General features: G+C 45.9%; 1 protein-coding gene across 1 annotated transcript; it reads right to left on the bottom strand.

Moving 5' to 3' along the window:
• Nucleotides 1-27528: 27528 nt before the first annotated feature.
• On the bottom strand, nucleotides 27529-68457 carry LOC120846209 (choline O-acetyltransferase-like). Its single transcript, XM_040503672.1, has 6 exons — nucleotides 68269-68457; nucleotides 47254-47425; nucleotides 37664-37836; nucleotides 34368-34468; nucleotides 29473-29595; nucleotides 27529-27655 (listed from the first exon to the last, which is right to left on the bottom strand). The coding sequence occupies exons 1-6, from the start codon at nucleotides 68455-68457 to the stop codon at nucleotides 27529-27531; spliced, it is 885 nt and encodes a 294-aa protein (XP_040359606.1).
• Nucleotides 68458-127300: the final 58843 nt, after the last annotated feature.

Here is a 127300-nt window from a genome sequence, read left to right as displayed (position 1 = left end):
CGACGGAGATCAACCGACTGCAATACGGAGGAATGGTTATGTGCGACTCGAGGGGCCTGAGTGTGGCGGGATGTTGAGAACTTTCGACCGACGGCAGTGCATGGTCAATGAAAAAGCTGACAGACTAGGATGGAAGGTCAGTTATGGCACAGTAGTCCTTCGTCAAAAGACCTCCTGAAATCTGTCTTCCTCAGAGATGATTGTTGCACGGCGAAAGGGGGGGGGGGGGGGGGGGGCGACGGCGGTGGTTGGATTGGTGTGGGCGCCGTAATGTATGCGTGAATGACTCACGACGAGGGCTTGATAGGCGTGTCGGACCACGGGCGTAGGTCGCGACATGCGGCTGCGATGGTGGCATCGTCGATGTTGCCAGCACCTGCTCACCTTCTTCCCGGGTCCCGTCATTGAAGGAAGCGACCTGAGGCTGTGCCCTGGCAGCTTGACCTTCTGCAGCTACTCGCGTACCACTTCTCGTATAGACTCCTTGCAAGACTTTGGTGTTCATTTCGCTTACTTTGGTATGGTTTGATATGTGTGCTTGAGCAGGACGTTCGTAATGCCAGGCGCGCGAGTCCAGGAGTTTGTCCATCGTGATTTCTTCGGCGAAAACATTTGAGACGGTGTTTGGAAGATTCGAAACCAGTCCGGGCGTAAAAAACAAATATTTTACGCCTCTCAATAAACATCGGAACTTCTTTTATTCAGACATGTTAAGGCCTGTGCGTCGGAACAATCTAGTCAGCGTGACTAAGACCATCACTCGCTTATTAGGCTGTTGTACCTGTACTTGGAGTAGGTACGCCCTTCTATTCGCAGTGCTCTCTTGAATGCTCGAAAAAAATAGGACTTGAAGGTTTCCCACGCCGCAAAGTAGCTCTCATGGTTTTCTAGCCACGTACATTCTACCTGTTCAAGGAAGGAGAAGGCGTGCCGTAATCTGGCATTGTTCTTTCGCCATGTGAACTGTGCTACACGTTCAAACGCTTCCAACCAGTCTTCGGGATCTCCGCATGGCGACTCTCGCAAAATAGTTGTAGCACGATTGCATCATGCCGGTTTCGGGAACCGGCATGATGCTCTCTGCCGTCTTGGTCCTCGTTCTCGTTGGGTCCTGGAGGCGTCCAAACTCCTGGATCAATCCTTGCTGCCGCGGCTGCCAAGGTGCACCGGGATGCTTTCGATGGGAGGGGTGCGCTTTGGACTGGCGTTGAGGCTTCCAGGCGCGGTGCGGTGCATAGAAGGTGCCTGCACCCCGCAACTCTACCAGTTATCATGTGGCGAAGCCGCACAGAATACTTCAAAAAACGCAGTTGAAGGGTGGTTCTATTTGGGCGGACTTGTGCCCTCCGATAAGAACACGGCGGTAGCAAGGCAGGCCAGCCTGGGCAAGGGTCGGGTAAGATAATAAAACTATTCGAAGGTCGAGTACCCCTCAAAAGACATTGTCTTTTAAGTAAGGTACGCAGCTACGTCACTGGGGGCACTACGTTCAGTTTTATACTTGAGGTGCTCAGTATCTTTGAGCTATTGTGAACGTTTCAATGTCCGATTCAACCACTGCACACTGGCCACACTGGAGCACTGCAGCCGCTAAGGAGAGCTGAAGGTTGCTGCGAGATAACTATACTCCGTGCCACCTTACGTCCGACCGGAGAGGACGCTAAAACCCACCAAAATAAATTTTTAAAAAAGCACGAATTATGCTTTTGGCGCGTCACTGCGCCCCCTCTCAAAGGTAAAGTAACCCTAACACGACCTTGGATTTGATTTGGTCGCTCGCAGAATCGGGGTTGGTCGAACGTAGGATGGAACGGACTATAGACACAATTCGCCATGGGAAGGGCGAGGAGGATTGTGTCAGAGAGGAAATTGTTTGGTTGACTCGTGAATGACAGTACAACAAAATCCTTAGTTCTCCCGATGACATGATATCATGCTTCGGGAGACCACCGACCGAGGTTCTTCATCAGGGAAAAGTGGGTCTTTCGTATTGAAGACTGCGTAGCAGAATCGCAGTATTTCGGGATAAACTACGAGTTTTCTCTCCTTGGGCAAGAATAAAAAAAATACAGCAATTACAAGCGGCAAATCATTTGAACGTTAAAATCGTTGCGTTTCCCTTTTAAGCTACCAAGACTTTACCAAGATACTGTCCTTGAGATTTTTTTCGTTTATATACCTCAAGTCATTTCACGTCAATATCCGGTTAAAATTAGCAACAAAATATTTCTCACGTCACCACGTCTTGTTACCTCGAATCTCGTGATGCCAATTTCTGCGTGGTGGTAACGCGAGGTGCCAGTTTGCGCTCGCAACATTCTTAGCGCCCCTTTGCTTGTGAGCCTAAACAAGCTTAACGTATATAAGACGTATATCGTATAAGACGTATAAGACGTAACGTATATAAGAGCTTAACGTATATAAGAAAAACTAAACAATCGCTTCTTTGATATTGCATACAATATAAAAGTTCGGAGATAGAGGTCACTGCATACTATTTTACTAGTTACCGACTTACGCCAAATAAAAAAAAAACATAAAGATAGAACACTTGGCCTCACTCGCACCATATCATACCTGGCTGGTGACCATATGAGGGCTCCAGAAAACACGATCTTTGAAGAAAGGATGAAGTGGGATCTTGCTCTCAAGTGCCATTCCTAGCAAGCCATATATAACCCGGGTCATACCGAGGCCATTCCCTGCCTGCGTAGGAAAAACAACAAAATTCATCAGGGCTCTCAAATAGGCCAAAAAATATTCCCTCAAGCCCTAAGTTCCTGGGTAATGTTCTAAAACCAATGACACAAACTAATCTAATCAACTTTATGTCTATAATTCGCCCTTTTTGTAACAGTTACAAAGCAAGGAGCTGAACAAACATGACGTGTCAGAGCACCACATACGTCATCACATTCTGTGCATATTCTCTACTGTCTGTCTTCACAATTTCGCGGACACAATGAGGATTTTCACTTCAACACGTTAAAACAACATGAAGAAAATGGTCTCTTCTTCTTTGACTATAATGTGTATCAAAGTTCAAGGTTGTGTTAAGCCAGCAACACTTTAGGGAGGCAAAGCCCCTCACAGTATACAGCTCCAGCCACAAATTACTCCCGCGACCGGGCGTCAGAGTAGAACAGAATGTGCGTGAGAGGTAAGATTAATCAACGTTATTAGATGGACTAATTTGTGAAATTTGACACAAAAAGCCAACTCCTTTCCCCATAAAACGACCACCATACCGTTTTTTTAATTGCCATTTAGAGGTTGTGCTGCAAGACAGTATTCTTTGGAGTGACTACGGTGACACGATATTTAGGCGCTTTGCTTCAAGACATGTGTATTATATAGGGTAAACTCTAGTTGCCTGAGCGGTTAGCAGCCACAACGCCTATAATGCTCAGACAGAGGACCGCCCGAATTGTTGCGTACAGATAGTTTGTGTCTGCTTGCCCTGTCATTAAGACAGCATCCTCTTTGTCCTATATAAACTTTCCCGCAACTAAGCAGTATTTTATGGATGACGCTACTGACACAGTCACTATATTGGCTTATATATTTCTTGGACCCCACAACTTTATTTTCTCTAGTCATCATCGTACATTTCTTAGCCAGTTTGCAGGGCGCAGAAAAAACAATGTTAACATTGTATCTGCCGGCAATCTCTTTTATGTTATGTGAAACTGCGCATGTGCGAAAGGAAATATACTCTTTCTGATATATATATATTTTTTTGTTATCATTAAATGTCGACTAGCTTTGACATACATATAAAGAGGCTAAGGAATGGGGGGTTCCCTATATGGCCGATGTCGAGTGTGTGAAAGCCTGCTTCTAGAAACAGAGCAAAAGAATCAAGAGAATGGCAGTATCACAAAAGAAGATGAAAAAATATATATGTACGCAACAATTATGGGAGTCATCTGTGTGAGGATTGTAAGCGTTGTGGCTGTCTTTATTAAAAAGAAGAATGACAAGCGCAGCAAAGCGCCATATGTTAGCCTGCTAGATAAAGAAGTTACTTATCTAGATGGGTGTCTGTAAGATATTTTATTGGCTTTGGCGTTGTTTGATATATAAAAAGGTATACATGAGTTGGCATATAAGCGTTGAACGGTTGCAATAAATCAGTTTAGAGTAGCGCCTTGTCCCTGTCGTTTGAGTTATTTTCTATCATTCCTTTCACTTTGCGTTTTTAAACCTTTTACCTTTCAATAATTACTTCAATTATTTCTAGGCGATTTAGGACACACGTTTATATTGAAGAAATGGCCACAGTCAAAATTGATGGGCGGCGCCGCTTTTTAGACATTTTGGCTCAAGCCACCCACTGTGATTTATTCATTGTAAAATTTTGTTCCAGAAATTTTTTGATACCAAAACTAAGCGCGCGATGCCAGTCAGAAGGATATCCCTCGTTTGTTACCGGAAGTCGCGTGTTATTTTCGATATTTCGGCCACCATTTTGCTTCACAGCTCGCCGGAGCTAATTGCAGTCGGTATTTTGTGTCTGGCGAACTAAAATGATAAGCCGAAATAGCAATTGCCACAAGGAGGTTTGCTTCACTGCGCGATATCACGGAAAAACGTTTTTTTTTTTATCATGGGTGCGGGTCAAAATGAAATTAAAACCTGGACATAAACTACTCAACAAAATACGCTTTGACGGGACTTCCAGCAGTAGGTGGTGACAAATATAATCCGCAGAAGAAAAAACATGAGCGTGGGGTCACTAGTGAAGAGATAACACGTAATTCGTCGCGCTCATTCACTTACTGCTATAGAGTAGCCTGTTCTCCTCAACCAAAAAAAAGAAAAAGAAAACACGAGAAAAAAGTGCCGTAAAACAAAACAACAAACAAAATAGGACAAACTCGCTGCTGCCGCCTCGTTGATTTTTAAAGAAATACGTCGGCATTCCGCGCACCACTTCTAAGAGCCCATGGTGAATGCAGCCTCTTAGTACTTTTCCGTAGGGTGAACATTCCGAAACCGCTTTTTTCCCTGGTGCAAATAGATCAGGCCACTTAACGTGTGCATGAAGGAGCTGCGCGCATTGCGCGGAAAAACACAGAGCCAATTCTTGTTGTGCACACATGTTGTGCATAAAGGACCACGTCACCGTGCGCTTACGGCACGGTGGCATGGTAACACGACTGCGCGGCAAGAACGGCGTGGCAAGCCGAAGAACGGAACCGGAGCTCGTGTGCGTACACAGATCCACAAAGCTGGTGGCAGGAGCATCCAAGGGCGTCAAAAGCGCTCACCCGCATGCCGGCAGCATGACGTTACACCTAGCAACCGAAGTCCAGTCGGGTACAGCGGAACGCTGGGGAGGCGCTGCGAGGCTGTGAGTACGGGTGGCCCAAGGCGGCTTAATATTTTGTAACGATCCATCCACAAACTGCCGCCGCGAAGCGCGTGAACAAAGGGGCCGGGGTGAGTTGACAAGCACTCCAGTGATACACAAGCCGCCCTCCTCGGGGCGGCGCGGAAATTGTCCACGGGGGACGTCGCCGACGATATTCGGTTTCGACTTCGACGTGTTACGTGAACCTGCGACGTCATCCCGTGGCGACGTTGAGAACTTTAATACGTGTGCTCCAACCAGTCCGAAGTCAGCACCTGTAGCAGGGTACTAATGCCAACACGTGAAAAAATGAATGGGGGGGGGGGGAGGGGGAAGTGGCAAGACGTTGCCATAAGACGGCAACCAAACATCCAGAGCTGACGGCTGAAACAGCGTGTTTAGCTTCCTGGAGCTTACTGCCAGTCGCAAGGAGGAGTTACAGTTGTAGTCCTAGAAGCGCTCCAGTTGAACATGTTTGTAATCACATTCTGGTTTTGGCAATGTTATGCGCCCAGTATTTTTATATTTTATCATAGCTCATAACGAATACTGTTTGAAACACAATAGGTGTTTTCATCCTATTTGCCTGTTTAACTTTGGTACACCCGTGTGATCTTTGCCATTTATGGCGTTGCCTGATGCCTATCCATTCCTTACCCCAAATATCCAAAATAAATTGTGCCACGGGCAAGACCAGTTTATGTTTTCCGTCACAGAACCTTCTAGCAACAATAAATAAATTGTGTCTCTCTGAAAGGCAAATTCGAACAAAATGCTTGGAGTGCCTTCCTTCAGCTTCAATGCTAACAATTAAACGTTTTCTCTGGAACCCAAAGTTTGTTTGCTTATTTCGGCACTGATGCTGGCACAAGCATCGATTATTATTTGCTTACAGTCCTTTATGTCCCAAATCTTGGTTACGTATATGATCCTTTATGTATTACTTTATGTGTTCATGATCCTTTATGCGATCCAAACGAAAGCAAAAGTCAAATTGCGTCAAATCGGGCGATCTGGGAGGCCAAAGCATTGGTCCTGCTCGTCCGGTCCAGCGTTCGAGAAAGTTTTTATCAAGTAAATTCCAGCGCCTGACGAAAATACGGTGGTGCTCCATCCTGCTGAAACTACGTCTGTGGCTGGTCGCACGCGGAGTCGACTGCGTATTTTTAAAAACTTCCTCTGTGTACTTTCTAACGGTGAGATTGCCTTCCAGAAGGTAAACTTAAATAATCTTACTTCGAGAGTTTCGAGTGTCTGTCGTTTTCTGTAGTCTCAGGGGTTTTGAATCATGCTTAGGGACCACCAGCTTGTTTGTGCCCTTACATCTATTTCATGTTAAATAACTATGTTGCGAGGATGCCGCACTAGAAGTTGACATACAAAATAAATTGATGGTTCTTGTCTCTGAATCAAGGAGTGTCCTGGTCCGATTAGTAATCTGTAATATGAAGATTCACATTTCCGTCGCGGGACTATTTTGTCTCTCGGTCCAAATCACTTGGTTGAAAAAGTCATTTTCTTCATTCGCTGCCCTTTTGAATGAAGTGAAGTTCGAAGTTTACAAATTGTAACATCAAGGTTTTAAAATATAAGAAATGTGTTACGAAACCAGGGTCCGAACCTAGAAGATTATTCACAGTTTGTTTTAAAGAAATCAACTGATTACGGAAAAAGAAAATAAACTAGACATCGAATATATACAAAGGTGAGTCGGGTTTTGCTTAGTCCGGGTATGTATGAGGATTCAAGACATCGGTGTGTCTTCTTTAAATTGGTCACATTGATGTGGCATGCGGGTGAAGGCTTGATACTGGATGGATCAGAGTGGTAAGACGTCGAGCTGTCGGCGTTTCTGATTACTTCTCAGTCCTTAACCGAACCGATGTTCCACAGCGAGCCGACGACTGGACTCTGGGAAGCACTATGCTGAAAGCATAAATGAGGTGGTGTCCTTTTAACCTGTTACCTGGCAGCCCACTTCTGGTTTGGGACGTGCAGCAAACACCTAATCCTGGCTGCCGGCCACTGGCTAACCCGTCTTAAGCTCTTTCACGTGCTATTCTCCCCCCTTTTATTAATGCGAAAGCATTAACTATCGCAAGGAGTAAAGACGGCAACATCCGTAACCGCAAAAAACGAAAAAAATGTTTATTATTCTATTGGCTGAGCAAAATGGCTCCTAGATAGCCATTGGCGGCCGCTTCACGAGAGCGCGCCCGGCCGTCCCTCTCGTGGCAGCCGTTGCTGGAGGGGGGGTCTGCGGAAGAGCGCGCGCTCGGCCGCCGGCCGCAACCTCGGCAGTAGCGAAACGTGGCCGTCCAGTCAGCAAACCGCAGGCGAATCCTTTTCCCTTCGAACGGCTACCAAGCCGTTGCGCCCGGACAACCCTACGCAGGATCTTTCAAAAAACGTTCGCGCAGCATCGCAACCTTCCGTTTGCGAACGTCGGAGATTCATCCTGTGTTTAAGGTCGGAAGATGTGCAGTCCGTGGTGTCTCTTATAAAAGACACCACGGACTGCACATCTTCTACGAAAGAATTACAGATATATATGTAACTCTTTCGTAGAACAATTTGAAGGTTACAACGCGATACTGACAGTGTACACATAATTTTAAATTTATTGGTAAAAAATATATAGATATATTTATTTACTTATCTATTTATTTGTGGACATCGTGCGCAAAAAATAGCCGCGCTTAGTTTCTTATTTAAAATTATATTTTGGGCTGGAAATCTTCTTTGGAAGTTCAAGAGCTGAACTTCATAAAGCTGTCCCGTTCAATCGGTATTGACAGAAAGGTAGACGCTATAGTGTCTACCTTGCTGTCAATACCCCGGAAGTGCGCTTATGAGAAATTTTAGAGGCGCATGCAATTATCAAAGCGGGGGTCAACTGCGTAAGCCAAACGTCACTGGGCCTGAGTAGCAGAGATTGTTTTTTGGGACACGTGGTGAATGAGTCATGTGACGTGGACGGAGTTGATGTTTTCTTTGTTTTGTTTCCATGTGATTAAATTTCAGTTGAGAGTCAGCGCTTGTCCTGTTTGCACTTCCTTTAGTCCCCGTTTACTGTGCGCTGTTTGCCGTTTCGTCAGTATGAACCAACTAACCCACATCGTCACCCTTGCAGTATTTGCTTTGCATCTGGTTCTCGTGCTGTTTTGTTTAACTTTTATCTTCTATCGAGCGAGTTGACTACGAAACGATGGGCATGTTAAAGAGATGTTTGTGAATGCACAGGCAGCCTCGTTGATGTTTTTTGACCGGTGCGAACGAACGAAAGATCTGGCGCTGTTGTACGTGATACACCCCTTTTCCAATCAACGGCGATTTTTATGAGAAGTCATTCACCTTCTGTCTATAATCACGTGAAATAAATTATGAAAATCAGCGGTGCCGCATTTTGTAATGTTTGTGCCCTCTACGTGCGCCCTGATGGCTCATGTACGTTGAGAAGTTTTTATTTTGCATTTCCCATCCTTCAAAATCTAATAAAAACAGCAGTGGACTGCGTAACATTTGTTTTTGAAGAATACGTCTCAAACCGCGACGTTGCCTGTAAGAAAAATGATAATTTTTTTTAGCACCCCTTTTGATTGCTGCACATTCCGGACTCCGAGGCTTCGAAGTTCTTAAGTTTGAGACATTAAAATAATTTAAAACTTATTTTTACAAATGGCGTCGAAATGTATTCGAAAATATTTTAATGTCTTTAGGAATTGGCGTCATGAACGTAAAAATAATTTTCTAAAATTATTTTTAAAGTGGACGTCCAAATAGTAACTACCATCCTTGAAACAATAATTTTCACATCATTCCATCAATTGTCTTTTAAACCCGCCTGCTGACGCATATGACGCGCTGACATCTGCTATCCTGAAATAAGCGGACATTTCAGAACGCAAGCGACTGCAGCAATTACTTTGAACAGAAGCACTTGGAGATCGGGGCCTTTCGTAGCAACTCTGTCACATGCTGACCGCTCTTGGAGAGCGAAACGCAATAGCCCACGTTGCAGTCTTTAAGGAACACTTTCTGGGACGTCTGCCTTCAACAGCACAGATGCTCCTAACCACCGCGAATAATTTTACCCGGCCAGTTCTGGCACTACACGCCAACCAGGTCATGGAAGTTTCACTATCTCAGAATTATTTCTGAAGCTACAATTTGTGAACGTCTGCGGTAAAACAAGCTTCAGCCGCTCCACTTTGCTCCAGTGGAGAAGTGCGTAATCCTCCTAAAATCTGGTGTTAGAAATTCGCTACATTTTAAGAAGTAATGACCCCGCGCGAAGAATTCAAGAACCTACCAACACTCGTCGTAAGGTCCATGGACAGCGATTCGGATGGTTTTGCATTATGGTCACTCCTCCCGTTTTGTTGAATCCGCAAGTTGTGCATTACTTAAGGGACGACGATCTTCTTCGGAAAGCCATTATCTCAAAGTCCAAACTTCCTGGTATCGTCGAAAATTCGGCTTTGGAGCAAAGCGCTGCACGCGTAGTTGTTCTTTTGTTGCGTCAGTTTGTCCCGCTCTCCTGGATGAAGTTTTTTACCCAATTCACGCTTTTGGTTGACATCGCACCACTGAAAGTTCATCGAGTCCACCACCCGACACTCCGAAAAGGTCAAGCCCTCAATCATCTCGTCCTTTGCTTTTACAACAGAATGCTGCGTGTCGGAGCAGTATATCAGCCACGTGACGTAAGTCTCTACTCTTACTGCGTCCTTTCGACCACGCCAGCGACGGAGGACGTCGTCACCGAACCATAATTCGCGGTCAGCTGGCTTACGCTGTTCCATGGCGGCTGCCTTTCAAAAAGCACCACGCCACCAGGCGAGTTAGAACACAAGACGGAAATGAGATTGTTCGACCATCATCGAGATGTTGATCCATTCCGCTCTCCATATTACCAAGGAAGTAGCCGCTGACTGGATGTCTCGTGGGAACTACCGTGCGCTGAACGTGGTGACACTCTCTGGCCTCTACCCAGATCACCTCAAAGCCCGTATCCTGACGCATCCGACCTGACTGAATTCAGTCACCTGCCATTTCAGTAAAAAAATACCATACAAGCCTTCCAGATTTTGATCGATGTCGTAACAGAGAGACTTCATTCTGGCTTCACGTATCTCCATGACATCCTTGTCCTATATCTGTCACCTGACGTGGACCTTCATCATCTCCGGCATCTATTCGAACGTCATCGACACTACAACCTCATAATAAGCGCAGTCAAGTGCGAGTTTGAAGTTTTTTCTTGGGCGTTTAGGACATGTAGTAAACAACGAACGCATCCGACCACTATCGACGAATGTGATAACCGTCGCTCTGTTTCCTGGCCCCGAATCCCTCCTGAAACTAGGTGTTTTTGTTTTTTTCTTGATTGAAGCCACGATCACGAAGTACAAGTCTCCAAAAAGCTACACTAATGCGGACTCAGAAAGCTGACGACGGTTTCTACGCTGCGAGGACCGCTTTACTTTATTTAGAGACGTTAGCACTCCACAGCATGTTTCTCCCCCAAGAATGAAGGTAGACGTTACAGGATTCACCGTTATAGCTTTGGTTCAGTTGTAAGTTACATTAACGAAAACCACTTACAATGCCGTGGCGCCTCAGCGTATCCTTTGTGAGCCTAAAGGCTGATACACACATTTGCGATTGAAGCTCTTTGAGTATGGAGTGACATCCTTACAGCAGGAAGTAGCTGCTGAAGGTGCCCACCGCTCCTTCAAGCAGGACTCCGCAGCGCGATAGAAGAAAGTTGAAACAAACTAAACCTTCTACGCGGCGTGAGGCAGTGACCAATTAAAAGCAGCGAAAAAAAAAGGCAGAATTACGTGCTTGCCCGCCCCTGAAGAGGGCCCTCATCCAATTGCCCGTTCAGACGCGGAATGTTGCTTGTTCTTGCTGTACATTAATGGGGACGTAAGAGGGGGTCATTCCAGCATTGCAATATGGTATCGTCGAACGCAACCATAACTGACGGAGATTTCGTTTCCTATTGGTAAGCGGCGAGAGACGATACCGCCTTCTTTTTTGAGTCTTGACTGTGGTCGAGTGCGTGTTAACGTAACTGTGTGCAGAAGCTTGCTGCTAACGCACTTGGCAACGCTCTGCATCGGCCTGCCGCAAAAGAATGTTCTGCGCTCAGACGCAGAGTTGTGCATCATCGTATTGAATGTGATTCGAGATTTAATAACGGAACATGGCGGAGCTAATATTACATTTTTGGGTTACCAGAATCTTTGTTGTTGCTGCTGGAATTTCAAGGAGTTCAAGATAATAGCGAATTTCTCCTGTATAAGCGGCTCTGCGGGAGGCTATGCGCCAACTCCCTGTTTACAAACAAGTCGGCATTTTTTCGTACCAAGAATGGTATTTGATCTTGCGCTAAAATCAGATTCGAGCGCGATGATGCGTCTTCGTCAGCACAGTGCCGACCGCAGAGCCACCACAGGGGCGTTACAACATACAGCCGAGTTGGTGTGTACTGGAACTTTACTGGAGGGGAGCCTTTGGGGATGAACGGCGCATAAAGCAGCGTCTATGGGTATTTCCACGTCCGAGTTGATCTACTAATCTTGGCTCAAGCCGAACCCTTGCTTTTGAGAGAAATTGGATCACGCTTGATTTAAATCCCGCTTCAATCACGAGGTATTTTGATTTGTCTGACATTCGAATTAAGGATAAAAGTAGGATTAATATATATAAAGTTAAATCCGAAAATAATTGTTTAATTATTTTTTATGGAAAAATGTGGAGGCTAATACGCCAATTTAGTCTGATGAAGAAAAGAAAAAATAGGTTATGTTCGAAAAACTAATTACAGTCTTTTATTGCAAAGCCAAGTAGGAAAGGCAAATTTCTAACTATTAATGGTTGTAAAACATTAATGTTCGAGTCCCACTATAGTCCGTTCACCCCTAAAAGGGTTACTCCAGAAATGTATTTAGCTACTCCAACTGGCTATATTTACTAAATTTCTGGCCTTTAAAATCTACGCTATGCTATTTAGTATCGATAAATTCATAACGACTATTGTGAATCCTTTAAATGTAAATGATGCAAAAAACAACATGGAAATTTACCCGCAATTCTCAGTGCCGTGAAGTCAGTAGCAGGCAGGCTAAACATAGACTATACCACGGACTTGTTTCGTGCTGGCGCACGGGTGCTGGAGCGAGCTTTAAAGGCATTCATTTGACACCATGAAACTGCTTGAACTCAGTTTCGAACAAATTCAACCGTCCGAAAAGTTAACCCCTGCCAGCTGCTGGCGTCACTTTTTTATTGTTGCCAGTAAGGACTTTCATTTGAGGGACAAAAATATATATTCTATAAGCTCGCGAAGAAAATGACTTTGACCTAATACCTGGGATACTAATTCAGGGATATTTATTGCCGTGCTTAGTTAGTTTTCAAGCAAATGGAATTGGTGGTGGTGGAAAACCTCTTCATTGGTCCTGCGAATACCCCTACCCCTCCGTCACCCCTTCACCAACACACCTACGCACAGTCTGCCGGTGAAGCAAGCGCCGGGTTCGCTGGACGAAACCCCTTTGTCCCTCCAAGTCCACACACATCAGGACCATGAAGAAAACACTGGAGTACCCTTTTATGCTGAGACAACGGCCAATGTTACAAGCACGAGAGCTCGAGGTCGCTGCTATGAAGCATTCTTCCGCACAACGAGCGCTCGTGAAATGCACGTCCCAAGGCCAGGTGTGTGGGCTTGCTCGCACTTGTAGCTTGAGCTGTAGTCTCAGCTTAAGGGTGAACTAGAGCCACTAAATGTGCCGCGCTTAGAGCAGCGGCACTATGTTCCCCGAGATTGTTGTGGGCCCCGCCGTCTCGTTGCTTGTGCAGGAGAGACGCTACTGCCGATCATCATGATTCAAAAGGGCGACTTCATCAGCATAAGATTCGGTGTTAGGAAGCCCACGTAACATTGCTTGGCTTCGCGTGAACTGTTTGAACATTTGTAGAGGACAGAAAAGCGTTTCTTGCGATTTAAGATACAACTTCAGATAACTGGAAATTATCATTTTAAGCAACAATATGTGAAGTTCCGCTACTCTGAAGCGTAGCTTATTTAGTGTCACTAAGGTGAACAGAGCTCAGAGCAACAAACAAGGACTGCAGGAAGCGACAGACCTCAAACACGCGCAGCGCGCACGCGAAGGTGCCTTTGGCAGGCTTTTGATCACTCGAGCTTACTTCACGAGCACCGAGAGAATGCAAGACTGCCAAAAGTAGGGTGCCTACGCGTCTGTCTGTCGCAGGGTGAAGACATCCATTGTTGTCCTGAATGTGGCAGCATGTGCCGCTCTCGCCCACTCGGTGCGTGACTTGGGCGGTAAAATGGCGTTTATGCATTAGCCAAAGCTACGCGCTCAAGCTGCGTTACAGGCGCGCACTTCAGAATGCACAAAGAACGATTGGGCGGAGAAATGGCTGAGATGTCACCACTCAAGCAAAAGTGCGCGTGTGTATGAAGGCACTCTAGCCAAAGGTACCACTGCGTGCATGCTACAAATGCTTGCTGCATGTTGGCGGGGGTCCTAGCGGTCATTCCTCGCTATTTCGGGCTTGAGTTAAAACGCGTTGGCGCCACCGTGCAAAGAGCCACCAAGAAATTCCGGTTTTGAACTAGAAGGCGGGTTTCGTAGTATTTTCGAAATCAATCATTATACTTTCTATGTACTGGAAACGGTCAGCTATAGTACTCTCAAGACTGAATTCAATCTGTTGATAAAATAGTAATAAGTGAAGAATTACGTAAAAAATTACGAAAAAAAATTCCGTCAAACAGGAGTGTGCCTGGCCTACCGTATAAATAAAGCCACTGAATTTGTTGCCAAAGAAAATTGAGAAAGAGCTGATACTACAGCTAAAGGCTACAAGCGCGAGCTAGCCCGCGCTCCTGGTTTTGAGCCGTGTCTTAGTAGCGCGAGCACTCGTTCTGGGAAAGAACGTATCAAAGCCTCGACTATCTCACGACACATACTACACAGACGCTCATATCCAACCAGATCGGATCATCACTGCAGTCATCGGCCCCCACTCCACATCCACCCGCCTATTGCGGCGTCCCTTCCCCAACTGCGGCGGAGATCCAAGCGATCGAGGAAGCCATCACCCTTCATGACCACTCGACCTCGACTATCACAATCAGATCCGATAGCCAGGAGGCGCTGCGAGCATTTGAATGTCAAGGCCTGCCAGATCACACCCGCACTACCCCTCAGGACTACATGGCCACTCACCCTGAACTCCACGTTCGTCTCGAATGGGTTCCGGGCCATCAAGGCATTCCGGAGAATGAGCGTGCACACGCTCTGGCCCGCGCAAGCAATCCTCCGAGCCCTCCGAAGCCTTGGCCGGAACCATACAACCCCCGAGAAGCTCGCGCCTCTAATCACAAGGAACGAAGAGAACATCTCCGGCTGCTTCGGCACCAGCGGTGCCCCCTCTCATCACCCTCCACCATCTTCAACAGAGCAGACGCCAGCCTCATTCGCCAAGCACAGACTAACTCCCTACCTTGCGATCAATACAATCACTACATACAGGGCCGCCCCGGACAGCCTTCGTGTCAGGTGTGCGGGGGATACCAATCAAACGAACACACATACTGGCTCTGTCCAAGAGCCACGAGCTCCCCCACTCGCCCAACTCCTCTGAGCTTCCCTGCCCACCTCCCCTACTCCTGGGTAAATTGGGCCGCTCCTCCTCCTGACCTACAAAACGAGCTCTGGCCTCTCCTACTTCTTCATGTGCGGGAGATCCTAGACCCTCCGCAACGAAGAACCCTAACCCAAGTTGTAGAAGACGATTCCTCCTCCACTGCGGACGATTAAGACGGCTCGGACCTGAGCTTTTGAATAAAGTTTTCCTCCTCCTCGACATCTTGCTCTCGTACGAGTAGCAGTGGCTGCGGTTTCAAATTAGGGGGAGCGGAGTATTGTACGACTCGGGAATGACAAAGCAGCGTGTTTGGTAAATTAATCGGTAGCGCGCCTTTAATGCCTTAAGGCTGAGGACCCACGGCGGCCATCTTGAAGACGCGTAATATTTGGCTCACAGATGCAACATCAATGCGTGTTACCTAAGGCCCCTCTATTCTGGGAAAACTGGCGCCAATCATTGTTGTGGAAATGCTCGAGACACGTGCAGCGCACCCCTTCGGGGAAGAACGTGGCATCTGAAATCTAGCTCAGTGCTGCGCTGTGCCGCCATGATCCACCAAAAGGCTGCACGTTGCACGTGCCTCGTGATCGACGCACCTAGCGCGACTTTTGAAACATGAAGAGGCTTTAATGCTTCCAAAAAATTGTGGTATAGCTCGTGGCACCAGTGTTTCGGCTAGTCACCTGCGCACGTTGCACGTTCACCGTGTGCTCTCGCCCACGTCAGACTGCCAGCGCTGCCAGTTTTGTCCGCTAGCCCTGCCAGCTCTTCTCTCGGAGGATGCCAAGCTGGGTAGTCTCTGAAGTGGGCTTCTGATCCGCGGCGAAGTAACTTTCAGATGCTTTTGAACAAGACGTCACGAAGTGAGGAAAAGATATTGGGGCATGACTTGATAAGTTTTTGTGAATTAAAAACTTGTTTTATCGGCATAAACATTACACAGGTTCTCACAAGACAGAGGTTTATGATGACTCCTGCTAGTTAGGTAGAGACGCTTGGAGAATGATTGGTCTAATCAATACGATAAAAACTTAAACGCGGCTGGACGTTAGAGAATACTGTTTCAATGAACCAAACCTTAGGGCCCAAACTAGCTGGGGGTGGTTGAACATATTTTAAGAAAAAGCACCGAGACTGAAGAAAAAACGAATGTCTCTCATGTGTCGACCTTCGTTTCTTTATCAGTCTGGGCCGGTTTTGACTTAGTATAATACTTCGCTGGAAGGCGCGGCAGATTTGTTTAAATAAACTGCCTAGTTAAGAGTTCTGCCTACAGGGAACGGTATTTGTTGAGTCGCCGACTAAATGAGGTTGAGTAGAGCGTTCCAATAACTATAACCGATACTTCGCCGTTCCTCGCCGCGTGCATACCATATCGCTGTAAAAGTGTAAAAAGTATACGGGTGATTTTATTACAATTCAGTCACGGTTTTGGGGTTGATTACTTGTTTTTTTACAGAAATATATACTTTTGGCCACTATTTTAATGATCACGAGAGCAAACGGCAAAGTTAATTTTGTTTTGTTTTGTTTTGTCTTGTTTTTAACGTAATTAATAAATTATTGAAAAATCCTAGGCCAGAACTGGTCGTTTCTGCCTTGGCTCGCAGTTTTGACAGCTCACTATTTTGTCACTTGTCAAGGAATCGCACTAGGACTCCACTCTGACACTTTTAAAATATATTTTATTATGCTCAATGAATACAAAAGAAAACAATATTTAAAAAAAAGAAGCTTTACAATCTTTCGTTAATGATTTTTGGCGTTTAGAAAGGCCTAATTAAGATATTTATGACCTTGACATCAAAACGAAGCTCATAAGTAGATATTTTAATTTTATATAAATTCCAGATATCTGTACAAATTAAAAAATATATATTTGCTTATTGTTTTATCAATAGCAATGTATGATTGTGACCTATATTCAAATCTCAAGAAAATATATAGTGCTTTGTGTATATAACAGGAAATAAAGCTAGAATACTGTTATATGTGTGTCGGAAAAAGGCGAGCTTTGTGGCGGAGTAATCCAACTTTCACTTAGTGTTGCGCACTATCTCAGCTACTTTTAAGTGTACGCATAAAGTAATATTTTGATTTAAATATCGATATTAAGGCCACAACTTTGTCCAAAATACCACCTATGCGATGAGGCTGTTCCAACGCACCACTAATAATCATAAAGTTTCAATTGCAGTCATACAAACGGTATACCATATTTATGATTTATATTTTCTGATGGAACACAATCACTCGTTGTTACTAGTAAAACACGAAGCAGGCGAAAATATTTTTTGAAATAAAAGGTTTCAAATTTGATTTCTGAAATGTTTGCTCATTTAAATAATAGCGTGCCCTCGAACAACTTTCGTTATTTTCTCAGGAAATGTGAACTACGCATCTAAAAACGTTTATTCTGTGTCCAAATGTAGCGCCACTGGTCTGAACCGTATGCCGAAATGTGAGCACTATACCGTTCTTTTTTATTCAAAAGTTCCAAGGTGTTTTTTTCGAAAAACGCAATGGGAAAACGTGATTCCTTTTCGCCCGTGTTCAGTAGCTGGTGCCATTGAGCTTCACGTATTCGAGAGCTTTGTCGCCCGGCTGTTTCCCATTCGAAAATTTGAAAAATTTCGTATAACTGTTGATTAAAGTAACGGTTACTGCCGAAAGTTCAGCTCTGGCTCGGACCGTTGGTGCTATATTTGGGCGAAGAATGATCCCTCCAGAATGTGTATTTTATTTCTAGTTTTTAGGGTAAAAAATATCGTCTGAATTTAGGGCACTCATGAATATAACAAATTTTATTTTGTACATATATTTTGAATGTATATGCACTAAAAGAGCTAGGTTTTAGCTCTTTAGCGAAATAAAACAGCTAATGTAGGCCAGACGTAAGAACCTGCCAAAGTTTGCCGAAAAGTCAATAAAAGAAAGGAAGTTTGGATTGTTTTTCAAAATTACTCTAAAGTACATTTTTAATAAACTAAGCGCCATAAAATGAAATTGCTAAGTGTCGCAGAAGGATTCTATAACTGTGAGAACTAATAGAATAGCAAGCGTCCAAACATCCGATCTCCGAAAGGTGGAAGAAATATCAGTTTTCGGCTTGACTGCTTCAATGTTAAAATAACTTCAACACAAAAAAACGCTATGCTTGCCGTTTGCGTAGTCGTTCATTTCATGAATCCCCGAAAAAAAGAAAAACTTGTTTTTATTGAAAATTAAAAAGTTGTACCAGAATGGATAAAAAATTTTTCATCTACTACAATTGTTTTATGAGAATACAAAGCGTAATAACATTACCCTCTCCACGTTTTATGCGGTTTACCAGGGTCATTAGAATTTCGCGCTTTTCCAACTGCTCCTCCTTCACGCACTCTAAGCGTAATAGCTCGCTTAAGAAGATATCTCTGTTTCCTCTTATCAAAAATAAAAAAACTTGCATAAACACACAGAAAGCTAGACGCTCCCTCAGCTAACGCCGCAATAAGGTTTTTTTTTTTTTTTGGCGCTTCTGCTATTCCGCGATTTGGTCGAATTACGTGGAGACACCACGACTTTCCGATCGTTGTCCAGTTATCCACCTCAGTTCTGCGAATGAAAGCCAACCTTTTCTTGAACAATGTCACCGTGCAAATACGGTAGGTTTGGGGAATGTTAGCTTTGCGCAGCCGAGCATGCGAGAACCGGCCTTCCTACGTTCCTATATATATCTCATGGTGAAGCTCTTATCAGTATTTACTGAACGAGAATTTTGTCCCCTGAGAGGAGAAAACGTCATCGCACTGTGAAGCCACATGCGCTACACCACGGAGGCTTCTATGATGCTTGCTAATCCCCTTCGTTCGCCGACAGCCGAGGATTGCCCCATCCTTCCCACGAGAAAACAAGATGGCGTCGAACGGCAAGCTCGATGGCGTGCGCAAAAAGCAAGTGGCGAACTTGAGGTCGTCTCATTCTTACACCAACAGAGTCAAAGCCGATAACCTGACATTGCTCTTGTGGCGTACACACACGACGGAGATTTTCTCCAGGTAGAGAAATACACGTCACTGTGGTTTGAGGTATGTGGGTCACGTCACGGACGCTTCCTAATTTCCGTACTCTGCAGGAGTCGAACACACACTGTACCCTTTCGCCAGACTGTCCCGTTGCTCTGGCGAAAAAAAATACATCAAAGACGACTTCAATTAATTGGATGATGTGCCTAAAAGGGTTGAAGCCGCCGCATTCTTAAACCAACAACGTCAAAGTTGTCAGTCCGACGCTGCTACTATATGTGTCGATGAAAGATAAATTAATCGCAATGTCAGACGGTGACCCTTGGCGCTGTTGGTGCAAGACGGCGACGACCTTAAGCTCGCCACATGATGAAATGATAATGAGTACAACATTAAAATATATACGTGAACCGGAAGTGGGCCGGGGATACCCAATAGATGTCGCCACTGAATTAATTTCCAAACAAAAAAAAAGGGCGAATAGAACTCATTAACCTGTCTAAAATATAAACATACAAATCAGCCGTTAGTTGTTTACACAACAGGACTTTAGCCTGCCAGGACATGGGGACATCGTTAGACAGTGTAGATGAGCAATTCAGCCAGTGCAGTACAACCGCTAGCCTGGGGTCTTTAACGTGAATTAAACGGTAGTGATACACGACCATACGCAGGTACGATGCTCCTCCTGATCGAAAACGGCAGCGGCGGCAATTGAACCCAGGATCCGTGGGTTCTGCAGCGCCATTCCAACAATTTTCAAGAACAAGAAGAACTGTAATTTTGATCTCAACTCAACAGATGGCACAATCCGCCATAGAAACTGATAATGAACCTGCTCTACGCAATTTTTTTACCTTGAGACAAGCCTGAGCAACGCTTACTGAAATCAGAGCCCGCTTATTTTCATATGCAATAATAATCTATCTTGATTACACGAACATTGTATTTCAAGCGGTAAAACACATATATTAAAAATGCCTTATTTTGCCTAAAGAAGACACATATTGATCAGCAGTTCAGCATTTTTTTAACACTAACCGCAAAGTTTGAAAACAAATTTCAACGATATACAAGGCAGCATATATTTAACTAAGGATACATTATGTTGGAAACTAGCGGTGGTGCGTCTTTGTTACTGAACAATGTTTGCCTATCTTCGCCATTTTTATGCGTATTCACACGAGCCTTTCAACATACAATGTATATCAATCTTAATACCGTTTAGAACACATTTTGAAATTGTACCCATTATTAATTGTTAAACTTATGAACGTAAAATCCGAACAGCTGTCAAAAAAGTGATCGTGAATAAACTACTAATAAGTCTAATGAAAAAGGGCCATGATATACAAGGCAAGCACTCCTGTGCACACCTCGTTAAATATTGAACCAATTCGGTCCAACATTAAGCACTGTTTATTTCTATTAGCAAGCCTTGTACTGCCAAAATCGTCACTTTTCACATGTTTCCAGCGAGCAGAATTTCTAATATACTCATATAGCTTTTATATCAAGATGAATACAATTTACCACTCTAAATATTCGCTTATAATAAATATGTTTTTTTTTTTTTTTAGAAACCAAACCAGCGTGAGAATTGCCGTTCAAACGTCTGCTGGTATCGTCACTTTTTCATGGCCGCCGTTGGGACCTCAGCTCGAACAATGTCAAGGAGCGAAAGTACGCCGACGAGCTGGTTAGGAAACGTCATTATCTAAACCATGAGAAGAAGAAATCACATTACTTCATTTCCTTTCTACTTCAGCCACGGTTTAGATCATGATATCCACAATTTCGCTTCTTTAGCATTTTATTCCCTGTAAAATATTTGCACTCTAAGAATTCTATATTGTTGTACATTTCTGTACTGAAATACCGGTAACTCACTCCCCTTTGGAATGCCCTCGTGGCCCTGAGGGTGTTCGAAATAAATAAATGAAATAATCTCGAAGCAGTAGATAACAACGCGAACGGTCAACACACCATACATCTTGGTGAAGTTAGCGGAGAAAATATTAGAAAGATTTAGTAGATCGTTTCGATGACTCCTGTAACGATAGCCGGTAACCATGACATGCGTGAGCAATGGCGTCCGCTGAGTGTTGAGTGTTGTCATAGCAATTATAAAAACGATATTTTCAAACGTCTTCTTACTTCTTCGAGAATAGCGTCCACTGCTCTCGAAGCATACTTTCAGCGTACAATGCTCAATGTGCTGGTTGTCCACATTTTGCCATACTAATGCTCTACAAACACCTTCGGTTTGTTGCTACGTTACGTACAAATATTTTTACAGCGCCATTTACAGTCCTATATTTTTATGTTTATCGGTGTCAAAAGCAGCGCTTACAAACTTACCAGAACTGCATCTTCTTTGTATCTCTTCACGGCTTTCCTGAAGCTCTGCTCCTTCTCTGCCCTGCTTCTTAAGGGGCTATCAAAAGCCTTGCAGAAGGATACACTCTCGTCCCTGGCAGCATGAAATGGATCAGGCCGTCCGCAAAGGAATCGGCGAGTCGATGCTGCTCCATACACCATGACTGGAGCGCCAATAACTCTGATAAAAAAAAATACAGAATTCGAGTTGAACACGCGTAAGGCTCAACTGATAAGCAAGCAGATACGTAAAAAAAAAAAATCATATGCTCCATTTAGATCACATAAAAAGAGCGCTTTTATTTGTCTTTATATAGAGACGCTTTACGCACGCGCCAGATTACCGCCGCCATTGCTGACCTTCTTTTGTCTTCTGGAGATACTGGTCCACTGAAACGGGTGTTGACGAGCCTCCAGAAAGGCGATTGCTGGGAAGAAGGACACAATAAAATTTAAAATGGCCATAACCTGGCCCGCTATGGTAATAATGAAGTGAAGAAAATTCAATAAGAAACAAAAACTGAAGGTCAGTTATGGCGGCGTCCATGCACAGCTGCTGCAAAGCTTCTATAAATTAATTCTCTTCGGAAAGGTCTGTTTGTGCTTAGCATTAAAAACTACTCCCTTTCTTGCGCAACGGCAAGTAAATAGACCTCTCACCAAGGCCCCAAAACGACGCGAATGAAGTCATGGGCGCTACTCCTTGCCCCAACGTGACACTAAAGAGAGAGAGGGCATAGCGGTTGTTCGCCGTCGCCACTAAAGTCACCTATGTCGTCCGTTAGAAAGGGTTGCACCTAAGTCTTCTCGCATTCCTTTCGGCGTCCCCGACGGCGCCGCACGCTTCGCAAAAGCACTTTTGCGCTGGTCTATGTTGTGATTCGAAATAAACTACATCAGTTTTGTTGTTTTTAGTTCCAGTATACTAAAAGCAGGAGAATATGGAGTATACACACAAAACAAGAATACGAGATAGTAATCGCTGCCGTCAAAAAAAAAAAAAAAAAAAAATGTGGCGCAGTAAAAAGGAAAATAAAGAACACTTCATTGAGATATTGATACACACTTAAATACTTCACTAATTGAGGGAGCTGAGATTTGAAGAGAAACTAAACTTTCAGATCGGTACCCATACATTACTTGAGCGCAATGTAAAATTTGACTGAAAATGTTCGAAATATTAGACATTTTATATCTAGTCAGAATCGCCAGTTCTTACGCACACTGAGCGACACTGCAAGTGTAAACACAAAATTTTCGCATTTCTAAAATGTTACCGAAACTATGGTGCCTGGATCACGTCTTTGACTGGTGTGTTTACCGCGGCCAAAAAAGTGGTCCCTCGATTTCCGCTTGATGACGTCATAGAAGTGTCATGCTGTCGCCGGTCGCGACCCTGGTGGTGTTTCAACAGTTATGGTGTATGTAGCAGATGCCTGTTCTGCTGCAGGTCGCTTTCCACTGTGACAGTTCACGGAAGCTAGTGCAGCCGGTAGTTGGGACGCCTAACGGGACGCCGTGACGACAGCGACACTCGCGTTCGCTCGTGCTTTTTGCCAGCATTTCTACGGCCAACCGCCAGGATCGCGACAGGCAACAGCATGACTCTCGCGTCATTTGTTGCCACATCGGGACCACTTTTGATGTATGGGCGGGATAGGATGCTAAACACACCAGTCGAAGACGCGCTCCAGGCACCATACCGAAACTGATTACTGTTACAATTTCAGTTGATCCCCGCAGGAATACATTTTCGCCATCTCATTTGCTTTTATGGCGCCCTTCAATTTAAAGGAAAATATTGCCCTATTAAAAAAAAAGAAACAAAAGTCGATTGGGCCCGCCAGTATTTCTGGGATGTTTAAACGTACCCATAAAAAAAAAATACGGGTTTGAGATATCCGTCATTTGACTAAGGGGCCTGAAGTACCTTCGGAAAATTCCTAAAGTGTGTAAGAAACCCGTCATAATTTTTTAGAGGCTTGTGGGGACCCTTCCAATTCTTTCCGTGGAACCATCGACCCCATCAAAATCATTTTAACAAATCTGAAGGAAGGATCCCGCGACAATTCAGGATATGTGTGTCTTGGATGTCGCTTGGCCATTTTGTATTGGGCAGCCGCGATGAGTTTTCCATATTTAGGAGGCGTTCCACCATCCTTTCCCGTCGGGTCCTTATTGGCGACGCCAGCGAAATCAACACCACGTAGTGGCAACGCCGAGAAGCACAGGAGAGGAGGTCGTTTCCACTCTGTCGTCAGCTATCGTTTCGTGGTTCTCGTAGGCAGCATAGAAACGAATATTGTTTTCACTAGTTATTTTTATGCTTCCGCCGTGTCATTCCTGCGCACTGACTAGAACAAGGGTTCCACCGTCGAGAAATAGCTTTGCTTTCATATTTGACGTCAGACGTGACGTCATGTTTGATGTCATGAGGGTAAACGGTTCCCGTAAAGTAGGCGGGAATCGTTTCCGCTAAATTCAGAGGAGAGATTTTCTCGCTAAATTTAGCTTGGAATTTTTACCCTCTTCCCGTCCATTGTGACCGTTAGGTGTCACATCACTAGGGTAAAATTTACCCGCGAACTTTAACGGAGAAAATTTTCTGCTATTTTGAGCGAGGAGTTTTTACCCGCGTGATGGTCACGCATGACGCGACGTGTGACCTCGCGAGGGTAAAGTTTCCCCGCTGAATTTGGCGGGAAAGTTTTTCACTAGTGTAGCGGTAAAATTTCCCGCCAAATTTAGCCGGAAAAATTTCCCGCCAAATCCAGGGGCAAAATTATACCCTTTCTACGTCACACATGACGCCACGAGTGACGTCATCATAGGAAACGTCCCATAATGCAACGCGCGGTTACGCCGACGATGACGCCGCTCAATCCGGAAACGGGCGCCTTAGAGCTGCGCCTCTAACCGCTCATTCACACTAGAAGCGGATCCGCGTTCGAAAGCGGTTGCGAACGCGATTGTATAAAGTTCAGTACAATTGCACGGGCATTTGATGTCATCGAGTGCGCGTGCAATTGCACTGGATCTTTATACAAACGCGTTCGCAACCGCTTTGCGAACGCGAATCTTCTTCTAGTGTAAATGAGTGGGAAAACCGGGTTCCGTTTCGGTGCTCTTTTTATGCCGTTTTTTTTTTTGTTTAAAAGCAGAAGCCTCCGCTTCGGCAGGCCTTCTCGGGCTGTTCATGTCCGAATTTCCGGAAATCATAAGGTTGGGTATTTAGCCGGGTCGTCATATTCTGCTATTGAGAATGTAAGAGCGGAACGGTCGCTTTATGGGAGTAATCAAAGCTAAGCAAAGTCTCGCTAACCGGTCCTTTAACTAACATTATGAAGAACTTGACATAACATGTTTAATGAACGCCTCAAAAGGTGCAACGGTGTGAACTATCTGTCCTCTCATTTGACCGGAATTTCGCCGGAACGTAATTTGCAGACTGCGCCTCCCTCAAAAACTTAAACAAAGAGGGGAATTTTGGGTTATTATTTTAATGCAATTCAAATACAAAGGTGCAAGCGAGCTGAACGAAATAATCGAAAATTGTCTTTCCTCTCCCTTGGTCTTCTTCTCCAAAGATTTTCGTCACTCGTGACTAAGCAGTCACGGATGACGAAGACACAAGGCACTGTCAGGAAATGATATTATTTTCTGAGGGTGTCTTGGTTTCTAGCGTCGCAACGCCAGATTAGTCGCTCTGAAAACTACGGTTTCAGCTAAACCTTAAAAATATTGGCTGTGGTTGCGCGGTCGTCTGCTCCTCGCCCGGACATGCCAGAGTGGAGCCCGCGCAACCCACGCGTGAATAGGCTATACGTGCCACGCCCATCATTCGTTGAGCTTGTAAAATTCTATGCCCATGGCCGGTCTTCTTCAGCGTAAGCCCCGCGATGAAAGTTCTGCCTGACAACACTAAATATCTCGAAGAACACCAGATCCTTGAAAACAAAAAACAAAGTCCTCGACTCCCCGCCCCCATTCCCCGCGAACTCCAACAAAGTGTAATAGAAAAACTGGATGGCTTATTTGAGAACAGTTATTAAAACGTACATTGGTACACACTTTGAAACTGGAGTGCGAGCAGGATGCCCATCCGACCGCCCTCGATGTTCTCGATAAACACAAAATGGCGGATACTCAAAAAAAAAAAAAAGGCGTGGTGTTCATTACGCTAATGCTGACGCTAATTAAAGGTAGACCCTAAACCACGAAACCCTAATTATACTCCGCAAAATATGAGAAGGCGGGACTGGAGGTTGCGGCGGGTGGTTACTTTTCTTTGTTTGACCGATCAGCACTGGCAGTGATTTCCGCTCATGTAAAATTGTATGCCCGTTCTCGATACCAAGAAACTCGCCTGAACATGCTGACAAAGTTCGGGGAGCATATAATGTGTTGTGAATGAGCTAGACATATACTATGTGTGTGTGTATGACGTCACGTGGTGTGATGAGATCCCATGACTGTGACGTCACACGGTATCATGGTACCACGTGACGTCCCGATGGCATGTTATGTCACGGTTTTATTTACGTCGCGGCCTCACGTGACTTAAGGGAGTCGCGCGAAATCACGTTATTGCAAGACACCACGGTGTCATATGACCTCATTATGACACGTGATGTTACAGTCTTTTGTTGCGGATTTCATATAGAACTCGGCTGACGATGCACAATCCGTGTAAATTTTCCAATGGTTGTTGACCTGCATACAATCTGTCCACAACCATCACTTGGTTTTAACTCTAAAGGGAGCAACCCTACCCGGTGAAGTTACAGTGAAGTTAAAAAAAAATACGTTTTGCCTACTGAGCAAGGTTATACGAGCGGCGGCTGTACGCCAAAGAAAAAGTGAATACGAGAGCCGGTGGTAGAAATTTTAATTAGAAAGTCATCATATAGGTTGCATTCGGATTTGACTGAGCATACTTCGCACACACCTAAATTTCGTACCCATGTCAAGTGTCTAGTTACAGAATTGCAACAAAACACCTCATCCATACCGTACAGTCACGTGCTTTATGATGCCGTACGCCGGACTGTCGACCTCTCTGTGCTATCAGCGCCATGACGCGGCTGCCGTGGCAGCAACGTTATGGAGCTGATAGCACGGAGCGGTCGACGGTCCGGCGTTCAACTTCAGATCGCGATAAGAAAGCGAGGTGTCGCGGCAGGCGCGTCATGGCGCCGATAGCAGGAAGTGTGACGGTCCGGCGTGCACCTTTCTTTGCCGGCGGGTGTACTATCGGGGGAAAATGAAATGCGAACAGAGGAGCGCGTGGCTCGCGGTACAGGCTGCGCCGCCTGGAAGCGAACCTAGGGGCGAGGGTGCGTGGCCTACTTCGATGTGTTCACGCCCCTCGATTGGCGCTCCCCAAGCTTCAGCAGTGCGCTTCTCAATGCGCTGAAAGCTGTCAGCGCTATCTTTGCCTGCTCGGCGAGTGCGGCGAGCTTTGCACCGCACGCGCTGAGCCAGCAAAGATAGCGGTGATAGCTTTCAGCGCACTAAGAGGCGCACTGCTGAAGCTTGGGGAGCGCAGAGGGAGGGGCGTGAACACGTCGGAGTAGGCCACGCACCCTCGCTCCTAGGCTCACTTCTAGGCGGCACAGCCTGTACCGCGAGCCACGCGCTTCTCTGTTCGCAGTTCATTTTCCCCCGATAGTACATCTCATCCGTACCGTACGTGGCAAGTATTTCCAGTGGTTCGTGCTTTATGTAAATACATATACACCTCCCAAACTTACTCCCGAGACGCTTTCATTGAAATCAGGTATACCAGAAATAACCCCGAAATAAGGCTGCTTAAATTGAAACTTTTAAAGCTTCGCGGAAAAATAGGATTATCTAGAGTTGCATTTCTTGTAGACAGGGAACATAGCATCCTCTTTCTTTAACATATAATCTCCGATAAACATCTATATTTTGCACGATGCTGAGAAATGGCACAAAAAACACCGAAAATGTTAGTAAAAATAAAACCCCGAAAAAACATCCTAGAAACTTAAGTAAAAGTATCCCCCACAATGTCGAATCCTAAACGTATTTCACGAAGAACGCGTTACGTGCGCCCTCAAGGTGTTCTTACCTGAAAGCCGCCAGTTGCAGGGCCATCTGCACGTAGCCGTCCGGGCTCATGTTGCACGACTGGATGAAGTTTTTTCCATACTCAGAAAATGTATATAGAAGCCTCTGAGTGTCGTCGGAATACCTGTTGTGTTTAAGGACATCATGCTGGATCACTGCCTCCTTATGCGGTAATATTATACTTTGTTGTCTTATATTTTTTTCCTTAAAAGGAGCACTCGAAAAAGGGGCGAACTAATTTACTTGTAAACTAGTACGAGCGTGTTGACGTAGATAATAGCACACCTAAAGCTAAACAACATAAAAGGAGAAACGAGAACATATATGTACGGCCGGTACCTGTCTGTGCTCGTCCCTTGCTTTCAGTTAGCTTTTATTATACTAGTGTTTACATATATCTTTACATAACGTAAATTCGATTAACTTTCGAACTTTCAGCGTAACACCCCCCTACCTGGGAACTACCGTATGCTCGCGAAAAACTTAGGATTATAAACTAGCTTTTCTCACAGCCTTTCGGCCGGAAACTCGATCTCCCATCATATTTTATGAGATATCCTACGGAGTGGACACAGTGTAACTTACGCTCTAGAAAAAACTGCGGAGGTAGGCGCCTACCGATATAAAACTCAAACTTTCACCGATAATGTTCATTTAGGTGGTGAACTTGCCAAAATTCAAAGACGGACGTGTTTGCAGACGATCAAGTTACGATGCACGGGTGCCATACATTAATGTAACTTGTGGCGCCCTCTCACGTTAGATGTAGTTATATGACAATGAATCGGGTTGTCCACTCGCTGGGCCTATCAATAGATGGTACCACAAGTTACATTCATCAATAACTCTGCGGTCTCTGAAAACAACCATAGTTTATTTTGTCGAGCTTGCATCCTTTTGCAAAGAAAGATATATTAACCATCAAATTTTTGCACTGTAACAGCCTCCACATAAATACAGATACGGTGAATTATTCAACTTTTTGATGTGCACGAGTCGAGTTTTCAGGTTTTTATCCCTTCTTAAAACACACTATATCGGCCCTATTTTCTTTAAAAGATATTCAGAATGTGTGAGGTAACAAAGACCGTGTTAATACTCAGCTATTTCGCAGAGATATCTGATTGTAATATATAACGCTGACATCACAAGAACGCAGTTAAGATGCTCTAAAGTAAAACTACTCTGCGTCTCAAAAAAAAACAAAAAAAACATTTACGGCGTTTTTTCTACCGCAAAAATAAACTAGGCATTGCCGAACGCTCAATTTCTGCCCAAAGGCAGCGCTAGAGGTCACAACCAGATGCCAAAGTTTCAACCCGATCCGATACCTTCTTCAAAAGCTATAAGTGATTTTCTGAAAATTTCGATGGGCAAATGGAGCCCATTTTTGCCCGTTTTCGGTTTGTAGTGCCCTTAGAGCCCCATGTATTCGAAAACTCCGTCGGCCGCCATTTTCCCATTGAAACTTTCAGAAAATCACATAAGTTTTGAATAAGCTATCGGATCGGGCTGAAACTTTGGCATCGGGTTGTGACCACTAGCGCTACCTTTAGGCGGAAAATCAGTGTTAGGCGATGCTCAGTTCATTATTGCGGTAAAAAAACCAACAACAACAAAACGTGTATTTTTTTTGTGACATCCTGTACATAAACATTTATTAACATTTAGAGCGAGTGGTTTCGGTAGTCCGTAGCGGTGGGGACGTGGCGAATCTCGATGCCTCGTTCACGTCGTCTTCTTCATATCTTTTCTGTCGTTCCGGTTGATCGTTACAATCCTTAAAGGGCACATGTCTACTTTAAAATAAATGTTCATTTGTGCCTGATATTCTCAACGAGGTTTCCTGCAGGATCTCTTGCCGATTAAGAAGGGACCGTCCACAAATAACACTGTTTCAGCATTATTACTTTCTGGTGATCTAGCAGAACGTTTACTGACCTTGCTTGAAAAGATGTCGCCTTCTCTATTGCTTCTAAGGTATCGTGTGCGAGAACGAATTCCAGCTTTTGAGGAGCAGCTTCCTCGTTGCTTTCAGATGCATCGAAGCTCCCTGCCTTCTGGCTGGAGTATAAACCAAATATATTACCAGCAGCCGAAGAGCTCATGTGCCGATAGGACAGCGACATAGCAAGCACTGGTCTTCCGTCCACTGCCCCCATCGGCGACAGCGGCGGATTGAAAGCGCGTGGCGGCGCTGCGGGCAATCAGTCGGCGTGCCAGAGTTTGACAGTTACGAAACAAACAAAAATATCTGGAGAAATTACCACAAACACAAGCAAATGAGGACTTCGTAGATGAATTATTTAAACCTCCTGGCCTTCAGAAGCCTTACCCGGACTGGCCTTGCTGCCCTCTCTCTGTTCATTGCTACGGTGTAAAGGCCGGAATGGAAGAGGATGAACAACTTGAGTGTGTCTGTTATCGGCACTACATGCCCCGTACAACCTAAGAAAGGTAAATGTGTCCTTGCTAAGAAGGCAGGGAGGTCCACAATGATTTTATCATGTTGTGAATGAGAAAGCTTATTGATAGCGATTTAGGACGTGAATGGAAAAGATAGCAGCTACAACATGACACCGATTGCGGGCAGCGCGCCTTGCAATTTCATCCACGGCGCCGTCGTCTCGCTGCGCGGGGAGGGGCATTCGAACGGGAGATTATTGAGTCTTCTAAGGGACTATCGCACTGCGTCGACCGTGCCCGCATCTCCATGTAATATGTTTTAGAAAAAAAAATTATGTTAAAGAAACAATATCTAAGTGCCTAACTTATTCAAGTTTCTCCGGGTCGTAAATACTGGATTTGCTAGATGCATTATATTCTCTAATAACTTTACCGAATTCTGGCGAGTCATCAGTTTTTGCAGTCGTAAAAATTTAGTATGTAAAGAGAAAGAAAAATAACATTTAACATCTCGAATTAATTCTGGTAAGTTCATTTTTTGCCGACCTAAAACGAGAACAAAAGTATAAAAGCTGCGAGTACCAATCACCATGACCTCCCACTCCTGCCGTTGGACTGTTTAAAAAAAAAAAAAACGCCAATCTCTTTATGACTTTTGGTAGTTTTGACAAAAAATGTCGCCCAAACTGCAAGGTTGGACAGAATCGAGATACAAATGTATAGCGATAGTATTTCAAAAAAATACTTTATGTGTTTATATTTTTGTAAAGCGATACAATTTTTCAAATGTATTTTTTTGTATTTCATTATCAAATTACATTTTCAGGTGTATTATTTGTTTCGTGATACAATTAGGACCGATGTATTTTGCTCGGGGTGTCGAACCGTAACGAGAACTGAAATGCTCACTTCACCCGAACCGAAATGTTCGCGACACTTTGCAGCTGAACCTGAGCCAGAGCAAAACAAAAAAAAAAAAAAAAAAAAAAACGTTTTGAACCGGTTCGCCAAATGGTTCGGGCGAAAATTGAAGGTACTATTTTGTGAGCTGTGCGCTGGAAATTTTGAGAGGCTTAGTTAGCGCTGCGGAGCAAAGTGTTTCCCCTTACGGAAATACTTTTGTAAGAATACTTTACAAAGAAGGAGGTCAATGACTGCTGTTACTAAGTGTCAGAAAATCCGCCTGAGCCGCTCAAAGGCATCGCGCTTACGCGCCTGATAAAATACCGTCAGAACGTGACGACGGTATGACAGATCGAGCAGCTGCGGAATAACAACGCAGCATAAAATTCGGGTTTACTACGGTTTGTCGAACGCCATTTCATCCAAAAACGTTTTAGAGATCGGGCTCGTATTCTTAAAGCTCGGTTTAGGGGAAAACCCTCGAGCCTTCAACGAAAATTCGCGAGCCTTACGCGTGATCCTTATTCACTTTAGCGAAAATAAAACCAGTGCCAAGGAAACGCTTTGCCGGTGTCCGGCAGAAAGTGTCAGGAGAGGCAGAAATAGTAAGAATATGGGAGACTCTGAGTCTCATAGGGAACAGTTTTTGTCACTGAAAGTTGACCGCGCCACGTGTCTCAAATACGCAGTTCTTGGCTTGAACGTTCAATACGTCAAAAATGGGAATTCCACCCGCAAACGTTGCATATAATAATTGACAATGACGTGCAGTTGGAAAGTGTATTATTTGATTTCTATACGGAGACGTGCCAGTACTCTTTTGTGGTGATCGCTTCAAGTGTTCTTGTTTACCAGAAATTGTACTCAAATGGTTGTATTTTGGTGATCGTTCTTGATGTTCGCTTCTTTAATTTTGTTTGCCTTTTTTGCTGTTCACTCCTGAGACAGTACAAGATGGCTTTCAATATTGTAAATAAATAAATAAATAAATATATAAATAACACACAACTGACAACGAAGTTAAATTGCTGAAAACCGTTGTTTTTTCAACAGAAGAATATGTGGGCCCGGTCGCGGCAAGATCCGACCAGTCCGAGTCGGAAGAGGAAGATGTGCACGCTTACAGCATCGCCTCAGATGGCATTTCCTTCTAATTCTTTGAGGTATACCTCGAAGAATTGGAAGAGGGTTTTCTTTTTCAGACGAAAAACCTCTTCTTCAAGGAATGCGGTGTGCTGAGCGCACGCTGCAGCTCGCTCTATATGGCGATCTCAAGTCTACAGCTGATGGCGAGATCGTACAAAGCGTCCGAAAAGTTGTGAAAGAAATGAGGTCGCAAACCGTGCTGTCCCTACTTTGGAAAGTTAATCTGACGAAGCCCATCCTGGATTAAGTTGAGAGGTGGATGTCGACAGGGGCCATGTTGCGACAATCGCTGGACTCATAAAAATAGACACATAAGAAACGTTGATTGGCAAATTGCTTTGTAGGCAACACTAAATTGCGTCTGTTTTTCTTGTTTTGTGTGCTCACCAGAGTGGTCCCAATACATTAAAAGAAAATACAACAGTCAAGCATACGCCAACCGTTTCATCAAACTTTATTTCTTTAATAAAAAAAATTATTAAAACGACCTGGGTACATAGAAGCGTAGGTAATTTATTTCGTTATGGAGGTAATTTTATTGATTTTTTATTTGTTCACCAGGATCAACCACGCATTAATTGGCACGTCCACGAACACAAAGATTTTGGGGATTTTGTTAAAGCGGGGGGGGGGGGGGGGAAACAAGGTAATGGAAATGTCTCTTCAAAGTTTAAGTGCATCAAGTTAAATATGGGAAAGTCGGACACACAGGTGAACGGAACATTTCAAGGATGCGCTTATGTATGGAGGCCCGGTCTAGAGACTCAACGAGAGCCTCGGCTACACAAATAGGCCGGCAGTATGGCATCTGGAATCAATTAACTTTATGCGGCTCTTTCACGCCAATTACCCACAGGTCCCGATGCGATTAGTAGGACTGAAAAGTGCTTGCCGAAGAGCGGCGAGCGAATGCACGAGGCGGACGGCCCCGTCCAACAACCGCAGCCGCCTTGGCAGCAGCAACAGGAGCGCAGAACATCTTGACGCCCAGTCAGAGGGAGTGCCATTACCGCACGCGTTTCTTACTCCGCGGTCCGACTGCAGCCAACGGTCTGATAGAGGCAGTCGAGGTGCGCTAAAAGGGTATCGTCATAGCTCTCGTCATATTTTTGCGTTTTCCGTCACAGTCTAAGCCATTCACGCACAGCGACGTCCACAGGGGACTTTTTGTTTTCACGCAATTCGACCACGTCAGCGTAAAGGCGTGCCGCTAGGGACCACCCGCAATGCGAATCGAGGGCCCAACGCGAGACCTCTCAGGGACGCTTATTGGGACTTCTTCACAGAGTTTAAACCACGGTGCAAATCTGGAGTTCTGCTTGGCAGATTTGGGCGTCCCGGTCTTTATGTATCAGGACACGACCGTGACATTTCGCGCCCGTTATTTGACATGAGACGGCTCGGTCGAGTAGAGAAGCTAACTCTGCATCTTGAGGAGTTTGTAAAATGGGCCAATTTGGCGCTCATGAGACCTGCCATGACGACCGCCGAGAGTGGTGGCGGTGCAATGACTGGCGAAATCGGCAGTGAATAACTTTCTTTTAGCAAAACCAGCAACGCGTTAGCGCTAAAAGCGTCGAGCCACGACAATCGCAAGTTGAAGCATTTCCGTGGTGGCAAACGTGTAAGCCTGTAACACTGGCGGTTCCTTACCCTAAACCCCCCTCCCCTCTCTTCCCCTTTCAACATCGTAAACCACTGGCACCTGTAGAACTTGAAAAAAGGCCACCGCCGCGTTTGTTGAGTCGCCGAAATGGCGCGCGTTTATTAACGTGCTTAAAGAAAGGCCGATCAGGTACCGCCAAAAGACCGACATAACCAGCCTGTTTTGCTACGCCGCTGCGCCTTAGAGCACGAGACGGCACAATCCCTTACATGCACGGCCGTCTGACTCCTTGAACTAAAGTTATGGCGGTGTCACGCACGCACCGAACATTTAGTGAGATCGGTTTATGATCTCATTGGTTTTGCTCTGTGAGTAAATTCCAATGCGACTTGGGCGAAGTACGTGAAAAGCCTCCCTTGTGGTCGGGCCTTAATCCTGCGGTTTGTTCTGTGGGGCACTGGTTTAGCCGGAAAGAGCGAACAGAGTAAAACGACGAATTGTGTGACTATATGCATTATTGAGTGCTAATTGAATAGCTCCATCTAATCGGAGTGTTGTCTGTGGTCGCAAGTATGAAACGGGATATAGAAACTTCTGTTTCCAGTTATGCGGACACACTTAGGGAGATTGCGTAAGACTCCTGCGGATGGAACTCTCAAATTAATCATCTCTAATATTTCTAAATAGACGCTTCCGCTTGGGTGCCATAGACCATGGTCAAAAAGTGCACCCGATAGTTAAAGCAGCAATCGATTTCCGGTGAATTCAAACTCACACATAATCGTAGCAGTGATTCGTGAGTCCAGCCATCACGGTACCGTCGACGACTGTGTGATCACACAGAAACGCAGACCCTCCGTCTTCGCCCGCAATCACCTAGATCGAGCAATGAAAAAAGAAAAATATCCGGTGTTCATCTCACAGGACTTTGTGTTGCAATCTGACAAGAGTAGCATTTACACTTAATAATATGACTATAAAACCAGAGGTAATAAAAAAGGTAATTTCCTGCGTTCAAGACGAGTTTAAAATCTAAGCAGTAGAGTAGAGAAGAGTTGTGGCATATGCACGTGGAGATTGCCTTTTTTCACTGCGAAGCTGTTTATGGCTAGCGTTCAGTAAAATTTTGTGTCTGTCAACAGGAACTGATGTCTGAAATTTCACGCAAAATCGCTTCATTCCGTGCAACAGCTTATATACCTCATCACTTGGATATGCATTTTCACTAGATTATTTATCAATAGGCAACATTTTCAAGATCAGTACACTCTCAGGTGGGTAATAAAAGTCGCCCAAAGATTTGCCGCAGTTAGATCCGCGTCGGCCATGTCTACGATCGCACCGCCCTCTCATTGTCGTCGTTTCAAGCGCTCGCTTCCCTAGTTTCCTTTCCTTCCGCTTCCCTGAGGTGGCGGTCCCATCGCGCGTCATGAGTTTCCTCCGGCTCCTCGGGGCGGGTCTGCGTCATGTGCTAAACAACTTCGCAGGTCATCCACCTCCACAGAGTGGAATGACTCATGATTTTTTTTTTAAATATACTTGGTAAAATGGTCACTGACAAAGTGGCAAAGGCAGGGAGTGCCTATGGAACCCCCGTCCTCCGGCCAGCGCTTTATGCCTTCCACCCTGCTCTGGCTGCGCGCGCACTCTTGAGGTGCTCGTGATGTCAAAGCGTTGTCCAACATAGAAAGCTCGTGCTGGATTCGCGACAACTGAAGCTCCTCTCGGGCGAGGTCACCTTGTAAGTGACTATAGTATCTGCTTAGTTGTCGTAGCTCATATGTATTTGAATTTCCGAAAGTTTTGAAACACCGCACCCGGAAAAGGTTATCAAATGCCTAAGCATTTATTGCCCTGGTGAATGCAGCAGTCTCGGGTTCGGATGGACTGGTTTGTGGAGGCCACGGCGCAGTTTTTATCGTGCTCCATTACTCCGATCGTTCATTCGTGACGTTCATTTTCCCTTTTACGTGATAGTGAAGCAGCGTTCTCGCAGGCTTCTAATGAGGCGCCGCTGTTCGTGCGCACTCTTATTACGAGGGCAACACAGCTTGAGGGTTTCGAGATTTCCTCAGTATGCACAGCGAAAGCGACAACGTACAACCGAGGCATAGCGACGACGCCGTTTGCGAGAAACCGCCCACTCCCAGGAAAAAAGATCGGCTTTTCGAAGCCAAGAGTATGCGGACCGTAGGCGGAGTTCGCGAGAAGCTGTGGTGTCTGAATCCGAAACCTACGTCACCCGGAAGAACAGATTGGCTATCCGTAGAAAACCAACTCCCGCTCTAAATGATAGTGCACAGCGTTAAGAAACGGTTTAGCAAAAGCGTCAATTTCACCCTAAGAGTCTTTTAAGATGAAGCGAAATATTTATGGTTGTTGTCATTCCACTCACGCACGATTTTAGTACAAATGTTGACGTTAAAACAAAATTTCTTGAGCATTCTTGATATAAAAAAAACGTCAATCTTGGCAATTTTTTTTTTTTAAGTTTTTGATAATTGAAGTGGCTGATGCGAAAATGAGGTTTCACCCATAAGTTCGGAACCGCATGTTTGAACGCTCGCTGTTTGCTCACTTCTCAAAATAAAGCGATAGGACTCTTTTCTAGGCTTAAGGAGTGGAACAAAAAATTATATTTTATATATATAAACAAAATATGTAACTGTGTTTCATCGATGATTTGCTGCAAATTTTGGCACGTTCATATGATACCTATATGACAGTTTAATGACTCTGACATCATCATAAAGTCCAAATTTATTTTGTTAGGAATACAAGTTTGCCATTATAAGTTCAATGTCAAATTTGTGACATACATTTGAACCACCGAATGTTCAAAATTTTGGAGATTCGGTTTTATATTTTTTTTTTAAATCACATTTTTTATTTGTTTTTTTTTTTGTGTTAAAGCTAGTTATATTAGTGGTTTATTGAACAATACAGTTATAATATAAAAACACTGTTTATATGCAGCAAATAAAAGTTAGACGTTATGAAATTTGCATTTTAAACCAGAAAGCTTTGTTGCGCAGTAAAATACATTTGACTCAGCATTACGCAAAGTTTACTCAAGCTTTAAGCTTACATGGCAAATAAACTATTAGTATTAACCAATAAACCACACTACGCAACAATGCACGCCAGAATAGCACATGCGCGAGGAGGCAGGCACAACAAACAACTGAGCAATTTACGTTTTAATTGCGGTTACACAACCAAATATTTAATTTCGGTTTTTATTTGCGGAGAAACATAATTTTTTCTCACTACCAACAAAACACGAAAGAAAAAATATATTTTTTTTTATAAAGAAAATAGGTCCTAAATTTTCAGACATGTTTAGTCATTACTTCGTTCGACTGTGCATATAACAAACTATAATTCGAACATAAAATATTAAATTTGAAATCATTACAAAGGTAAGCTCGACCTTTCCTTTGAAATCAAGGTAATTACTGTGCCTTCTTTAGGTCATACTTAAAAACGTGCAAACCTTTTTCAGATTTCTTCAGGTGAGGAGCAGAGTTCGACGTTTTCCTAAATGTTACTTAAAGAAACATGTTCGCTCAATTAATTATGTTGAATAAAACTATTATGATGTTGCTGCTCAAGAGTCCTAGTGCAATATTCTGTGAAGTACTAAAACGGTGAGTAGTAAACATGCAATTCCCGACAGATGGTAGAAATCTAGATGTGTCAGATGAACAATTTTTGTAAATGTTTCGCAAGTTTTTAAGTTCCTGATTTTCTTCCTTCATTTACCTGGCGATCTTTTAAATTCACTCATAATATCCCATACGCTCCTATCCAATACGGTGTGTGAAAGTGCTCTTTCCTTTTATTAACACGTTCATATACATCTACATGAGCTGCTAGTTGTGTTGCCGGGATAATGAACAGTAAAATAACCATCGAATGAACGAACCACCAAGGAGTGAGATTAAATATAAACATTTTGGTTGGGCGACATTGTCAGACAATGAATATTGAGTTGATGTCTATTCACAAGCAATCATGAAAAAGTTGCGGCATCCCCTTAGGGTCTGTGTCCATATATGTGGTGCTTACCTGAACTGGCTTGTCCCACCACCGATTGGCTGCATATTCGGCGTTCGGGCCGCCCCTGTATACCTGCCGGGGCCAAGCCACATCGTAGGGCTCCGCATCTGCCAACCCGCCGTCTAAGCACACCACGAGGGCAGCCCGCTTGATCGCTTCCAGAGACTTCGCATTCTGAGCATCTGCGTCCACATGATCAGAAATACGAATGTGCAATGTTTCGTGTTAGAGAGAATTACATAATTGACGAGGACAAGACAACACATATGTCTAACTGGCAGACTTCATTTATTGTCACATTCGTCAACATCTGCGACTGCTGTCACGCTGAGCTGAAGGATTGAGGAGGAAAGGAAGGAAGGGTAGAAGTGGGGAGAGAAAACCATGTTGTCGAGACTGCGCTAGGCGCAGAATTTGCGGCGGCGGTAAGAGCAAGGCAGGTTTGGTAAAAAAAGGGGGAGCGTAATAAGGGAAGTGACATTGAGGAAGAATGAAAGGCCCCCCAAGTTTGTTGTAGTTGTGAACACGCAAAAGCCACGTCCGCGTTGGAGAAACATAGCGATGAAGGCATAATGTTTTACGGAGAATGGTGCATGGCAAAAGCTTGGATTATCTCGCGGCCGTATATCGACCTGTAGCTTCAAACTGTGGGGGTGGCGGAAAACTCTGTTTCGGAGGACTCCATTTGCTGGAGTGCAATCTATCTTTAAGGTGATAGTTTTTTTCCTTCTCTACTTGTTTTCCCGCGCTCTTGTCTGCGAGTGATTGGTTCAGCGAGTAAAATTAACAACCCAAGTAGCTGAATTATATGTGTGAGTTGATTTGGTTGATACATGTTCAGAGAATGTGAAAAAACAGATTGAACGAAAACCCACTGACACAGAAACATGGCAAACCCATTTCATGTCGCACAATAGGTGGGGACCATGGAGGCCCACGTGGACATTGTGGGCTTAGGCAGCGCCTGCGAAACTCACGTTTTTCTCACGTGGGCAGGCCGATTTATGAGCTGCCCACGCAGTTGCGCGTTAGGTGAAACCTCCCATATGCTGTGCAAAATTTGGCACATCGTGTGCATACCCATCATGGGCTGCACATGCAATTCCTTTGTGGGTTCCGCCTCCGCTACGCTAGGGCACGCCTAATTTGATCCTCCCCTACGATATCGTTGTTTCTTGCACTTCGACTCTGCGAGGGCAGAATTGGAGCGGATGTAGGCTTCAGGGCGGCAAATAATGTTCCCCTTCAACTTAGGCTGCCCATGCAATTTCTCAGTGGCTATTACCTCGGAAATGGGGGAGGGCAAGGGGGGGGGGGGTGCTAGTTAGCATATCTGAATGCAACGCGTGGGACCTCTAGAGTTGGTCTACCCATGTAAAACACAGGTCGGCCCCTGTATGGTTCTTGTACGGCCAAGGTCCCACGTCTGCCGTACAGGGGCAAATTTGCGATAATGCGGGCTGCACGGCGGCGAAGCTTGGGCGTGCCCGAATCGAGCTGCCCACAAAACCTTCGTGGAACCCACCTTGGTTTACGGGGGCCAAGTTGCGATAAAGTGGGCTCAACGGCGGTGATGCCTCGGCACGCCCGACTCGGACAGCTCATACAAAAACACCATGGGAGCCACCTGGACTCTATGGTGGCCAAATGCGAAATCGGGGCACCACGATGGTGAAAGGTAGGCGTGCTCGATTTGGGCTACCCATGAATAACCCTCGCGGGTCCAACCTCGGCTCTGCAGGGAGCCAAATTACGAAGATGAATGCTCCACCAAGGCAAAGCATGGGTATACCCGAATTGGGCTGCCCATGTAAAACCCCCTGGGACTCACCTCGGCTCTCCAGGGGAAAAGTTGCAATAATGTTTGCCTACACGGTGGGAAAGCGTGGGCGTTCCCGGGTGGAGTGGCTCATACGAAATGTCAGTGGGTCCCACCTCCACTTTGGAGGGGGGAAGTTGGGATGAAATGTGCTGCACGGTGGCAAAGTATGGGCTACTTGTAATGAATCCCCTAGGACCCACCTCGTGTCTACGGGGCCCAAATGCAAGGATGTGGGCTCTACGGAGTCTAAACTCTGGCGTGCTCGAGATGGTCTGCACCTCGGCTCTGAGGGGGAGGGAGGGCGGAAAGTTTACGAAGCATGGTGGCAGAGCGGGAGCATGAACAACTTTGGCCACTCAGTTAAAACACCGTGGTTCACCTCGACTGTGCGGGGCACAATTATACTAATACTGGTGCTTTATGGCGGAAAAGTGTGAGCATGAACAACTTAGGCTTTCCTTGTAAAAGCCCAATGGGCCCTACTTCGGCTCTGCGGGGGACAAGTTAGCAACTGCGTAGGCCACATGTTGGCAAAGCGTGGGCATACCCGACTTGGGCTGCCCATGCAAAACACTCGCGGAACCCAAATAGGCTTTGCGTGCGCCATGTTAGCAGTGGTGCGGGCTCCACGATGACTATGCGTTGAGGTGTCGAAGTTTCCGTCCTAAGTGAAACCCCCGTGGGTTCCAGCCTCGGCTGTGCAGGGGGCAAGTTATCGATGTTGTGGGCTCCTCGGCGACAAAGCGGGGAATGCCCGACTTAAAATGCCAAACTAAAATCCCGTTAGTCCCAACTTGGCTGTGCGTTCCTCATGTTAGCAACGGTGCGGACTTCACAATCGCAAAGCATACACATGCTCTACTTGGTCTGCCCATGTAACACCTTCGTGGTTCCGCCTCTACTCCGCGGGGGACAAGTTAGCAGCGGTGTGGGCCTTACGGTGGCAAAGCGTGGACAAACCCAACTTGGGCTGCCCATGAAACGCCCCCCTGTGTCCCACTTCGGCTATACGCGACCCTTATAGGGGCATGCCCAATTTCAGGTGCCCTTGTAATCCCTCCGTCGTTTCCACCTCGGCAACACGAGAGAACGTGTTATCTGAAAGGTAGGCTCTACAGGGACACCACATGGGCATGCCTAACATGGGCCGCCCATGCATTCCCCTGGGACCTACCCGCTTATACGGCGAGGAAGGCAGCATAGATTTTGGCTCCAAGGTGGCAAATCATGTGCATGCCCAGCTTGTACTACCTGTGCATCTCTAAAAACGGAACTTTCCGCTAATATTGGAAATACTTCACGTTGTAGAAATTCAACATAAGCCATTTGCTTAATTTGATACCAAACATGAGTGAGGATTTTCAGGGTTGCTAAACATTATTATTCACTTATTACTGAATGTGCGTATTGGGAAAGTCATTTTACATGAGGTGGAAATTTTTACGTAGTACATTAAATTTGAGGGTGACTTGGAAACGCGCTGGTCTGAATGCCGTTTCTGGTCTACAATTTGGTGTTTGTCGACGGCTCAAGTTGATTATGTATCCCGACAACTGACCAACAAGACTTTTATAGATATATGCGCAGTTTTTATGTTACATTTCGTACAAATTTGAAATATCCAATTTTTATGGGCTTGCTCAAGTCGTTCCTTTGATCTATCAAGATGGTTACATTTTCAGCAGGCACTTGGAAAAGTGAAGAATGCTCAGTTTGGTATACACTGCAATATCCCACACCGTAAGAAAAATATAAAATGACCTTGAACGAAATAAGGTGCCCAAGACGACTTTATGTGGATTGCCCATATAGGGTCCTGTTGGCCCCGCATGGGGCCCATATGGGCTGCCCACCTACACCCCCATGGGACCTCGCAAGGAGGGCCCTTTTGGGCTACTTAAGTAGACCTCCTGTGGGTCGCACGAGGGGAGCCCATATGCGGTCCCCAAAGAGGTCCCCTGTGGGTACCCTAGGAAGCCCAGGTGTACTTTCCAAGCAGGCGCTACTTGGGCCTTACTTGCAAACCCTGTCGTGGGACCCGGTTGGCTGCCCAAGTGGGACTCAGGTCGGCTCCCTTTTCAGATCCCACTTTTTGCTAGAGGTCCCTCAAGCGAAACCGAGATGGGCTGCCGAAGTAGGCCCCCATGGGTGCCGTGAGGGAAACCCACGTGGGCTGCTCAATAAGGCCACCTAAAGCTCTCACGAAGAAAGCCATGGCTGGCTGCCCAAGTTGGCCAGCTGTGGGACTTACCAGATCAAAGCGTTTGCCAGCCCTAGTCGGGCCGACTTGGCCCTGAGTCGCAAAACTGATGTGGGACCCTGTGGGCCCCATAGCAGGCCTACTTGGTTCTCCGACGTAGGCTTCTAGCATGGGACCTACAGCAGCTTACTTTGACAGCCCACACGGGTTCCCCTAGCGGTATCCACAGGAGGCCTGCTTCGGCAGTGCACATGGGCAACCTTATCTGGACTACCCACGTAAGACATGCAGGGGGCCTACTTGGGTAGCCTACCTAGGCTTCTGCCGAGGGACATCTAGCACGAAGTGGGCTCTGAAAGACGGGACATCGTGGGTTCCACTTGGGAAGCCCACGTGTGTCCCACGTCGGTTTTGCAAGTTGGGCCATTGTGGGGCCCGTCTTGTCAAGCCCACCTGGGCCACTCACGGGGGACTCACAAGGGGCCTACTTGGGCACCCAACATGAGCTCTCTCCGTGGGACCCAGAGTAGGCCTACTTGGGTAGCACACGACGCCACTTCTTGTTGGGCTCACAAGATTCCGAAGTGGGCAGGAAACATGGGCCCCCCTCGTGAGGCACACAGTAGGCATATGTGAGCAGCCCACATTTGGTTCCCCAGAGTACCTCATTTTGCTCATGGTCATGTTATAATCGCCTTACGGTGTGCGGTACTGAAGTACATGCCGAATCGATCACGCCTTGCTTTCCCCGTTATCCTACTCAAAATATTACCATTTTGATATATTAACGCAACGTCTTGAGCAAGCCATTCAAATTGGGGATTTTAAGTGTACGTAAGGAAGACGTTGTCTATTCCTTTTTCATCTTACTTCACGAGTTTCCGTTTATCAAACCAGAGTCTCAGGCTTTCAAGTCATCATGTATAACTTACACCTGCTCGCCTGCACTTTAATCGTTTTTCATTGAATGTACACGTTTCTATATAAAATTGTATTGGACACCTAATCGGGATACATAACCAGCTTGAGCCGTTTGTAGGTACCGAATTTTAGAACAGATACGACATTTTGACGATACTGTTTCGAAATCACTCGCAAATTCTATACTCTGCGTAAAAGATTAAATCAAACTGAGCTTCTTTGTTGAACTTTCAGAACCTGCAGTAAATATTCTCATAATTGGCAAAAAGGGCCAGTTTGGGAGTTGCACAGTTAGTCCAAGTTGGGCATGCCCACGCTTTGACCCCATGGAGCGCAGATGTATGCTAACCTGCCCCGTATGGCAGAGGTGGGACGCAGGGAGCATGCATGGGCAGCCCAAGTTAGGCATGCCCACGCGTTGCCTTGTGTAGCCTACATTTGTGGTAGCTCTTTCCCCGTAAAGCCGAGGTGAAACACACGGGGGCATCATTGCATGGGCACCCCAATTTAGGTAGGCCCCCGTATAGCCCGGCTTTCTGATATATCTCCTCCCCGTATAGCCGAAGTGGGACCCTCCGGGACCTTGCACGAGCAGCCTGATTTCGGCATTGCCATGCGGTGCCCCCTTGGAGCTTGTCGCTTCCCTAAGTCTGCACCTGTATTGCCGAAGTGGGACGAACGGGGGGCATTGCATGACCAGCCAAAGTTGGGTATGCTCACACTGCGCCCTTGTGAAGCTAACGTCTTGACTAATTCTGTCCTCGCATAACCAAGGTTTACCAATGGGGGCATTGTAGGGGCGGCCCAAGTTGTGTATGTCCACTTTTCCTTACCATGGGGCCGGCATCAATGCCATTTTGGCCCTTGAGCAAATGAGGTGGGAACCACGGGGCTTTTCTCAGGCAGCCCAAGTTCGGAAGACTCACGTTTTGCCACCATGGAGCCCGCACCATTGCTAACGTGTTGCGCACAACCTAAGTGGGATCCCCATGGGATTTACATGGACAGCCGGAGTCGGGCACAACCACGCGTTTCCACTGTGGAGCCCACACCATTGCTAACTTGGCTCCTGCACAGCCGAGGTGGTTTGACCCACGGGGCCTTACTTAGACAGTCCAACTTAGGCACACCCACGTTTTTCCACCATGAAACCTGCACCATTGCTAACGTGGCTATCACAGTTATTTTGTTCAATTTATATATTAATGAGATCGTGATCCTAGATAAAAATACAAAATATATCATCTGACGATATCAGTTTGTTTCTCACAGGTGTTTGCTGTGACGACTTACCACATACTGCGATTTAATCTCTGCAGAAGTTTGGTAGTTGGAGCAATGCTAAAGCTTTAAAAATCAACGTTAACAAGACTAAGGCTATTTTGTTTAAACCGAAGAATAAAAATGCAGTTAGTACAAGATATATCGTTTTGAATTCGAGAAAACCAGAAGTTTCGTTAAGTTTTAATCTCTTGGAGTTGTTTTCACGCAACATATGACTTGGGGTGTACATGTAACCCTGTCTTGATAAAGCTGTCACGTGTGCCTGGCATAATGTCCGTCACCGCTCTATATGCCGAACAATTCTAAATTGTTAATTTATAACTCGTTATTTATTTCACATATACATTACTGTTACCTCGTCTGGGGAAATACTACAATGAAAAATTTGAACAAGATACTTATGCTATTAAAAATCTCTGCGAATAATATGTAAAGTTTTATAGGATTACCCTTGTAAACCTTTCTTCACTAAATTTAAGTTATTGCATATTTACAATAGCTATAAATATCGGTTAAGTCTAAGTTATTGGTCTAAAATAAAAAATAATGTAGTCAATCTTAGTGAACTAGCATCTTTATCACTTAAATTGGCAACATATCACACTCTTAGCCTAGACAACTGGAAAGTCCCCAGTTGTAGAACAACATATGGTGAGCAAATGCTAGGTAACGTGCTTCCGACCCTACTTCATTACCTTAACACTCATGATATTCATCCTTTAACATCAGCAGTAAAATATATCAGATAATTTTTTTTGCTTGTAGAGTAAATTGCATTCAAATGATTAAGTAAATATTTCACTCAATGTCCTCATTTATAAGTTACAGTTATACTCGTTGAGAATGAATTTCGTGAATGAATATAGTATTACACAGTCGTGCTATATATCTTGAATCTTGAACCCTTGAATGTTTTGAATATCTTGAACCATTGAATGTGCACTTATTTGTTTAGTAAACCGTCTGTTTAGCAGAGCTAATTTATCTGCTACATAGAATGCTCTAGATAAATTACTGACCTGCGAATTTTTTTACTATTTTTTTTCCTTTGTTTCTTTACAAAGTGATACATTTCTTTTGTGACCTGCCGCTGTTGCCAATCGGGGGGGGGGGGGGGGGGGGGAGGGGGGGGGGGGAGGGACTTGTCAAGGTGCACAAATGCAACTTTTTTCCTCAGTCCCCTTCCATCATGTACATGATTATTATAAGGTGGCACCGACAGAGTGCCGCCTTATATGGGCAGTCCGAGTTTGTCATGTTTCGTAAGCTTGGTACCCGGAAACTCATGTTGGAACACACCGGAGTTTCACATGGACTGCCCTGCTTGGGCACGCCCCCAATTTAGCCGCCGTGAAGCCCACATCATTGCATCTGGCACCAGTAGAGCCGAGGCGGGACCCACTAATGTTTTACATGGGCAGCCCAACTCGGGAACACTCACACCTCACCGACGTTGAGCCCACACCATCGCAACTCGGACCCCTCACGGCCGAGGTGGAACCATCATGGGGAGTCTAACTCGGGCGTGTCCAAGCTTTGCCCCTAATTCCGCTGACTCTGCCCCGCATTGCCGAGGTGGAACCTACGAATGTATTGCACGGACAGCTCAAGTTGGGCATGCCTATACTTTACCCCCCTGAAGCCCGCATCTGCGCTAACACTGGCGCCACAGAGCCAAAGTGAAACCCGCGGCGTTATCCCACGGACAGCCCAAACTAGGGATGCCCTCGCGTAGCCAAGGTGAGGCGGACGATTGCATTTCATCAGCAGCCCAGGTTGGGCTTGCGCACGCTGTGCCCAACGTTGTCCTTTCACATCCGAGATGGGACCAACGGCGCCGCTGCGTTGGCAGCCCAGGTTGCGCATGCCAATGTAGCGCCCACGTGCGACCAACGTAGATTTCGCAGGAGCTACCCGAGCCCCCGTTGCTCACGAGGGTCCCACATGAGCCCCACCTCTCGTGGGACTTGGGAAAGAGGACGAGAGCCGTGACACTTGTGACGCAGCTTGGTCACAGCTTTCCGCCATGGACCGCAGCGGAGAGCTGCGGTCCATGGCCGACACGAGTTCCGTACTTTATTATATTCTTTGAAACCCGATAACACGAGAAGGAAATATTCAAGTCAAAGACCGGGCAGAACGTCTGTAGTTTTACGCGAAGCTTTACACGGGTCTTACATAAGGGTCTTCTTGGCGTGCATCAAACGGACCTTCCGCACTGGAATGCACCCGAAAATTCGGTAAGTGCACATATAAAATACAAAATTTCACCGCAATGCGCAGTGCGCAGGTCAGTCTTAAGAGCGAAATTTTAAAGAGCAAATTATTTTCCGTGAGAAACGTAAGCTGCAAATTCGCTATAGTCTACGTTAGGCAGACGATTTAGTTAGCGAGGTTATGCGCCGACAAATTCACGAAGAGGAGGAGACGAGAGGGGACGTCAGAACGAAGAGTTCTGTTTGGAATTATTAGTGAGTACACCTAAAACTAGCTGCCGGTGTCACCACTGCGCTCGTGGAACGCGTTAAAACGGGGAGTGACCGCGTCCGGCGTTTTACTTTGGTAATATAAAGTATTCGCGAAGCGCAGTGGAGAGAAAAGCAGCTTTTGGCTTCACAACACTCGCCGAGCGCTTTAGAACGCGGAACGCCGGCGTCCGGCGTTTACCTCTCGCATTTTAACGCGTTCGACAAGTGCAATAGAGACAAGTGCAGCTAGCTTTGTGTCTACCCACTAAACATTTCAATTAGAGTTCGGCGTTCTGACGTCTTCGCACACTCTCGTTTCCTCCTCTCTCTGAGTTCTTTACCGCATTAACTTCTGGCGCAGTCTCCCAGAAGGAACAACGAGCACAAAACAGACAGCGTCGTCTGTTTGCTGCGTCTGTGAGGAGATGGCGCCAGAACATTATGCGGAGCGCAAGTTCGTCTTCTGCTTGCACGGGGGTTTCGATGATGTACGGATGTTGAGGTCTTATTGGCTGCTTGAAAGAAACAAAGTAGTGGGTTGACCTTAATGCATGTAGCGTTAAAGACTACCCAAACTTCCTCCAGTCAAAGCCCAACAGAACTCAGCATCGTCCTGCCGTCACCGCAACACCTGCACAAGAAGCAGGCGACTTGCTCTCCGAATAGCGTCGACAACTCTAAGGTCATCTGAGAACGGTTCTAGCGTGAGCTTTGACGACATTTTTGCTGTCATTTTGTACAAAAAAAAAATTACGCCTGGCGTTTTCACTCAGTAAGACCGACCTGACAGCCCATATTTGGTGAAAGCCTGTGCTTTCTGTGTTCAGTCGGCGATTTTGTTTTTCGGCTCATCTCGCCCCAGAAATTTCGTTAAGATACCCCATGCCTTCGGTTTGAAACTCACTTTGGGCAATACTGGCGTATATCTTCGCCCAGACGTCCCTGTCTTCCGCAGTTAGAATTGCGACGCCAACTTCCTTCTCAGGCGACATCTCCACGACTCGATTGAGCTGAGTGAAGATCCTGCTTTCGTCGTGGGGCACCCCTTGTGCATCGTAGGCCTTAAAAGTGAACATCTGCGCGGCACAAAACTCGGAATCAGCTTCAACGCCCAAAATACAGAATCAAATAAGTAGTTTGTTTTGAGTTTGCTTTGCGTTGACGAATTTATGCATAAAAGTACACCCGTCTTATATCTCACATACAAATATTTTGTGGAAGACTATAAAACCCGCTTTTGCTTTGCACCTAATAGGCAACCTATGCATCTAAAAAGAAACATATTTATGTTTAGGTCTCCATAGGGCTTAGTATTTGTAAAATAAAAAAGTATATATATATATATATATATATATATATATATATATATATATATATATATATATATGTGTGTGTGTGTGTGTGTGTGTGTGGGCGGTTTCATTTGGATTCAAGCAACGAGTGGCAGTCGTATTTATTATTTTTTTTTTCAAAATTTTTATATTTCGCGGCGCATTGGATTCAGGCAACGAGTGGCAGTCGTATTTATTATTTTTGTTCAAAATTCTTATATTTCGTGGCGCATATTCCAAGAATAAGAATACTTTTTATTTTAATGTCCTGACATGTTTAGTTTCTGAGAAAAACAAATCTAAAGAAGCGGGCGCGGGAAAGAACGACGAGGTTTTGACGATTGTTGTGTGTGGCGTCTTTTAATCACTCTCAGTATCAAAGTATTCAAAAGAGAGCGTCGATATTTTTAGTGTGATATATATGGAAGCAGGTAAGACGACATTATAACTACTATTTATTATTCGTTGCCCAAATTTTTGGAAAAATCCCCAAACATGCCTCCGCGAACAACTGTGACCTAAATGGAGGATTTTGTGTTGAGTCGACTATGTTTAGTATCGCTTTTAAAATAATACCAGGCGTGGAATCTTTCACTTCCTTCCAAATTAAGCAAAGTTCGTGTTTTTATCATGTACGAGTACTGAGAAATAAATTATGAAACAGTGAGAATTTTCATTTTTCGTTCAATTTCAGCACGCTGTATAAAAAAAAACATTTTTAATTTATTTTTCGTGTCGCGTTCTCTTCACACCCTTCTTTTAGCCAGAATACATTCCGTTGGAGGTATTTGCCTTGGTTTTGAGTTTTAAGCCTCTAAATATGCTAAAAAGGAGCCCATGCCCCTGGTGGGATTTGAATATTTTCGTGTGTGGCGCTTTTGAACCGCTCTCACTATCAAAGTATTCAAAAGAGAGCTTCGAGATTTTTTTATTGTGTCATATATGCAAGTCGGTAAAATGACATTCAAACTAATATTTATTATTCGTCGATCCAATCTTTGTAGAAATCCCCAAACATGCCTCAGCGAACAACTGTGACCTAAACTGCGGATTTTTTTGTTAGTCGACTATGTTTATTTTTGTTTTTAAGATAATACCATGTTTAGAACTTTTCATTGCCTTCCACAAATGTAAAGTGTGTGTCTTAATAACGTACGGGTACTGAGAAATTATTCATGAAACAAAGAAGGTTTTCACTTTTTGTTCAAGTTCAGCTCGCTGTGTGTCGCGTTTTTTCATTTTTTTTTTAGCAAGCATACATTATTTTAGAGGTGTATGCACTAGTTTTGAGTTTTAAGCCTCTAAATATGCTAAAAAAGAGCAAATGCTGATGGTGGGTTTATGGGCTATAGCTGTATATTTTATTCTTTATTATAATAATCTAAGGGACTTTGAATAAATGCTCACATAAAAAATATGAATGTCGTTAGGCGTATAGTAACAAGTTTGCTATTCCAAACGTCTAAACACTATAAAATTGCGACTCCCGAAAGCGGGTTTTAAGGCAATTTCCACCGGTGCCATGATTGGAGGGGCCTCAAGCCTAAACCATATGCGCTACATAATCTATACTACGTTGGAAATATCAAAGTATTTCCAACGTATTAGAGTAAAACGCACTTCATATTGGAAACTTAGATTTTTAAATTCGAAATTTTATATTTCTAATGCGAAATTCATGTTGATAACATAACCGAATCATTTTTAGCATATTCAGAGGCCCTTAAAACTCAAAATTAGGGAATATACCTCTAACGGACTGTACTCTGGGTAAAAAAAAAAAAGGTGAAAAAACGCGAAGCAAAAAAAAGAAAGAAAAAAGAAACATTTTTGTTTATACAGCGCGCTGAAATTGAACGAAAAGTGAAAACCTTTTCTCTTTCATAATTTATTTCTCAGTACTCGTACGTGATTAGGGCACACACTTTACATAATGTGAAAGGCAATGAAAGCTTTTACATGTGGTATTATATTAAAAACAAAACTAAACATAGTCGACTAACAAAAAAATCCGCAGTTTAAGTCACAGTTGTTCGCGGAGGCATGTTTGTGGAATTTTACAAAGATTGGATCGACGAAAAATAATTAGAAGCTGGAATGTCGTTTTACCTACTTAAATATATACCAAAATAAAAGATATAGATGGACTATTTTGAATACTTTAGGATTGAGAGTGGTTCAAAAACGCCACACACGAAAATCGCCAAAACCCACCGTAGGCATGTGCTCTTTTTTAGCATATTTAGAGGCTTAAAACTCAAAACAGAGGCAAATACCTCTTACAGAATGTATTCTGGCTAAAAGAAGGGGCACCATGACAGAACAGCACACGACATAACAGTACGCTACAAAACAGCACGGTCAAAACAGCACGCGTCAAAACAGCACAGCGTCAAAACAGCACGGCGACAGTACAGCACGCGTCAAAATAGCACGCGACAAAACAGCACAGCGTCAAAACGGCACAGCGACAGAAGAGCACGTGCCAAAACAGCACGGCGTCAAAACAGCATGACGTCAAAACAGCACAGCGACAAAACAGCACAGCGACAAAACAGCACAGCGACAAAACAGCACAGCGTCAAAACATGAAATTGACAATATAACTAAAGCTCGGCGTTTTCGATTTGTATTATTTGAAATTCTGCGCACTTTGTTTTTGGATTTTATTCCAAACAGAAGTTTTCAGTTTATTGCGGTGAATATTTGTAGACTCAAGAACTTCTAAGTTATATTCGGTTTGTTGACGAAAACCAGTATACTAACGAAAATGCAATAATTAAAAGCGTTTGTGTAAAATGTATACTGAGTACCAGGTGCTGATCTTCTTATTTGTTGCCGTCTTTGGCAGCCGACACGACCTGTTCTGTAAGACGCACTCGGCCTTATCCTGATCTGTCATTATCGTCGTGTGCTCGCATTTGTACACAGGACGAGCATGAGCTTCAGTACCACTTCGGTCGGAGAGGCGAATATCAAAATGGAGAAATTAGCAAGCATTGTACTCGGTGCGTTTTCCACCAGTTTCGTAACTGCGAGAGGTGATAAACTCGCGCCGACGGCAGAAATGACAATAAAACACTCGTATTTATGCCCTTCTCTAGTAGACTGAAGTTGGGGGTGTTAAAAAATGCGCGGCATTTACGGACACTCTTGGTTTTCCATTGTTTGATTTCACGATTAAACTCTCTTCTTTTAACAAAGAATTCGGCACAAATCCCTATCAGGTGAAAAACCCAGATTTTGTCCTGAAGACCCCTGCACCCCCGCAGCTTTTGATGAAAGTTGAACCGATCTCGCAGGCAAGCTGAAAACTGCGAAATGAAGTGGTCATACGGTCAGTAATGAGTAGGGTTCCGTGTTTTCGGAGTTTAGTTTTCGTAAAGTTCGGAGGGTGTTTTTCTGAGTTTATTTTTTGCCGAAAATTCAGAGTTTATCGGAGTTTATTTTTGTTTGATTCCGAATTCTCCAAAATTTGGAGCTCAATTTCGCAGTGTTTCTTATTAAAAATAAACAAATAATATCCAAATGTAAACTTATGCTGGACAAAAAAACAAGAAAACAAAAAAAAGAAAACGTGATTGTATCAATATTTTTTTCAGTCGGATTTGGCGTTGGTGCCATTGCTACTGGCAATACTAATTCGTCATAGAACAAAAGTGGCGCACAAGTGTTCGATAAAAGTCGATACCTTAAAATTAATAACCTACTGGAGGTAGTCGCTGGGAAGTCTGTATTCATTCCATGCTATTCTATCAACCTACCGCGCGGCCGCAAGATGTAGAGTGGAAAAGGATTAGATAGAGAAGTTTCATCTGTCCTCTTCCCCACTTTATGTAATTGCTGTGGTCCATAGCTTTCACGGTTTCAAAAACACAACCTCTCCTTCCTCTCAGGCAGAAATAATATGACCCAAACCGGAAACATAAACAGTAACTTTTGTCTTGACCCGATAGTAAAATGACCTGTTGTCCTGACCGAGATTTGAAACATAAGTGTAGTGGCATTTTCCCAGGACCATTTACTCTATGCGCTGATTAAACCATTAATTGTAAAATATGTTTCTGTGTATGTGGCCCGGGGGAGGGGGGGGGGGGGGACGCGGGAGGGGATTGGTAAATCGAAATTCAGAGTTTATCAGATATATCTGAATAGACGAAACTTTTACCGGCGGGCGTTTTTCGAATTTATCTGAAGACACGCAACCCTAGTTATGAGTAACATTCTCCCCCCTCCCCCCCCCCCCCACCCATGCATACACACACCACTCCAAACGCCCTCGAAAATACTGAACTTTTTCAGTTAAGACCGATTTTGGAATGATGAATTCGGCGTACTTTTACCGGTTATATTCGGTTTAACCCAAAACCGCTGAACTCTAAATATAGCGTTTGAAGTTAAAAAATGCACGTCTCAAATAATGCACTGTAAAGGAATTGAGGTTCTAGGCCAATTAGTCAAAAGCCAACTCGTCGACAGCCAATTTTTCGAATCTGTGCGTTTCGAGGCAAGTTCGGATAGGGGAGTACACTCGATGCGAGCATGACGGTTCCCTGGGCAGTACCAAAGCCCCGCTGGTGCGTATTCTGGCTATTTTGTAGCGTGAGCTACACTGGCCGAGGTTTAGCAGTTTCGAGTGGCTTGCATAATGAGCCGTGCTGCGCATGTGCGAGGAGCAGGGACGTCACACGGCGCACAGCTGGCGCGCCGGAGCCACCGCCGCCGCCGCACCCGCAGCCACCGCCGCCGCCGCGCCCGCCTCGCCGGTCTGCGCGTTCCAGAGGAGTGACGTCATAGCCGCGGCAGACGCACTGGCGCCACCGCGTGCCCAGCTGTGCGCCTCCGTTGCGCAGTAGCGAAGTTTGACACTGCACCGGAGCCGCTTGATAGCGCCTCTCATTTTGTGCGCATAAGCTCACGCTACGGATAGCCGAGCTAAGCCACCACAATTTTCTAGCAGTTTTGCTCATTTTGACGCACAAGTTTGCTGGTGATATCGTCTACAAGAAATAATTCAATCGCACGGCAATGTGCTGTCGTTAGTTGTTTAAAAAAACAAAAAAAAAACAAAAAAAAAAGCGTGTGCGGCAACGGTGTGTTCAGCCCATGCTGCAGTGTAAGGCCACAGCATTCAGGCTGCAGCATGTTACTGCTTCACCGGTTTCCACTCGATCAAGACCTTCGACGGTAATCATCTGTGAATTTAACTCTAAACGTACAACTTCTCGCCTGCAAGCTCCATCCTCGTGTTTCCAGGAGATTTTATTCACGGCGAATTAACTCCGCAGAATCGGTGCCCATGATACACCTTGAATACGCTCCACGTTAAAGTCACATTATCTTACCGATTCTATCAATGCATCTGTAATCGGCGCATCTCCCGCTTTTTTTTTTCTTTTTTTTGGGAGGGGTGGGGGGATGTTTTACGCTTAGGTGGTAATTACGAAACTACGAGTACTACGAAACATCACCGGACCGCCACATACCAGGCAGTTCATAAGTTGAACTTATTGATATCTTTTTACCAATAACTTTTCCTCTTTCCCTGATACTTCAAAAAACACCAGACAACGAAGCCAAGATCGACGCGAAGGAATCCTTTCTAACTACCCCAATCTCTTCAGAGATTAGCGTAGCTAAGTAGTAGTTACTACTGCTAACTTTATTTGCTTTTAGCAATCACGCAGCAGCAGCACTCGAGACACTGGCTTGAGTGCGATCCCGTCGCCGCCAGCTTACTTTTTTTTTATTGTTTCTCCACTAGCTGTTAAATAATGCCATGCAATATCCAACCCTTTTTCTTTACGTTCTGTTTTGTTTTCATAAAACGCTACCTATTACATCCTTTTTACATGCGTGCTGTTTTGTCGTTCTGCTGTTTTGACGCCGTGCTGTTTTGGCACGTGCTCTTCTGTCGCTGTGCCGCTTTGACGCCGTGCTGTTCTGTCGCGTGCTATTTTGACGCGTGTTGTTTTGTCGCCGTGCTGTTTTGACGCTGTGCTCTTTTGACGCGTGCTGTTTTGACCGTGCTGTTTTGTCGCGTGCTGTTTTGTCGTATGCTGTTCTGTCGCGTTCCCAAAAGAAGGGTGTGAAAAGAAAGCGACGCAAAAAAAGAAAAAAATTAAAAAGGTTATTTTTTTTTATATATATACAGCGTGCTGAAATTGAACGAGAAGTGAAAACACTCTGTTTCATAATTTATTTCTCAGTCATCGTACATGATAAAAACACATACTTTCCTTAATTTGGAAGACAATGAAAGGTTCTATATGTGGTATTATTTTAAAAGCAATACTAAACATAGTCGACTCAAAAAAAAATCCGCAATTTAGGTCACACTTGTTCGCGGAGGCATGTTAGGGGATTTTTTCAAAAAGTGGAGCGACGAATCAGAAAGAGTAGTTATAATGTCGTGTTACCTACTTGCCTATATATTACACAAAATAATATAGACTCTCTCTTTTGAATATTTTGAGATTTAGAGTAGTCCAAATATGCCACACACGAAAATCGTCAAAACCTCGTCGTTCTTTCCCGTTTCTTTGAATTTTGTTTCTCAGAAATTAAACATGCCAAGACATTAAAATAAAAAGAATTCTTAATCTTGGAACGTGCGCCACCAAATATAAAAGTTTAGAGCAAAATACAAAGTACGATTGCCACTCGTTGCCCGAATCCAAATGAAACCGCCCATATATATATATATATATATATATATATATATATATATATATATATTCCCGACTATAGTCCGCACCCGGTGTACAGTCCACAGGGGGAAATTTGGGGTCAGAAATAAAAGATCTTGCTTAGATAGCCCGCACCCGGTGCATAATCCGCACCCCGTGCATAGTCCGCACCCCGTGCATAGTCCGCACCTGGTGCTTAGTCGACACGAAAATCTACTCGTAGATGGCACACGTTTACAAATGTCTGCTTTTTAGCTCACAATAAAGCCTATAATGTGCATAAATCATCATTAACATACACTTTCGTGCACAAAATTCGTCACGTCTCGTCATAATAAATGATCTTGAAAAACATAATTTATGTATAGTCCGCACGCGTAGATAGTCCGCACAGCCAGAAATTTCAACTTTTAAACATGTATAGTCCGCGGACTAGGGCCCGGAAAATACGGTATATATACATATATATATATATATATATATATATATATATATATATATATATATATATATATATATATATATATATATATATATATATATATATATATATATATTATATATTGTGCACGTCCATGGGCTCTATTTCGCTGAAGCAAGGTTGTCACCGACGAGAAAACAGGGTGGACATTCTTGCTGACAATTTTATTTCACTGAAATAAATGCCACCGGCGCTTGTGTTTTCTCAGTTTGACAAATATTAGGCAGGACTGCAATAAAAAATGTCAACATAGGGTGATTCCTTTGGAGTGGCCAAAACGCTGCCACATATGTGACCAGCTCTCGACCCCAAATGGCGACCCAGTACCTAGTTGAATAGTCGGTGGTCAAAAGTGACTCCCCCACAAAACAACATAGCGGCCGATACGCGACAGGCGAGCCCTTCTGTGAGGTCCAGCAGACAGCGCGCCTTTCCTACGCAGTGAGTAAATAGGAATCATACGCCTATTCAACGTCTTCCACGTGCCATTAGACACTCTAAATATTCGCCTCTGAACACCGGTGCCCACCTGTGTCCAGTAAGGTCGACTGTGCATGTGGCGTGAACGCCGTGTTTAGTCCCAAGTGCATCTCGCCAGACTGGCTGCATTTTTACCGCAGGCATAGAACGCTAAAACAAAATCGATACGCGAGGATTGCTCATGCTGACTTCATTGAACACAACGTATTCTTGCCGTAAGGTACGACGAATCGCTGCGAATCTTCCGTCGGCACCGACCAGATGTGTTGCACTTGCACCGACGCTACTGCTATTTTAATGCGAAAACATTGAATGCCCCGTGGAGCGAGCCGACGTCATCAGCTTTGAAGCCGTGCCAGACGGCACCTTCAATCCTTTCTCCGAGTGAAGCCAGCTCCCAGCTATAAAAGCACGCGAAAAGCGTAGCCAAACGGTGTCTAGTTTTCCGGATCTCAAAGGAGCCGAGTAAATCTGATGGTGCCATTGGCTCGCGCGCGTGGATGAGGCTCCCATTGGCCGCTGCGCGTCAGTTTGAACGACCGCCGGCCACGCCATGGCGCTGCGTGTACACGTTGCGGGGGCTTGCGACGACGCTCGACCGTCGTCGCAAGTACTCCGCAGATGAAAGAAGGAAGCCGAAGTGCGGCGTGCATGCTTTCGCATTCTCAAAATGATAAGTGTTTAGGCGTATCTGAAGACTTTTTGATCGCTTGTTGCCCGCGTCTTTTTAAGTCGGTGCGAATTGTCCATTCGTGCGCGTGTTTTTTCTCGAAAAGTGGGGACAGCCGCTGATCTGGGTGGCACGATTACCATGATTGTTACTAACTGACTAGGTAAAGAGGCCTACTGTTTAAATTTTTTTTAATCAATGGGTACATCACAGATCAACGCTGATGTTCGTGAATCGGGCTGCACATTGCACCATTTTCTAAAGACGCTTCAACATCTTATGAGGAAATTGCAGCAGTTACTGCTAGAAGGCTCAACAAACTAAACTATATTTTTTTAGGGTTCTTGGGGGCCGCACATACCTACACCAGCCCATACAGTATGCACGCCACAAACACCAACCTGGCAATTCAAAATGTTGGACCAGGCGGCCCGCATGCCACATCGTCTGCAGGCATTTCTGCCACGAGTGGGCCGAGTGCATTGGACCACGCGAGCGGCGCTCCACCACTTCTAAAAGGCCGTCGCAGCGAATACGCAGAGGCTCCTGGGATCATGGCGCGGTCGATGACAGTGAATAAATCATTACGTGTTGTTGAACCCGTCCGTCATGTCATTCTACGAGACGGGCAGCAGCAAGAGAAATCTCCCAGGGTAATGGCGTATACATGAACGCAGCATACCAACAACGCACGAAGAACTCCGGCACAAGTCCACGACTTCCTATAAATATGATATAGCTTCGTTAATACTAAAAACTCATTCGAAAACCTAAGGGTAGAGCGGCGAATGGCATCAGTGGCGCCCCTTAGCGGACCTGGAACCTTCGAAAGCAGACGACGCGATGAAAACGTGTCGACTCAGCGACGTTCTAGACATGTGAGGACCCCATATCCTTATTCTAAGAGCTCAAACAATTAATTTCCTTCCGTATTTTTGCCCAGGGATATCCACTGATTACAACTGCAACAATAGTAAAAATATATTGTGTATGGATACATTTTTCTTTAACTAGGCTGAGCGCCGTTTAGAGCATTACGTACGACGGGTTCGCTTCCGAAAATCGCAAAGAATGAGATGTTCATTAGAACTATGCTCTCGAAATTTACTTTTGGTGTGAAAGGTACAATTTGGCAACTTTGCCATGTAGGCTCAGAATAAGTGATCACAAAAGGATACCTGAACTTCAAAGTCAGCGCGCCAGTGGCCCAGTGGATATCGCTAGAGATCCTACTTGCTAGAGGAAGCTGAGCAGATAAAGACGCTACCACGCAGACATGCACATAACTACAACACACAAGAAAGAGGTAAACATGACCGTGCAAACACTTTGCAAGCATCGCAGTAGTGAGAATAAAGCAAAATTTAAAACTCAAGAGGCATTTTGTGGGCTCCACACCAAACCAAAACATAAAGTGATAGCGTACAAAAAAAAGCGCATGTTTGCAGAGGACACGAATGTCTCGGCGTTAAACGAATCAAAAGTACGGGCGTAACAAAGCAGACGACTGATCTTATTAATCAACAAAGTGGCAGATAAAGGTTCGAAAAGATACCCAACGAAAAAACAATAAGTGTAAGCATTTCCTCTATTTCGAAACTCCATCACTTTCTTCCAAGCGCTTTCTTGGAACTTGTTGAGTATTACAGCAAGTTTATTCCCTGTTGCTCAACTGTCATTAAGTAACTTCGCTATCATTTCGGAAAGGACTGCGCTCTGCGTGGTGAGACGAGGCTGACAACACCTTTCAAAGAGTGAAGGCGTGCATTCTAAATACACCTATTTTGTCTCTGTTTGATCCTAATCCTCCTGTTATAACATCTACATATCGGTTCAATTACGCGCTAGGAACTGCTCATCCGCAACGAGTATGGCAAGCAGTTCCGCACTGTTGCCTTCGCGTACCGTTCAGTGACAGCGACTAAAATACGGTATTCCATTGCTGAAAAAAAAAAAAAAGGAAACCCTGCATGCCTAAAGGACTGCGAAATATTGCACTTTTATTTTAGGGGGCACCACTTCCCGATTAGGGCTGACCACTGAGCTTCTTTCATGTTGTTATATAAGAATGACCCTTTGACGATCACTCCCACAGCACGACTGCATGCTCAATTAGAAGTTACATATGTAGAATCAGAAAGGTACTAAAAACGTAGAACCTGACTCGCTCTCCCGATTTTCGCTTGCGGACACAGTGACTACCAAAGTTAGATGACAATATCATTGCATCTATCTAGAATATATCTCACCTGTCTCAGAGAGAAGTACAGGAGGCAATGATGAACGTACTTTCTTGCCTGGCGCTATTCGCTACACTATTTTGTCTTGGCCGAAAGACAGTTTACGACTACGGAACTGCGGCCTTCTTTTTGACGTACAAGACGAGCTATTGGTCTATAATATCATCTCGTTACAAGCTAAAATAAATAGTCCTCTTCTGCAAAACAAGAACATTAGGTTCAATTAGCTTACGAAATACACATAGGAATTTCCCGGACAACCGGCATTTTCTGTGACAATTAATAATGACTCCTGATGAACCAATACATTAAGTGGATTATGCAACATTCTACATCTTGCCATGCTACAGACAGATGTACTTACAAAGGTATCTACAGCGTGATTGTAGTTCGTAAAATGTCGGCAACGACCCTGAGAGAAGCTCGGTATTAACATCATTCTGCCTTTCGAGCGTGAGTCGTCCTGTCAGCGCCTCTTCAATGTCCTAATGAACTATATCATTCAAGGGGATGTATGTGCATGTCATCTCGTTGGTTATATTATAGACATTCATCTGTTTACTGAAGGATGTTTTTGCTCGGTTTCAGACAATGGTGTGCAGTTCACCCTCGAGAAGTTTCCGCTATCCGGCTGGAACATCGATGGCTTACTAAGGGCGATTTCCACCTTCGGTAGGAGCGTTTCGTCATCTTCAGAGCACAGTGATCAATCCCATCGTCGTCGTCAGATATTGTAACCAAAGACCAGAAGCACGCATTGCTTGGCAGAGCCTTTTAATTTACAGGTGACACAGAGGTAACCTCAGTGCAAGGACTGAGATACACTGGAGCGGCAATGAGTATTTATAGAGGTACAACCAACTGGTGCAGGCACGACATTTCAGGGACATGAGAAAGGAATGCTGTTGTAGTACACTTTCTGAACACGAAATACGGTTATCATGTGTGTAATACCGATATTACTTAAAACTACTTAGCAGTATTGAAATCTTAAAGCATTAATACATTATTACTAAAGCTATACTGTATACATAGCGTGTCTCTAAAGTATTCAAAAGGTACAGGTGTCAATTCTTTTCATATCCTGTATGCACTTATGGCAAGTTTTTTTTGCCTGAAAAGAGAGAACTTAAAGCCTTCCAGAACAGCCTATATTCCGCTCACCCTTGAGCTGAGATTAGAAACTCCGCCTTTAACGCGTGCTCGGCAGCCTCCGCAGTGCTTTGGTTGCGCGTGTTGGCCCGTCCACACTTGTGTCAGCTAGGGCAGAAAGTTCGCTCTGAAGGCGCGTCTTCTAGTATTAGCTTAAGGGTGAACAGTAGATACTCTTGAAACAGACCGAATGGAGGGTTTAAAAGCAGTCTACTTTTGGCCACTTTCTACGGCAGTGCAGTCAACGGTAGGGGCACGCGTGCCCTATGCTATTGAGCGGCGATTTAAACTTTGCGTGCGCTCCACTTCTTTTCTCGGAAATGCCACAGAAAGGTGCTTTCGAGTCTAGTATGTGCTGACCTCGAACTCGAACCGAAACCTACTGAGTACATGGTCCACACTCAACGCCTTGATCCTAAAATTTTGACAGCGAGGCAGTTAGCGGTGATGACAAGGAAGAATCAGCTGCTTAACCAAGTCAAGATCTAGATTCAACAATGTTTGCGAGGGTACCTTGTTTTAATAAAATCCTAAAAATACATGCCGGTAAAACGTTTGCAAATTTAAAAAAAAACGAACTAAATATTAATTCTACAATAAAAAACAAGACGGTAAGTTTGGTGGGAGCACATGACCTGTGGTCCTGAGGCGAGACCACTGCCCCTTTCTATGAAATCTAGGACTATTTACCGAAAAGGGTTTACCATATGTCGTTGAGGTTATTTCAGGACAACCGGTCATTGCACTCATGGGTCATAGGAAAGTCACTGTTTTGGTTTCCAGTTGAGAGCAAACAATTCGTCTATCTGAGAGGAGGAGGGGTAGGTTCTGTTTTTATAAGGGGAAACAATACAAAAAGACAACACTAATTTCATAGGAAGGGGACAGGGCAGCTGGGGCTTCTATTTATTTCAGTGACCACGTCTAGATGTTTATGGTTTTAAAATATTGACACGTATTCAAGCAACACAATTTTCTAAGTATTGTCGTGGAACAGTTAGTAGTTCCTATGACTATTGCACCAATGCCAAATGTATCCAAATATATATTTTGATACAGGTGAATTTATAATATGCCTCTGCTCGGATACTATTTATTTTTATTTTAAATTTTTGAACGATAGCAATAAGTCAAAAATGAACTCTGAATTTTTGAGAATTGGGAATAGAGCAAAAATACACTTTGATAAACCCCGAGTTTCTGGCAAGAAATAAACCCTGAACATCAACCTCCGAATCTTAGGATAAATCAACTCCGAAAACGCAGAAACCTAGTCATGACTCTTATATAGTGGGGGCATTAAGTGGTTCCTCCATGACATTTATTCAGATACATCAGTCATGGCAAGCTTGGCAAAAACCGTCTTCTTGCACATGCATTTGAAGTCATCCCTACACGGGAGGGAAAACTGTCATTTTGGTGCGGGACATACTGTGTGGGAGCATAGTATCGTCGTAGGACAGCGTCGGATTCCTGGAGTTGTCTGCTCGCTTCATGGTGCACGAATGACAATAAATACAGCCCCGAAAGGGTATCCCCAACAGCATGCGAACCAGCTCTGGATATGACTTCCCCACAAGCGGAGCGGCCTGCAACTAAGTGGACTTCGCAACCGTGTTATGGTGTCCAAGCGTTACGGACAGCAGCAGATTACCAGAACGACTATGGAGCTCAGGAAGGCAACCAGACAATGCGTACGACTGGAGTGAGTTTTGTCAGCTAATTACGTAGTTTTGTGATCTAATTATAATCGTCGTCAACGACAGACTCCACAAAAGAGTTCGGGTGTTCTTCAAGCAGCCATTTCTCAATAGCTACCACGATCCATTGAGCATTCCTTGAATACCGTACTACATTCCCGGTCCTATTCTGTATTCACACCTCAAAAATACAATAAAAAACAACCGTGCACATCCGAGCGAGCAGGCTATTATCAAAACAGGTAATTTCACTCGCATATTGATGTAACCTCGTCCGTTCTGTCTAGGGCTTCATAATGTCGATTGAGGTTCTGTAGGTTTAGGTCCTAGCTGGCACGCCGTCACACTCTATGCTCCGGCATCAAATTTGAATTCTTCAAAACATTGTATTTGAAATAAACTTATTAATTTTCTCTGCAGTTACCAATCTGTTTCGAGTCAGTATGTTAATACGGCTTGGTCGGGGCGTGGCACTGTGAATACTGTGGCGTAAAACAAATTTTGCGATAATGTTTATGTTTTAATGTCATTAGTAAGACAGTAATATCTGTCTTACTATATTACTGTCATTAATGAGACAGTAATATAGTGGTCAAACAGGAGCTGTTTTTTTAGTCTAGTCTGCATATGTGTATTTATGTTCAGGCGTAACTAATGCGTTTTAACAGAAAATAAATCCGGGCAATTTAGGTTCTGCACCTAGAAAATATCTACAGTGCGCAAATCTGTTAATGCGAACCGCTTTTTTTTTCATTTTGCTTCGAAAGGGTGCGGGGTGGCAGAAAGATTTACCACTTAGGTTATTACCCCAACTGATGACGTGTGCGCATTCGGTATTGTTTCCCAAATATTGCCTCGCATAATTGCGTTCCCTAACGCGATGCAGAATGAATATCGCGCATGTTTCTCCCGTTTAATTCTTAACCTAAGATGTTGTTGGTGTACAACCATCACAAACAATAAAAAAGTACGAAAAACGTTTGTGAAATTGTGCGGTCCCAGAAGATTTCGTAAACGAAAATTTCTCGGAACATAGTCAGCGAGTGAGGAAAGCCAATACGGGCGGAAGTAATGTACCTCTTTGAGTGTGTTCGATCTCTCGGTTCTCGGTGTCAGTGATGAGTACGTCCAAATAAATGACTGTTGATTTTTTATAGAGCAATCAGCTCTCAAAGGACGTATGCAAAGGAACAAACCATTTTTTTAAACGGTTGTATGAGCAAAGAATATCACGAAATGAATTTACTACAAAAAAAAAATGTTAGAGCTATATTTGCGAAGTGAAACGAATTTGTACTTGGCGGCCGCGTGAGCCCACGGAAATGTGGCAAGTCGCAGCCACGTGGCTGGTCACTAATCAATTGGTGCTTGAGCTCTTGTTGAAATAGTTATCGAAGTACACTTTGTGATGGACTCCTCTTGGGATTAACCTGCACAATCGAACAACAATGTTCCCAGTTGCTCCAGAGTCAGGCTCTCCTGCACGTCTTGGGGCAGAGTTCTCCTGTCCCGTGTACAGTTCTAGCTTGTACGAGAACCCGCTTACTACTGAGAGAACAAATACTTTGTACCCCGATTTTTGGGTTTCTGCGGGCAGTACTGTTTCATTGCACATGCGCCTACGAAAGGTATATTCTGTTCATCCACAAACAAGAGCTCTTCAAGCGGTTTCAGCGACAACTGTTCATTTACAGCATCGATCAGCGGTCGTATCTTCGCAAGCCGGTCTCTATCAGGATGATCTCCTGGGCCGAGAGAGCTGTTGTCCACAAAGTGAAGGTTGTGCTTCAAATGTTCGAAGCGTGTCAGCGTGAGGTTGTCAGCCACTTGGCTTACTCTGGTAGTTTAACTCCAGTACCATTTAGTGTTCTTCAGCTGAATTATAAACGTCCACATGCAGGTGCCCAGAAAAACTTCAATCTCCTCGGCACTGGTAGAGAGGGGCCTACTGCCGTCCCTCTGGACTAAATACAAATTGCTCTCATTTGCGATAACTGAAGTAAAAGCGCCTGGGAAGATGAATTTCAGGTATTGGAAGGGTGATTCCAACTCCGAAGTTTCCTGCGAAATCTCATTTTGTCCATTGAACTTGACTGTTTCAGGACCCCCATCAAGCTTGCATTCTTCCAGAAAATGCTTCTCTTAGATTGACTTGACGACTAATCAGCTGGTTGGCTTGCGAGAGCTTCCTCTTCATCAGAGCTTGTACTCGCCTCGCTGGAACTGGCACTACAGTTTGCAGGGGCTGGACATCTGGGGTACAGAGAATAACAGCATCACATACAACGAATACAACGGGCAGTAAAATAAATAATTTGGAGTGAAATTTTACATTGTATAGGGGATTATCTTTTCTAATGGTTCTAAGGGTGCTCTTTGAAACATAAAAACAAACCTACAACTTTGCCATTGTTGTATAGTTACACTTGACGAAGGATTGTATCTTCCGATAATCTCTGTCAATAAAGCCTACACTGCTTGTAATTTTTTTTCTACATAAAAAAGAGTTGAATTTTCAGAAAAAACATCAACTTATAATCAGAGACATCGTCACTGCTGGAGAGCTCGCTGTCCCTGCTGTCCGAAAGAATTTAACGGCTGTAACACCATTTGAGATCATTCGTGTCTGCTCGATGAAGAAAAAACACCGTCGTGCACATTGTTGCATATGTGCAACATAGCTATTTTTTGCTTCTAAAGACAAACTTCGCCGATAATCTTAAGGCTTTTAGTATTTACATGATCAGCAGGACATAGAGTTCAGTGGCAAAAGTTTTGTTTTGCGCTACACCGTATTGAAAGTAATATACAGTAGCCTAGGCTTACCTGTGTGACTTGTTGAGCGTTCACGTGGCGGCTGTCATGCTTTTTAGAGAGCAGTTTCGCCGCCTGAGTACAGATGGCAGCACTGGACGGCTCGCCTCGCGGATGTATATTGCGGAAATGCAGCAACGTGCCGAGCCAGCACTAATTGCATTTTGTAGATGTTTTTATTGTCGTTTATTGCTATGTTGCAAATATGCAACAAGGTGCAGCAAAGGGTTAAATCAATTAAAAGTTATATATCCTTTAAAGCAATCATCCGGCCACTTTGAGGTAGGTGTATGCCCGTTTGGTTTTCCCGCTAAATTGAGCGGGTAAAATGGCATCATATGACGTGATGACACGGGACCTATACAGAAATTCGGTTGTTCCACTAGATTTAGCGGGAAAATTAACGTCACGTGATCTCCCCTAATTATTTTTCCTCGCTACATTTAATGAGCAAACAATGTCACATGATTTTCTCTCGCGTGACGTATACACAAATGTCGTTTCTCCGCTGCATTTGGCGGAAAATTGACGCTACGTGGCCATGTTCCATTACCTACTCACAAACTAAGTATCCCTGCCTACTTGAGCGGTAAAATGACATCACATAATGTCATGTGGCCTCCACACAAATTCCGTTTCCGAGCTATATTTTCGTGCGAACTTGATGTCACATGACTTCATGTCACTTGACTTCAGACACTCATTCAATTTCCCCTGTAAATTCAGCAGGGAAAATGACGTTATATGTCTTGATGTCACGTCATTTAGGCATAAGTCTAGCTTACCTGCTATTTAGCAAAAAAATTGAGATGTGTCCTGCCACCCCTTATAAGAATGGCACATCTGGACTGATATTGAGAGAAAACAGATGCATTTATATGAAAAATTGGGCATATCTGGCCGAATAGAGCATATCAGTTTATATAAGGCTTATCTGGCAAGACATATCCAATTTTTTATATATCCATATCTGGGTCGGTCAAATAGGGTTACACTGTTGGGACCGAGTGGTGTCCGGGCACTTTGGGTACGGCAGGGAACCGAGCCAGGGCAGGAGATCATGTAGAGGCCGGACTCGGGAAGGACCAGAGAGCAGGAGGCGTGTCTTTATGTACCTCTTTATATATACATATGGATACGTTACATCATTTGCCGAAAGAACATTAGAGAACACTGTCGAGAACAGAAAGTAGCAGCCGCCTGCTGCTGCTTTTATAACGTCACTCTTCCCCACATCCCTAGTAGGGAATCCCCAGGGTTCAGGTCTTCACCAAGACTGTGGGGTCAGTGTCCTTTACATTCAGGTATGCCCTTCCCCTCTCTCGCACACTGCCACACGCGGCACACACACGGAAGGGCCAGACATCCTTGGCCGCTGTGTCGCCGGACAATGTCGGTGGACAATGGTGCCATCGAAGTCAAGGAAGGCGGAAGACATCCATAATTGCAGGCGCCCTGGCGTCCGTGTGTTAGGAGATAATCCCATGGGCGATCTAAGCTGGAGAAATTTAGTAAAGCCCCCCCCCCCGTCCTGGCGTCCGTGTGTTAGGGGATAATCCCACGGGCGATCTAAGCTGGAGAAATTGAGTAAAGCCCCCCCCCCCCCTTTGTCGAGGACGTCCCAAGGCTGTCGGGTCGCCGTGCGTCAAGCTCACACAGAAGAAGCAAGGAGAGGGGCCGGACGGCAAAGACGGCCTGATGACACTGGCGTGGGTCAACCCGATGATTCTTCGGAGAAGGTCACGTCGTCCCCGCGTACCAAGGTGCGTTGGCGGCTCCAAGGCGCTTCTCCCTTCGTCTCCGGGTGCAGCTGACCGTAGCCACATGGCGACGATGCTCCAAACGATCACCTGTGCCGGTCGGTTTGGGAGCGCAAGGTAGTCTCCTGGGTCCTTTCGCAACAGCTCCTTCGCCGACAGGAAGAGTGTTTTGAGGGGGAGCAGTTCACACTGGTCCCTTGAAAGACGCAATCTCACGGCTGGGCTGGCGACTGAGGTCCAGGCCGGGGTTCACTCTGGGAAGTGGCAGTCACAAAGACCAACAACACCAAACCAAACTCCGCGCAGGCAAGCGCCCTGCCCCCAATCTTTCCAATCTGCCAGACGAAAGCCAACAACCGAAAAAAAATGCCTCGCGAAAATTCCGTTCTATTCTATCAACAAACGACACGCACAAAGAAACTTATTTCTTCCGACAGGTTGCTCTAGCGAAAGAAACTTCTGCAGACTAGTAAAAGATCTCTGTGACAAGTTAGTGGCGCCCCCCTCCAGTCCGCCCGTCTGCGGCCGCCTGGCTCGGCCGGCAACATTGTTCATCACACCAATAAACGCCGTTGAGCGCACGCACTCCGGCCAGACATCGTCCACCCTCACAACCAGGCTGCGTGTCGTCTCTTCTCGGCGGGTGCTTCGGCCCCCTTCGTCCACGTTCGAGAAAGATCGTGACACTGGCGACGAGGACGACGAGCTGAGCTTGGAGCAGGGCTGCCTCCTGTGGGGTTCCAGGGTGGTGATTCCACAAAGTCTGCGGGCCAAGGTGCTGCAGTTGCTGCACGCGGGGCACCCTGGCATCGAAAAGACCAAGATGGTGGCACGGTCGCACGTTTGGTGGCCTGGCCTGGACCAGGACATCGTGCACCAGGTGCAAGGCTGCCAGGTCTGCCAGGAGAACCAGCGAGCCTCGCGCCACGTGGAGATCACCCCCTGGCCGTTCCACAGAGGCCGTGGTCCCGCTTGCACGTGGACTATGCGGGACCCTTCAAGGGCCACTACTTCCTGGTGGTAGTGGACGCCTTCTCCAAGTGGGTGGAGGCACTGCCAGTCACCAGTCCATCGGCAAGCGCGACCATTGCGGCTCTGCGGCAGGTCTTCGCGGCGCAGGGATTGCCGGACATCATTGTGTCCGACAATGGTCCCGCTTTCGCTAGCGCCGAGTACCTCGACTGGCTGCAGAGGAATGGGATCCGCCGGATGCTGGTTCCGCCGTACCACCCCGCTTCCAATGGTGCAGCTGAACGGGTGGTCCAGACCATCAAGGACAAGCTCAAGAAGAGCCAGCCCGGGGATTTCCGAACGCAGGTGGCCCGGGTACTGTTCCAGTACCGGACCGCACCCCACGAGGTCACTGGCCGTGCCCCCTGCGAGCTTCTGCTGGGCCGGATGGTCAAGACACCCCTGGACGTCTTGCATCCAGACCTCCGGTCCACGGCGCTCCTGAAGCAGCTGAAGCAGAAGCTGGCTGCTGACCGAGGGTGCCGTCCCGGGCCTTTGCCGGAGCCGGGAGCGTCGGTGTACGCCAGGAACTTCCGTCCTGGCCCACCCTGGTCTGCCGGGCGTGTGGTTTCACCAGCGAGTGCCTCGTCGCTGCTCGTCCGCATGCCCGACGGGACCACCTGGCACCGGCACGCCGACCATGTCAGGCCTCGCCTCGGGACCTGGCTTCCACCCTCGGCCGTCGCTTCGAGGACCAGCCTGCAGGGGGCCCAACAGCACCAGTCGTGGCCAGCGGAGCGCCACCCACCACGGAGGCAACAAGAGTCTCTAGTCCTGCGGCACCAGTTGGACCGGTGCCACTCCAAAATCTGGTCCCTGCAGCTCCACCGGGTGGAGCGCGACCGGGACAGGCAGCGCTCGGCGTTGCCACACCTGGCCCGTCGACACCAGTGCCCAGGCGGAGTGCACGGCAGCGGAGGCCACCTGACCGCTACTCGCCGGGGTGACCTTCATCGTCGACAGGCCGGGACTTCGCATGACCAGACACCGAGATGGTGTCGGCCGTGCGCATTGTGTTTAGTTTTGTTTTATAACAAACAAACTGGGGGGGAGGAGTGTGACAAGTTAGTGGCGCCCCCCTCCAGTCCGCCCGTCTGCGGCCGCCTGGCTCGGCGGGCAACATTGTTCATCACACCAATAAACGCCGTTGAGCGCACGTACTCCGGCCAGACATCGTCCACCCTCACAACCAGGCTGCGTGTCGTCTCTTCTCGGCGGGTGCTTCGGCCCCCTTCGTCCACGTTCGAGAAAGATCGTGACAATCTCCAACGCTCAACCCAAAATAAAAGAGGATCCCGTGAAAAAAAAACAAAAAAACATTACAAATCGTAACGTAACTCACATAGGGCATATCCCTATTAAATTCGAGCACGTCCTCCATGATGCAAACTCTACCGAGCAGAAAACCGTTTTAAAGGAACTTTACCGCCAATACAACAAGCTAAAGCCGAACGAAACGCAAAACTCGAACTCCCGAAAAAAAAAGCTAATAACCTTGCCGAATTACCTAGTCGACTCAATTACACACACAAAAAAAAAAAAGTTTAGCCTTCCCTTTTCCCTCGAAAGTCCTTCTTTGCATCTAACCCACGCCTAGTATGTTCTTGGTTTCACTCGGACTGTTCAAGTTTTTCTCCTTGGACTTGACTGCAGGCACGAAGTTGCAGTCCCGAAGATCTTTCTTGGTCTCCAAGTCCGACGTGATGAACCACAGGCAATGAGCTGTGACTCCGTCTCGAACCTCGCTGAGTAGTTCCGGGCTCGTTGTTGTCTCCTCCATGCTCCTTGCTCGCACTTGAGCTTTGGGTTCGTGGCTGGTTGGGATGGGGGTCGTAGAGTTTTCCCCCTCTCAGCCTCAAGGACCGTTTCTCCTGAAGTGGCGCTTGTCGCGCTTGCATTAACGCTCTTTGCAGCAAGCGTTTCTGCCAGAACATACTACGCTGATCCGGCGCTGCCTCTTCCTTTTCGGTCTCGGTCGTTTGCTCATAACGGCATCGGAGTTCTTGGTCTCAGATCCACCATGCTGCGAGCACGACAACGTCGTCAGGCGCACTTGCGTCGGATTTGCTTTGTACCGCCCGGGCTCCATCGTATCCCCGGTGGGTCCCTTGTTCGCGACCCCGCCGCCGGTTGCAGGGCCCCCGGGGTGGCCGTCTTTGGGGTCTCCCGTCCTCCAACCTCGATGTTGACTTTCTGCCGAACGCGTGCTCGCCGATGTTCTCCTGGCACCTGGACTCCTTGAATGGTCTGGAGCCCGGCCTCCGCAACCGCACCATGCATGCGCGGTTAATCTCGTCGAAGGAAATCCCAATCACCTCCCTCCTGGTGAGCCACGTGGACTTCTGCGACGGCGCTGTGGGGTTGTTCCCAAAGCCAAACGGGTGCCGATCAAAGCGGTCAGGATCCTGACTTGATTGTTGAACCGCTATCTCCTGCCTCTCGGCACTGCTTTCCATCAGCTGGGTGGACCTCCCCGGCGTTGTCTCTGTCTTGGCGTCGCCTTCGTCATCCAGGAAGTCGTTCGCCAGACGCCCCGAAGATCCTTCTCTTCTCTCTTCCGCAGCTCGGGGTCGGTTTCGTGCGTAACTGCGCCGCTCTTGCGTGGAACAGCTTCGGTCGCGTCGGAAGAAACACGCTGGTCTCCGGTTACCTCGGCGTCCCCAGCTTCCGTTTTCTTCTTTTCCCGAAGTACCAATTCTGTTGCTGCCTCCTCGTCACTTTCACCGTCCCGCCGCGGCGAGTTTGGGTCGGGCTTGCGAAGCACGGCGACAGTCGTGTCGGGAGAAAGACGCTGGTTTTCGGTCATCTCTGTGTCCCCAGCTCCCACTTTCTCTTTTCCCTGACACGCCTTTTTTGTCACCCATTCAACGCCAGTGGTCGCCCGACGAATACACTCCAACTCCCGCGTTTTCTTCACGAGCTCGAGCTGCTCGAACACGTACTCGAGCCGATCCATTTCGCGCGTATACTCGCGCTTCGGGAGCTCCCATCTCGCTGTGTCGGGAGCCTTCTCGGCGGCCCGCTTTTTGCGTTCCTCTTCTTCGGCCTGTTTTTTGCTCCAGCGCACCTCCCGTTCCCTTCCGTGAACCCCCTCCAGAGCCTCAGTGAACTCCTCAACGCTGACGTCTTCGGCCTGAAGGAATTCTATAATGTGCGGCTTTCTTTTTATCTGCCCCAAATCGATACCCAATTCGGTAGACTTGTAGCAACTCGTTCAAGCGGAATGCCTCTAGGCTCATGATCTAGCTTGTGTTGGCCCTCTATCTTACAAAATGCTCGCGTCAGAACGGTCACAAGGTCCTTCTGACAACGACTATCTGCAACCCCCACACGCAAAACTTAGAGCTAATGGGTCTGGCAGATTGAGAAAGAAAGGGCCAGGCACTCACCCATACCAGAAGTCACGGTCAGGCGAAGTCGATCCCACCGCTACCATCCAGTGGTTGGGACCGCGTGGTTGTCCGGGCGCTTTGGGTATGGCACCGAGCCGAGCCAGGGCAGGAACTCTTGTGCAGGCCGGACTCGGGAAGGACCATGGAGCAGGAGGGGTTTCTCGTATATAACTCTTTATATACAGATATGGACACGTTACATCATTTGGCGAAAGAACACTTGAAAACACTGTCGAGAGCACAAGGTAGCAGCCGCCTGCTGCTGCTTTTACAACGTCACTTTTCCCAACACCCCTAGTAGGGAGTTCCCAGGGTTCAGGCCTTCACCAAGACTGTGGGGCCAGTGTCCCTAACATTCAGGGATGCCCTTCCCCTCTCTCTCACACGGCCGCACGCGGCACACACAGGAAGGGCCAGACATCCTTGGCCGCGGTGTCGCCGGTTAATGTGAGCGCACAGTGGTGCTATCGAAGTCGAGGAAGGCGGAAGACATCCATAATTGCAGGCGTCCTGGCTTCCGTGTGCTAGGGGATAATCCCATGAGCGATCTAAGCTGGGGATATTGAGTAAAGCCCCTGCTTTGTCAAGGACGTCCCAAGGCTGTCGGGTCGACGTGCGTCGAGGTTAGACAGAAGAAGGAAGGAGAGGGGCCGGACGGCAAAGACGGCCTGATGACACTGGCGTGGGTCAACCCGATGATCCTTTGGAGAAGGTCACGTCGTCCCCGTGTACCAAGGTTCGTTCACGGCTCCAAGGCACCTCTCGCTTTGTCTCCGGGTACAGCTGACCGTAGCCACCTGGCGACGATGCTCCAGGGCGATCACCCGTGCCGGTCGGTTTGGTAGGGCAAGGTCGTCTCCTGGGGCCTTTCGCAACAACACGTATCTGCCTCCTATATGCAGCCCTATATGTCCCAATCAAATAAGGAAACCTTTATATATTGTTGTTTTCTACAAATATTTACCAGAAGTGATTTCTCACCTGAATAACAAAAATGCGAATTGGATATTGAGCATGTACCAACTTTTATTAACTTTTACATGGACTGCTTTACGCCACGCCTGATTTCGCTCAACTGGGTTCCCAAGGAAAGCAGGATTATCGACATTCGCGTAGAGTTTGAGGACGAAACGTGTCTCTATGAAACGTGTATGCACGAAAAGGTGGCCGTGGAACGTGTTATCACGAAACGTAGGGAGAATAAACAATTCAGTATTTTACCCTCAGTCGTGACATGACATCGGACGGCCTATGGCAGGTTACTGCTCGTAGAATTAAAAAAACAATTATTTGCCCGGCTGCCAGGAGATAGACACGGCCTAATTCTAGAGGTGATCTGGAAGAGTACCTGTAGAAAAATGATCATTTGTCGCGAAGTACTTTGCAGAGCACTTCCATTGATGATACCGGATTTGAAAGGTGTAATCCGAGATATATGTCGACACGGGCATGGAAGAACAGCCCCTCAAACACAGAAACGAGAAGGACGGTGTCCGTGAAGATTCAACACGATGTAGCACACGCTGTCATTTGTGGACCCGAACACTAAACAGATCACAAAAACGTCTTGGGCTTCTTTGAAGAAATCGCTTGTTGCCGATACACGGCTAGCACTTTTCGAACGAGATACCATTTAGTGCAGAAGCAGAACCCACAGCAGCCATGTCACGCCATACTAGTTCGGCAAACAGGCATTCGGAAATTGCACAATGCCAATGGCTAATGCGTCATCCGCACACGACGCGATCACGCTTCCACCATTTCGCGCGCGCAGAGAGGGAATTCAAGCGATAAAGTCTACGACGGATTGGATCGGCAAGTGTTCACCTTCAGCCACTCTTTTAGTTTAGGGAGATCGAGACAAGTAGAAAACAAAAGTCCAAAACTGGAGTGCACACACGAAAGGGTTATTTTTTGGGGCATCCCAACAATGACCACAACGAGAGGATTTATCACTTATACCCAAGGCTGATAGTACAGTGATACAATGTGTGGCCTGGGGCTTCGGGCAGGTGCCGTGTTCTGCCTTATTACCAGCGTCTAGACTGTCGTCACGTGACCCTAACCGAAGACACGATTGGCCTTTGAACTTCCCAAGATGCTGTCGAGCCCAAAAGTGACCCAAAACAATGCAAGTTTAAAGATACAATGTTTTACGCCGTATAACACACATTACAATTTTAAATAAAAAACTAAGCGCGTCTTTTTTTCTCGCACGATGTCCAGATATAATTAAATCAATAAATATATATGTTCTTTTTTACCTATAAATTTAAAATTATGTGTACAATGGTCATCATGTGGAATCCCCGAGACTGTGGTAAAAGCTGGGAAACTTGGTCGAAGAAAGAAGACGGGGAAAAAAACGTCTCAAACTCAGCTACTGCATTCGTATTTCCTCAAAGCCTTTTATATCAAGAACCTAATCGCTGACCACCATCATCACAAATTTAATCTTTGTTATACTATCCTACCCACACTGGTCTTGAACTGAACCGTAAACGCTTACCTCAATCCCATACTGAAAACTCGGGACCTTGAACAAAACAAACGTACCGACCCACTTCCTTTCCAGCCGGAGTCTGAAAGGCCTGTGCTTTATCTAAACGAGAGCTAATATGTCCTTCAACTGAACCCCTGTCCACAAAATGACTCGTTGCACGTTCACTTACCACTGTAAAAAAGTAGCTGAGTTTGAGACGTTCCTTTCCCCTGTCTTTTTTCCGACCAAGTTTCCCAGCTTTTACCACAGTCTGGGGTATTCTACATCAAGATCACCTTCCACCAGCTCGCCAGCGCACTCAATGTGTTTCTATGTGTACACTGTTAAATTCGGGTTTTTAAACTTCAGTCTTTTTTACGAAAGAGTTACACATAAGAGACACCATGGACAGCCCATCTTCCGACTTTCAACACACGATGAATCGCCGACGCTCGCAAAGGGAAGGTTGGGATGCTGCGCAAACGGCTTTTGAAAGATGCTGCGTAGAGTACACCTTGCGCAACGGCTTCGCAGCCGTTCGAAGGGAAAAGTATTCGGGACGACGGAGTAGCCTCTTGCATCTTCAGTAAACTAGCGCTTCGTGTTTACCCGCTAACTTTACCGGGGCAACATGAACAAAATTAGTTTCACCGCTAGATTTAGCGAGAAAATTGACGTGACTTGACATAGACAGAATCAATTTCCGCTAAATTTAACGGGGCGGTTACACCGATGCCGATACCGACACCGCTTAACGCGGAAACGGGCGCCTAAGAGCTGCGATCTAAAATCCATTACTTGATGAACTCGCTTTCCGATCTTTACACTTCGTCATATTGACACGCGTCAAATATACAACCAAATTTTGTTTGTCTTTCATCCTTCAAAATGTGTAATTGATGAATTGGTCCAAATGTCTGCAATACATTAAGTTTAAGGATGTTAACAATAGTTAACCAGTTACCTGAGAGTCAGGCAATATAGGTAAATTAACTAGTGTCTTCGCGAGTTCATACGACTTTTTGCTTGCACGACCGAAACGTGCCCATATATCATTATCAGGAAGTATATGGTTACCCATATATGTCGTGAACGGGCCACATATAGTATTTGACCTTTTATACAGCGATACATGGCCATATTTGCACGTGTATATCATTATACGTGGCGATGTATGGCCATATTTACGCACTCATATGGCCATATATGGCAGTATTGGCCCACTTATATGGCAATATCTGGCCGTGTTTGCTCCCATAAATGCCGGTATATGCCCATATTTGACTCATTATATTATAATACATGTCCAGATATAAAATATATCAGGGCCATATATGACATTTTCGTAGGGAAATGCTCATTCAATTTTGTCATCAGCTAATCGCCTGATTAGACAAGAATATAGTTGGTTCTGCCTGAATATTTTTATGTAAAAAGAGCTGCGCAACAAAATTCGTGAGAAAAAACAGCTTTACGTCATTTTGCAATTACGCACGCAAACACCTAGCCTAACGTACAAGCAAACGTACGTGGCAAATAGGTTTGCGGCTCGCAATCTTTGTGCAATGCTTGTTTTTTTTCGACCAGCCTACCTAAATTGCACAGCTTATGTGATTTTGGCGGATCTTTAACGATTATGAAAGCTACAAAAGAAGACTCTAGACTTTAGAGTCTTTTTGTGGTTACGCAACCTAGTGATATCTTCGTACGACTGCCTGCACATGAATATCTCCTTCGAAAGTGACCACGCCGCGTTATCACGTGCAGAGAAGTGATTAACCCCAGGGGCTTGGGTGCTCACTTTGACCAAAAGCTAGACGATAGGCGATGGGCATAGTCAGCCTCTGAAAGGCCATTTTGACTATCCCGGGTAGTCACATTTTTTAGTATAGGTGTACGTCAACCAGTACACATGCATATCTTTGATTTTATCTTGTGTCCTGGTAACGTCCAGTTTTAAAACTTGTACATTCTATCACCAACGCTAGTGTCCCATTCCCACGGAGTTCCAGCGTTTTGCAGGAGGCAGTTTATCTATGCGGGCGAAAAACCTTGGTTTAGTTGTTTTTTTCTTTTTCACGTACATGATATATAGAGGTTGCCATACAGTTAGCACAAACACGTAGACTGCGGTTCTGTAGAAACTTCTTCCGCAGCTGAAAAACAGTCATCCAAGTGCCTGGATGGGTGAAATGTCTACCTATCGGCTAATAACTTGGGCAGTGAAATTAGGCTTTGAGCACTGGACGGAATGTGCAAAATACGAAAAAGCGTACATGACGTGCGACACGTTGCACATTTACGAAACTTTGAAGGCATTGCGAAGATCGTATAATCTACTGAGAGCTCAAGAGCCACAGCGTAAGGGCCACGTGACATTAGCCATTTATTTTAGTGATGAATTTAGGTTCTATGTTATGATGGTTGTCGCATCGAGATGGTTGTCACATCCGTTGTGTGAAGTAGTTCATAAAAGTTTGACCAAGAAAGCACCAATATTTTTGGCGCTTAAAACTTCTATGCCTTAATGAAATGACATAAAGCAAATCTAGGATATAGATGTGTAAATATCTTAATTCAACACCTGAACAAGGGAAGTAGTAACGCTCTGCATTATTTTAGAGGCTTGTTACAGTGCTTTCTGAGAACACAACTATGTCGACTCTTCAACCATGTTCTAAGATGCTGGAAGATCATGCCCATGCAGTTTTAAGCTTTCAGCAATTATTGAGAAGAAGAAAATAATCGAGAAAACATTTTTTTAGGTAGTTGCAACAGACTTGTTCACGTATACATCTCAGCAACGGGGTGAACTTGCGGGTACAACGGGCTGATATAACACCAGCAAGAATAATCAAAGGACGTCCACTAGACTCCGACTTCATTCCATTGAGATTGAGCTCAGACTCAAATTTTGGAGGTGTGTTGCATCAGCATTTGGTTGGGCCTCGTGTTCCGTCAATGGGTCGAAGGACACTCTTCGTTTGGCGCGGGCTTAAATGATGCGTTCGTGCCATCTACTTGTGGCGCCCTTACATGGAGGTAGATGAGGTGGTTCAGAGGCTTTGGGCATTCTAGCTGCTCTTAATTGTGTCTACTTTGTGCACAAAAAAAATTTAGTGGTGCTTTCAGTATTAATTTTAAGGTCTGAACAATATATATTATTGACGCCTAACAGCCACATTCTTCGACTTGCGCTCAATAAAAATATATGGTCGCCCAAGAACCCTACGCCAATGACACCGAACAATACATACGGCACCATGATTTGCGTGATGTTTTTGCATCCTCAAAACTAGTCGTTACAAAGGAGCAAAACAATTAAAAAAACGTTTCACAGTGATTTTAGGAAAGTGATACCCTCCCACCTGGTTCACTATGTCCCCGCTAAGTAATAGTGTTAACAAGGTAGTTAAAGCGCCAGTGTAATATTACCCATCTATTGAACACTTGAATTATTTGCCTCCTTAGACTGGCGCCTCGTGATTGACAGAGCGCTTTTGTTCTTTTGATGCTCCCCAGGATAGTCTCGTGCACAGAGCTGGCATCCTGCGCACCCAAATGAAGTCCGGCGGTGACGTACCTGGCAGTTGTGGATGACCAGCACGTGTTCCCCAGATTTCTGGCTGGGCGTATTGGAAGTCATTATATCGCAGCCTGTTGAAGGCATGTGGTAAAGACTGAAAAGTTTCTGGTACTGCGACATGTCCAAAGGCATTGTTCCGCGGACTTCAGGCGGGAGAAGTTGCCTGTTTGGAAATGTAATAAATTGTGGAGAATGAAATATCCATTTTAAGCACTTGTCTTAAAACCCCATCAAGAAACATTTGTGGTCGCCATTTTTTACGCAAGAAGCGCGTTATTGAATCCAAGTATCTGCCCTACGCTGACGCCTTCATCGCGCCCAATACCTTCTGAGAGTATGTCATGAAACTCTGGCCGATTCGGAGAGCTGGTGCAGCGCCTGGTAGATGCCGCGAACTTTCCATGCAATCTCACCTTTCAATTAAATGCTTGAAATCCAGCGCTCCTGCGGCGAGTGCGGCTGCCTGCCTGCAAGCACGTCCCGCATATTGTCATTCTGAAGGTTAAACATGCCGGGGAGTAATGCGTGTATTATAAATGTTTAAAGATACCTGAGTTGATCTTTCTTCGTTGTAAATTTGTGCCTCGGAAGGCACACTCCCACTGCAGTGCTGGACATAGGAAGTCTAGATTTGGTGAATATTTCGTCAAACCTTTCTGAAAACTTTAAAATGTTTCGTTAGTCAGTCACCAGCGTTCTTACCTTTTAACATGTAAATTTAAAACTAATTAGGAAAACCGCCGTGGAAAGTGGCAATGCTCACCCAGTTTTGAAAACATGAAGCTCGATCTACAAGTAGCTTGTGCAGAATTTCTCCGTCGCCACCAGGCTTGCCAAAGTCGTGAATAACCTGCCAAGAGCATTATGACGTTTTGATTGTGTTCCGCAAATAATTGATTTGTTTCACAATAACGCATATGTTGAGGAAACGACATTGGCGCGCTCTCATTGCTCTTAGAGGTTCTCTGTTTGTGTGGCGGGTAAAAAAGGACAATAGACGACGCCAAAAAAAAAATATATTTTTTTGTTCATTCTCCGTGTAAACTTTCTTGGGCCTATTCCCTTTCCCCAGCTCCGAGGCACGAAACAATCAACTTCATACTTCCTGTGGTCTTGAATTCGAAAGCAGCCGACGCACGTGCTGACGAAACCAATTATACAACTTCAAAAGCGCACCAACATGGTATTCGGAATATTTATCTACATAATCTATCATCGATAAACCATTCATGTGCAGGGAAGGCCCCCTGACATTCGCTTTTGATATAGCTAGATTTGAGGCAGATGCTCGTAGCGCCTGTTGCGTTCGAAGTGAGCTGAAACGAAGTGTAGGGGCTTTAGGACATTGATGAGAAGACACTCGTGCAATCTGCCTGCTCCCCAGATACGCGCCATCCGTCATAAGCTCTGAGCAAAGGTAATCGTACTCAGAACAACTTCATCTGTTCATTGAAAGCTGTGTCCTCTGGTCATCACTTCGTTTCCTTGACTACAGCTAAAACTTTCGTCAGAACGCTGTTGGCCCTGGGTAGGGCAGGGCACCCGTCGCTGTCTCGATCTCGACGCCCATTATCCGCCTCCGAACAGGCGCTTCTTGTACACCACCTGGTAAATCGCAGGGGAGCAATGCTGCGCTAGCTTCGGAAAGGCATTCTTCGTGTCACCAAAGGCCAGTGTTGTAGGCGCCACGGAAGAACATAACGAAATACGTTGCTCGGTACTGAAAAAGGAAATAAACGCGTTACCGACCAACCTTACCTCAAAATGAAAACGACCGCGTTTCCGTTACCTTTACCGATAAAAGTAACGCACTTCATTTATGCCCCTTTTTTACGTATATTCCTCCTGCCTGGGATTGACGGCGATGGTGTTTTTCGACATTGAGATAAAGGTGTGTGTAGTTTGGCATTTTTCCTAAACTAGAAGGGATTTCTCAAATAAAATAGAGGCAAGATGTAATAGTACGTAAGATAAGTACCAAAATTCCCGTGACTTGCTCGTTGAAACACGAAAAGTGTGAAGTGTAATCGTCCCGAAGTATTGGGGAGGAGACCAAAAGAATAACGTAGCTGCGTTGCATATAACTAGAAGTGAGTAACGTAATTCCTCATGCTTTACAGTTTTAAAACGTAACGAGCATTTAATAACGTTGCATAAAATGTAACGCATTACCGGAAACGCCGTTAACGTAAAGCGTTACCGTTAGAAATATTCAAGTGTAACCAAAAAGCTGTCAACACCGGAAACAGATGCTGCTACGCACATCATTTGCTGGAACGTGAGCGGACTTTTTCTTCTACTTTCATTCTCATTTTAAATGTTTTTGTTGTTTTGTTTTTTTGGTGAGGAAGTTCTTTTTCGTTTCCGTCCTCGGGCAAATGATTGGTGCGTGCTCATGACGTAGAGCAGGATGTGGCCAGGGTATCAAACCGGAGACCAATCGAACTGAAAATCGGAATCCAACCATTAATTTTAGCGGAACTGGGACTTAACCGTAGCGGAATCGTCGCTGCGTTTTTTTTCAATTAAGCCGGAACTGAACGGGGAAAAACATTACGGCAACCGTTTCAAACCTCACGCAGTCTGGGTCAATTTTGGCGCGTAAGAAAAAAATGTTCACAAGGTCAAAAACATAAAAAAACAGCATATGTTTTTGAAGGAAAAAACGAGTTAGGGGTGAATTATAGAGTATTTTCGTCCAGTGAATTTGAATATCACAAGCATTTGACCGGAACGTACCATTAGACACTAGAAAAACCGAAAATCCAAGCAATGGCTGTGATTTTATTCCTCAACGGTTTAACTGCCTCACGCGCGGGGCTTACGAGGAAACACTTGCAGCCTTTTGGACTGCCCGGGAAAGGCTTGCAGAAGGCACAGGAATGTTGAGATTTCTGTATATTACGTCATTATTCCCTCCTGCCACCGAGCCCGTTGGAAAGGAGGGTCCACAGCGCTACTTAAAACGCGGTGTTTGGGCTACTTGATGGATCAATCTGTAATATTATTTTGATTCCGGAGGCAAAACAAGGACAATTTACAAAAGTGTTTTCTTTTTTAATTTAAATATGAACCATTTCAGTTTTATTTTTAAGCGCTCTTTCAGGTTAGACTCAACCTGAGTACGAATCATTGATGTGCACATTGCTCGCAAAAAGTAATCGATTACTATTCCTAGTACTGTTGCTTAACACGTATTTCATTAGATTTCTCGATTGCTTCAGAGGAAGAGAAATTGACCGTTACCTAAAGAGGTAAGGAGCGCTTTTCAGATCACTCGACTCCTCCTAAGCGGCATCCAAATCTGCTGGTTTGAAAAAGGGTCATTCTCGCTGTCCGTTATTCGGGCAGAAACTGGGGGAGAAGGGGAGAGAAGTAGGACGTCAGAATGCCCAGCTCTGGTTGAAACGCTGAGTGGGTACACGCAAGTCTAGCTGCCTTTGCCTCCACTGGAGTTGTCGAGCACATTAGAGCGCGAAACGCTATCGCTATAGGCGTTTGGCTTTTACAGTCAAAACGCGTTTGAGCATAGCCTTCTATATACTGACAAAGCCTGGCAGATCCCTACGAAACGCGGCCGCCGAAATGAAAAAGGTGGAGCGGCAGACAACGAATGAGAGGAGAGCCAGGTTACTGGTGTCCCGCTGCGGCGAGTCGCCGAAACACACTTCTCCCGAGCAAACAAGTGTGCTTCGGGTGCTAGCCGCAGCAAAAGCTGTGCGCTCACGTCCACGTTTCCCGAGAAATGGCTTTTTGATGCCCTATGCTACCACTATCATCGCGCTCCAAATCTGCGAGCGTGCACTCTATGGCTCCGTCGACAAACTGCCAGGCTTTGTAAGTATAGAGTTGCTATCGTTCGACGATTACGGTTGAGATAAAGGTTGGCTCTACGTTCTACGTCTACCCACTCATCCTTAAAACCAGAGGTCGGCGTTCTGACGTTCCTCTTCTCCTCTCTTCCAGTTTCTCGCCGCATTGAATCTGATGAGCTGGATTACGAAGTGAATATCTAAATCTACCAGCTTCGTGAGACCGATGACTTCTCGCTACGAAGGTTGTGGATGCAAAGGACGCTATTGCGAGGGAGAAGGGAATATAGTAAAGGATACGTGTACTTTTATTACTTGAAAAACTAATGAGATTCCTGTCTTTAATACTGCGTAATAATTTTTGTTTTTGGCTCCATGCACACCACTAACGGATTCTTAGTTTACAGAACTCTAGCTGACACCATTATTTGGTCGGTTTGTTGCAGCACTGATTTAAGTTTTTATCTGTTGACGTTTTTATGGCTTGCGGTACATATAAAATGCGCCCCGGCTCAGTGCAGCTTAAAAAGCTAGAATCACGTTCTCAAACGGTCACCTCTCGGTACTGCGCTAATGGGACCAGAAATGTTGCCGCGGGAGCTCAAATCAAAAGATCCAACATCATCCACATTCCTCGTCGCTGCTGTCATGCAGAAAATAATCAGCAAAAGCTGTTAAATTGTGCCATTGAGGCTGGTTTTGTAGCGGTCCCCAATGTCAGTAATATGCCATGCTCAACTAATGTCACAAGGTGCAGAGATTGATTTCTGATAACTCACTAGCTTGAGAGAAAGCACGCAACGTAATCGAAACCGAAGTTGTAGTTCTTCAGCTATCTACGAAATGCCACAACGCGTCCCGGCGTGTCAAATTAGAATTTCGGCGGGGCGCATAGGCCATTGATTACGGGTCATGGACGACCTATAGGCGTGGTACGGAAATAATTATTACCGCCGAAAATATGTAAATGAAAACATGACCATTCAAAAAAACATTGTTGACTTCACTCGCTTCATGTTCACGGGGTAAAGTAGTGACGCTTTCCATTGTGAGTCGTACTAAAAGCAAAGAAAAGAATTGAAATCATCCCTTACCTCTCTAAATTTCTTCAACTCTTCAGCCGCTAAGAACGGCTCTACGAAGTCCACGTATCTGCGAAGCATGTCTTGCAGCGGCACCACGGGCAAGACGGGCAGTTCTTTTTGCCTTGACATCATGATACCTTGAGGTTTCCACTGTCCGCCAGTGACAAATCGACATGAATGCTTTCTGGCTAAAGATAATGCGCAACTATGAATCTTACAAAACATTTCTTTGGACTAAACGTTGTTCCTTCCGGAAATATCTCCCCTGAGTGAACTCTCCGCGATACTTTAAGAAGGCAGAAATGTTATACGTTCGCCTCTATCAACACAAGCTGGCGAAACTATCCTCGCAGTGGAATTCTTTCTTTTTGTCGCCCTCTGTTTTGCCAACACTACGTAAAAAAGAATAGCTAGGCACTCGACTGTTGACGTCGCCACAGCCCGACCAAGAGCGGACAGAGATTGGATAAGAGTTCAGCACAGCCGTGTGTCCAGGACTGACGTTTAGTCAACGCGTATCTGCCGACCTCGTTTCGAGCCGTTCAGCTAGTCAACAACTTCAGTAACAGCTGTGTGCCTGTTAGATTAAACCGGACGCAATCCTTGATGTACACATCGCGACGCTGTTAGCGCGAACACGACATCGGCGCATTTTCGCATTTTACTTCTGAATAGTATTAGCGAGCACGAAATTTTACCGCTTACATTATAGAAATAAATGAGCTTTTTCCTTAGCAATAATAACTTGAATTGGTTTCAAAGAGAAAAACTGGAAAAACTGGCAATCGCTTGTTCGCGAAAAAAATGTCGCGCTCTAAAAAGGTATAGGAGCAAATAAACCTATAATAAAGCACTTGATTTTCGCAATAATCTATTTTCGCTAAGTTCTCGATCTTAAAATATGGCCAAAAATGCTTACGCAGAAATAGACCAAAACGCTGTTGACAAACAAGTGCGCGCTTGCCTGGAGCAGCACCAGTGGGAACTGCCCGTAGGCATATGCCAGATCTGTGCTAATTGATTTATTTTGCTTTGTGCCAAAATGCCAGCGAAAGCAAGGATGACAGCGAAAGGCAGTGGAAGACCAGGATGACAGCGTGCGTCAACCGGATTATTTTGGCACCGCCAAAACTCTTCTTCATGGCAGGCAGGATTGGCGGTTGCGCGTTACCAGTAACGGCGTTACCGGTAACGCAGAAACGTATTCGTTACTTTTTCACAACAGTAACGGGTAACGTACTTACGTTACTCATTTCAAGTCACGGTAACGTATTTACGTTACTCGGTACCTCTCCACAATAAAACAAAATACACTTAAATTTTTTTCGGTGTGCTTTAAGACGCCAATCCACGTTAACGTTCAAAACTTTTTCGTTTTTTTTGCGTTTCCTCTTGAGAGTATTTACGTGAAACCGTAAAAAAAAAATAAAAAAAATATGTTCAGTTTCTGCATGAACATGCTTCTTAAAATATGGCGCTTAAGGATACATTTACCCGTATACCTATAATTCATGTATAAAACAAACGTAACGCAAAAGTAACGTCATTTTTAACGGTAACGATAACGTGTTCCTTTTATTTTGAGGTAACGTAGGTTGGCAACGCATTCCTTTTATTTGCAAATAACAAATAACGTATTTTGTTACTTTTTTTCGCGAACGCCTACAGCACTGATGGCAGGCGATAAGGTGAGACCTACGGCCGCCTACCCAGAAGGCCGGCATGCAGGTTGATTTATTTATTTGAAACATGAATAGATAAGCCGGACTTTGTTTTCTCACAGGCTACAGCAGAGGGAAAGGTAAAAGAAAATACAGACATTTAAAATTAAATTAAAATCACCCACACGGAAGCACCTCTCACACAGACACACAAACACGCACACACACCTGCGGTTAAAATTCACTTTGAAGTTCAGTGTCTTCCGCGTACTTTTGGAGCGCTTTTCGAAGGCAATGGACCTTTTCCGAGACGCGTTCTGCGCACACGCGAGCGCCCGATGTCAAGCGACGGAAGTCGTCACGATTGATCGAGGAAAATGGGAAAGAGGCTGTGGATCAGCGAGTAGAACACGTGATTGCAGCATATATATAATTGTGTTATACAAAAAGAAAAAAAAAGAAAGTGGACGGAAAGAAAAACGGGACGTTTGGGTGGACGCCACGGATGCCACTCTTTAAAGTCGCGTTGGTTGCGCGACCAGTCGAAAACTCTGTAGGGAAAAAGTACCTAGAATGGCGGCTGTACCTCTAATCACCGCAGTCGTCAGCTATGCAACCTGTGCTTCACCGGAATTACCAGTTCTACAAGCCTCCACCGCCTTTCCTATAAAGTACGGTGAGCCCGCCTCCCGCGGCCGGGCCCGATTTTTGTATCATCCAACTTTTGAGAATCCGCCAGATTGAGCGAAAGTTTCCTATTTTGTGATTGGCCGTCCCTCAATGGGGCGGAGCGCCGGCGTCCCCCGTCACCCGTCTGCGCCGGGGACGTAGAAAACCGTCGTTCGTCTCACTTTGGCTCCGGCAGCCCGATTTCGGTCCCAAATCGGTCTGAAAACCCTCTCCCCCGGCGGAAACGCCGCCCGGCTCTATCGTCGGGACGGGGTAAAAAAACCGCTGTGTGAATGCGGCCTTGTGCGACTGATTGCCTCCTACCACACCCGTCCACCGCCGTCGCCATTGTTTATGGCTGCTCGCTAGGATACCTTGTTTTTCGCTCGCATGGCTCGCGTGCCGTCGCGCACGCACCCCACCTCAGAGAGCAAAGAACCTGTTAGCGTAGCTCCCATAATTGATTGGTAGCGCAGGTCACTTCCTAGATGTTTAGATCGTGCAGCCACCGCCTGGTGCCGTCGGTATGCGGAAAAGGTCCATTGATGATTCCACCAATAGACGTATTGCAAAGATTGACAGACGATGAGGCAGAAGAAAACGGAATAAACTGAAGATTTAATGGCTGCGATATTGTGCCGGAAACGAAAAAGAAGAACACGCCGAGAAATCTGCAGCGAGCGCCGGCGGCGGAAGCAGCAGGTGACAGACTGTCGGCGAAACAGATGGCTATCTCGAGAGGCAATAAGTGAATGAATCTGCAATACGTCGCTCGGTTCCCCATGCACTATGCTCGTCACCGCGTATATTTGAGCTGAAACGCTTTGAAAAGAGCTAGGGCAAGGCCGACTAGACGAGGCCACTCTGGCCTCCCTATTGGTTTTGCTCGAGGCAAGAGTGCACGCAAATCCTCTAGATGAACATAGAAGCGCATCTTCTCGGTCATGCAGGAGGCGAAATTTCCAATTTAGACAAGCATCATGGATAATTATGGGAACGCAGGTCTAGGCGCCGCACGCACTTGCTCTTTTTTTGTAAGAGATTCGAAGCAAATAACAAAAATAAGGCTTTGACGAACGAGCGTAAAAGATGTCATTTCACTTAAGTTTTTGCATTAGAACAGTGACTGCTGGAGACGCCAGTACGTGCGGCGAGTACACCACCATTCCCAGCATTCTCCTCGATCTTGGGTAATTTATCAATAGGTCTATTGTTTTATTGGCCAAGGACCTCTCACCGTGAATGGTCGTGGGCCTAGCTCCTGAAGCGCTATTTTATGTGTTTACAATGTGTTTGCAGTGTAACGCTCTCGCATCAAAAATGTTAAATATACTTTGTGTAAACTTCATATATTGTCACGGGTGGTGACCAAAAGAAAACAGGAAATAAACAAGAAGAAATAAACGTTTAATGTGGCGAACTTGTGCCAAAAATAAAAGAGTACAAAAGATAATAATAGAGCGTCGCGGGCGTCGAAGTCGGCGTGGCAGCAGAGTCGAACGCTGGAGCGAGACTGACTCGACAAGGTCGCGGGCGGCCTCTTATCTAGAGTGCGCCGCTATCTCGAAGATTCGGCGAAAGCGGTTCGAGCGTCGCGTGATCGGGGCGAGAATGAACACGCACTTTCTAGAAAACAAAAGCAGGGATAAATGATAGAAGTTACGTGCGGTACATGAATAAACGGGAACTTTCTGGAGGACCGTGACCGAGCGTTGCTTTCTCAGCCTTGCGCGCGGCATCACTCCCCCCTTTAAAAGTGCATCGCCCCGATGCAGTGTAAAACAAATCAAAACAAAAAAGAACAATAAACGAAAGAGTCTTTTGGAGCACAAAAGGTCCACAGTCCTATCGAGCGTAGTACGGCTTCAGGCGCACGACGTGGACGACCTCAGGTCGTGGTGGGCGGCGTGACGATGTTCGTGTTCCGTCGGGCATCACCTCGTAGTTCAGCTCGCCGAGGCGACGAAGTACCTTGTATGGTCCAAAGTACCGTTTCAGCAGTTTCTCACTGAGGCCGCGGCGACGGATGGGCGTCCATACCCACACCCTATCTCCGGGCTGGAAGTGGACGTCCCTGCGACGAAGGTTGTAGCGGCCGGCGTCGACGCGTTGCTGGTCTTGAATCAGGAGTCGGGCGAGCTGGCGAACTTCTTCGGCGCGTTGAGCAACCGCCTGGGCGTCGTCGCTCTCGTTGTCAGATGGCTCATGGGGCAGCATGGCGTCCAGCATGGTCGTTACCTTCCGACGATGTACCAGCTGGAAAGGGGTGAATCCAGTGGTCTCTTGAACCGCCGTATTGTAGGCGAACGTGACGTAGGGCAGCACCTCGTCCCACGTCTTGTGCTCTACGTCGACGTACATAGAGATCATATCGGCGATTGTCTTGTTGAGTCGCTCGGTCAGTCCGTTGGTCTGCGGGTGGTATGCAGTGGTTCGACGATGGCCGGTGCCACTGAGACGAAGGATCTCTTGCGTCAACTGGGCCATGAACGAAGATCCGCAATCTGTAATCAGAACCTCGGGAGCGCCGTGCCGGAGGACGATGGACTCGATGAAAAACTTGGCGACTTCCACAGCAGTCCCTGAAGGAAGAGCTTTCGTTTCGGCGTACCGCGTGAGATAATCTGTGGCGACGATGATCCAGCGGTTCCCCGACGTCGAAGGCGGAAAAGGACCAAGTAAATCCATTCCGATCTGCTGGAAGGGTGTAGTTGGAGGAGAAATGGGCTGCAGAAGTCCGGCCGGCCTCGTCGGCGGTTTCTTGCGTCGCTGGCACTCGTGGCATGATCGTGTGTATAGGTGGACGGTCTTGGGGAACTTCGGCCAGTAATACTTTTCACGAATACGGGCCAGTGTCCGGCTGTAACCAAGGTGTCCGGATGTCGGATCGTCGTGGCAGGCTTGGAAGATCTCCTCTCGAAGGTCACTCGGGATTACCAGCAACCAAGGTGTGTTGTTGTTGCCGAAGTTCTCTTTGTAGAGTACACCTTGTCGGATGGCGAAGGTCGGCAGTACTCGTGAGAAGACACGTGGCACGGTACTCCTGCCCCCTTCCAGGTGCTCGATTAATGCGCGCAGCTCAGGATCGTCCCGTTGACGTCGTGCCATATCGTCGGTGTTCACTGCTCCTAGAAAGCACTCGTCGTCATTGTCGTCGCTGCAGCCGGAAGGGGTTTCGACGGGGGCTCTGGACAGGCAGTCGGCGTCGCTGTGCTTGCGGCCTGACTTATAGACCACTGTCATGTTGAACTCTTGTAGTCGAAGACTCCATCGAGCGAGGCGTCCTGACGGGTCCTTCAGCTTCGCAAGCCAGCAGAGCGAGTGGTGGTCCGTGACTACACGGAACGGGCTGCCGTACAAGTACGGACGAAACTTGTTATTGCCCAGACGACCGCAAGGCATTCTTTCTCAGTTGTGGAGTAATTTTTCGCCGCCTTGGACAATGTCCGACTTGCGTAGGCGATGACTCGCTCGATGCCTTCTTGCACTTGGACTAGTACTGCGCCCAGTCCCGCGTTACTTGCGTCCGTGTGAATTTCTGTTTCCGCATCCTGGTCGAAATGTCCAAGCACAGGAGGAGTCTGGAGTCGTCGTTTCAGTTCGTCGAATGCCTGCTGTTGCTCCTCGGCCCATTCGAACTTCTTGGCGTCCTTCGTGAGATTCGTAAGTGGTGCGGAAATCCTTGCGAAATCCCGAACGAAGCGTCGATAATAGGCACAAAGTCCAAGGAATCTTCGCACGGCCTTCTTATCTGTCGGCGCTGGAAATGCCGCGACGGCGCGAGTCTTCTCGGGGTCTGGGCGGACGCCTTCGTTACTAACCACGTGGCCAAGGAACTTCAGTTCGTCATAGGCGAACCGGCACTTTGACGGCTTGAGTGTGAGTCCGGCGGTCTGAATGGCTTGAAGAACAGCTCGGAGTCGTCTCAAGTGCTCGTCGAAGTCAGCTGAAAATACTACGACGTCGTCAAGGTAGACGAGACAACTCTGCCACTTCAGCCCTGCCAGTACGGTGTCCATGACACGCTGGAAAGTTGCTGGCGCTGTGCAGAGTCCGAAGGGCATCACCTTGAACTCGTACAGTCCATCCGGCGTGACGAAGGCTGTCTTCTCTCGGTCCCGTTCGTCGACCTCGATTTTCCAGTAGCCGCTCTTCAGGTCCATCGATGAAAAGTATCGAGAGTGGCGCAGCCGGTCTAGAGTGTCGTCGATGCGGGGGAGTGGGTAGACGTCTTTCTTCGTAACCGTGTTGAGCTGCCGGTAGTCCACGCAGAACCGAAGAGTTCCGTCCTTCTTCTTAACCAGCACGACTGGAGAGGCCCATGGACTGCTTGAAGGTTGGATTATGTCGTCATTCAGCATCTCTTGAACTTGCTGATGGATCACCTCCCTTTCCTTAGCGGAGACTCTGTACGGCGATCGATGCACAGGGCGCGCGTCGTCCTCAGTAACGATGCGGTGGTTGGCAACCGCGGTCTGGCGCACCTTCGACGACGTCACAAAGCAGTCGCGGTATTCGGCGAGGAGGTTAACCAGCTGACGCCGTTCAGGGTCCGGAAGCTTAGGGTCAATGTCGAGCTGCGCTGGCGACGTACTGTCTTGCTGGGGCGGCGAGGATTCGTCAGTGATCGCAGTGATTTCGGCGGGGTTTCGGAGTTTCTCGACGTGGCCCACGGCTGCACCTTTCGTGAGGTGTTGCGTTTCGTTTCGGAAGTTCGTCACGAGGGCTACAGTCCGCCCATCCTCAAGTTCAGCTACTCCCCTTGCGACGCCTATGCCTCTTCCCAGGAGCAATTGGAGGCTTCCCTCGAGAAGAACTTCGCCAAAGGAAGCTTCATCGATCCCGACAAGTACGAAAACACTCGACCGCGGTGGTAGGTTTACGTGGTTTGCGAGGACTCGGACCGTGGGTGACGTCGCTTCGGGTTCCTCCGCTGGTGGAGCAGGTTTTCGTAGCGTCGGCCGGTTTGTTCCGAGGTCGATGACGGCGCCATACTCGCAGAGAAAGTCCATTCCGAGGACAACGTCCCTCGAACAGTCTTGCAGAACGACGAACTTGACAGGGCACGTTTCACCGTGGATCTCGACGCGAGCAGTGCATCTCCCGACTGGTGTGATGAGATGTCCTCCGGCGGTTCGTATTTGGGGTCCTTCCCACGGCGTCATGACTTTTCGAAGGCGGCGGGAGAGCCTCCCACTCAAGACTGAGTAGTCTGCTCCGGTGTCCACGAGTGCAGATGCCTCGTGGCCGTCGATGACGACGTTTAGGTTATTGGACACCACTGCAGCGGCGTCGTTTTGGTCTCTGGTAGCGTTCGAGTGGGGGCCCCCCGACGTTCGTGGAGGATCTTGGCGTCGGTCGTCTTCGGCGACTCCACCTCCAGGGGTTGCCGCGCCTAGTTTCCCCGGCGAGGAGCGAGGGGGGACAGGCTTTCACGTCGTGGTCGGTGCATCGGCGAAGCTGGACGTCGCGGTGACGGCGACCGGAACTCTCGGCGTGACGCAGGCTCGGGGGACTGGGGTCGTCGCAGGTACTCGTCGATCTCCCGAGGGCGTTCACCATACCGGGGGCGCGGGTCGCTTGGGTGGAATCCGCGCAGCCCGAGTCGTCGGTATGGGCATCGGCGGTACACATGGTCAGCTTCCCCGCAGTGGTAACACAGCGGGCGTCGGTCGGCCGTCCTCCAGACGTATGTCTTCCTCGGCGCAGGTCGCTCTGGGGGAACGTGCGCCTGATCTTCCTGCCGTCGGGGGTACTGCGGCGTTGGGGCGTCTCTTCGGGGTGGCGCCGTGGCTTGGCGGGAAGCTTGCGGCGGTCGTCGGGCCATGGCGGCGTAGCTCAACGTCGGTTCCTCCGGTGCCACCCTGGTGACGGGAACCTCTGGTTGGAGCGCGCGATGCACCTCTTCTCGGACAGCCTCGGCGATGGAAATGGTTGGCGGACGGCTGGTGGTTGGCAGCAACCTTCGTAGTTCCTCCCGGACAACCTCCCGGATAATTTCGCGGATGTCCGTACCAGGCACGTTTTCACCGCTAAGCAGCGCGGTTGCAGTGACGCTTGGCTGCCGCTGGTAGTGGGAAGCGCGCGCTTGGAGGGCGCGCTCGATGTTTGTAGCCTCGCTGACGAAGGCGTCGACGGTTGCCGGCGGGTTGCGGACGAGGCCTCCGAAGATGTCGTCCTTCACGCCCCGCATCAAAATGCGCAGCTTCTTTCCCTCGGTGGCCTGAGGATCGGCGCGGGAGCTCAGGCGGAGCACGTCTTCCACAAAGCTCGTGACGCTTTCATTGGGGCCCTGGGTCCTGGTTCGCAGTAGGTCCTCGGCTCTCTCTCGACGGTGGTGGTTGACGAACGTAGCCTTCAGGTCGGTCTTGAAGATGTCCCACGACGTCGAAGAGGACTCATGGTTCTCGTACCAGTGCTTGGCGGTTTCCTCAAGCGAGAAGTAAACGTTGTGCAGGCGTTGCTCGTCGGTCCAGCCATTGTGGCGGGCAACGCGCTCATACTGGTCAATCCAGTCTTCGACGTCTTCGTAGAGTTCACCGTGGAAGGGGGCAGCCGTCCGCGGTGCGACGGGCATGTAGACGATGGGAGAAGCGGCGGGGGCTTGCGACTGGTTGGCCATCGTCGTCTTCTGCGGCTTGGGCTTGTCCAGGAGCAAACCGTACTCAGGATCCTCTCCCTTGGTGCGGCGGCTGGTCCGAATTTCAGGTTCTGCGGTGAGTGGTCTTCTCACCGAGCCGGGAGTCGGACTTGCACTGCGGTCCCTTGGAGGAGAACGCTGCACGGGCATGCGGTACCCCGCACCTCCACCAAAATGTCACGGGTGGTGACCAAAAGAAAACAGGAAATAAACAAGAAGAAATAAACGTTTAATGTGGCGAACTTGTGCCAAAAATAAAAGAGTACAAAAGATAATAATAGAGCGTCGCGGCCGTCGAAGTCGGCGTGGCAGCAGAGTCGAACGCTGGGGCGAGACTGACTCGACAAGGTCGCGGGCGGCCTCTTATCTAGAGTGCGCCGCTATCTCGAAGATTCGGCGAAAGCGGTTCGAGCGTCGCGTGATCGGGGCGAGAATGAACACGCACTTTCTAGAAAACAAAAGCAGGGATAAATGATAGAAGTTACGTGCGGTACATGAATAAACGGGAACTTTCTGGAGGACCGTGACCGAGCGTTGCTTTCTCAGCCTTGCGCGCGGCAATATTGCAGTTTGGAGTATCAGTCCAGCCAAGAAAAATTATATTTTCTGGTATAGGCTAATACGAGTCGCAGTCTATGGTTCAGGATTCTTTTTTTTTTTTTAGTTTCTCGGTCGATTATGTAGTATACGCTCATTCGCTAAAATTATGTAATCGCAAAAATTAGATCATCGCAAACATGAGGTCCTTACAGTAGTATTTTGGGGAATCAAAAATACGAAGAATGATGATGCGGTTGATGATCTATCAGTGTAAACAAGGACATGGTTATTTTGTACATTAGATATGTGGAATGAGTATGTTTCAATCAAACGCATATGCCGGTCCGTTTGATTTCCCAATGCAAGCTATTTTGTTTTATAATTTGAATAGGTGGAAGATTTTTCACGTTACTAAAAAAAGTACTGAACTACATCTACAATAACTCAAGGCTAAAGTGCAACTAATTAAAGTAACAATTCTACTTCCATAAAAAAAGCCCGTCCCCTCAAACAGTTATTCGTTAGTTTCCGGTGTTATTTTCAACCTTACTGTCCTAGGTTAAGCAACAGGTGTTATTAAAGCATTTAATTGTGCCGCAACTCACACTCTTTTGACCTTTAGCAACATCTGGCTCACAAAGTTTTCACAACACATCTTTCCTCCTTTCTATGTGAAGATGTCGTCCGCCGCGCTAAACACCGTTTGATTTTTTTAATTTTTTAAAAACTAAGGGCTGTTATTTAGACGCATGACTGGGCATAGATTTAGTGTCTAGAAAACAATGGGCTCGCCATACCTCTTCCACCCAATGGACACCCAAAACATCAGCTAGATCTTGTTGGGTAATTGAAACGCTGTGACCTAGCTACGGCTCCTCCAAAGTTCGCTTTTGTCCCCAGTGGAGATTTCATTTGTCCCAGATATTTATACAAATAAGTCATCTCTCTTTCTCAGACAGTAGGAAGCAATGCAAGTGTGAAGGGACAAAAGTAAAGGCGCGTAAAGATCCGCTACACGAGCTCATGTGAAGCTTGGCCGTTATTTTGTGTTTGCCCCGCAGGGGGCACCTGTGAAAGCAGGTGTTTGGAGAGTGGCGTCTCCACGGACCCCGAGCCATGCGGGTTCGCCCGCCCACGTCTGCCTGTGCGTGGCTTTCCCGTGTCCGGGGAAAAGGGCATCCTGGTGGTTGAGCCGAGCCCGGGGTAGGTTTGGACCCTACGGGGCCCCCTGGGTGAGGCAATACACCACTTCGGCCCCCGCTTCTCGTAGACGGGAGTCCTGCTAAGGCCCGGCCAGGATGATTCACTCTAGTCGCCACTCCTACTATCCCCTCCTATCTTTCTTTTTTCTCTACTCTTCTTTTATTCATTTTCACGTTCTTCGGCGGCAAGGGCTAACCTTGGGTGGCGATAGACCCCTTGTCTGGATCCACACTAGGTTATAGTGCCTGGGCAGCACTGGTAGTGTAATGTTGTCAGCAAAGCCATATTTGTTATGGCACATTGCCTACCGCCGTGTTGGGCTCCGTGGTGGGTGGTGCACCCGGGGCACCGAAATTCGCTCCCATCTTTATGGGTACTAGACAAAAAACCTTTCGTGATCGGCCCCTCGAAAGGGGCCGCACCGAAGTACATGCGTTTAATACTACTAGATCTGCAGAAATATTTCCAAGATTCCTTGTGATGCACTCTGAGAGTAAGAAACCTTTTTCAAAACTGTCACCATTCCTTGTTTCCAAAACACTTGCTTGAGTCCATTGCTGGAAAGAACTTCTCTGCCAAATAAATGACATCCGGAGATCTGCTCGTCGAGATTAAAACGAGTGAACAGAGCACAGCACTCCTATCACTAAATTCGGTTTCCGATTATAAAGTGATTGTCACTCCCCACCGTACATTGAACACAGTAAAAGGTGTGATCTCTGGAGATGACCTCCTCGAAAGTACAGAATATGAACTCGTAGATGGCCTCAGTGACCAAGGAGTTGTCGCTGCAAAGCAAATCTCCCTTCGTCGAGAGGGGCAAGAGATCAACACAAAGAATGTCATTTTGACATTCGAGTCGAGCAAAGTTCCTGAGTCAATCAAGGCTGGGTACTTGAACTGTAGAGTACGGCCATATGTGCCGAATCCCAGGAGATGTTTCCATTGCCAGAGGTTCGGCCATAGTGCCCAGAGCTGCAGGGGCAAGACCACGTGCGCCAAGTGCGGTCAGAACGATCACCCGTCGGACAACTGCGCAAACCCACCACACTGCGTCAACTGCGGCGAACCACACCCCACTTACTCCCGTTCATGTAAAAAATGGAAGGAAGAAAAAGAAATAATTACCTTCAAAGTAAAAGAAAACATGTCGTTTCCTGAGGCTAGGAAGCGACTTTCCTTTCTACAAAAAGGATCCTTCGCTACGGTGACACGCACAGGGGGCGTGTCACCGAAAACCTCGGTGGGAACCCAGGTTTGTCCCAAAGACCTGGCAGCCCCACCGACACCCCCTGCCCCCCCTCCCCCCCCCCCCCCCTCCGAAGGTCGGCTCCACGACCACGTTTGTCGTTGGAGCCAAAAGGTTCACAGTGCCTGAATGGTGCTGCCGCGCCTCTTTTAAAGGAGGCTATAGACACCATGGCACCAAAGGAGGTGTCGCCTCCAAGGGCATCAGGGATGGTGCCTCTCGCACCACCCTCAGGTCCTAAAGAGGGTCCCTCGCAGACCACCTCCTCTATGGAGGTGGAGCGAACGCCCTCGTCATCTGCACGCCCTTCAGGTCGAGGCAGGGCTTTGCCCAATCCCGCCTCGACCAGCTCTCAAAAGCCTGGCCAGCTGCACGAGGCGTACTCGCCCGCAAGCCAGCAGTCAGTAGATGAAATGATGGATGAGAGCGTGTCACCCTCTGACGACGACCTGTTCCCTTCAGGTGCTGAGTCATCAGTACCTTTTCAGGTCGTAGAGAAGAAAAAGAAAAATAAACCTCTTCGAATTTTGCCCCCCAAGGGGTCGTAGTCCCTTTAGTAATGAATCATAAGCAAGTGTCTACTTAGTCATCTTGCGGTGTCCTAAAGGCCAGCTATAATTTTAATTTCAATTTCCAGTTTTAATCTTAATCATGTGTCTGTTTTTACGGTGGAACTGCCGTGGGCTTTTTTGTAATTATGATGATGTCACTTTTTTATTAGACGAACATCGCCCTGTTGCCTTCTGTCTGCAGGAGACTCATCTTAAAGAAACTAGGTCAAATGTACTGATCCATTATAAAGTGTTTAGAAAAGATAGGTTGCACTCCTCTGTGGCTTCTGGTGGTGCTGCTGTAGTTGCGCAGCGCACAACCCCATCTGCCGAAGTGGCTCTATACACCACTCTCAAGGCTGTGGCTGCCCGAATACTGCTAGACCGGGTGATTACTGTTTGTTCAGTGTACATATCACCGGGATACCAGCTGCAGTACGAAGAGCTAGAGGATCTTGTTAGTCAGCTCCCGGCTCCATACTTAATTTTAGGCGATTTTAATGCACACAACCCATTGTGGGGGAGTGGTAAACGGGATGCTAGAGGAGCACTTGAGTAACGTTTTCTTCTTTCCATGGGATTGTGCTTACTTAACACTAAGGAAGCCACACACTTTAGTTCAGCGACCAGGACTTTTACTTCCATCTACCTTTCTATCTGCCATCTTTCACTTTACTCACTGTTTTCATGGAGGGTCATCCCAAACCCATATGGAAGTCACCATTTTCCAATTATTTTAGAGTTTAACATTCCTCCTGCTGGTCTTCAAACGCGCACCCCTCGTTGGAAGTTTGAGAGGGCTCACTGGGCAACATTTACAAACTCTTCACTTTTAGCTTGTTCATCACTTGATGATCTTTCCATCGATGATGTCATTCAGCATATCACTCGAAACATATCACAGGCCGCAATCCTCGCCATTCCCACGACGTCCTCGCATCTTCCAAAAAGGCCAAAGGCGTGGTAAAATAAAGACTACCGCCAGGCAAAAAAGGAACTGAATCGTGCATGGGGTATCTTTAGGCGTTACCCTACTCCAAGTAATCTGATTGGTTTTAAAAGAAAAAGGGCACAGGCAAGGTGAATTCGAAGGCAAGCCAAGCGGCAAAGCTTTAGAGGATATGCCACTTCAATTAATAGCAGTGCATCTATAAAGGAAGTTTGGGACCGCGTGCATAAAATTGAGGGTTCGTACGGCGCTTTCTTTGTCCCACTCTTGTGCCGGAATGGAATATGTCCTGCAAGCCTTGACGAACGGGCTGACGTTCTTGGTGAGCACTTCAAATTTGTTTCTAGTTCCGAACACTATACGCAATCATTTAGGCGGCATAAGCTACATGTGGAAAAAAAGATTGTGCCTACGAGCGGTGGTTTGCAAGAGCCCTATAACTCTCTTTTCATGCTGCACGAACAGCAGACGGCTCTTGATTCGTTCGGACAGACTGCACCTGGACCGGACGGTATCCACTACCAAATGCTTCAGCACCTTCATCCATCTACTCTAGAGCTCGTCTTGTATCTTTTCAACCGAGTTTGGGTCGAGGGTCTTTTCCCATTGTCCTGAAAGGCTGCTGTCATTATCCCCCTTCTAAAGCCAGGAAAAGATCCTGCCTGCGCCTCCAGCTTCAGGCCTATAGCACAAACTAGCTGTCTTTCGAAGACATTAGAAAGAATGATTAACAGAAGGCTGATGTTTTATTTCGAAAGTAATAATCTTCTTGACAGGTACCAATGTGGCTTTCGTTCAGGACGATCCACGGTCGACCACCTAGTTCGCTTTCAGACTGTTATGCGAGAGACATTTGTAAATAAGCAGCATTGTGTCTCTGTCTTTTTTGACCTGGAAAAGGCATTTGATACAGCCTGGCGCCATGGCATACTGCAGGATCTGTTTAGCCTTGGTGTGCAGGGCTGAATGTTAAGTGCCATTCGGAGTTATCTCCAAAACCGGACTTTTCGCGTGAAGCTTGGGACAACTTTTTCCAGAGAATTTTCACAGCAAAATGAAGTACCTCAAGGTGGTGTACTTAGCGTCACTCTTTTTATTGTGAAGATGAATTCAATTGTCCGCGCAATAGCTCCATCTGTTCAGTACTCACTGTACGTCGATGATCTGCAGATTTCTGTATCGTCTTGTAATCTATCCATATGTGAACGTCGGCTCCAGCTCACAATCAACAACTTGGTCAAATGGGCTGATGTCAACGGTTTTAAATTTTCTCCTGAGAAGACCGTCTGTGCGAGTTTCTCTCGTCACCGCGGAGTTTTGCACGAACCTTCTTTGACTATGTATGATGTTCCTATCCCGGTGAAAACTGAACACAAGTTTTTAGGTTTTATATTTGATTCCAAATTGACTTTTGTTCCGCATGTCAAGAGCCTGAAGATGAAGTGTTTTAAATCACTTAATATACTTAAGGTCCTATCGCATGTGTCCTGGGGTGCTAACCGTCTTTGTCTCTTACGTATCTATCGGTCGGTCGTTTGATCCCGACTTGATTACGGTTCTATTGTGTATGGCTCTGCCCGGACATCGGTTCTCAAAATGCTGGACCCTGTTCATCATAAGGGGCTACGGCTTGCTACTGGGACTTTTCGCACATCTCCTGTCCTCAGTCTATACGCAGAAGCAAACGAGCTCTCTCTGGAGAAAAGAATATATGAACTGGGCTTCACATATCTTATGCGAATTAGATCGGTTCCTAACCATCCAACCTTACACTGCATGGAACAAATACTCTATGAGCGAACTTTCAGTAATAAGCCTTCAGTTGTTCCACCTCTTGCCATGAGGGTTCGCAATTTCGCGGAGTCTGTAGGACTGGACGTGTTGCGTCCAGTTGTACAGTACACGAGTTTGGCAGCCCCTTGGGATCTAGTTCCCATTCAGTGCGAACTGGAGCTAACGAAATTCAACAAAAAAGACACTCTTCGCGAAGTCTTGAGGCAAGAATTCCTTGAACTCCAAGAACAGTATCACGGTTTTATAAGTTTCTACACTGATGGTAGGAAAACTGATTCCTCTGTGGGTTGCGCGGTGATCGGGCCTGGAATGCAGCTTGTCCGGAGAATTAATGACAGTGCCTGTAGTCTTACGGCAGAGCTCTATGGCTTACTTCTCGCCACAGATAAGATAGTCAAACAAAAGCTTCACAAGTCAATTGTCTACACCGACTCACTTAGTGCTTTACGAGCTCTTGCCAGAGTGGGAGATGGTCGCAATCCACTTGTAATAAAAAATAAGGAACAGGCTAATTTCAGCCACAAAACGGAAGAAAAAAGTAATATTATGCTGGGTTCCTTCACATGTCAAAATTGCCGGAAATGAGGATGCTGAGAGAGCAGCAAGTACAGCTAAGGATCGAGAAGTCGACCTGTGGAAAATACCTTACAGAGACTATAGACATGTTCTGAAATTTTCCATAAGACGCAAGTGGCAAGAGGAATGGGACCGAGAACTAAACAATAAGTTACACGCAGTAAAACCACTACTTCAGGAATGGGAGAGTGCACGTCACCGCGAGCGTTTTTATGAGGTGGTTTTGTGCCGACTGCGAATTGGTCATACCCGGCTTACCCATGGGCATCTTTTGCGTGGGGAGGATGCTCCGGAGTGTGAACACTGCCACATTCCGTTAAGCATCCTACATATCTTACTTGTATGCACTTTGTATAACCAAGAACGCCACCGACACTTTGCTAAGGTTTGCCCAGAGCATACACCATTACATCTCGCCCTTTTACTCAGTGATGAGCCGTTGATTTTACACAAGTGTGTTTTCAACTTTCTTAAGGATATAAGACTCCTGGACCAGCTTTAATTTTAATAGTTCGTCGTATTCATTGGCACATCTTATGCGCTTGTACTTTCATGATCATTGTTTTATTAAATCACAAGCCACTATAGCTCTTTCTTCTCTTTAACCTTGATTTCAGCAATAGTCCTAGTAGTTGGCGCACTATAGCCTTGGTCGCTGCTGCGCCATTAAGCCCCAATAAAAAAAAAATTGTGTTTGTTTTTGTTTTGCACTTTGTTGGAAGGAAACGCTTTAAACTCGGGGTTTTGCCTAATATTGTTGGCACAAAGAGCCCGGTTTTTTGCATCAGTGTGCTTCCCTGTTCGTTGTGGTAGAACAAGCTCATAAGCTACTATTTGAAAAACAACCACGTCATGAAAGAAACGAAAAAAAAAAATGGATTCGAGTAAAGGCTTTAGGTTGTGTGAAGCCCTAGAGTTCTGTAAATGAAGGTGACAGTCTGATTCCGGTAGAGCTTACCCTTAGAAAAAAAAAAAAACGGGATAGACACTTAAGACTGCTTACGTGTAGGAATGCGAAAGCACGCTTACACAAGCGGAAGCATTCCTATAAGCAGCGCGCAAAGTCTTCATATTTCCCACGGAGCTCCGGTGGCGTCGTCACACTACCGTCTACGCAGACGCGGCGAACCCCGCCGGCTTCATCGACGGCTTCCATGACGAAGCATCTGCGTTGCTGTGTTTTTCTTTGTGTTTTATTTCTGAAACGCGTCCGCTGTAACCTTCAGCACTCCTTAGGCTTCCGTCACGGAGCATCTGCGTTGCTTTGCTTGTTTTCTGTTTTATTTCCGAGGCGCGTCCGCTGTGACCTCGAGCGCCCCCACCGGCTTCCGTAACGAAGCATCTGAGTTGCTGTGTTTTTGTTTGTGTTTTATTTCCGAGGCGCGTGCGCTGTGACCTTAAGCGCCCCCACCGGCTTCCGTAACGAAGCATCTGAGTTGCTGTGTTTTTGTTTGTGTTTTATTTCTGTGGCGCGTCCGCTGTGACCTTGCACGCCCCCGCCGGGTTCCGTGACGACGCATCTGAGTTGCTGTGTTTTTGTTTGTGTTTTATTTCTGAGGCGCGTCCGCTGTGACCTTAAGCTGGCTTCCGTAACGAAGCATCTGAGTTGCTGTGTTTTTGTTTGTGTTTTATTTCTGAAACGCGTCCGCTGTAACCTTGCACGCCTCCGCCGGGTTCCGTGACAAAGCATCTGCGTTGCTGTGTACTTCTTTGTGTTCTATTTCTGAGGAGCGCCCACTGTGACCTTGAACACACGGCGGTGTTCAAGTAACGCAGATGCTTCTGTGGCGAAGCATCTGTGTTACTCTCTTTTTGTTTTTGTTTTGTTTCTCAGGTGCGTCCGCTGCGACCTTGAGCGTCCCCTTCGACTAGCTTCCGTGACGATGCATCTTCATTGCTGTGCTTTTTTGTGTTTCATTTTTGAGGCGCGTCCGCTGCGACCTTGAGCGCCCCCGTCGGCTCTCGTGACGAAGCATCTGCGTCGCGTTGCTTTTTCTCTTTCATTTCTGAGGCGCGTGCTTGAGGACCTATTGGTGTGACCATCTTTCGGGCACAACGCCGCCGTTTTTTTGCGCACTGGGTAAGGTAAGGCTTTCGCCTTAGTAATAATGAAATTTATAGTTCTCACATCTGGAAGCTGCACTCTAAGTTCTGCCGGTGCCAAAAAACAGGACAGCAGGATCAAGGCGGGAGAACGACACAGCGTTAGTGTCAACACTTTGACGAAGCACGTAATTCTCTCGATGCCATTCTACTTGTTCTCGGCTCTGTCGAAGACTGCTCGCCGTTTTTGGTTTCCTCAGCATTAGTTTTGAGCTTGCTTCCCAGAGATGGCACAGCAGAACAACGAGTGCACGTCCCTCGTGGTCAATGGGATGTTTTGCCGCATGACTGGTATAAACTTATTTGTCTTGCATGAAATAATTGGTGAGTGAGTTAGGTGAGAGATACAGAGCTACCACGAGCAAGCCGTTGTCGAACTTGACGTATCACAATATACCAACTTCGTTTGACGTGCCGCATAGATCAATGGGTACACCACAGACCCGCACCCATCTAGGTGGCCACTTGGCTAACGAGTACGCCACGTTCTCATACGTGCCTCCCCGTAGTTTATGAATGGTGATAGCACTTGCCTGCACAACAGGTAGCTGGCGTCTTTCCTCTTCCTTCTCCCTCCTCCTCCTCCTCTCCGCCTCCTCGTCCTTTTATCCTCCTCCCCTTCTCCCTCTTCATACTCATAGGTAGGAGGAGAAGAGGAGAGGTGGAGGCCAGATGGAGGTGGAGGGGAAGAGGAGAAAGGAGGAGAGCAGCGCGAACGCTGCTCTCCTCCTCTTTTCTCTCCCCCTTCACCTCCATCTGGCCTCCACCTGTCTTCTCTTCCTACCTCCTCTTCTCCACCTCCTTTCCTCCTCCCCTCCTCCTCCTAGCCTCCTCCGCCTCCATCCTCTTCCTCCCCTCCTCCTTCTGCTCCTGCTCCTACTCCCCTCCTGTTCCTCCTCCTACTCTCCACCTCTTCTCCTCACACTTTCCTCCCCCTCCTTCCTTCATCTAAAGAGCAATTGAAGGGTCAAAGCATGTTGAAAAAGAATACTGTATGACAATACATGCATAGACAAATTTAAGGTACCCTAGCACCAATAAAAACAAAAGGCCAGTCTCGACGAAGTAGTAATAGTTACAGTGCTGTTTCCGCCACAAAACAACCTATATTTACATGAAGTGCAGGTTGGTCTAAAAACAAAGAAACATTTTCAGTCACAGACATGCCTGGGTAGCTTGTTCCACTCCGATGTTGCGCGTGAAAAAAAAAAAAAAAAGAGTATTTAAAGGAATGAAACTGCGTACCGCACACAAACCTTGTTTATTCTGCTGATGATACGACTATTTTTATTAAAGGTGGCCCACTGGATGCTAAAGAAAGGAAAGCAATAGGAGTTTTTTTCAGTCATTGATTTGTGGACCCTGGTAAATAGAATAAAATAAACTCTGAAACAACTATAATTTGGGCTATTTCGCCCTCTAAGTAGACAACTATCTTATTCGTTTCAAATAACCACAGGCTCATCAACACTAAAGGTGGTATAGTCGGTGAAAACGCTGCGTGTACCTTTCACTGAATCATTATCATGGAATGAGCACGATGGATATGTCCATACAAAAGTTAGTAAATCTATTTATCTCCTTTGTAAAAACCGCTATGCCTTTCCAACGAGTGTAAAATTACTTTTATATTATTCTCTGGTTTATACTCACGATGTGTATTGTAATATAGCTTACGGTCAAATAACAAAACATAACTAATGAAGACCACTACTACACCAAAAGAAGACTTCGAATATCGTTTCAAATGTTTTTTTTTTTTTCTTTTTTGCATCCTTATAAGGAACTCTTTTTAAAGCACCGTGTAATTCCCATTGAACAACTGCATAAGTTTCGGTTATAGGAAACTTATACGTAGCCTTACAACACAACGATACTTTTTTTTTCATTTCTGCATTGTGATGTTTAAGTTAGATCATAAATAAGTTACCCGCCATGCGATACCTGGAGTGTTTTAACAGCCCGTACTAATTATGGTTTTACATTGTTAAAATATGTGTTGCCGTCTTTACTGAATGAACTTGAAGCAAATGATGTGTGTATATTTGGAAAGTCAAATCGAATGTTAGCGAACGTACTACTACAATCTTATTTTCTGTCTGACATCGTGCAGTGTCACGCACGTGTTCTAAAATTGTTTCTATATAACTGGTATATGTCCTTTAGTTATCTTTCCTCATAAACGAGTGTAACGATTGGAGTGGTGTGCTGGTGTACGTTTGATTTTTTTGGGTCTTGTGTATTTTTATTTTACGCTGTTTTTCCGCCAAGGTGGGTATGGGAACGAGGGCCTCGTCAAGCTGCAGTAGCAGCTTTTTGCCCTTTTTTCCACCTTTTTTTTCGTTCATTAATGAAACAAGGAAAATAAATTATTATTATTATTATTATTATTATTATTATTATTATTATTATTATTATTATTATTATTATTATTATTATTATTATTATTATTGTTATTATTAATTCAAGACAGGTGTTTAATAATATTTTTCGAGTGTGTAAATCTGGTATTCGTTCTTGACCCGAAAGTTACATATTTGTCCTGTGGAATTTTAATGTAGCGGTTGATGACTTGGAAGAGTGTTTTATGACAAGCTATCTTTCTTCTAGTTTTCAAGTGAATTAAATCAGTTTGACACATTAGCTTTGAAGTAAAAATGTCTTGTCCGAATTGGTAGAAGACAAACCTAAGTGCTGTTCTCTGAGCTATTTCTAATTTGACTATGTTTTTTGTTTTTTTTTTAGTGCAAATGGGTTCCATACATCGCTGAGATGTTCAGGAATGGGGCGAATTAATACTTTCTAAGCGAGCAGTTCAGTGGTAGACGGAGCATTCTTTAAGATTTGTTGTAAATACCATAATTTGTTGTTGGCTCTGTTCACTATGTAATTTATATGGCTTTCCCATTTGATTTCGGACGAGAAAATAAATCCTAGGTATTTATATTGAATTACGCCGCGAAGCTTGTGTCTTAAAAATCTATATTCAAACACAAGTGGGAATTTTTTTGCGCGAGATCATCATGCTTACACATTTTTTTATGTAATGCCATTTGCCAATCATTGCATCAGTTACATATTTTTCCAAGTTAATATTTATGTTTATATGATCATTTCGTGTTTTACTTCAGAGTATACTAGGCAATCAAATGCCAATATTTTTATGCGAACATCGATCGTTTTCATAATATCATTAATAATTATTAAAAACAATACAGGTACCACAACTGCGCCATGCGGCACTCCTGATGTTAATGGTGATATGCTAGAGACGTTATTGTTGAATTTAACATGCTGCCTCCGGCCTTTAAGGTAATTCTTGAACCATTTCAATAAGGAGTTCGATCAAAACTTGTTTCTAACGTACCCAAACGTTTGTGGTGGCATAACTTATCGAAAGCTTTTGCTAGGTCTAAAAAGATTATATCTGTCTGAAAACGTTTTTTAAGCATTCGCTAAATTCGTGATTTGTTTCCAGAAAAATAATTACAGTTAAAAGTCTGTTCCTAAACCCATACTGTTCTTAAGGTATTATAGAGTGAACTTCTAGATGGTTAGTGATGTGCGAGCATATGATAAGCTCTAGTAGCTCACAGCACTGGGGAGTCATTGATGTTGGTTGATAGTTTGTGACGTCTGTTTCCTTTCCAGGCTTTAGAATGGGAACTATTTTGCAATTTGCCAATTATCAGGAAGGGAACCGAGAGACAAGGATTTCCGGAAGATCACATGCAGGTACTTCTTTCAGCATATCGCTTCAAAAAGGCCGTCGAAATTAAATCTGGGCCGGGACTATTATTATAGGCAAGGTAAAGCAATAAGCACAAGATGTATTCTTCAAGAAAGTGCAGTTATTTGATGGCGGGTAGATCATCTCAATTTTCAACAGGTGGTACATAATGGATATCAGCTGTGAACACTGAAACAAAATTACTATTTTGTTCTTCAGCAATTACGGATGCTTCTTGCGTTAAAGTATCATTTAATAGCAAACTGTTTGCCATCTTTTGCTTCGATCGAAATTGTCTCCAGACATTTTTGGCCAGGATAACACAAATTCGGAAGCTTCTATATTTTGGGATCCTTTTAGAGCCTATCAGATAACTAACATTTAAAAACAGAATACCAAGAATGGCAGCCTGATTTCTATTGTCGAGATATAAAAGAAGAGAATCGGTGCAGAGAGTGCTTAACGACCTAAACCTTCCATAGTCTGTGACCGTAGAAAGACGCAGGAAGGCGCCGACGTATAGACAGTAAACTCCACACGTCGCTGACTTGAATCCGTGATTTCTTTCTTCGTTGCAGAAGTTGGAAATGTTTAAAAAGCAAGTGGCAAAGTTCTTCGTGTGTTAGAATCATACGAAAACAGTTAAATAACTAAGCAGATTGTTTTTTGTAGATACAAAAAAAAACACTGCTCTCCTGAAGATGATCTCGGTGCCGCGTGTTAAGATTGTAAAGACCCTAGGTTGGTCTCTCCTGGTCAGTCTCATCGCAGGACAAAGTACCGCGAAACCAGGGACGCGTACACTGGTTCCTTGCAAACATCGGAACAAATTCCTATTCTTCCATTTCTTGAATTATCGATCCTGACCCGTTTCTGCTTGTCAATTTGCAAAGCGCGTGGTGTTTCTGACATAGAAAGTATCGTGACTGCCTTAATTAAGTCTTGGTTGAAGGACAGGGTGAGTCTAACATTGGCTGTGAGAATCGGACATGAGATTTCCGACAGCTTTGCGCTGTCGGAAATAAAAGTGTAGTTGAGAAGTAAAGAGTATTTTGGAAAAACGCATTTAGAAACGGAACATTTTTTTCGATTGAGTCAATGAAGGAAGTTAATACAGGCCTTTATATTAAGATCCCGATAAAAATCTAAAGTTTCCGTCTGCTGAACCCTACTGACGTCAGTACAGCCGCTTTTAGGTTGAAGTGCTCGAATTTAAAAAGGTCGTGTTCGCGACTTCCCTGAAAATGCCCACTCTATTTAAACGCGACGACGAGTTGAGATTGAACCCAATGAGAATAGAGGTCGTCAAGCACGATATGTGACACACCGGGAGAAAAGGTTCTGGTTTTGATTTCCAATCACGTAACACGTAGGATGTCCGAGTGGATTCCAGTTGCCTTTCTTTTCCGACAAGCACCGTCGGGGCCACTTGGACTCGTCAAATGTACAAAACGATGCGAGGAAGTTGAAAAAAGTGCTTTTGTAGAATTGTCAAAGCAGCCAAGAGTTTGAAATCTTGGGTGTTCTGTCGCAGCACGATACGCATGTCCACGCCGCTAAGTGTGAGGTTTTTCTTGCACGAAATTGTCGCTGAATATATACTGAAGATTCCTCGGTACGCTTGAAGCAAGCGGTGAATGCCTTGGCATTTGGCGGAATTTACAGCTTTTCAAAGTATTCATTGGGTCTTGTTCGTAGAACATCAAAAAAAGAAAATTACCTCTGCATGCCCCCTTTGCTTTAAGCAGGATATCAAGATGGAAACAAGAGGCATAGTTTTTTTTTCTTCTTTTTTTGCTGACCAGAGTTTTATTCAGTTAAACATGTAGGTATTGACAAATGGGACCTTCCAAAGGCCTGAACTTGAATCGCTTTATTGTTGGTTACAAACCGGTCAGATAAAACGGTGCTCGGAGGATTGCCATTGGCTTGAACGATTATAGATTGAATGTAAAGGAAGCTCAATTTTAAATCATAAAAGTGTGCACATATAGAAGGAACGTGAAATTCAAAAACGGACGAGGAGGTTGCACTAGCCAAGGAAAGAACTCAAAATATTTCGATCTTTTTTTTTTCTTTTTTTTTTTCAGGGAAAACGAGGTAGGCGGCAGCGAGTAAAGTTCGAGTTCTCCGGTTGTACACGAACCGGATCGTTCGAGGGGGGTAAACATTTCGCCCGATATGTTGTCTGTATCCAAAATTCTATAACTTTCCGTCTCTTTTTCTCGTGGAAAGATTGCGGAAGGTGTATTGGAGGCCTTTCTTTCATGATCTGCATCGGAAAGCATTTGCTCGTCCTTCGTGTTTAGAAATGTCTGAACATTTCCTTCCTTAAGGGCATATCGAAGAGTGGAACCCTGCCTTACGCTCCCCGCTACGTCTCTGACGGTGGCCACGAGTTTTCGACTAAGGTACGGAGAAAATTTCTTTGTAAACACCGGCGATATTGTTTTACAGATGTCCGACATTAAACCTTGCCCCACTAGAAACAAAGCCCCGGACACAAAACGTGGCAGATGTTTCTCTCCGTTACCGGAATAATGGTCCACACATCATTGTGCAGACTTTACATGCATTGTCTAAATACCAGAGTGGCTGCGAGACGACTCGATCTGTCTGGAAATGGAAAGTAAGTTCTTTCCTCCCAAACGAGCTCCAGATAAATGGTGTTGACTTTCTTTACGATCGCCCTTTTATATTGTAACAAATTGAATGAATGTGACATCATCTCATTTCGCTTAGTCACCATGACTTTCAAAATTAGAACTTTCACATCACCGAAGTGTTCTGTTTCTATGATATCGCAATACGTAAAAACTTATTTATTTCGATATAATTTCACTTCACGGTCTGCCACGGTAAAGGAGGTATACACGGTATTTTCACCGAATCCGCAAATGTGTGACAAGTGCGGATTGATCAATATATATCCATTGTGATGCAACTGCAATGCTACGAGTTTTATATACGTGTTATGACGAAGCAGCATTTTTGAGGCAGAGAGTTTGAGTGTAGATTGGTAAGCACTGTTTATAGCCTCAAGTAGATGTTCTGCCGGATCGTAGAAGCCCTGAAGGACTACAATTCGGTCCTTTTTTATGAAGTGTTTAGCCTTTTTGAGCTCTATCTTAACCTCCTAAATTAAGCGTCTCTTCCTCTACGGGACGGCCTCCCATAGGCTGGCCTTTGCCGAATATTTGTTCCGAAAGGCGATTTTTTAACTAAGAGACACGACACGTGCAAACCGTTGTCTCTGTGGGAGTTTATGAAAAACATAATTCTTTTAAATCCAGGCTCACTTTCCCGCTCCTCTTCAACGAGAGGACGTCTTGTTTTGCATGGATTTGAATCTGTCTGTTGGATTCTGCTTTCCCACTGTCCGTTGGTCTAACCAAGGCGATCTCGTGAGACGGACTCGGAACGTTCTTGACGATAAATAGAAAAATTTAATTTCTCTAGCAATACCTGATACGGTTCATGTAATGTGGCAGGTTGGATCAGCTGTATTTTTTACTTTCTACAAGTATTATCGGCAAATATTTTACAGGACAAATTTGAGAAAAGGTTCACACAATGTGGATTGCTCATGCTAAAGTTGGACTCTGAGCTAGGCTAACACCAGACAGTCCGAACCAATAGCAAGGTATGATCTGTTGTATCGGGTCATACGACAAAAAAATATAGACAAATGAATATAGTTGTGAATTTATTTCCATGAGTCCAAACTATCCGCTGTTGCCTGCCTGTAGCTCATGTACATAGATACTATTGTGGCCAAGAGCAATAGCCTTACGATATTGCTCTTGGCCAGAATACGGCGCTGCCTTGAAGGTGCTAGGCGGTGCGTCTGGCCACTATGATTTAGGATGTATGCCACCATGACCACGAGCACCAGCACTGCTCGTCCCTAACTGCTATCGCAGACAAAGACTTTTGGTGAAAAGTTTAAGTTCCTACACGATGGAAAAGTAGATGCCTATGGTGTCTTCCGCATGACGAGAAACTAATATATGAGGCACACATGAAGTTTGTGACTGAATGTTACCTGAAGGGGTCTACACGCGACACGACATTTTATTTTGTCCTTCCTTAAATGCATGATGGAGGCAGTTGTCACGTTTTCTTTCTTGACGCTGTCTTTTTCCATGATCGAGTCGCTTGTGACGATTTCGTTGGCCCCAAACGATTTGGTAAATCCCCCAGGCACCCCGGCCCGCACTAGAGGATTCATGAGAACGGTGTTTCTCCAGATCACTAGTGACCCGTAATTTCGACGAATTCCACGGTTATAGTGTTTCTGAACAAGCGTCGTATAGTGCCCAAGGGCCTGTAAAATCACTTTTAAAATTCAACACCAATGTCAGCGTTTCCGCTGACATTAACGATAAATAATTTCTCGTACAACTTCAAAGATGCTGATATTATTTAGAAACACTAAACATGCTATAAACAGCCCCGCTGACTCCGGGCTAAATCCTGGTTTTTGTTGTTGTCAATTCTCGGCTTTTAAAATTCCTGCTGAAACAACATCCAGAAGAGTGATAATATTATAAGCAATTTATGTAGCTCAGCCAGGTTGAAAGGGGGATCGTATGCACAGTACAAAAAATGATGACCTTCTTGAGAAATTTTAAAAGTGATAAGACTGGTCCTTGGGCTTTAGAAGGCGCTTGTTCAGGGTGACTCCGAGTTACGCTCGAAGGTGTGTAACGTTAGAATTGGCTGAAAGAACCGAGCAAAAAGGAGCTGAAGGAACACTGTTCCCATGATTGTTCGTTTGCGAGCAGGGGCACTTGGGAATATAGAAGATAGACTCTTTCATTGAACTCTATTGTAGTAGGCTGGATCGCTAATCCGGTGGCACTACCGACGGCTATTACTTGACACCAGGCAATACACGCAAGTCTATGGGAAAAACACACACATGTACAAATATAGAAGCCTGAATGCTGCGTCTGAAGGCGAGTATACACCCACACGCGGGCTTGACGTCACGGAGCTGCGGCGGCGCTGCGATCGCACCGGAGCCGGGGGTGTGGCAGGGTGTGGGCAAAAGGCCGCACGTTTTGAATGGGCGGCATAGCAATTGAGCATGCCGCAAAGCTGTGTAGCCGTCAATTGCACCCAAAGGTGCAGCAAAAGTGGTGGGGTGAGTTTTCACAAGTTTCCGGCGGACTCTGAAGAGCGCAGAAGGTGCGTCACATCCGTAGATCGGAAAAAATGGTCACCTCATGCGGACGACCGTTTGTGCGGTAAGCACTTTCTGAAGGTAAGTGAGGCTTTCATATCAATCTCCGTCCCGAGGCTTGCTTATGTGCAGGGAAACCGTCGTTAGAATCACACCACCCGGAGTTTGTCCCCACGGTGTTTGCGCACAAAGCACCGGCCAAGCGCTTGTCGGTGGCTCGCTATGCCAGTACTACCAAGCGGAAGATCGGCGGCAGAACAAATCAAGCGTTACCGCTTGTCGTGCCTTGTGGTCATGAAGGTAAGAGAATTTATACCTCGACTTAAAGGACACTTTGTGTATTTATTCAATTAAGAAATGTACTTCCACAGATCCACAGTCTGTCGATCCCGGCGGCAGCGCGGAAACCGGCAACGAAGGTAAATGGTCCGAGACGGCTAGAGATTGCTGCCCCGCTGCTCTTGGACCGAATCACAGAGTTCTTTAATTTAGACTCGTTCTCCGCAGATCAATCACCTTTCGCGCCCGGCACCTGTCGTGATGATGCGCATTGCGACACGCCCAGCGGGGAAGGCACATGCGACGAGGGTGAATATTGATAAAGTCTTAGTCATAGTAGATATTTAGTATTTCAAATTTGATATTTAAAAGTTACACTGAAAACGTAGTTGTGTCTGAGTTTCTCCACACACTTCCGCAGACCCACAGTCTGCTGATCCAGTCAGCAGCGCGGAAACTGGCAACGGAGGTAAGTGGTCTGAGACGGCTAGAGATTGCTACCTTTATGCTCTTGGAACTAATCGAAGAGTTCTTTAATTTTGACAGGTTCTGCGCAGATCAATCGCCTCTCGTACGCGGGACGTGTCCCGGTGATGCGCATTGTTACACGCCCAACGGTGTAGGCGCATGCGACGAACGTGAATATTTATGAAGTCTTAGTCATAGTAAATTTTTAGTTTTTTTTTTAATTTTTAATATTGAAGTTACATTGAAAACATAGTTGCGTCATTATTTTCTCCCAACTATTTAATTTTGTTGCTAAGCAAATGTTTCGCTGTTTGCAAATTCCTAACCCATGCGGGGTTTAGTTGCCTCTCACAGCACCCCTCCAGCACCTCAGAACACATCAACACAGACAAACCTCCTGGTACCTGTGGCATGCTACATTTGCGGTAAGTATGCCACCAAAACCAAACTGACAAGCAATTCTGGGAGAGTCATACAGAAGCCTTTATTTCTTGAACTTTGATGGAACATCAAGTTGTAATACTTATTTTATTCACGCTTCGTAGCTCATGAACCCCAAATTCAAATTATGTTTTTAAAAAAGCAATTTGTGTTTGCCAGAATCTCTGGCTTGTACTCATTGAATTCGGGCGAGCAAGCAGCTTTTAACATTCTCTAGGAAATATTGGTAAATTAAAGTGGGCCAATTGAACCAGCTGTTTAAAACCTACTACTAAAACAAGAGATTCTGACTTCTCAAAGTGCCTTAAGACACTTTTTCCAAATGGTCTTGCCAACCACTCTGCTAGAGCCCAAGGCAATGAGAATGTAAGCATCAGCAGGAAATTCAGTGGGAGCATTCAATTACCATTGAAGAGCACTTATTTACACATTGGCTTCAGAACCACAGTTCAATGCTGTTTAGAAGAGGGTGCAGAACCTGTAGGCAGAGGCTTTACGGCTGCAGAAGGACGTCGACATCCTAAAGGCCAAGCCAGCGGAGCCTGTCGTGCCACCGACGAGGCCTGGAAAAGAAACAGAAACTGTACCTTTCTCTGCACGACAACTGGGGCCGCTTTTCCGTCACGTTTTTCACTGGTTCGCCGAACCTCCCCACATTATTTTTTCATTGTATCCTTGTTGGTGGGAGCTCAAGCCTATGTTACAAAGGGCAGCACATTGGGCGATATTGTGCTCATTGTGTTCATGAAACTGAGGTTAACACACTTGAATGCGAACCTTGGCTACAGGTTTGGGTTATCAGACACCACTGTTGAAAAAATCATGAAAGTGAATATTCCTGTCCTTAGCTCGCAGTCAAAGCGGTTTATAATCCTGCCCACAATAGACGATATGTCACGGACATTGCAATCACTGGTCAGGAGACGGTATCCTGACTGCCGAGCAATCATTGATGTACGGAGTGTCGCATCAAAAGGCCACTGGCATTTGGTGCAAGATCAGAAACCTACTCGCACTACAAAGGAACAAACACAGTCAACTTCTTGATCGGGATAACACCAAATGGCGCTGTGAGCTTTGTGTCGAAGTGCTGGGGCGGGCCAGCATCCGAGAAGAAGCTCATTCAGTCATCGGGATTTCTGGATAAGCTCACAGATAGCGATGTTATTCTCGCTGGTCATGGATTTCCCAATAAAGAGGATGTGGCCAGCCGCGGTTCTCGTTTCGTGGTACCGGCACTAACTCGTGGTAAGAAGCAGCTTCCTGCTAGAGAGGCTGAGGAGAGACGACAGATATCTAGAATACGAATTCATGTCGAGCGTTCCATCGGCAGGATGAAGGTCTACCGTATCTTGAGGGACAGGCTTCCTGTGAGTTTCCTTCGCTGTGCAACCAGCGTTGACATCTGTGCAGCTATGACAAACATGCGACCACGGTTAATGGGAAGACACCCTTTATCTGGTTATAACTGCAAAAGCGTGCAGTAGTTTTTGTATGTAAACCTTGCCAACTTCCTTGCTTGTAGGATACGACTAAAGGCTGGTTCATACACTAGCGACAGAGTCCTCTTACAACCGCTTACACCAAGATGTGCGACGCGTTTTAAGAGCCATACACACATTAACATTTGAACACGTTCGAGTGCATTGCGGCCTCCTTGCGGCCAGGAGCGGTCGCTCAGTCGCGGTGCGACAGGCGCCTTCCCGCACCGCTCAGTAGCAAGACGCAAGGGAGTAGAGCGTCGCTCAACTTTCCAAAGAATTGCGGTGCGTTCGACCAATCAGAAGCCGAAAGAAGGAAAGAGGGTCACGTGTTTGCTCACGCCACTTGGTGAGGCTTATCCGGTTCTCCTCTCGCAGTACTTGCTGTTTCGTTTTGGGGAGAGGTGGAGGCTGCTTTTTCCGAGGCCGCGATGGCTCAAGCTCGACAAATAGTCGGGGAAGCCAGTGGGAAAGTTCCAAGATCGAATACTTCTACGCTGTCACTGGGCGCCGCTATGTTACCGTGGGTGTCGCTTACTATTGGTGAGCCGCTAGCGACGATGGCGCATTCTTATTGGCTCTTGACTGCGGCTGACTGCGTGTCAATGCAACTGTGTGTACAAGCTCGGTGCAAGCGTTCTTCGCAACGCAACGCATCCACTGGCTGCTACGGAACGCACCGCACTCAAATGCAGATGTGCGTAGGGTCTTTAGAGGAGCTAGGGAGACGCGAGGAGCCCCGACCTCGTTTCCTCCGACGCGGACGAAGCACGCTGGCGATGTCAACGCATGTTCATCATGACGGTCAACTAGTTGGACGTTCACTTGGTTGCTCCACAGCTTTTAGTGGAAAAAACAAACCGCAAACTGTGTTCCGCAACGCGTGTTATCCTTTTCAGATGGCGATTTCAGTGCCAGCAGTGCGATAACAAACCTGTAAAAATGGTAGTGTACCCAGCTGCCGTTTTCGTTCCAATCTATTCAAATAAAGGTCAACAGCGGATATACTTTAATAAAGATAGAGCCCCATTTGTAGCGGGGGTTTTGATTAAAGCTTCCAATATATAATTACAAAAGCTGACTAATAAAAAGGTTGCGCTACAGTCTCGACTAATTGAACCTTCAGTGAAATTAGAATTGCCAATTAACAATCGGCACATACATTTTTCAACACATGTGGAGTGTTTGGCCACTGCCCCTCAACCACTCCGTCGCACTCCACTGACAGGACAGTCGAGGGACCGTGGTTTGGCGAATGACAAGCGATCACAAAGCAGGGAGAAAGGCAGACAAACATCATTTAACAAATATTTATTACTGCAATCATAGTAATAGCTAGCTTAACCGAGCAACAATGACGAAATAATAGCACCAAGTTTAGGAGATTGGAAATTAAAACGCAAAAAATACCATCCATCACGCCCCTAGCCACGGTATCGACGACCCCTTCCACCTCGTCTCCGCAGGTCAACTAGGTCTAGTTATCATTCTAGCAGGCAACGAATAGTCCCAAAAAGTGAAAAACAATTCTCAAAATTGTTCGTCGCTCATCGATGAACGTCATGTTGTAGTAGCATCCTAGATGCACATTCCTGCGCTAAGTCGCCGAACACACACCAACGTTTTCACATACGTTGCACACGACAAAAAAAAAACATGGCGTGTTCACGTAGCGAGTGAAGAGAAGCTTTTTATTATTAACTACCAAGAAACCCACTCGTCAATGCTACAAGAGAAGCTAGGGAAGTTTCCCTACTTCGGTAGGGCAGCTATGTGTTGCATCCTGTTGTAAGCGGTCATAAGAGGTTGTAAGAGGACTCGGTCGCTAGTGTGAAAAAGCAGCCCTGAATTTATTTATTTGTGTTTTTAACCTGCACTTTACTTTCACTATTGCCTTCTTTAATTTTAAGTTTACCGCCACAAAGTTTCATGAAATAAAATGTTACAAAGCAGTCACATTTTGAAATTTATTGAAAATTGCTACAACACTGTCCATTAATAGGATGCTTGTGTACTCGCTTACCGCTCATTCACACTGGAAGCGGATCCGCGCTCGCAAAGCGGTTGCGAAGGCGGTTGTATAAAGATCCAGTACAATTGCACGCGCACTTGATGTCATCGAGTGCGCGTGCAATTGTACTGGATCTTTATACAACCGCGTTCGCAACCGCTTTGCGAACGCGGATCCGCTTCCAGTGTGAATGAGCGGTTAGACTTGCCGACGTCTTGGTTTGCTTTTTGTTGGAGTATACAGCTTAAAGGGACTGCAGCATAAGGCAACATCACATAGTTTGCCAAGCAAGCAGTGAACAAAAGCATGTGCGAAGACGTGAATGTTCTGGACAACTAGGTTTCATGGTAGATGAAAACCAATTTGATATTTACAGGAAGCATGGAACAAGTATCGAACTGTCTACCTTTGGCAAATCAAGCACTTTCAGGTATTCTGATAGGTAGAAAAAGGCATGCCTAACATTGCAATAAATATAATGACGGGCATTCTATCTACCAATCGACTGGTACAGAAACGGGAGGACGAAATATCACGCAGGATGTTCCGTATGCCACTTGGCAAGGTCATTTTCCTAGAAGTTTACATCAATCAAAATTGCCTTGGGTGAAACGGTGTGGGCTTACTTAAACCTTACTAAAATGGTCAGTAAGAGTAATAAAAGTATTCAAATCACGATCATCATTTGACTGTAGACCGTTCGTAAGTAGAGGTTGATGCACTCAGCTGCTTGCCTCAATGCGCCGCATGTGCTGTCATTCTTAAAAACTGACCCTTGAACGACAATAGCTTCATAAATGCAACACTCAGTCATGTTCTAGAACAGAACGGCACAAAATGTCAACAAAATATAATTTCCAAGTCGTTCAGAGGGAGCGCACAGTGCCCATAGCCATTTTATGCAACAATCCCAGAGTCCCTGTGTTTCCTTCTCTATATATGCGACAAACCCCTATTCCGGTGAAAGTAGATCACAAGTTTCTGGGCCTCACTTTCGACCGTAAGCTTTCGTTTGTGCCTCATATAAAAAGTCTGAAGTTAAAATGCCAGAAATCACTGAACCTCCTTAAAGTCTTGTCCCACAAAACATGGGGCTCTGACCGTCTACGTCTTTTGCAAATCTATCGCTCGGTAATCCGCTCACGCCTGGACTATGGCAGCTTTGTGTACGGATCTGCTAGGCCATCAGCTCTTAGGGCACTTGATCCCAACCATCATCAGGGACTTGGCTTGGCAATAGGTGCCTTCAGAACGTCGCCTGTGCTCAGTCTCTACGCTGAGGGAAATGAGATGTCCCTCGACAGACGGCGATTCTCCTTAGGATTTATGTATGCATTAAGGATACGATCAGTCGCTCAGCATCCAGCCCGGGAGGCAGTGGAGGGCACGAAATATCAAAGGACATTCGAAAACAAGCCTAGCATTATCACGAATGACGAAAATACTCCCTGGAGAAGGGGAACAAGAGGGACAAAGGACAAACACAAATCTCCAAACACAGCTAGGTGACTGGTGAGCGACCGAAAAAAATCCGCCTGGTCCGGGTATCGAACCCGGGACCTCTCCATTACAAGTGGAGCGCTCCACCAGCTGAGCTAACCAGGGGTTAGACGTCAGTAGAGCAAACGGGTTTTATCAGATGCCACCAGTCTAACACCAACAAGGGTGAAGCTTGCAATTTAATGTTATAATTATAATGCAATTAAATGCAAAGGGGCAAGCGAGCTGGACAAGAATGACGAAAATACTCCCTGGAGAAGGGGAACAAGAGGGACAAAGGAGAAACACAAATCTCCAAACACAGCTAGGTGACTGGTGAGCGACCGAAAAAATCCGCCTGGTCCGGGTATCGAACCCGGGACCTCTCCATTACAAGTGGAGCGCTCTACCAACTGAGCTAACCAGGGGTTAGACGTCAGTAGAGCAAACGGGTTTTATCAGCAGCCACCAGTCTAACACCAACAACGGTGAAGCTTGCAATTTAATGTTATAATTATAATGCAATTAAATGCAAAGGGGCAAGCGAGCTGGACAAGAATGACGAAAATACTCCCTGGAGAAGGGGAACAAGAGGGACAAAGGACAAACACCAATCTCCAAACACAGCTAGGTGACTGGTGAGCGACATTTAATTACATTATAATTATAACATTAAATTGCAAGCTTCACCCTTGTTGGTGTTAGACTGGTGGCAGCTGATAAAACCCGTTTGCTCTACTGACGTCTAACCCCTGGTTAGCTCAGTTGGTAGACCGCTCCACTTGTAATGGAGAGGTCCCGGGTTCGATACCCGGACCAGGCGGATTTTTTCGGTCGCTCACCAGTCACCTAGCTGTGTTTGGAGATTTGTGTTTGTCCTTTGTTTCTCCTGTTCCCCTTCTCCAGGGAGTATTTTCGTCATTCTTGTCCAGCTCGCTCGCCCCTTTGCATTTAATTGCATTATAATCCTAGCATTATCCCTCCATTCGCGATGAGAAATAGGAATGTGGCAGAGTCAGTTGGGATAAACAGTAAGCTTCCAGTTGCCGCAGTTCCAAAAACGGTGGCACCATGGGATTTCAGCTGCATACGTTGCGATTTGTCACTAACAAAGTTTAATAAAAAGGATACCCCATCCGAGGTCATGCGACAAGAAGTTTACGAACTCCAGAAGCAGCATGATTCTCATTCACACTATTACACAGACGGCACAAAAACGGAATCATTTGTTGGCTGTGCCATCATCGGCCCATCAGTAAGAAGTGCTCGTATGCTAAATTCGTTCGCGACAGTTTTCACTGCTGAACTGTGCGGCCTTCTGCTTGCAATAGATCACATCATCCAAACACGTAACTCCCGGTCAGTTGTATATACAGATTCGTTGAGTGCGTTACGGGCTCTGATTTCACTTGAAACCCCAAAGAATGCACTCATTGTTTTATTACAAAGCAAAATAGTAGCAGCGACCAGGAAGGGATGTGATGTTCTATTCTGCTGGGTGCCGAGCCATGTCGGAATCCCAGGGAATGAAGAGGTAGATTGTGCTGCGGGCACTTGTGGCACTCGTACTGTGGACATTAGTGGTATCCCATTTAGAGATTACTGTGCCCTAGTCAAATGTCATCTTAAAGCTCAATGGCAAACAGAATGGAGCCTACAGGTGTCCAACAAGCTGCACATGGTTAAGCCTTTTCTTGGTGAATGGGAGAGTGCTAGGCACAGAGACAGGTTCTATGAGGTAGTCCTCTGTCGCCTACGCATTGGGCACACGCGGCTGACGCGTGGACACCTTTTGCGTGGGGAGGACCCTCCGGAATGTGAGCATTGCCAGCAACCTTTGAGTGTCTTGCATATCCTTCACGAATGCCCTGTGCATGATGATAAACGCCGCCATTACTTCTCCCAGCTCTACAAAGAGCATATTCCTCTACACCTATGTGTGCTTCTTGGAAATGAGCCACTACTCCCACCCACCCAGGTTTTTAAGTTTTTAAAAAGTATTGATCTTTTACACAAATTGTAGCATTATATATAATATAAGGTCCTAGTCCTATTTTATACATTTTTGAAATTACCAGCTACTAAAGCTCTTTTTTCTTCAAAACCCTCTTCTGCAATAGTATCATTTCTTGGCGCCTCATAGCCTTAGCTGCTTTTGCGCCACAAAACCTCAATCTACTACTACTACTACCAGAGTGGGGCAATTATACGAGTTATGGAGCGATGTGTGTTGCCCAGAACTGTCGCGTCTTTCTGAGGATCGGAGCAAAGAAAGCTTTGTCCTAAGCTACTTCCTCCACACGAAGGTCGTCCGGCCCCCAGACAACAAAATGGGCCACACTCTTGCGGCGAAGATGCAGCTGGGTCTGCACCTGAGTGTAGTACTTATGGAAGGTAGGGAGCTCGAGGTTGTCATTGAGGCAGTCACACCTTGTGATCGGCGTGCCTGGCTCCTTAAGGACCGCTGGACACTTCACCTCCAGGATGCCCACACAAGGGCAAGAGCAGCTCGAGATCCCATCTGGTGAGGCACCAATAAAGGAGTCCTGCGAAAATTGGGCGACTTAAGCGAATGCTCAAAAAGCTATTTACATCAAGTTCCTTTTTAACTGAAGGAACCGCATCTTTTTTTGTAAACGGTACTCATCTGTTCTCAAAGAGCTGTGACTTTGCATGCCTGATTTGGGAAGGTATGGGTCCACACGCTGTCTACGAACAAGAAAGCATATGACTGCAACAGGTGTGAACACTGTGTGGCCGTGTTGTGAGCAGCCCACAGTTGTGGCATGCCATCACAGGTGCGCATTGATCGATATGGAAAGCGTTGCGCTGCATGAAATCAGGTACAAACAGAACATTTTTTAGGAAGGCATCCTTGTTGCTGACTCTCTTTGTTGCAAATGCCGGTAAAATATTAAATACAGTTTTAAGCAGCGCCTTTCTATTTTGAGCTGTCTAAGCATGCTATTTTAATAGTGCTGTTTTTGAACATCATACTGCACCTCCATAGAAAGCAACATAACTAATGCGAGCATAATGCGGGGCTTAAAGGACAACTCAACGTCAATTTCAATGTTCAGAAAACAATGCAGTCCCACGTCGCATCATCCGAAAAGCCTACACGTCCAATATTACGACATAATTCTGCCTAAATGTTTTTTTTTTTAAACCAGCCAACTAAGTCTGAGCGGCTCCAGTCATCAAATCTGCTTAATCTAGTGGGCGGTACGCGGAACAGTGAAGTCGACGCCACCGTATGGAGAAGCCAACCCTGCGGGAAACGTCACAAATGTGAAGAATTATTTTGTTAGTTTCCTACTTTTTGAGACTCGGTGAGCAAAGGCGTGAGAAATAAAGGGTGTGGAGGGTTGATGACGTAGCCGATGCAGCTCTCCTTACCACTTGATATCCTGTAAAGTGATGAGCGGGACTGATGTTGCCTCGCAGCGGGCAGAGTTTCGGTTTCGCTTTGTGATTTTCGTTTAAACGAGGTTTTCAAAAAAACTATTTACCTTTTCGTAGAGTGAATCACATTGAAGCGTTTATTAGTACTTCTGACATGGTAATCACTTGTAACCACAAAATTTGTAAAATTGACCGGGATTGCCCTCTAAAACATTGTGTAATGTTTTTGAAGCACTTCAGTGGGCTACTGAGAAATGACCAAGAAGTGGAGCACTTACCCGAGTATGATTGACAAAACTGATGTCCTGTAGCTTGAAATTGTTGTGGTTCCTCTCCATGAACAGCCTGTACTCCCGCTTGGCGTTTGACTCGTTGTCCCAGCCCCACCGCATCAATTCGGTGCAGACGTCAGGTCTTCTTTGGGGGACACAGTCCACGAGGCTTCTGGGGTTTGTCGATGGCTGGAGCGTTTTTATCTTAAATAACAATCATAGTTTATTAAATTGGATCCTTCGTGAACGAACAGCAAAATAGGCACTAGAACAGAACATTGGTAAAAATAGCGTTGTAGTGGCAGGCATTGCAAATTTAGCTGAGTTCTGAGTGACCATGAGAGACGACACTGTGGCATCCTTTGGACATAATGTAGAATGCAATGCTGGAAAGCATCAGGTAGGATTGAAAAGTATCAGACCTCAAGCAAGGGTGTTTCTAGGTGTTTACAAACGCAACAGTACCTTGAAGTCCCTTGGACAAGGCTTCAAAGGTGTATGGCGGTTTGTCACTGGACAACAAGGCACCACGCTTACAAACAAATGTCACCGAGGTTTGCTCCATATTACAATATAAAAATTATCCTTCCCTTTTTTGCTTTGAAAACTGCTGGTTACTTTGTCATGCTTCATAGAGAGTGTTTCCTATTACTACCCTGTAAAGACTAATGGAGCAGCAATCTGTTTATATTGGCTTAACGTTGTTTTGCTCCTTATTGCTAGATGACTAGGGAATATTGGGGCTTTATGCGACAAAACAACTCAGGCTACGAGCGACTCCCCAACTGCTCCTGGGGAGGGGACTACCTGGGTCTTGAATCCGCCAGTTTGCAATCCATGCCTCAGCAATCCATGCCTCAGCACCAGGAAAGAGGTCACTGTTACTAGGTACAAGTACGGTGCAACTGCGTGGCTGTCTCAGATTTAAAAAAATATGTTAAACAGTTCGCTGTTGTGACCTTATTAGTTTATTCTGCAATGCTATGTATGAAATGCTAGCACTGTGATTTCAGTGCCGCCCCATCTATGCAATACAGACGAAAAGGTACAGTCACTGAAACATGAGAGAGAAAAAATGATACGTTTCTCAAGTGACAATAAATCAAGTGAAAATGCCAACACTCCCTGAACATGCTTGAAGCAGTCAGCCGTCCGTAGGGCGCCTCTTTCCAGAGAAGGCAACTGGCCTGCTGCCTGGTCCCCTTTTCAATCCTGTCGACCTCGGATAGTGGAACGAAGAGGTCCGCAGGCAGAATGTCCTTCGTCGAGCCGGACTTCACTGCCTTCCTGAAAAAAAAAAAAGTAACGAAGAACCTTGTCAGTACAAAGCCACTTCGAATTGTATTTGGTGATTCCAGACTGCCCTAGGGTTATCCTAGGTATCTCGACATGTGGATATGACAATACTGGCTCTGAAGGGCCCTTCATTAAGCCATATTTCAAATTTCAAGACAATGGCAAAGCGACAAATATTCACAGTCGAAACAAAGACACAGGAAGAGAAACATCTAATTTTAAGCAGTTTTCGTTCTTTTTTAATCAAAAGTGTTTCTACCTCTTCACCGCCACCCCGGGTAATTTACAATGTGATGAACATCCACCAGCCGCCTGCACACTCATTGTCTTTTCGCTAAACTAGATCCAACTACACAGGCGACCAATGTTGTATGCACCATGGCCTAATTATGTGATAATTATATCGCTACCAATCTTGTTTATTTCGTTTTCAATGCTCACATGAAGCCTGCCTGCAAAGTGCAGTTATGCAACATACATGGCACGTCGCTTCATGGGATGGGGATTTTCACAATTCCCCAGCTTGTTCCCTAGTAAATTTGGGTCACAGATGATTAAAATCAGCGAACAACGATAGGAAACTGTTGAAGCAAACAGAAGACAGGAAAGACGCTGAAAGTCACAATGTATTTTCTTTCTTCCCTTTGGAAGAAACATTGGGTTGTGAGTTTCAGCGTCTTTCCTGTCTTCCGTTTTCTTCAACAGTTTCCTAACGTTGTTCGCAGATTTTAATCATGTGTAACGTTAGCTGATTTTAATCATGTGTAACCTATACCAACTAGCCAAGCTCACCACCCTTCTAAATTCGGGTGCGTCACGCAATCTTGACAACCATCGGTTGGATGTACCTCGCATGCATTTGGAGGCAGAGATAGATGCTAGTACGGGTAAGTAGGATGCACATTTCGTCTTGTTCCTTTCTGTGCAAAAGTTAAAGTGGTCAAGTGACAGTAACACGTGAAAAGGTGGCGGTAATGTCAGCCTGTGCGGCAAAAGCTTGCTCCCGTCCATTCCACTGCTGTGTGGTCTCGACATGGTTGTGAGACACTGATTTACTGATTGACAGAGGAGGGTGCAGAACAAGAATAGGATATCCCACTTCAAGCAGCTAAAGAAGAGAAGGCAGCGAAACTTGTTGCTGGCGATTCTGACAATATCACAAGACCTAGCTAAGCGTGTCTTCGCTCACCCAACGGTGTTTTTCGGAGTGAACTCTTCTGCATGATTAGCTGATCTAGAAGGATTAAATGGCCAAACTAGCCCCCTGTCGTTCCCTGGTCATTTTTAGAGTGGTGGGGGGGGGGGGCTGCATTGTCTTGTGAAATGCAATCTTGGTGTGAGCCAATTGTTGTTTGTTTTGAGGCAGGGCTGCGGACCAGTTTTCACTGCAAAATGATACTCCGCCACGTTTATTGAACCTGCTTTTTTCTTTGTCACGAAGCTCAAATGAAGAAGAGGTAGATCACCTTTACATCACGTGGTATGTACACAAATTATGCGAGTTTCTTTACCCAGAAGTGAGGATGATTGAAATGTCAACACAGCTGACTCTCCAACGGCACTCTTGACAGCAGCACCCCTGACGCGATCACGTTTAAGTCTACTACCTTGGTAATGTATGATGCAGATTGCTTCCATTATATTATGCGACTGTCGAGGAGTAGAGATAAGTCTTCACTTCAGACGATCAATGACTGGTTTTGGGCTCTAAGGACGAAGGCTGTGCAGTGATGCGCCTTAATGTCTGAAGCAACGCGCCAGTTGGCAGATCTCCCAAACCACAGAGAAGCATAGTCAATTGGCAATATATTTGTTATTTCGGCTGCGGACTGGAGTGACGAACGTAAGGATATCTCGACTTTGGTGATTTTGTTTGCTGCAACCTAGTTCTGCAATTGCGGTTGATTCGCACACTCCAGCTGTTGACAACCTTCGAGTCTTGGGACAAAACATTCTCACTATGGGCAGCGTCCGACAAAAAAGTGAAAGCCGTTTACAACTCCCTGTAACACCGAATTAGAGTGCAGCTCTTGAGGAGGAGGAGGGAAGGGTACTGGGGGGGGGGGGGGGTCAAGTGACCTGGGGGGTCACGTGACCTGGGGGGTGACGTGACGATGCCGATGATGCCATCAGTGATGTCACTGATGACGTCATCAGTGACGATGACGATGCGGATTCTGATGACGTCATCAGTGACGTCACTGATTACGTCATGAGCGATGATGACGATGACGATGCAGATGACAGTGACGTCATCAGTGACGTCACTGATGACGTCATCCGTGAGGATGACGATGATGATGCCGCTGACGTCATCAGTGACGTCACTGATGACGTCATCAGTGATGATGGCGATGACGATGCGGATGCCAGGGACGTCATCAGTGACGTCACTGATCACGTCATCAGTGATGATGACGATGCGGATGCCGGTGACGTCATCAGTGACGATGACGTCATCGGGGAGGTCACGTGACCTCGGGGGGGGGGGTCACCAGACCTCGAAGGAGGGGGGTCACGTGACCTCGGGGGGTCGTGACCTTGGGATGACCTTGGGGGGTCACGTGACCTTGGGGTGACCTTGGTTACGCCGACGCCGACGCCGCTCAAGCCGGGAACGGGCCCCTAAGAGCTGCGCTCTAAAAACGGACATTAGACCTTCTCGAAGCTCCAACTGCATCCGAAAGCTGTGCACTTCTCTCACCTCCAGCGCGGTAAACGGACCCCGCCTGGCCATCAAGATGGCGCCGCGGACTGCACTGACCTCACTTACGAGACATACACGTCTCCCGTGTGACGTACCGTGCCAGCCATGCGTTGATGCTGAACCAACTGCCTTCGCGTAATTCGGTTCGGCACGAATAAATTAGGTGTAGTTGCTGCACTTGCACATAAAAATGTCTCACAACGCCCACATCTGCTACGGCAAAAAGAAATTCACTGCAGTCTTCGTGACAACTATCAGCACTCCGAGCATTCAAATTCGAGTTGCTTCTAAGTGATCGCGAACAAATTTTGACAAGTAAAGTGATCGCTGTGTCACTTATTGCACCACAATTACGTGTTTCTTAGATCGTAACTGCTTACCAAAAAACATGGTGCGTGCTAAAATTAATGCATCTGCCTACTATCTTTATCTCAAATCAATAATCAGTATTTTTGTTGCGTGCCATAGTTGTGAAACATTTTGTAGTGAGATATGCGTCGGAGTACAGCCTCTGCGCGTCACATCCGCAGTGACATTTATGCTCTCATTTTTGGTCAATTGGCATAGTTTTACCCTTCAACAATGGAAAAATGTTATACCGCAACAGGCTGCACGTTTTCTCTTCCTAATCTGTGTCCTCGGCATTCAATTTTGGAATCGAACGAAGTACGGCAGCTTCAGGATTGATCTGCTGGAGCCTCCGGAGCAGTGCCTCATCTCCAGGCACATAAGCTGCGGCAACATGGTCTGGTTCCTTGCAAATACGTCTGGCAGGCCTTCCAAGTTTGCTCAAGTTGATTTCGTTCAGTGGCACCATCTGTGCCTAAAATCTGCAAAATGATGTGCTGTGTCAGAATAACATATTAGCTTTAAAAGAATCAATAAACTTGACCTTCTTAAACACGTTCGCACTTTAGGCACAGGGATTTGAAGTGCAAGAGGCCCCATCCGTGTTTTCCCGAACTGTGGACTCCACAGCGTACAGGATTGCACCAACATGGCTGCAGACCTCAGTAAGCCTCCATAAAATGTGAAACAAAACCTTTTTAATATGTATTAGATTATATTTTGGCCTATTGTCCGCGACACACTACCTGCACCACAGGATTCAAACTGTAGTCAAAATTATTCATTTAGTGTCACCCGTACGGAGGGAGTTGGCTGAGGCAATAGACTAACGTGAACCCCCAATAAAACCCAGACGTTGTATCCAGAAAACGATACTCGACCAACGAGTAAGGAAGATCGGGCGTGATAGGCACGTCGCGGCCAAAGGTGGCACGATCTGAGCTGTGGTGCAGCGGAAGAGCTTTTTGCGCAAGCAAGGCACCGAAGAGGCATTATGTTCAACGAAAATAGGTCATACCAAGCTTTGCACGTGCAGTGAGCAGCGCGCATCCCGCCAGGCACGTTGGTCAGGCACACCCAGGCGTCGTGAGTTTCAGTCGTTGCACGTTGTGAAGGTATCACTTTGGCTCTCAAGAAGCAGACTGCGGCTCCTTGGGGCTTCCATAGCTTGCACTCTCGTACAAAGCCTGGGGTGCAACGAAGTTTAAGTAAATTTGAGAACGAAACGCTCCCCAGATATGTTCGCAGGTGTATCACTGAACCGAGCGTAAAAATCACCCGACTCGAAGTTATTCTAGGCCTCGAGAGACTCGTACGCCTGCACTGTGTCGGCCGTGAATCGGCTTGGCGACAGAACCAAATAAATAGCGACGTCAGCCATCGACGTCGGTGGCAGCAACTTCACGTCGGAACTCCAGCAGACCTTGTTTACTTCGTATGGATCGCAAAAGGTAACGCCGTCCACGCACAGTTTGTCATTGTACCGCTGCCGTTCAGCCTCAAGTAGCGAGCTCAAATAGTCGGGCTTCACCTGCGACATACGCTAGCAGGAAATACGACGCACAAAATAAACCAGAAGTGTATCTACAATGTCAACGGCGAGCGCACGCCACACAACGCAATGGCGAAAACACGACAAGCCTTTGTACTTTAGCCCACATAGCTTCTGCGCCTGCGCGGCCTTCCGGCCGTGTTGGTAAACAGAACCGCTCCGCGTGCCGGTCTATATTATGATGTGATGCGAGCATTATATGGGGTGTTTGGAGATCGAATCGGTATCCGTCAAGCGTTCGAATGGCAATTAAAAAAACTTAAGCGTGCCGGAGAACCCACGGCTGAGCTGGCTAACTAGCTTTCGGATTGAAGTAAACAAAGAAACTTGCCGTCAATAAGACCGTCCTCGCCTTATTGGAAAGACCAGTTTGAAAATCTAACTGGTCAGACTGGTATTTGGGCTGGTGAAACTGGTATTTGGACTGGTCAGACTGGTCTAACAGGAAATCGAAGTAATGCAACTGGTATTTGGACAGGTCAGACTGGTCTAACAGGAGATCGAACTGATGCAACTGGTAGCCTGACTGGTCTAACTGGTAACCGTTATGATCTAACTGGTCTCCAGATTGGCCTGACTGGTCACCATATTGGCCTGACTGGTCAGCAGATTGGCCGAACTGGTCACCAGACGCCGAACTTGCCACCAAACTGGCCGAACTGGTCCAACTGGTAACCAGATTGACCAAACTGGTCACCAGATTGGCCCAGCTGGTTCAACTGGTTGCTAGAGTGACCCCTCTTTCTCCCCTTATTTGTAGGCGTGTGCGAATCGGCTTTTTTATTTAATGACTTTCAAATAATTATGGCATGATTGAGCGTTTACTTTTTACTAAGAGATTCATCCCGTGATCCTTTCAAAATAATCACAGAGGTATCACATTGCTGGAAAAAAATCAACATGCTGGGAATATCTTTTATTGCTTAGGCGGTCACCGAGAAATTCCGTAGGGTCAGAACGACCAGAGTAGAAGACGGAAACGCAAAGCTCGGAAGTAGTGATTGGGTAACTGTACTGTTGTTCATTTGATGTTTGTAGTTGGCGTATTGTTTTTACATTTGTATATAACAGATTTCCGAAGCGCAGTGGTTCTGTGAACAAATAAAAATATTGTGTCGAACCAGTGTGACCAGTTCGACAACCGTGACCAGTTCAACCACCATGACCAGTCAACCAGTGTGACCGGTTCGAGCCACCTTGACCAGTTCAACCACTATGCAACTGATCACACTGGAGCAATATCCAAGTTTAAAACGGGTACCAGTTTGAACTGGTCTTTCCAATGCGGCGGGTAACCGTTGAAGGTGATGAACGTCGAAAAAGGTGCATGTTGACAGCGGCTTTCCGAGGGTGAGCGAATTCCGCGTTGCAAAGCCCTCAAGCTTGTCGTCTGTTAAACCCAACTTATCGAAACCGCACCGATTCCGCGGTAAGTATAGGCAACTCTAGTCACATTGAGCTGCACTACATTTCTCACCCAGTGGAGTGACGCTCGACCACAAAACGCTTATTTATAAGAAGTGTGAGTGGTTTTAGCTTTAATGTGTGTACACAGGCTATTTAACAGGCTTCCCGAAAAGCAGCCAAAACGTTTCAGTGCCAACAATGGCATAGAAACGGGGGAAACGGCCCTTTTTCTCGTTTTTCCCAACAGTCCCATGCATTTGGTCAGTCAATCAATGGCCGCAGGCGGCAACACTCAGCCCCAGCTGTCGAGGCCGCGGTCCGCGATCCAGCCTACTACAATAGAGATCAGATGTCTATTCAGTTTAAATCAGGAATAAGTTGCTCATAGAGCCACTGTTGCCAATGTCGTCCCCATGAACAATTCCGTCCCTTGCCGCGTCTTTGGCAGTAGCAGTAGAGAACGTTTTATTCGACAGCAGTGGCAGGCTTTGAAACGCGGTCCTTTTTTGGCAGGCCTTTTGCCAAAATTGGAAGCGAAAATGCAAGGAACAACTCGTTGCATTAAAAGTGGCCTCAAGCAGCAACCACTGTTTGCGGTCAAAAATAAAATAGGACGTTCAGTGATTTATGCGGCGTATTAAGGTCGGCCTGCCAGGATGGGGCGACATCGGTTTACACTGTAGATGAGGAATTTTGCCAGTGCAGTACGACTGCTAACCTGGGGTCTTTAACGTGCTTACGCAGTAGGGATACACGACCGCACGCCGGTACGATGCTCATCCCGATCAAAACCGGCCAAAGTGGGGATTGAACCCAGGATTTCTGGAGCGAGCTTTCGCTCCACGTGCTCCGAGCTGGGTAAGCTGGGTAAGGTTAAGCAAAACCCAATTTCGTGTAGCGAGCTGAATCTGTCATCGGATGCTCTAGTATTTGTGAACGAGCATTTGTGCCCGTATTTGTAAAACAAAAGCGCTCGGAATGGCAGTGTCTAAAAATGTGATCATCTTTGGCGGTTTGTGTGGGTCCGAAACGCCAAGATACTTGCGAATAAATTGGTAGACACTCCAGTCATTTCAATACTACATGAGGATAACTTGAGGCTGAATTATTAAACATTTCTCATTTTTATTACTTTTTTCTGTGTATGTCTTGTTATGGCAGAAGACCTTGGTGTTGAAACGCTTGATCAGTTGAATCTTTTCTTGAATGAGGGTCGCAGAACTAAGATAAGTTTCCCTAAACTCAACGTGCACTCTGATAGAAATAAACGAGACAGCCAAATTTTGCTCTCTGATTCTTTTAAAACTTCATTTAATATTTTTATGCTAACTGAAACATGGTATATTGATGACTTTTTTTTTTGTACTGCCTGGATACTATCATGTTTATTTAAATTGAGATTCCAGACGAGGTAAAGGTGTCTTGTTACAAAGTATTTTTTTTTACCTTGGGCTTGTTCCGGACTACACCATCATGACTCGCAAGTACGAGGTACTCTGCGTCGGAAGAAAAGACTGTTTTTACTCGGTTTTCTATCGTCCCCAAGTAGAAATGTTTTAATCGTTTTTTTTTTACTTTTTAGAAAAAACTTTTGTTTTGCAAATTAAGAACGATGTAATTTTTTCGGTGGACACCTAAATATAAACATAATCGAAGAATTCCGTGTCGGAGAGAACTTTCTTATTCTACTCACTTCAACTAACGTTTGCTATTCTATAAATTCTCCTACTCATGTCACATTGTCATCGTCCACATTTCCTGATGTGTTTGTGACAAATCAACCAGTAAGTTGTATTAGTGCTGGTGTTGTATAGTTTAAGGGATCATTTACCCATATTCATGTTGATAATTGATATAACTAACCTGAAATTTGAGTTTGCGATTGAAAACACAGACTCTTAGGATCCAAAGCATATATACTTCGCCACGTCAGAAACGTTTCCTGAAACTATTTCAAATGCAAATTGGGGCTCGGTATTTTTCCACTACATCTGCTGATGAAGCGTATACTTAATTTTCAGATATCTGAAGGCCTGGAAGCTTGGGATTAATGTGGAGCTGCGCTGGCGGCGTAATGTCTTGCAGATGTGTCGAGGATTCTTCAGCAATCGCAGCGATTTCGGCAGAATTTCGAAGTTTCTCGGCGTGGCCCACAACGGCACCTTTCGTGAGGTGCTGCTTTTCTTCTCGGAAGTTTGTCACGAGGACCACAGTGCGTCCATTCTCAAGTTTAGGTACCCCTTTGCGACGCCAATTGCTCTTCCCAG

This window comes from Ixodes scapularis, unplaced genomic scaffold (genome assembly GCF_016920785.2).
Source record: "Ixodes scapularis isolate PalLabHiFi unplaced genomic scaffold, ASM1692078v2 PGA_scaffold4__175_contigs__length_147842914, whole genome shotgun sequence".
NCBI classification, from domain to species: Eukaryota; Metazoa; Arthropoda; class Arachnida; order Ixodida; family Ixodidae; genus Ixodes; species Ixodes scapularis.
The sequence above is the reverse complement of the archived record's forward strand: the minus strand, read 5'-3'. Positions and strand labels throughout refer to the sequence as shown.

Excerpts from the sequence above, each read along its gene's own strand:
- LOC120846209 (XM_040503672.1), bottom strand. The coding sequence starts at position 68,457 with ATGGAGGAGACAACAACGAGCCCGGAACTACTCAGCGAGGTTCGAGAC. Across the intron at positions 37,837-47,253 it reads ATACGCCAGTATTGCCCAAA|ATGCTCAGAATGCGAAGTCT; the intron begins GTGAGTTTCAAA and ends ATGTGGACGCAG. Across the intron at positions 34,469-37,663 it reads GGTGGGACAAGCCAGTTCAG|GTGATTGCGGGCGAAGACGG; the intron begins GTAAGCACCACA and ends TGCTCGATCTAG.